The following is a 102,689-nucleotide window of genomic DNA, read 5'->3' on the forward strand; positions in this document are numbered from 1 at the left end:
ATTCACAGTAGAGAAAAAACATTGTTTTCAGAATCAGTTATGCTGCTTTTTGTGTGTGTGTGTGTGGCCTCTTCCTCTATTTTTTGTGGCATAAGAGAAGCAGTGTGATTCGGTTTAATTTTCTGCTATAAGGCTGATCCCAAGGGAGTAAGTGGGGAGTACTGCTGGACAACGGGTGCTGCCAGCATGGAGGAAGATCACTTTCCCTTGGACTGAGGTGATGGTAGCACTGTTTACTGGGCTCATTCAGTCTTTGCTAATTCACATCTGAGCAGAATTGCCAGAACATGTGTTTACCCATGCCAGCTTGTAGCTACAAGGTCTCTGAAGTACAGCCAAGGTAGCAGGCATAACCATCTGTCGATGAGCTGGAAACATTGACCATCGCGAAGGTGATGAAAAATTAATCAAGGTGCCTGAAGGGGAAGACTTCGCGCTGTGAGCTCTTTCCTGTGCAAGTTTGTCAGGTGTCCTCGTGTTTACTTTTTTTGCACCGTAGCAGAGTTTCACATGCTATTTTTTGTCATTTGTAAATTGAGTAGATGTTTGGCTACTTTCCCTCCTTTGGTCAGCTGGATCCCACAAAAGAGGTTCAGAAAGGAGGAGCAGGGAAAAATGCCATGATGCTTTGGATTGAGCAATTCCCAGTGCCAAGTAATCTGTTATCACCAAACATGCTGGTCGTGTCCGTTATCAGAGATGAAGGAAGACAAAGGTTTGATAAAGATAGGAGCCATGGGGGACAAGAGCTTGGCCATTCTGGTGAGTCAGACCAGAGGCATGTACTTGTGCATCTCTCCTCTTGGCAAAATACATCTCAGATCTCTGTGGGCTTTCGCTGGTTCTGATTCAGCAGTGAAAAAAAGATCAGGTGTGGGTTCTGAAGGGTTGGTTGGTTTGGTTTTTTTGTGGTTTGTTTTTTTTTTTTTTGTCATTTGCTAATCTGAGGGAGCCACTCCAGTCTTAAACTTTCCTATGTGGATGCTTATGTGACCACAGGGAAAAGACTGACTGGTGTAGCAGGAACAGAAAGCAGTGCTAGCCTTCATTCCCCCGCTGCTGCACATGACCTCCCAACACAGGGAACGCACAGGAGTAAGCAGCAGTGATCGATAAAGCCTTGGGGGAAGAGGAGAATGGTAAATAAATAATGTGTGTGGAGGAATAGTCAGGGCATGACCCGTTAGCACGGAATGGTCTGTGAGCGAGTGCTGTGACTTGGGTTGTAATGGCATGACATTGAAAACCTGTATGGCACCATCAGGAGCTCTGCGTTTCGAGAGGGCACGCGTCTGGCTCCAGGGTGGGAGCTAGTCAAAGAGACAAGCGTGACAGGCTGGGAAACGGCACAGAAAGAGAAATGCTTCTGTAAAAGGAGAAGTCTGGGGAGGAAGAAGGATATATTTTTAGTGTCAAAGGGCTGGTGAATTTCTCTTGCTTTTGCCACAGAAGGAATCATGTGTGGTAGCTAGGTATATTTTTGTTGGGGGATTTCGGGGTTGGGGAGGAAATGTCTTTAAAGGCCCCATTTCTGTGCAAACTTGTCTTTAGAGAGTTGAGTGAGCATCTTGGGTCCCCAGAGCATCCCAAAGGAACCTGGCGGATGAGCAGGTGGGTGGTGTGCGGTCACCCCAGAAGCAGGCAGGAAATGCTGCCATTAGGGTTCACTGGGTTGTCTGCCGTGTGTCTGCAGGAGGCTTCTTAACCTGCTGGGCATGGGGCTGCTGAGCCACACGCCCAGCAAGTTGATATCACAGCAAGAGGCATTGTCAGTCATGTTTTACTTTGGCCCCCCCCACTTTTCCAGCCCAAGACAGTTGGTGATACAGCTTGCAATTTTGCAAGCCATGTGCACCTGCACCGTGGTGACAATGCTGGGATGTATTATGGGCACCATTCAAGCTCTTTGGACAGTGTTGAAGCTAGTGCTTCCCTGAAAAACATCTACCTTGAGACCTGGCATCTCTGACCTCTGAGAGCAAAGCAAGCAAAGTTTCCTGCAATTCCCCATCATGAGAGAGCTGCTCTTTGGCTGATATTATAGCTGTTTGAGATGGGATGGTAAGGAGAGGCTCTTTGCTGACACTAACGTAAATGGAATAGTTCCCTTTTCTGGTGCCTTGTTTCTTGTTGCTAATTCTTTCAAAACCTTTCTTTCTAGAAGTAGGGTTTTATGGTCAGGTCATTGGAAACAGCTACATCCTCTCTTGCGGTACTGTAGCAGATGGCTATATTCAGTCTAAGTTTTTCAAGTGGTTTCCATGTTTCTTGGTGTTGAACACTATCAGTATTTCCAGTGGGAACTCCAGAAGTCACACAAAGCAACGTGGCTTGGCAATGTTACTGTGCTGTACGTAATAGCACGTACCTATGAAGCTGGTGCTTGTGGAAAGAGGCTGCACAGATTTCCCTAAATTTTTCCATTAAATTTCCATTCTGAAAGCATTGCCTTGCCAAAGTTGTGCATGAACTCAGGGGCACAATGCCTTTCCTTTTTGGCAGTGCTGTGCCCCTGGTTTCTTCCTGTAGGCATACGAGCATCATGCCTCCTTGCTGCCAGGGAGCTCTGCTAACTCTGTGTGTCTGCTACTGTCCTCTCCTTGCTCCTGTCATTTTATCCAGGAGGCTTTGCTCTGTGTCCTTCCACTCGTGGCCTTTAGAAAATAAAATTGAAAATCTGGCTCCTGACTGTAGCTGATCTATACCAGTCACTCAAAACACTAAACAGAAAGTGGGTAGGAGGAAGGAAATGAGAGGTTAAGGTTTTTCCTGTGGCAGGTAACAAGGAAATAAAGTAGGAAAATCAATGCAAAGTTGTCATCTTACTGAGCCCCCACCAGCACCACAGGCTGCAGGTGCTCTATGGCTGCTTTTGTTTGATTTATTCCTCTCAGCGGCAGAGTAAAGCTGGAGTTAAGGTTGTTGTGATGGTGTAGAACAGACTTACAGCAGAGAACATTTAGAAAAGGCACCTAGGCAGCCTGGGTAAGACTGAAATTTTGCCTGTTTAAAAGATATGGAGGGGTGAGTTGCTGTGTGCTTGTCATACTGACACAGAAGCTGGCTACTGAGGACCTAGTGGAAGTACAGTTGTATCATGTTCAGTTTAAGATCTTTAAAATTTCCCAATCAAGTGACTGAGCAGTTGCATATGCAGAGGTGTGTATGCTGGGGCGATTTGTGTTCTACCGCTGCCCTTCTGTTAAAGTGGAAGAATCACTTGGGTGAAGCCTCGTTAAGGGGCTGTTAAACGTACAAATATGAAGACAGACTGCAAACTCTTCCAGAAAGCAATTAAGACTGCATGTGGAAACTGCCATCATTCAATTAGTTTAATAATTGAATTTGAATATTCAGTGTTGTTTACCAATATGGACAGTTTTATTATCTGTTTAGCAGTAGATGACTTATTTAATGTGCTAGACTCAGCTAAAGCATCAGTTAAATGAGTGGGACTCCCCCTCCTCCCCACTTAACTGTCAAATATTCAAGTATTCTCTTTGAAATAAGCCCTAACAAATGAGCAGTGTGGTCTTCCTGGAAACTTGAAATAAAAAGATTTAAAATGAATAAATAAATCTCTTTTCATGGGCATTGAAGGAAATGAGCTACCAGGAGTGCAGTGTTTTGGCTTTGAAAAGCAGCACCTGGGATGAGGACTTGGACAACATATGATCAGAAAGAAGTGGCACGTCTTGTATGTGCAAAACCCAGTCTGCAAATCATAATGACATATGATTTTTGCAGAACTATATGCTTTCTTTTTTCCTCTTCTCAAGTCCCAGAGAAAAGAAGCAAACCCTGCAACTATTAATGATAAAAATTCCAGATGACCCAAAAGGATGTGGTGCAAGATACACGTGTGGGAGTGAGCTGGGGTTTTTGTCAATAGCTTAGCTACAATCCGTGTCTTAAATGCACCTTCTGCGTGTCTCGCTTTGCTGTTTTGCATGTAGTTAACTTCTTATTTTCTATGTGCATGTAATGTCGTGTGTGTGCTCATAGGCAGCACCTCTCCACCCAGTGTGGCAGTGCAAGGCTGACGGCTGTCCGTCGTAGGAAGCGTCTCTCATTTACCTGGGTAAGAGAGTGGATGTGTGGGGATTATGCCAGTCCTAAGCATTCTGAAGGCTTATTCCTCGGAGTGTTATGCAAGGATTGTGGACTTCCAAAACATCCAGGCTTTGCTGGAGTTGCCTGTTCCTACCCTTGTATTAAAACCTATCAGGGTACTGGATGCCAGCCTACTGCGAGGGGACCCATCCCAAGGGCTGGCTGAAATGACACCTTGGACTGTGCTTAATGCTGATCTCTGCCCTGGGGCAGAGGGTTCTAGTTTTGGGCTGCTGGAGGACTTTCCTGAAGGCTCTTCCCTGCCAGAGCCCCCATGTCTCTGGTTTTAGGTGACTGGTTTTAAAGATCTTGCAAGTTTGTGGTACTGTTTTCCCCCTTTTTGCGGGCATAGTAGAAAAGCTAGCAATAAAGACAAGGAAAAAAAAAACCCAACCCTCTAATCTCTTAACTGATCAAATACTAAATGTTGCTGTTCCCACTGTCCTGAAAGGGAAACTAAGGCAGCGAGTTCGTAGTGTGGCCGGTGTCATGGAAAGGGGCAGGATGAGACCTGCAAACATCTTATGAGGCAGCAGATTTAGCTGCTTAAAAGTGCATCTTGCTGATGTGAAGGGAGAACCAACCTTACTCAAATCCTGGCTGCTGCCACATTTTAAATGATGTTACTGTAATAATAAACAATTGAAGCTTTTTATTTTATTTTGAGGCATGCTCACCCTTGTAGCATATAGTGTAAGTGCTCAGTGTAGTTAACGCTTGTCCGGTACAGTTTCACCATCCTAGTTCTCTCCAGGCTGGCTGGAATGTTTGCTTCTGTGAAATACATCTTCTCTTCTTTGTAAGTATTTTTAAAGACTTAATAAAAACAAACATTATCTATTTCTGGACCAAAATTTGAGGACAAAAATTTTGCACTTTCTTGCTACCAAAGAGCTTGTTTTTTCTTCAATACTGTTCCCAGGGTAAATGTTGTAGCTTTACCTCCAGCTATGTAAATGACTCTTCATCAGTGTGTCTCAGGTGGAAATTCCCCTGCTCGCAAATGGAAATTTTGCTCTGATAACAGTAAAAATAATAATTTTCTTTCAGCCAAAGCCATCTCTCATTTTAGAAAAGAAAAGAAAAAAAAATTCCCTTCACATTCCTTTTTTCCTTGTTGTCATTGGTGACTCATGCAATGGCCTTTGCTACTTACTTCTGACTCTTAAGTGATTTTTCAGGTGGCTGCTAAAAAATTCTTAAAGCATTTGTCACTGGCATCTGCCTCATTTTGTAACGTGATACAGATATTCTGGGTTTTATGCAGAGAGTGTATTTGTTTGGGTTCTGAATGTTGCTTAGTTTGGAATACGCACTTTAAACATCAAATAAAACTAAACAAACAAAAACCACCCGAATCTAACCAACTCATGGCTTTGTGCAAAATATTTAGTGCAGGCAAGCACCTGCATCTGTCTCTCTTCAGTGTGCAGACAGCCACCCACACAAAAGTTTGCAAGATCCGGTCTTACTGGAAACGATTAATAAAGACCCCCAAAATTCCCGAACTGGATGAAGGACTCTTTTTTGAGAACTCAACATCATGTGAACTTAAACTGTGCTTCTGAGTGTGGGAAGACTAAGTGCTGCTTTTCTTCTGGTAGCAAATAAAAGAATCCAGAATCCCCTAACAAGTAATTTCAAGATGAAATAGCATGGTTTGGTTAAACAGGCAGTCACAACTCATAATGGAAGTTTGTGGTTTTATAGATCACTCACTTTCTGCAAAAAGTACTCCCAAGAAATGGCATTGCAAAAAGATGAGAGGAAAGTTGTTTGTTCCTCCTGAAGGACTAGTAGTCAGAAAAGGGGTGTAGCTTCTGGTCATTTGTGTTTGACATTTTTTTGGTATCAAAAAACCCCATCTTCAACAGAAGTTTGTTTTTGAAAGGCGTTCCTTATATGTGTGGGAAAATGCTCTGTGTGTGTGCATGCAATTATATTTTGAAGTGATAAAGGACTAAATGATTTTTTTTTTTTTTGAGACATTGATGCTTTGAACTTGCGTAGCCCCACCAGTCAAAGACCTCAGATGACTTGTACAAACAGCAAAGCTTCACAAAATGCCCTGAGAAACGCGGAAGTCATATTATCTATTTTCTGCATGCGGAGAAACAGGTGAAACAACTTATTAAAAGCCATGGCGCCAGTGCCAGTATGAGGAGTAGAATGTGAGTACCTTACTCCAGATCCTGTCCTTGAAAGCATTAAGTCTTGGAGGTTTTGGAGCTACATGTGTAGTTTTGGTGGGGATTTTTGCTGGTGTTGGTTTGTTTTTGTGTTTTGTCCCCAAACCATTTTGCAGTTGATAACTCAAACTGTATCCCTGACACAGCGCCAGCCTCATGTATCTTGCAGAACTGGGTCAGTAGCGTCTCCTCCCTATCTAGCATTTGACTAATACCTTCCACTCTTCTCTGGGATGTTGTGCTGCTCGCAACACCAACAATTAAGGGAACTTGCTTTTTCCTTAATGCGCTACTTGAACACAGGCAGAGGTTGTAACTTTGAAATTCTGATGAAGAAATAACCAAGGCGGTATCAAGCGAAGCCTCCTGGTTCATTTTGCTGACCTCCTAAGGAGAACTGCCTCCACTTCTCCTTTAGAAGTCCAGTGGGGTTGCTGATGGTCACGATAGGAATCTCAGCTACTTGCTGCAACTAACTCAGGTCAGTTCTTGTTGCTTGTTTTTCCTCTGCAAACATTTATGGGGAAATCGTGGAGGAATGCGTTGTTCTTAAGTCTGCAATATCCTTCATTTAAATGCGTAGTCACACAAATAATACAGGGTTTTTTTTGTCTAGGCAAGGACACCAAACTACACAATTCTGGCCTTCAGCAAGAAAAGTTAGTATCTCTGTCGTCATTATCCTTTCTCCGTGTTGCTCGGGAGTCCCAGGCTTGACACTATTTCAGCGGCTCTTTGAACAAACAGGCTGCTCAGGTCCTTGAATCTCACCCCTTAATAATTCACCATGAGCTGAGGGAAAGATTTTGCGTAGTGAGTGTTGTGTTTGAATGCACGTCCATCAAACAAAGAGAAAAATGTGCTGAGGTTCTGTCATGGTTTTATTCTCTGGAATATCTCTTGTGACAATATCAACAAGCAAACTGTGGCCTTGTTCTTGAAAGAAAAACAATTCCTGTTATAACCACTGTGCACTCAGCAGTCCCAAAGTCCAAGCTATGAAATAACTGCCGCGTTTTTCTTCAGAGAAATATCCTCCTCCTGGGAAGGTTGCTTGAGCGTAGACGAAGAACAGGAGAAAAAACAGCATCTGTTTCAGGGTTGGTTAAGGATGTGCGCTTCAGCATGCGACAAGTTAGCCGCGCGAGAAAGTGGTCAGCCCAGGGTGGCACAGAGCCGGGTGCTCAGTGAGGCCCTTGTCCCTGTGGTCCTCCCAGGTTAATGCAACCCATACTGGATAAAGCTGGTACAGGTACTTGTGACCCTTTGCTTTTTGTTCCACTAAATATCCTCACCTGGTGTGTGTTCCCTGCCTTGTCCTTTGCAGAGGACATGCCATTTTTGTGGGACTTGAGCTGGGGGAAAGTGGAATCTGAGATGTGTGATAGTGGCCTCTTAAGAGGTGGTAGTTGTAGCCTTCATTTTCAGAAGGCATTGCGGCGAGTTTCTCCTCCCAGTTTTACTCAACACAGCCCTTTGCTAGTTTCTGTTCTCTCCAGAGACCCATACTGGGGGCTACTGCCCTGCAGTCCTTGCACTGCTGGCTGCAACAAATCCATGTCTCCTGACTGCGCTGCTCTGCCCAGGGAAATTGTCTTTGTGCCCTTGCAGCCGCTTTCCTTCCCTTCCTCAGCCCTGGCAGGAGCCAGCATTATGGGAACTGTGGGATGCTCTTCCTTGCAGCTCTCTCCTGCGTGGTCGTTGTCCATTTTCTCTTTACATTTCCACCAGTTGTGTGTCCCAATGCACCTGCTGCCTTCTGCCCAGTCACCTTCCAACCTGCTAGAATTATTCTGGACCTAATTAGTTTTTAAAGCCACCATTTCCTCCACTTACTATTATTTCTTCTTCTCCTTACTGAATATTTAGATATTCTACAAGTAAATTTACATTATCCTAATAAAGCAAATTCTTCAGTAAGGACACCAGAGATCTAATCTGATTTTTCCAGCATCCCCCTATGTAACTTTCAGCCAATTTATTTCTGTGCCTTGGTTTTCTTGCATCTCAAGAACAAAGGAGGAAAAGCATGGGCATGTGGAATTCACAGTACATACTATTTAAGCTTTTTAAGCAGTACAAATGAAAGTGTATATATCCTCAATGTAATAACATTTATTAGTAGTAGTGCTATATTCCTATCAAACAGGAATTCATGTCAAATTAGGTTGGTGCTGTTGCACTCATCAGAGCTTGGTTTCCCCGGGGTGAGTGTTTGCTTTGATAATACTTCTGGCTAGCTGAGCAGTTTGTGCATGTTATCACTGTCCCCAACAAAGCTTAGGAGGCTTTGGATCTGCAGTTGGTTTAGATTAGTCAAAGCTTTCCTTAGAGCACTAGCACTGATTTTCAAAGTGGTGAAGGTCTAGTCTTCCCCTCATCTTTAAGTTGTGTTCTACTACACCTGTAAAATACAGCAGTATTAAGCTGTTTAGGAAGTTCATTGTAATTGGTAAGGCTGCGGCAGCTCTGGCCACTTGAAGATGGAGAATTGGAAAGTTCAAAATGTGAAAATGAATGTGTAGAGCTGTTGGAGGCTGTAAGGTGCAGTTAAAATACCTGGTACTGTTTATCCTAATATCCTCACTTCCCTTCAGCGTGCACGCGGCTTGCCTGCAAGAGAGCCTCGGGGCCCCAAATATAAATATATTATGTGTATTTAAAGAAATCCCAACAAAGAAGGGAAAGCCTGTAGCAGTGTAGCATTACATGATGCAGAGAGATGCAACATATAAGATGCAAAAAGAAACAGTGATCTTCAAATCTCAAAGTACTCTTTGGTCTGGCCACAGGCTGCTCTTGGTGAGGGACATATCCTGTGGCTGTGCTTACACAGATGAGCTCTGCTGCTCACCTTGTGTGTGATCAGCGGTGTACGCTTCAGGCGGCTGTGATGCTATTTCAGATCTTGTTGCCAAAAAAAACCTCTTTTGACTTTTAAATAAGAGCAATTTGCCAGCCGTGTTTGCAGCCTGACTGCATAGCTGAAGCCAAAAGGCAGTTTCCCGCCTGTTTGGTAGCGCTAACCACATGGAGCAAAGAGTTTCAACTCTCTTAAAACTGCTCTTGCTTCCTGTTTGCTTTATGGTGCAATTAAATGTGGTGAGTTTGGGGTTTTTTAATTTGTTTGTTTACCTTATACCCCAGTAAGTGGAGGATAAGAGAGGCTACTTCTAACCTTGGCTGTAGAAGCAGTGAATACAGCTTCACAAACGTTACTGTTTACGAAAATTGCTAACATCTATGTGGGCCCAGGAGAGCAGGCATGGTGGGTTTTCTCTCCAGGTGCTCCACTGGCAGTTGAAAGCATTCTTGCCAGGCAATCCTGTAAGTATCAAGGCACCGTGGTTACATTACTTGCTTGTTGTCATCCTCCTCCTCCTCTTTCTCGCCCTGTTCCTTTTTCCCCAAAAAGCTGACCAGCTCTCTCATCTAGGCTGTGAACACTGGCTAAATTTCCCACACAGCAAATTGGTGTAGAGGAGGGATTTGGAAAGGAGCTGGTTAGGAGCTATTTTTTTACTATTGCCAGGCACTTAACTGGGGACAGAGCTGCCATGGCCCTGTGGCAGAGAGAGCCCGTGCAATTATAAAAAAAAAAAAAAGGTGACCATTCTTCTTTCCTCTGCACTCTCCTAATGAGTCCTGCATAAAACTTGGACCACAGTGCGACAGTCGTGAGTACTAGGCTGGGGTCTGCATCGTTTGCCAAGCCGCACGAGGCTGACCCCTGACTCAGCAGGAGCATGGAATCATGTTTCTGGTCAATTCAGCAGAATATATGGCACGGAGCACATGTTCGCTGCGTGGCAAGACAACTTAAGAGCTGAGAATACAAAATTAACCTTTCAGAGTTTTATTATCAACTCTGGGTAAATTTATACCAGGTTGACATGGCGTGGAGACGGTCTTTTGAACTGGCATGCCTAGCACATGCCTAACAGTGGATGCATTTGAAATAATGCCACGTGGGTGCCACTGGCCCTTCTTACCAGTGTTTTAGAATCATAGAATAGTTTGGGTTGGTTTTTCTTCAAACTCATTAGCACTGTCTTTGTTCTCAGTAACACAAAAGGAAAACAACTAACTGACCTTTCCCTTCTCTTCTTCCTGGAGGTCTCGGGTCTTTAATCTAGCAGGTTGCAACTGTGTCTCTGACTTTCAGTTCCTTTTTCCTTTCCCTACGGTTTCTGTTGTCCGATTTCTCACAGGCTGTGTGAGCAAATGTCCTCTAAGTGTTCAGAACAGTCCTGTCTGTGAAACTTGGAAATGATGAATAGAAAAGCTGTTGAAAAGGGGAAAAAAAAATAAAATAGCAGAACAGAAACCAGAATTCCTGTAAACAGTCTGTTAAAAATATCTTAAACACATGTCAGGGATGGTGATTTAAAATAGACAGTTTCTGAGCTTTAAAAGGTCACATTAAGATGTGATAGTAGATTCAAACGTAGTTGAAGAATGAATGTTTCAACAGTCACATTTTGTACTGATGGCAAGATGTCTGTGTGGCCAACTTGTAATGTTCAGGGGAAAAAAAAGAGTCAGATTGCAAGAATAATGAGCTTTTCTTGGATTATAACATGGAAAAAAATGAATTTATACCTTAATCACATGCCTCCAGCAGTAGAAGCTTTAGGAAAAATGGTGTTTCTGCGATTCGTAAAATTGCAGGACCAGTCAGGGCAATGCACTGGTGCTAACTGTGTCCTACACCAAGACTGGTGTTTGTTTCCATGTGTGGGAGTGAAATAATTAAAAGCACAAATCCAGGTTCACGCTCTCTTATTATTTGTGACCCAAAGGGCGGTGGGCACTTCTCAAGTGTGAGAGGAGATGTGTGAAAAGAAAGACTTTTTCAAGGTCTTTGGGTATCTAATTGCTGCTGAAAATTTAATGAGACAGAGGAGAGTGATTGTCTTTGAACACTGGAAATGTTTCTTATCCCCATCTGCTGCTTCTTTGGAACCACTAATTTCCCATGCTGAGTCAGAGAGCTGCTCGTGTGGAAAGGCAACAGCAGCCCCGCGGGGTGTCTGAGCGGCGGCCCACCCCTGAGGCACCTCGGGGCTCTGGTGGGATGGGCCCTTGGAGAGTGGTTTGGGGCCTGGGTGGGTTTCTCCTGCAGCCAATGGACCTGTACAACGAGTGGAGGGAGAAAAAAAGGGTAGCTAGCCTGTACGTCTCTGGTGTCCAGCGTGTAAAGGTGTGCGTGGTTCCTCTCTCTCATGTGGTGGAACCCCAGGAGTGTTACAACCTTTCGCTACCCTGCTCCAGCCCTGGGCTCTGCGAGCACCTTGCCTGCCTTGGAGGCATCTCTTGTCCCCTAAATCACTTGACTCTCCTTTGGGATTTGGGGTCCTCGCCGTCCTTACAGCACAAAACTTGGCCAGGTTGAAGGAAGAACAGTTGCATGACTGAGGCGGTCAAAGGTGCCCTGTCCCGTGTGAGCAGTGGTACCCGTACGCGTGGGTTGGGGGCTTGCCTTTGACTTTGTGTCTCACAGTCCTTCAACTCCGGAGCTGTTGTCTGCTGCTACCGGCAGCATGCGCGATACCCGCCACATGCACGGTCAGCTGCGCGGGGACGGTGGCAGCCATCTCGCGCTTTGGACGCTTTCTGTGCTTGGCTGCCACGACTGATTCCTCCACGGCGGTGTTGCGTTGCCTGTCGTGCATCTTCTCGTGCGCTGGGGCCGCACAAACCGGTGATGCGGGACAGCTGGAGTGACCTGTGCGCGTGACGGAGGGTGACCGGATTACTGCACCGCTGGGTTACCGGTGCGTGACACGCAGCTGCGCCGTGACCGGTGCGGGATCAGCGGTGCGCGATGGCACAGCTGGGGAGGGGCTTGGGTGCACGGCTACCTGCCCACCCGCGACCGGTGTCGGTGCGGGGTTGGGGGGGGGGAGGGGGAAGGTGTGTGTCACTGGTGGGCCACGCGTGGCGGCCGCGGGTGGGCGGCCCCTTTGCAGACGGTGCCCGACGCCAGGGGCGCGAGCGGCCCCTTTGCAGACGGTGCCTGGGCGCGCGCCGGGCCGAGGCGGGGCCGGGCCGTGGTTCCCGCCCAGCCGGTAGCGGGGCCGGGCCGGAGCTGAAGCCGGGGCCGGGCCGCGCCGGGAGCCCGGCCGCCACGGGCCAGCAGCGCAGGTGAGCGCCGGGCTGGGGAAGCGGGACGGGGGAGGGTTGAAGGAGCGGGGCCTGGCCGGGAGCGGCCGCCTGTCCGGCCCGGGTGGGTGCCCGTCCTCCGCCTCTCGCCCCTGCCTGCGTCTGTGCGCCGTTTGCCGCAAATCCCCGCTGCTCCTCGGGCTCCTTTACCAAACTGCGTTCTTCTTGAGAAAAAGCGCTCCTGCTGTGGGAAATTGGGGTGTTGTAGGGCTCGGTGACTGCGGGTTGAGCCTAGATTTGTAGCTGCTTTGGGGGTCAGCCCTTGAGGCCGCCCCCCCCCCCCCGCCGCAGGAGTAGCCGTGCTGGCAGCAGCACCCCGCTCGGGTGGCAGCGGTCTGTTGGGATGGTTTTTTTTGTTTTTGTTTTTTGGTTGGTTTTTTTTTTTGGCAGGACTTGGACGGTGACCACTCGTGTCACCTGCTGACCGACCCCACGGGGCGGCAGAGAGCTCTTGTCCTGCCGGGGTTTGTGCCCGGTCTTTACCCGGAGGGTTTGGCCCTCAGCGCCTTGTTCCCGCAATTGAAACTCACCCAGAGGTTTGTGCGAGCTTGGCAACGTCTGCCCGGCCGTTCTTTGGTGTAAAAAGTAAAGGAAGTTGAATATAGTTATGGAAGGTCGTTAGAAATGTATGACTGACTTTTGTTTTCATCAGCAAGATGTGCTTGGGTTTCTGGTATTGTCCACTCATGGGAGCAGAAGGAAGAAAACCAACCTAATTTCAACAACCTCTTCAGCTAGAAGCTTTCGTTTATTGCAACTTCCTCCAGCTCCCAGGCTCTGCCCATGTAAGCAGTAAGAGCAAGGGTGCAAGGATCCCAAACCACTTTGCCCGCGTTGAAGAATCGCGACATCCTTTGTGAGATGTACTTGTGCATATGAGAAAAACTGAAACACGGAGGAGTTAGTTGTTTGAAGTCACACTTCAAGCAATTGTCAGGGTTGGGAATGGAACTTTGCAAGTTGTCAGTTTTCAAACTCTTACTTTAACCTCTAAATACACTGTTTCCCGCTAGATGTTTCCTCAGACAACGCTGAAAGCGTAGTTGGTTGACTGTGAACTTGCTTAAAAGGCTGCTTGAAAACTTCCACCAGAGCAAGGTTCTCATGTCCTCTCATCAGAATCTTCTCTTACTCCCTGATGTTCCTCTGCTTCTCTCTAGTGATAGAATTTTACTTCCAGAATGAAGCATGGCTTTACATTTCCATTCCTCTTAAGTTGCTTTACTTGAGCTCCTCTTTCTCTCCCTCTGGCTATTCTGGTTGTCTCTAAGGTCCTGCTGAGCTTCATTGATGGAATATCACTCTGATGCTCTTTCTCTTGTTGCCCTGGAGCTGGGAGCCCCACAGAACGGCAGCCTGTTTTTATCGCCGTGTGTACATTCTGCTTTCCTATCTCTTTCCTTGCTGACAACCCCTTTCATCATCAGCCCTGCACACAAACAAGGTTAGCTCCAATTCAGATTACATTAGTGTAGTTCTGCTTCCCATTACTTTTCTCTGTGAGCTTGCTTTATGGGGGTGTGCGTATGTAAGGCGGGCATTGAGCAATGTAAATTGTCCAAGTAAAGGAGCCTTTATTTCATAAAGGGAAGAGCGTAAGCCAAGGGATTCTTTGGATCCAGTGGTTGTTCAAAGCCTGATCCTTGTAGTCTCTGCAAAACTAGAACACTTCATTTGAAGGTGGAAAAATCCATAGCTCTCTACTGACACCTTGGTGGATGAAAGATGCTGATTCTGGTCGGTAAATGCTGGTTTATATCAGCCCCTCTGGTTAGGGAAGGGGGTGCTCTCTAGTGTTTTAGAGGCCTGAAAAGTTAGGTGCGTGCGTTTTCATCCCTTGCTCAGTTATGCTGGGCAGATTCCATTGTACATCTACCTCAGTCTAATGGTTTGTGTAAGCAAAGTAGGAAGTAGAAGTGATTAATCAGGGACTTAGAAATCTCTAGTAAAAGGTGTTGTCAAAGCGATGTAACCATGAGTGTACTCGGTAGAGTTAGATGAAAAACAAAGCACTGTTTAAAGAATTAATGAATTGGTGCAGGGAATTGTGTGGCAGGATATGGGAGATCAATGTACAAACCAGAAGCTGATAATATGCAAAAAACTTTTTGACCTTTATATTTGGTAGAGGTAGAAGTCTTATTACAGTAAACCAAAGAAAGGAGATCAGACTGTTCCAAACTAGGGTTTGAGGAAATGAACCCTGAAGATACAAAAGCATTGATTTTAGGTGGTGGTCAGTACTTGAAAACTTCTCCACTCCTTTTCAAGGAGTCCTGTTTTTTTCCTACCTAGGTCATGGGCCAATGTGTGCATGTATTGAAGGAGGAACCAGAGACAATTAGAGCTCTGGTGCAACTCAGGTCTCTATTGAAGGTGCAACACTGTCCCAGGAACTGAAAGAGAGCAGTGGCAGTTGAAGAGCACCATTGGGACACCGATCCGTATTTAACAGAAAGCTTACTGGAAGTTGTAAAGAAAATACTTTTGTTGACGTGAGAGCGAAAACTGTCCTTATTAGTGCCACCTCTGTAACGAATGATGTTAGCAGGTATTCAAGAAGGCAGCAAAGCCATTCTTCTGTCATAAAAGGCTGCTGCTAGCTGAATGTCCAGGCTCAGAGTCGCTCTTGGTGGCATTCTGCAGGGGATGGCTGTGGGTTCTCAGTCCAGCTTACGGTGGGTCCTGTAGGCTGGCGAGAGCATCGGGGCTGAGCTGCTGCGTTGGGGGTCTCTGCTCAGCTGGGGTGAATGGGGCAGCACAGCAGACACTTGTGCCTCTGCAGGCTGGCAGTCCCTGAGGCTGTGTTTCTACCACCTCACACCAGCATGTGTTCATTTTTAGATGAATAAATAGCCAGGTTTTCAATACTTGTCAGCAGGCAGAGCTGCAAAGGCTGGTCTTACTGTGAGCTTCTGTTGATTGCATCCGTGTCGTGAGACTCGAGCCTGAATCAGGATTTTTTACGTTACGCCACACGGGAAGCAGATGCAGCATGGCTTTTCTGTGTGATTATGTGACTGGCGCAGGGATGTGAGTATCAAGCTAGCCCTGAAAGAGGGGAGTCCCCCTACAAAACTCCCACATGCAGTCAAGAGTTGGACTTGTTTGTGTGTCTCTGGAGGCATGCTTACCTGCTACAGGAGTTTTCCCAGTCTGTTCTTGGAGGGGAATTTGTGGGTTAATTTTGGAGTCTGTCAATGCTGAAATGACTCGCCGGCAGTGTACAGCGGACCTGTTTTACCTCGTGTGCCCCACCAAAAAAGCAAGCCTAAGCTTAAAACACCTTCAGAACACTCACTGAAATGGGTCTGCGCCTATGGAAGCTCAGGGTTGGTTCCAATCTGCAAAGTAGATTGGATTCTGTGGTAAAGACGTGTCAAGCACGTGTGTATGTAAAAATTCCCGTGGTCTCCTCCCCCAGCGAAGTTGATGCCTGCAATGAAAGTGACTTTCTTCTGTCTCCCACGCACCACGCATCACCTGTGAGCTCTGCGCCACTCATTTCTTATAAACTTGAAAGGTATTTTTTTGGTCCTGGGGTTTAGTAATTTTGTAATGTGTTTGTGGGTGTTAGAGCTTCCGTGTCTGTCTAATGCTGCAGCCTCACAGAGGTTTGTGGAACGCTACTCCATGTGTGATCTTGCTAGCTTGCTGCTTTTTTTTCCTTTTTTTTCCCCCTCCCTGCTCAATAGCAGTTGTGTGTTGTAAACACCAGAGCTGTGGTTGATAAACTTTACCAGAGGAAATTTGTGTTAGCGTGTTTTATGTTGACTGCTGGCTTGTTAAATACTGACTGGGTAATTTCAAATGTACCTATTCCACTCTGCCTAAACCTGCCTTTATGTGCAAGTTTGTATTCCTTAGGGTGTGTGAACTCAAAACATGCTACCTCCTGTGACAATGTGGCTGTATTCATCCTGTGGCATCCAGCGACACTGGAGTTCTGTGTTCTGTCCTGGCAGGCTGGTGCATGGACCAGTCTCATGGGTGGATCAGCTCTGCCTTGGTCACTTCTCTCTGTGAAAAACAGACATTTATTTCCTTCACACTAACTAGTGTGGGGAGGGCAAAGCGGTCTGGAGCTTTCCTGCAGAATAATGAGTTAAGGCAAAGGGACAAGAGGAAGCTGAGGACTTGCCTTCATTTAAAACCTGGAATTTTGTGTGTCATTATTTTTCTCCACCTCTTTTTCTGCCTAGTGGTGAAGAGGTCTGGGCTTTGTAAGTTGGGTTCATTCCCCATGTGATTCTCAGCAAGAAAGTGATTAGTACCAGTGGATGCATCTGTCCTGGTTGCTCCCCTAGGAAATTACTCCAATCTCAGAATTACTGAGGGATTAAGGAGCAATTGTCCACGGCTAGGAGTTTTTGCTGCTTGTTGGGCTGATCTGAACCAGAGCCAGGAGTCTGTGTGGAACGCGACCGTGTGTATTTCATTCCTAATTTCCTGAGAAAAGTCTGTCTTGCACAATTTTTACTTTCTCCTTACAAAAACATTCCACAGAGCAGAAATACATGTGAAAAGGGGAGTACACTTGAATTCTCTGAAGAGTTGTGGGGAATAGCTTTATGTCTGGACTCACATAAATCTATTGTCGGGCATGTGCTTGATGCCTTGGGACCTATGTAGTGTGACAGCATGCATTTCTCTTCCTCTTACACACTCTGAGAAATCCAAAGCGATACTGGGCTCTGCAGTTTGAGAGCTTGTTTGTCTGCAGACTGAAAGAAGCAGCTGTGATGGCCCGTGCAGACAGGAGTCACAGCCCGTGCTGTACGTCGGCTGGTCCACACGCTGCTTGTCCCACTGCTAAGCTCTCCCATTCGGTTGTGACAGGTCACTCTTCACATCTTCTTAGCAAGATCTGAGGTTCCCATCAAGTGTGCTTGCTTCTTTTTGGGGAAAAAAAAAGCTTACATTACTGCCTCCCTGTGGGACAGGAAGAGCTGTTCTTTCTTTAGGGCAACTGCCCGTCTCAGGAAACGACAGAATAACGTTTTGAGCAAACTGCGTCTTGTTTTCATGTGCTCGGCCATGCCAGCAGCACTGCCAATGAGACACTGCTCCTGCAACTCCTGCTTGTGCAGCAATACCCTTTCCTGGAGTCAGTACAACTGCATGGCTTGTAGAGAGCCTTTCCAGCGCGTCATCTTGGGTATCCTGCCCGAGCAAGTACGTGCCATGGGGCAGTTCTTAGGTGTACAAGCAGGCCCAGACCAAAATTGCCGCCCAAGATGAATGACAAAGTATTTCAGGCCCTGTGGTTTCCTCAAATATTTTGTGCATACCTCCAGTTCACGGCCTACATGGAGTTCTGCAGGCAGTATACTTGGCCCTCATGGGGGGGCCAGGTCTTCAGCTTGGATGTACACACTGCTATGACTTGTTTGGCTACCGAAAGAGATCAGCTGGCCGGCCAGTCTTGAGGTCCATCTCCCTTGGATGGAGTCCATGTATGTGCTAGCTGTAGACCAGGAGCTTTGTGCGTTCTGGGGGTCTGTTCTGCTTTTTAGCCCCTGCAGTGCCAAGTGCCATGTGCATCCTGTCCTGCTCAACTGTCTGACATTCTTAGAGTTAGAAGGCAGCAGTGTACCAGCCTTGCACTTGAAACGAGTATTTGAGGGTTGTGGGAGATGTGGAGGAAGTATTGTAGGAAGATGTAGGTGGAGGTATTCTAGCAAGAAGATGGTTTGGGGTATATCGCAGTAGGAGGAGCGAGGACTGGAGGTGTCTTATGATGGAAAGTGGGTGGCTACAGCTCAGCGTTGATCTGCAGGGGTCTTGGATAGCCTTGTGTACCTGCTTGAGGTTGGCTCTGTGGGTTTGCGTCCCACTCAAATGCAAACTTCTGTCTCGCTCTTGCTCGTCCTAGCTTTGAGATATGCAAGTTGTGCAGAAAACTAATTTCTGTCAAGTGTGGATTGATTAACTTGAATCTCAGGTTACCAGACCTGGAGGTCAGAACCCTACCGCAGCGTGGGATTTTTAACAGTAATCTGTCTGTTCACCAGGATGAAAATCTGAGATGATGTTGGGGCTTTTAAAAATTGACAGCTGCAATGGGGAATCATCTTTTTTTTTTTTTTTTTAAACTGCTGCAGTGAAAGACAAAAGGTATATCTCAAACAACCCCAGTAGCGTGAACCCTGACAAAAAGGAATGATGCTGCATTTGGCTATTCACAAATGGCAAAATGACCCGGAGAAAGGGGAGCTGCAATTGCTTTTCCTCATGAGGTCAAGGTAGTGCAAACAAAATTACTGCCTGGAGAACTCTCTTCCAATTTCCCAAGGCAAAAAGAAAGGGGAAAGCGGGGTGGTGCAGGAGTATTGATCTGCGCAGAGCTTGCTTCCTGTAAAGACTGTCACACTGGATCAGATCTAAGGCCTGACGAGCAGAGCATTCTGAATTTAGTAATGGGAAGGGGAGAGACCTGGTAAACGAACTGTTAGAAACAGTGGAAGTCCAGAGTTGTTCTTCCTTTGGCGTATCCACTCCAGGTTCTGTTGGAAAAATCCCTCTATGTCAGGAGGTAATTAGGGAGTTTGGAAAGACAAGCTATTGAGCAACTTGAACTTGACATTGTCGTGCTAATACCTTAGATGAGGTACTTCCTGTCTGGGATGTGGCATCGAGTAGAAACCCTCAGCAGAAGGAAGCAGTTCAGCCCTTGCTGTGTCTTCTCTCTCTGCTGGGCAGTAGTCGTGGTAGTTTTGCTGCTTTTGTTGCCATTGGGAAAGGCTGAGGCAGCAGGTATTCTAGAAGCTTGCTGTTATTGTTAATGAGCAGAAGACGAGGCGAGCTTGTTTTGCTTTATTCGAACTTGTAAACCTTGCCTCCTCCCCCAGTTACTTCCCTCCTCCTTAAGGCACATATGGGTGGTTTTGCGGTCTCTGTATCCGGTCTCTGTGTGATACAGCGCGTGCTCTGAGGAAGCAGGACAGATAAAACATAGCTCGTATTTCTGGGAATCCTTACCTCACTGCTGATGGGGAAGTGTGCTCCCGGGCACGGACAGATAACTTGCTGGGCTTCTTGTCACTCTGAAGCATAGGGCCGGCTCACAAGAAGCTGCCAGCAGGACTTCATGATTTGGGAGACCCAGATCTTCAGCAGCACCTTGCTCGGTTTTGAAGTTTGTACATTGTCTGACAGCTGCATATTTTCATATTTTCAGCCATATTTTAAGTTGTGAATGAGCAAATTTTGTACTGGATTCATGGGCTGAGGGTGAGTGACACTGTTAGAATTGATGGGGGCACGTGGAGGGCTGAATTTAGAACCAGTCAGATTGGCAGGACGATGAAGCCTTGGTTTCCACAGCAGCTACGAGCCATGGCTGTGTGAGCACCCTCCAGGCTGTACTACTGTCCTGTTTCTGTGCTGACCTGGTGGAAAAACTCTCTGCTAAGTGAGAGGGAATTTAGGTGAGCTGGTTTCTCTGCTGAGGTGCTTGAAGGGAGTTAGAACCACTTATCTGTCTCTTGCTAGGAGCAATGCTAACAGTTCCGGGCTCTTCCTGCGCATGGGGACACCACGCTCTGCTGCCCGTCATCGGTGGAGGAAGTGGGAGTTTTATACTGCTGGAGTATTTTGGGCAAATGGATGGAGCGTGAGGGTTTCTCTGACTTCGGTATTACCTGTCTTTAAGAAAGAAACTGTATGGCGGGCTTCTACTGAATGCCTTTTGCTCTAGCTGCTCACGTGTGCACTTATCCTGTGTTTGAAAACAACAATTCGTACCTGATAGCATTCAAATTCTTTTCTCTTATTTGCATTCTTTGGATGTACTGAGAACAAATTGTAGAGCCATGCCAAGCGAAAGGATGCAGATGGAATCAACAAAACTATTTTGATAGCTTTAGCCTTAGATTTTGTTTACCCTGTACTTGTAGAGTGGGGATGTACCGTGGAGTTTTGTTTGTTTGTGTATATAAAAAGGCATGCATAGCCAGAACCAGCTACATCTCTTTCTCCCTCTTGCAGACTGGAACTGAGCTCTGGAAGAACAAAGTGGAGCCTGGAGCATGCGGCCTGAGGATTGCCTTACCAAGCCAGGGGTAGGGACTCATTGTTTCTGTTGGCTGCCTGGTTGTAGATGAGCTATTGGGATAAGTGCCTTTGTTCTCGAGTGAAGATAATTCTTTAATTTTTTTTTTTTTTTTTTGTCAAGTATAGGTGTAGATGTTAATCCTAGTCTAGAAGAGATTAAGAAAGGGTTGCATTGAAATAGAAGCAAATTCTATAGCAAGAACGCCTCTGGGGCTTAAAGGCACTGGACTGGAAATTTGACTAAGGTGCATCTTTTCCTGAACTGTGAGGACACGCTAATCTTGCTTTCTTTGGGTCCTTTTGCACACTGTTTCTACAGAGCCCAGCACAGATCTCAGGGTGACTATGTAGTCAACAGCAGCAGACTTTTTTCTTTTTTTCCTCGCAGGTGGTGGCGAAGAAGTGAGCAGGATGCCCCCAGGCATTTACTGCCCTGTGGAATTCTGGTCCAAGGGGGAAAACCAAAACATCCAGGTGGACTTTCTGCTGCCCACAGGCATATACTTAAGACTCTCTGTGTCCTGCAATGCCAGCTTGGGCACCATTAAGCAGGTAACAGCATTGTTCCACAGTCTTATCTGCAATTCCTGGAACAAGGAGTTTGTTCTTGGAGATCACCTAGGGAAATGTGTTGGGTCTTAACTCAGTGCAAGTTGGATTTCTTCTGCATTGCTCTGAGGCAGCTCCTGGTGACTCATTATGAGAGCCCCTGCTTTGTGACAGCCTCTGCAATCCACTAAACCCACGTCTAGCTGCTGAGACTGCCAACAAGAGGGTGCTGCTGGTGGTGCCAGTGCTGTCAGGCTCGATTCCCTGGGTGCTTGTGTAACCTTGGGATGAGAATTAGAGTAACTATGGAGTGAGAGCAGATTTGAATTGGCCATGGAAGCCTCATGGGCTGTGTGTTTCATTACTGCTCCCCTGACCCAACCAGTTCCCACACTGGATTTTTCATTATGAAGGCTCTTGTGTATCCGTATGCAAGTAGGTGAAGTCACCCACCAATAGCCAAGGACAAATGCTGGATTGGACTGGCATCCTGAATACTCTGAGTCAGCCTTCTCTTTCTTCACAGGAAATGAATCCTGAAAATTTGGAATAGTAATGATGGAGAAGGTTTTTTTTAGTGCTTCACTCAAGGAATAAAATGCTGTAGTGAAACTATGTGTAAAAAAAAAAAAAAAAAAAAAAAAAAAAGTAGCTTCTTCGTTGTTTCCCTGGGCAGGAAGCAGGCGTAGGGAACAGTGGAAAAGGTTTTCTCTGCAGCAACAACCTGGCCTGGATGAGTCACAGATCACAAGGGACAGCAGCACAGTGCCAAATTATCCCAAGTTTTCTCATGCTGCAATTTTCAGGTAAAAAAAAAAAACAACAACAAAATCAGCTGAAAAACCCCATGAGTATAGCTGATTGGTTCCAGCTTTTAAGTTACACGTCTGTCTTTCTCGGCCAGCAGGCAGGCTGGCTCAGACCAGGGGTCCATCTACTCCATTTTGTCTCCTATAGCATGCACTTAAGATGAGAGTGAAGAAATGGAGTACGAACAGTCATGTGGAAGTGTCATCCACTGCAAGTGAAGGATCTCTGGGAACTGGATGGTGTTGGGAAGACTTCAGAGAAGTTCTTGTCTCTTGTCATAGATTTCGTGTTACTGGGGGCAAGTTACTTACCCCAGTTTTGCTTCCAGTGGGAGCAGTATCTCCATTTCACAAGGCTAGCAGTCAGCAGGTACTTACTGTGAGGTGTTCAGGTGTGGGTTATTTAAATACTCGGGTTGAGAGAGTATTTACTTTGTCTGAAAGGAATAGCAAGCATGAAAGAAGGAAGTCAGTTAAAGGCACTTGCAAATAAATCTACTCAGCAGTTCAGCACGAGTTGGAGCCACCAGACTTGGCTGAAAAGCAGCCTGTGATTGCTGGGCCAGGAATGCTGCGAGAAGGTTTGGCTGTGCATTCCCTTTGCTAAATGATGTATCTCAGGAGAGTGAGGTTGTGGGGGGACAGGAAGAGGAAGACGAGGTTCTGGCAGTGCAGCGGTAGTTTCACCCTTCTGTTGATCTGGCGCAGGTGGTGTGGAAGCATGCTCAATATGAGCCGCTGTACCATATGCTCAGCGATCCCGAGGCCTACGTCTTCACGTGCATCAACCAGACAGCAGAACAGCAGGAGCTGGAGGATGAGCAACGGCGGCTTTGTGACATCCAGCCCTCCCTACCAGTACTGCGGCTTGTGGCTCGAGAAGGAGACAGAGTCAAGAAGGTTATTAACTCCCAGATCAGCCTGCTCATTGGAAAAGGTCAGTTCCCCCCTCATTGGTCTTGCCAGGAGTGTGGCAGGGGTGCTGGCTGTAGGTGAAACGTGCTTCTGTCCCAGACAGCCTGGCTAGGCATGGAATGGTGATGGAGCTCTGCTTGTGCAGGTGACGAAATTGGCAAGTCTGGTGGATGTGGTAAGGAACCAGCGTGTGTGCAGACCCAAGAAGGAGTGATGTTTGCTGCTGGTAGAGGCTACAGTAATTGAGTCAGTGCGGTTGCACGTACTAAATAAGCTATTACTGGTAACTTGGCTGACTCTTCTCTTCTTGGCCGAATACTAAGCATGTGTTTAGGAAGACTGTTTTACAGACACTTGATTATCAAGGGCTGTTTTCCCCCATTGAGTGCAGATGCTTATTTTGTCTTTTTCTCTTACTCTCTAAATTTAGGATTACATGAGTTTGACTCCGTGCACGATCCAGAGGTGAATGATTTCCGCACCAAAATGTGCCAGTTCTGTGAGGAGAGAGCAGCAAAGCGGCAGCAGCTCAGCTGGGCAGCTTGGATGGAGTACAACTTCCCCTTGCAGCTGGAGCCCACAGCCAAAAGCCTTGGGACTGGCTCTCTACCTACTCCCAGCAAGAACATTTTTGTCAACATCAAGTTTCAATCTGGCGGGGTAAAGCACAAACTTTTCTGTGACAACATTTAACTGGTTTATGCTTTCCATTTGGGAACCTTTGGGCATTTGGAGACAGAATAATGTGTGCATGGACAGTGCTCCTGTGTGTTCAGTGTTCATCTTCGTTCTGCAGATTCCTTTGCCTGTGGAGATGGTTGGGAGGGAGACTCTGAGCTTCCAACCGAGAGAGCTGTTCCCCTTCCTGAACATGCGTTGAGTGTACGGGTTAGCTCATAGCTGAGGCTGCTGCATGCACATGTGGTTTTGGAAAGCTTTTTGGTTTGGGGTAGGAGAGGAATACAGAATCCAATACATACCTTTCCTTTTGAAGCCCAAAAGTTCCCTCAGCTCATGCTCAGCACACACTGCTTGCAGGCACTGGTCTGCGTTGTCCATGGGCCCCTGTTCTTGCCTGCTCCCCTTGGCTAGTGTGGTTTTTGCATGTTGTGCCTGGGCATGAAGCGGGAGCCATGGGAGAAGGGCCTTCCAGAGCAGTGTGTTTGAGCGTGGTGACCCTAGCCACCCTCTGCCTTGTTGGTGGAATGACAGCGGGAAGATTTTTAATCACTAGCAACCACATGAACTGGTGATTCTACTTAAACTGAAGTTCCTGATTTCCAGCCTTGCGCTTGCGCTGCTGAAACATACTCCTGCCTAGTTTGGCAAACATCCCTACTTATTTGCTGCTCTGTGTGTGTGGGTAATTCTGCTTGTCTATCCTTCTCTTTATTGTCAGCAACAGGAATGTTGTTACCTATCTGCTGAGCTACTGCTGCTCCTTGTGCTGATTTCAGCCCTTTGCTGCTATTTGATGGTGTGCTGTGTTGCTGGGATTGCAGGAGAGCTTCACTTTCCACATCTCCCCGAAGGAGTTCCCCATCACGTTAATGAGCTATGCTATCAAGAAGCAGGCTACTGTCTTCCGCCACGAGACACTGGATAACCCAGAGGACTACACACTGCAGGTGAATGGGAAATGTGAATATCTCTATGGCAACTACCCTCTGTACCAGTTCCAGGTGAGCCTTTTGTCTTGCTTTATCAGTCAATCTGTTCCCATATGGTCTCCTCTTGCTGGGAGGGTGGGTTGAGACATGTTACCCTCCATCAAGGAGGTAATGCTGTTTACAGGAATGCAACTCATCAGTGGTAGGACCTGGATGCTACTTAAGGCAAGGAATACTTCTAACAACCTAACAGTTTTGGGGGCTAGCGATCTAAGCCTGTTTCTGGGTAGCAAATGCTGTGTAAATGCATTTATAAACTGTGGTTCTGGAAACATCTGCTTGCTTGCATGGCGGGCTGGGGATTCTCCTCCTGAAAGGTGGGTGACTAATCCTGTATTCCCCAGGCCGGGCAAACTGCTGTTGGGAGTGCTGAATCCTTCTCAGTGTTTTCCCTTAATGTAGCTGTTTGAGTCAGTTGATAAAATGCCAGCTATAAAAGGCACTTAATATTCTCAGTTCTGGCAACATGAGTCTGGTGAGTTGCAGGTTTATAAAGCAAGAGGAGATGAATTAAAACTGCATTTTGATTGTTGCTGTGTCCTTACTCCTTACACCTGTTTCTGCTTCAGACAGTTCTGATTTGCTTGACTGCTCTTACCTGCCTGGCTCTGTTTCATCCACACTGACTCTCTCCTCTCTTGGCAGTATATTCGCAGCTGCCTGCACCGAGGCCTGACGCCCCACCTGACCATGGTACACTCCTCCACTATCATTGCTATGAGAGATGAGCAAACCAACTGTATTACCAGCCCCCCAAAGATGGCTGCCAAGCCTCCCCCGCTCCCTAAGAAAAAGGTAAAAGGGGACAGTGAACCCAGCAGGGTCACCCTCAGTTCATCTATTGATGGAGATGCTGCTCTGGTCTGGGAACAGCAGCTGGTTCTCCCTGTCTCTTAGGACAGGTTCTTAGCTAGGGTCGAAGAGCTGGAAATTTCCAGTCAGCCTTCCAGCTCCCTCCGTGCCTTCCCTGGTTGTCACAGACTTCATGCTGCCCACCTGCAATGCAATGCTCTTTTCTATTGGAGCAAAAAGCATGTGATGAGAGACAAGGTTTGGCGCTAGCTTGAGAAGTCTTTGTTGCATCTGTTTCTGATCAGAACCCTTTTTTCTTTCTAGCCAAATTATGGTTCTCTCTGGTCCTTAGAGCAGTCTTTCTACATTGAGCTGGTGCAAGGCAGCAAGGTCAATGCAGATGAGAGAATGAAGGTAGGTACTGACTCACTTTGGAGTTTTGGTTTTGTGTTTTGCCTTTCCCAGGTGCATCTGTTTTGTTTGTGTGGTGTGGAAAGCAGTAGCCAACAGCTTGATCTCACATGATACTCCATTATGCTTCATTCAGCCTTTGGACGGTTTCTAAACTGCAGCACAACAGGAAGGTGAAGGGAACTTGCTAGCCAGCAGCCCAGCAACAAAGCAATGCATTCTCAGAAACACTCCCCTGCAAAAATTTAAGTAGCAAACAGATCTGCTGCCCAGTGGTGATACTGCCTGACAGCGGTGTGAAGGGACAGGAAGGTCTGCAAAAAACAGAGGGGAAATCTAGCTCTGAGAATGGTGGGAGAGGTGATGACTGGTAAAGTTAAGGCAGAAAGCATGATGCAGCAGCGCCCTGGGATTTGCAAGGTGTTTGCCATGGAGGGGGAGCAGCTGAATGCAGAGAAGGGGAACAGCACCCCTTTGGGAAAGGAAGGGAACAGGCCCCTGCAGACAGCTGGCCACTGGCGCTGAACTGCAGGCCTGTTTAGGGACTGAGCTGTTTGCACGTGCTCTTCTCCTGCGATGTTGATTTGCCTCCTCTGTCATAAGCACCTGCCCAGCTCTTGGTGTCTGCCCTGGTTTTTCAGGCTGACAGTTTCCTGAGCTTTTGCAGCTTCTTGGTGGGCAAGGTTTGGTGAATACTTATATTGCCCAACTTTACAGGCTGAAACCTGTAATACTCTTACCGATGGATTACCCAAGCAGTTTGCAATGATTAAGCAGCTCTTGCAAGTCTGCATAAAGTAAAAAGATAATAATGCCCTTACTGAAGTTGAACAAGGAAGAAGATCCAGGAACTTACTATTTCAGTGAATCAGGAAGGAGATAGGAGTAGGACATCCTGTTCAGGGGAGTGGATGCCCTGTCCCATTTCTCTTCTAGTCATGCGTCTTCAGCAAACAGGTTAAGTCCTTGTGGATTCATGGTATTCTCTTATTTATCCTTCCCTCAGCTGGTGGTGCAAGCAGGTCTCTTTCATGGCAATGAGATGCTGTGCAAGACGGTGTCAAGCTCTGAAGTGAATGTATGCTCAGAGCCAGTGTGGAAGCAGAGGCTGGATTTTGATATTAACATCTGTGACCTTCCCCGTATGGCACGACTCTGCTTTGCCCTCTATGCTGTTGTTGAAAAGGCCAAGAAGGCACGTTCCACCAAGAAGAAGTCCAAGAAAGCTGTAAGTAAAGCCAGTTTGGGACTGAGCTAGGCTTGCCATTGCTGGAGGGCACAGGACACCGTTCAGAACCAAATGCTCTTTGCTTTCAGAAGACGACTTTATTAATAAAAGAGCTTACAGAATGATGGCCAGTAACTCCTTCAACAGAAACAGGAAACTGAGGAGTGGCTGCCTGTAGGAAAGGTTGTTTAAATGTAATTCCTTGTCCAGAAAGACCATTAAGAAACATACCCAGCATCTGAATGCACATAAAGAGGAATCATTTGTGTTAGTGTCTCTGTTTTGCTGTTCCGCAACTTCCTTGTTTTGTAGTTGAGGTTAAAACAAAGTCTGTGTTGCATCTTCTTTCTAGTAAGATCTTTCATGCAAATCCCCCGTGGAGCAAATTAACAGCTGAGAAGGGGGAAGAAAATGAGGAATGTAAACACTGTTTACAGCAAGGCTTTAGACAAGGTAAAATGAAAGTGCAGAATCTTCAGGGTTACTGTTCTGATGCTGCAAATTGAGGATGGAAAGTGCTAAATTGCTGTGGAAACTCATTTTGAGCTTCTGAATCAGAGATGTGGTGATATTTCTCACTTTCCTCAGTTCTATTCCAAAACTTCCAGGCCATTAATAATTCAGTAACTAAAAGTAGATCTTGGTGCAGACTGTAACTGAATTGCTCCTTTCCCAGTGTGGTAACTTAAGCATGATGTCTCTAGCTCTTTACATGTGAAGAGTTTTCTTTGTGAGCAACAAATGCATTTGTTCCTCTGCAAATTATCATTTCTGCAGCTGTAAAAACACTGTTTCCATGCTTTAAACAGGGGCTTACTCATGCTGTCTTTACTGGAGTGCAGAAAAATGAGGGAGGACTGATGAATGTGATCACAGAAGATCTTGGTCTCAGTTCTGCTAGCTTGTTTTCACTGCTGGAAGGTTCACTGAGCTTTGTTGTGTTGACACCAATAGGGTTCTCAGGGTTACAGTACATTAATGTCTGGGGAGCAACAGGCAGCTCAGGAATCCTGCTTGTGTGGACTGCTTTCTGGGTTGGAGGCTTCAGACTGGAAGCATTTTGAGGCCAGGACCAGGATCAACCTTTTTAATATTGGGTTTTTTTTTTTGGTTTTTTTTTTTTTAACTTAAGAATAGCAGAACTCCAACTCCTGCTGGAGGCTGTTGTTGAACAGAATATCTGATTCATCCACAGGCTGCATTTTTGTGGTCACACTGGAACAATTTTTGGTTTTTGAAGTAGTCAGAAGGAAATCTTGCTATTCTGAGTGACAAAACAAAACCAGCCTAGTTAGCTGAGTTAAGAGGATCTTGTTCATGTGTGTTCTGGTATTGAGGAAAGGTGGATGCATTCTGGTGAGCTCTTAATATAAAATCACAGGATCTGCTGGAGCTGAGCTTGCAGAAATGGATTTTTTCCACATGGTCAGCTGCAGCTCTGAGTAGTGTGGGCAGATCTCATTTAAAATAATTGGGAAGAAGATGTTACAGTCAAAGTGCACCCCAATTTTTATTTTTGATTAATGATCTTTTTGCTTGCTTTGTTTGCAGTACTCAGAAGGTAATTACATGCAAGTTGTTTGTCTATGCAGCCTGTCCAGAGCAGATAGGTGGGACTAACTAATTTACTACCACAAAAACAGGCATGCTTGCAGACTGGCTGGGATGAGTCAGAGGGTTAATGTCACCCAGAGGGTTGGCTTTCAGTGTTTCTGTAAGTCATGCAGGACATGGTTCTGTCCTTGTAATGCTGAGTTGTTGCTTTGCTGGACATTATCCACCAAAAATCTTGCCCTGCGTTTTGGCAGGCTCTGCACTGTGGTTTGATGTCATTTACTCGGTTAGAAAAGGTTATTGGTGGTGGTGGTGTTTTGTTTGGCTTTTCCCTAGGATCTAGAAGCTGATGTCTCAAATAGGATTTTAGTGAAGATACTCAGTCTAATCAAATCAATTCAGAGGTTTGAGAGGCCACTTGGAAGCGATTAATTTTGTCGCATTAGGGGAAAATGATGACTTTGCTACCTCCACCAAGTTCTTTGGTATACCTTTGGGCTAAGCCTGATAAATTCTCTACAATTTCTCAGTGGAGCAAGACGTCTTGCTGTAGTTCTCTTAAAATATTACACAGTTTGTGGGTGTGTCTCACTAGAATTTTGCCTCACAACATCTTTGCATGTCAGTTTTTGTGCTAGCGTATGCTTTAAGCCTCAGTGTTTCCTGAGCAGCTGAGTGAAATGCTGGTGTGGCTGAAACTGTTATATGAAGTAAAATGTTCCATTTGGAGAACCTGAGTGCAGGAAATCTTGGGTCACTTGCAGAATATGTCTGTCTGCTCTAGTGGCGGGGAACTGGGTTAGAGCAGGGAGCTGTGTGCTCTTTCTTGGCCATATCTCAGTCATTTCGCTTGTTGGCGTCTCCCAGCTCCAAAATGAGACTGGCTTGTGTGACTGGGTTGGGCATGTTTTATTTTGGGGGATGTGAGGGAGGGGATTGGCAGCATAAAGTTTGATTTTTATAGATAGCATTTACTGTTGTACATAGGAGCCAAGCCTTTTCTTCCCATCATCAGATACATCTATCATTTTTGTGGGGAGTGTTTGGTACCATTCAGCACTACACAAAAGGCCCTGGGTTTTGGCAAATATCTGAGCTTCATGCCATCTTGTACTCTGATTTTAGGAGAGATTAAAAGGTGAGCAGACAGGCATGGCTACCTGGGGTGGTATATTCTTTACAGCAGCTCTTGGTGAGGGGGTGCCTACATATCCCTGAATGGGAAGTTACCTCCCTGTAATGTTCTGTGTAGCAATTTGCAGACTTGGAAAATACGAAGATTTTATAACTTCTTATTCCTAACTGTTATGAGAGGTTTGCTTTGCATGGGGATATCTCACTTTCTTGTTAGTTCTTCTCTTCCCTTCATCCAGCTTTTGCGATTACAGCACCTAAATGAGGTTCTTTCTTTGCAGGACTGCCCGATCGCCTGGGTGAATGTCATGCTCTTTGACTATAAGGACCAGCTGAAAACAGGGGAGTGCTGCTTGCACATGTGGTCTTCCTTTCCAGGTGTGTCAGGAGATAAAGCTACTGTATTGTTCTGTGTCTTTAGCCTTCTCCACAAAGACAGGAGATGCCCTGCATTCTGCGTTGCTGTCCACTGGGTTGTAGGAGGGGCTGTAATAGTTCAGACGAGCAGACCCAGTACGATTGCTGCTCTGTATTGTGCTGGCACTTAGAGCCTTGCCAAGGTGAAGGCCTTGTTTTGCTTGGCATTGCACGTATGATGTAAAACGTTGCTGCTGTCCTAAAGATGTCATGTATACTTTGCTTGTGAGAGGTCAGGAAAACAAAGTGAGCTGCTCAGGGCCAGACAATGTCCAGTGACAGAGCTGGAAGCAGTCTGTGCTCTGCTTTCTGGGCCAAAGCTTCAGAAGATTAAGTTTCATGGGTTTATGTACTTTGCTTTTCAGATGAGAAAGGGGAACTGCTGAACCCCATGGGCACGGTACAATGCAACCCCAACACAGAAAGTGCAGCAGCCTTGGTCATCTGCTTCCCCAGTGTTGTATCACATCCTGTGTATTACCCATCATTTGAGCAGGTAGGGGACATAGACACTTTTTGGGAGGCACAGAAATTCCCTGGCTTTGCTGGTGGAGGAGCGTACAGTGTCGCTGTCTCATGGGCGGCTGTCGACAGGGACTGAGTACAAGCAAACTTGCTTCATAGATGTTGTTAATTGAAAATTTGACTTTTTCTGAACTAATGGACCTTTGAGTGAATACTTTTCTAAGCTGTGAATTCCTGTGAATTATTGAGGCGAAGCTGCTCTTATAGATGAGCATTTGTTTAAAAAGTGGGTTTAACTGAGCTGCATTTAAACTGCAGTCAGCCTTAGGCATAGGAAGGAAGAGGAATAAAAGGGGAAATGAGTGAAAGCAGACAGCTCCCTCCCTTTCAGCACAGAGTGATAACATGCCGTGTGGTATGGGGATTTTCCATCTGTCGCTGCAACTGGCCAAACACTTAAAGTGGAAGAAGAAATGTGCCCATTACAGGAAAGAAAGGAGATCTGCTCTGCCAAGGACACATACGCATGCTCCCCATGATGCATGTTCTGGCTCGGGAGCTCTAACGGATTGTGCCAATGTGCAAGGGGCTTGGGCAGCTCCGTCTGCTTGGCAAACGCACGATGGTTCTAAGAATCTGGAGTGGCTCGTGCTAGCCTGGAGCTTGGTGACCCAGAGCCCACGTTCATGGGTGTGCAGATGTGCCTTTTTGTGGGGAAGGGCTCATCCCTTCATCCTTGTTCCTACCAGGGAAGGGGCTGTAGGGGCAGTTGGGTTACAGTTCTGAGCAGAGGGGGCCTGCTGAGTGCATTACTTAAACTTGGGCTGTGAGAGGTGTGATTCACTTCTTCAGAGGTGGCAAGTGACTGATCTCTAATGCAGCGTAAATGCCTGAAGTGATGGTGAGCTAGAAGTGCAGAGGAAATGAGGAGCCTTTCTCAGACTCTTTATTTGTGTCCCAGCTGTTGGAGTTGGGGAGGAATGGAGAACAATCCCGTGCTGCACTGGAAGATCCTGAGGAGGTGAGTCTTCTGGCGTTGGTTTTTCAGATGTGTGCAGGCTATGTGCAAGCCTGATCTCATAAATGAAGTTACATGCTTCCACCTTACCCCCAGCTGCTTTTTTCAGCAAACTGGATCATGCCCCAGTCCTACAGGGTCTCTCTGGGCTGAGCAAGTACTCTGAGTTGAGACTGAGCCCTCTATGCTCTTTCTTGTGATTCCCATGAGCAGAAGCTGCAACTGAAGGAGATACTGGAGCGGAGGAGCCACACTGAACTATATGAGCACGAGAAAGACCTGGTGTGGAAGATGAGATACGATATCCGTGACCAGTACCCACAAGCTTTGGCAAAGCTGCTTATCATCACTAAATGGAACAAGCATGAAGATGTTGCCCAGGTGAGAATGCTGGAGTTGGCAGCCCTCTTTCAGTGTGTATGGTTCCTACATGTTGGTTTTGGGAGGCCAGCTTAGCAGGGGATGCTCGGCAGTGCCCCTGTGTGGGTAGGCTTGGCATCACTGAAGCTGAGGAAGTTTTTGTGTTCTCAACCAGTCACTGTGATGTGTGCTGAGTGGTACCCAGCTGAGTTGAGGTTTGGCTCTTCTGGGCTCTGTTTGGCTGTGCGTGCTGTCCCAGATTCCCTGTCAACCAACAGGGTCTTGCTTATTCCTTCTAGCAACCAGAGGCAAGAAAAAAATCTGTTTAATTCACAGCAGAAATAGGATCTGGATTGGATATTCTTAACCGTTAGTTAAGAGACCAGCACAAGCTGCCTTGGGGGGGGTCAGAGGATCTCTTCGACTGAGAAAGTCAGACATCAGTTAGAGAATGGTGTCTGTGCTGCTCGTCCCTCCTTACTTCAAGAGCTTTGACAGGACCTTCTGCAGGTCCCTTTCTAGCCTATGTTGTTATGCTGCAGAAGAGTGCTTCTCCCAAAGAGCTGATTCCACTAATTGTGGAACAGCAAATATAACCCTGCTGTGGAATTGAATGGCTCCTCCTGTCAGCCTTCCTAGAAAGTTTGGACTGATGTGTTTGACCTGGTATCTGCAAACTTGAGGCATCTACAAATAGTGACATCCCCCACCCTGCCCCGGCCCCCAAAGAAGCTGCTCTTCCGTCGGTAGGATTTTAGATTTCTATCCATTGTCATAAACCTTGGTTTGGTTTTGGTTTTTTTTTTTTTTTTCCCTCCTTTTCTCTTACAGATGATTTCCCTGCTTCAGACCTGGCCAGAGTTGCCTGTCCTTAATGCCTTGGAGCTGCTGGATTTTAACTTTCCGGACCGTTATGTTGGTTCCTTTGCTATCAACTCATTAAAGAAGCTGACGTAAGTGTTATCCACAAGGGATATGCGAAGCCGATTTCTATTTATGTTTAGGGCTGCTGAGGGGGACTGTGAACAAGGCTGACAGTCTTGTCTTTACAGTTTTTTTCAAGTACGCTGGTTGCAGTAAAGATAAGATTGTCTTTATCTTTTTCCTTTCTGTCCACAGAGATCATGAATTGTTCCAATACCTGCTACAGCTTGTCCAGGTGCTTAAGTATGAATCCTACTTAGACTGTGAATTAACCAAGTTCCTGCTGGACAGGGCGTTATCCAACCGCAAGATCGGCCACTTCCTCTTCTGGCATCTGAGGTAAAGAGCAAATGTTTTGGGCTTTTTGTCAGTAATCAAGTGAAACCAGCATTTCTTGGTTTCCTCATCGCTTTTATGAAGCGAGAACAGCAAGCATGTCTGTGCATATAGATGCCAGGGTATTTATTTAAAGGCTGGCCTTTAGCTAGTGTCTGCCATCAAAGCACTGGTGGGATTTCCTTACCAAACCCCAAGAACTCCTTGTTTTTACTTTGAGACACTGAATAAGGATTATTCCAGGAGGACACAAAGTTTGTTTGCTACTTTTTTTCTTTTGTTGTTGTTGTGGTGGAGGTGTTTGGATTAGCTTCTGTTTTCAGAATTTATATATGTATACATGTACACACATGCTTGTGAGTTGAAATTTAGTTTGGCCATCCATGGTCCCCTGCCAGTTCTGAGCCATAGGCTCTGAACTGTCCTTGCTCCTTAAGTCATGTTCTCAAAGGCGCGGTGAGTGATTTAGTCACCCAGAAAGATGTCTCATCACTTCAGACAATGTTTTTTTTCTACATCACCTTCTGGGGTGGGTGTGGTTTTTTTTCCCTCCCCAGTACAGAATCTAAACAGCTAATATTCTGCAGCCTCCTTGTGCTGGCATGAATGGGAGAATTAGTCACTCACTGCAGTGAGTCAGAATTGCTTTAGCCTCCCTTCGTCCCCTAGGTCAGAAATGCACGTTCCTGCGGTTGCCTTGAGGTTTGGCCTGATCCTGGAAGCATACTGCAGAGGCAGCACCCACCATATGAAAGTTTTGATGAAACAGGTAAAAAAAAAAAAGCTTTTAGCCATAAGATTGATTTCCCTCTTTGCTTGCAGCTGGTTCTCAGCTGTTAGCTTTTCCAACTTAATGTTATCAGTAATACAAAAAAAAAAAAAAACCCAACCAAAAACCACAACCAGCCCTTTAACCCTGCTCTATTGGTTTTGGCATATCCTACGGAGAGCCTGGAGTTCCCCATCACATGTGACTTTGCTCATCTCTTACTCACCGGCACATGTCCCAGACTACGCTATGTGTCGAGAATGGTTTGAGACGTTCTAAGGCTGCTGTTATTAGAGGAGTTGAATGAGTTACCATTTAGCAGGAACTGGTCACAATGGGCTGGCTGATTCACAGCAGTGCACTCTTTCCTTCAGTTGCTGTGTGGCTGTAATCCTGCTGTCTACCTACTCTCTAAAACCTCTCTATTATTTATTGAGGATCGCCGTACCTAATTCCTGTATACGCGAAGTGGTGCCTCAGATCTGCCCACAAACCAGTGCTGCTTCTGCTTTCAAAACTGAGTGGCACTTTTGCATAACCAGAACTCCCCAAAGGCAGGGGGAGGGCAGGGGCTATAGGTCTCATCCTCACTTTTGTAGGCAGTGCACCTCACTTATTCCTTTTGTGCTTGCTAACGTGCATTATTCCTGGTGCAGGCCCAGCACAATATCCATAATTGATTATGGATCCCCCTCAAGCAGATACTACTAAATTTGTTTGGTTGCAACGCGTGAAATTGCCACAAGTTGAAAAAGAAGTTGAGATACAACCAAGGCTTACGTTATACAGTAAATTTTAATAGTTTTAAAACTTTCTCCAGGCATTTTGTATTTGTTAACCCTGTTCCATCCCTCTGTTTTTCAGGGAGAAGCACTCAACAAAATGAAAGCTCTGAATGACTTTGTTAAAGTGAGTTCTCAGAAGGCCACCAAGCCTCAGACCAAGGAGATGATGCATATGTGCATGAAGCAGGAAACTTATCTTGAAGCACTTTCCCACCTCCAGTCCCCCCTGAACCCCAACATTATCCTTGCTGAAGTTTGGTAAGGAAGAGAGCTGCATCTCTTAATTTGTGCCGCAGGCTTTAGTCAGCAGTAAAGCCAGGCTCCCGGTTACCCCAGGGTCCTCTTTCTCGTGGAAGACACCGGTCTGTTAGCATTTGTGGATGCTGTTGAACGTGCAGCGTAGAAGGTCGCTTTTTTAACAGATGGAACCTCTGATGGTAATGTTTTCTTTATTTCCTCTAGTGTGGATCAGTGCACCTTTATGGACTCCAAAATGAAACCTTTATGGATTGTGTTTAATAATGAAGAGACGGGTGGAGGCGGAGTGGGTATTATTTTTAAAAATGGAGATGGTAAGTCTTTAAAGGATGTGTTTGTGGAGAGTGGGGCTCAATATGGACCATTAAGATGTGTAAATGAGGACCAAAAACGTGCTTGCATTTTTTTTTTTTTTACAGTAATCTGGAGAGATAATAAACTCTCCTCTGTATTTCACTTGCTGCCCACTTCCTTAAGATTTTAGCACAGTAGTGACTGGATACCCCTGCACAGTAAAAAGGAACCTGCAGTGAGGTCTGAAAGAGCAGTCCAAGCTTTGTAGGGCTGGAGTGGCTGCTGCTCACTGTTGTGTCTGGACAGATGTTTTCGAAAGGGCTCCATTGACTGCTGTGGGAAGAGCTTTGGCAAAGAGAAGTAGCATTTACCTCCATTAGTACAGTCACGTCTGAGTTAAGGGATAGAGCGTGGTGGCTTTCCACTATTGCTGCGCTAGTAAGCATTGCTTTGTGCTGACATTCTTTACTAGCCAGAGCTAGCAAGTGGCAAACATGGCAAAGGCCCCTCTAGCAGCCTGCTTGCAAGAGCACGAAACGAGGGGAGAATGGGAGGTACTCATGACCCTTTTTACCTTTGTAATGCTGCGCAGATCTTCGGCAGGACATGCTGACTCTGCAGATGATCCAGCTGATGGACATCCTGTGGAAGCAGGAGGGCCTGGACCTGAGGTGAGTGATGAGCACACAGTTGTCCTACTGCAATGATAAATCATGAGTGGTGAGGCCATTTCATCTGCAAGCTTATTTTGTCCCTGACGGGTCTGTCTAGTATTCTGTGAGCAGCTAGTCAGGTGGTGTGGTACTGAGGAGCAGAAACACAGAGTAGGTATGGAGTAGGTATGGCAGATGAGGGAAAGCTTAGAAGTCAACACAACCCAGTTCTGGGCAAGATTTCAGTGGAAGGGTTTCTTTCATCTCTGCAGGATGACCCCTTATGGCTGCCTCTCCACAGGAGACAAGACTGGACTGATAGAAGTAGTCATGCATTCAGACACCATCGCCAACATCCAGCTGAACAAGAGCAACATGGTGGCCACTGCAGCCTTCAACAAGGATGCACTGCTGAACTGGCTAAAATCCAAGAACCCGGGGTAGGTGGGCTTACCTCTTACTTAGTGCTGCTTTACTGCTTCGTCTTAGCTGGAGACATTTCTGCTAATTTTTTTCCTTCAGTTATGCGTATTTCCAAGCTGTCCCATGATACCTATGGCTGCTTCAGTGCCTGGCACACTGGAAGGCATCATGTGGATCTGTATGGGTCTTGAGCAAAAATGGAGGCATCTGGGTTACTGTTGGCAAGCTTTGTTCGAAATTTGATAGCTTAAGGTAGCACTGTCCACAGGTTGGATCAAAACCTTGAGCTTCGCATTGGTCCTGTTACTTTCTCTGATGCAGCAGAGCACCAACAGGAATCATTTTCAAAGCCCACTTCATCTTTTGGATCTATGGAGATCTAAAAATAAGTTGATTTAGTTGAGGCTAAAACATTTTCGTTGAGATTGCAGACACAACCGTAGGCAGACCTCTCCAATTACAGGCAGTTGCTATTCCAACTAGTTTCTGTAAAGCATGGATGGGAGTACTGCCTCTGGAGAGCACCACAGAAATTCAAACATGCGATTCCCTTACCTTCTCCTGCAGGTTTGTGTGGGAGAGGCTGTTAAAACAGCTTTCGCAGTGGTGAAGTACTGCTGTAATGTAAAATTCTCTTTCAACCTTTTTTTCACCCTCTTTAGCGACGCATTAGAACACGCTATAGAGGAGTTCACTCTTTCCTGCGCTGGGTACTGCGTGGCAACATACGTGCTGGGGATAGGCGACCGGCACAGCGACAACATCATGATCCGGGAAACTGGACAGGTATGGGGATTGACTGCTGCTGGTGGCGTGCTGGACAAGGGGCGCGAATGCTGCTTAGCAATGGACAGACACCTCCCAGTGCAATCCTGCTGCTGAGGACTGTACCTCCCCTTCCAGCCGAGAGGCAGGCTGGACAAATATTCTCAATAGCTTCTGTCATTAAGAGGGTAAATACAGTTTTATAATTTGAATTGCAGTTCTGTGAGCATCACTGCCATCGGCTGCTGCTGTTAATATGAACTTTGAAATTACAGTGGAGCTATTTGCATCTCTCAGACCCAAAATTGTCTGCAGATGCAAACTCAAGCACTGTGCTATCAGGCTGAAGATTTACTTGGCTTCAGCAGAGGCACAAATGGCTTGTAGTTGCTAGGTAAGATCCTAAGTTACTTACCTAAGCTGATGTATTTATAGTTTTCCTCCTAAAAAAAAAGCTACGTGTTTTTGGTTTGTTTTTTTTTTTTTTAATGAATGCAAGTGGTCAGGATGGTTTTAATTTCACATTGATACCTGTACTGATTTCTTTACTTCTTTATTCCACAAGGATAACTACTACAGTTTATATCTTCTTGCATGCTGTTTGGAAGACAAAGGGCAAAACTAAGAAAAAGAAAGCCCCTTGTTAATAGGACATGTACTAAACTTTGGTAAAGGGGGAAGTCTAAGCTATCTTTCTTGTTTAATTGTGAATTCTGCAAAGCCTAAAACACCCCTGTGCTGCACAGCGCAAGGGGAGGCTCCTGCGGGTCCAGGGAAGTCAGCTAGTTAGTCAATATTTCAAAGTAAGTTGGCTGCTGATGTTTTGAAACTTGCATCTCTCAGGCACGCGCAACCGCCTGCCTGCACTGTTTCTGTGTAGCATCCCCCTCCTCTACATCTTATTCCCTTAAGTCGAGCAGTCCTGATCAAAGAAACCGAGTAGTGCCGTTGTTTTGGGGTCACAGCAGGGACAGAGACACTGCCATTTGCTGTCACTAGCAGCAGCCCTTATCTAGGACTGCCTATTCTCATTTAAAAAGTGCTGGGCAGGGAGCTTTACAAAACTGTTTCTGCAGAGCAGAGGCCGCTCAGTTATTGCCCACTTGGGGGAGCTGATGCCCTGGGGTGCAGGGCGCTGGGGTTTGTGTATCCAGGGTTCACAGCAGCTCTGCCAAACACCATAGTGGGCAAGGTTCTGCACAGGAGCCTCCTTCCTGTCCCTGCACTGGTGGGGCAACAATTTTGCTGTGCTTGGTATTTAAAAAAAAAAAAAAAGAGGAGAGAAAGCCTTACCTGAGCAAGCAATACTTTGTAGGAACTTCAAACCAGGACATCATCTTTCCACCCGCTGTCTGTGACGGCAGACTGCACTGGTAGGGTGCCCATTGTAGTTCTCTTTCTGCCTCTACCAGTGACACACTAAGGCTTTATAAAAAAATGGAATTTCTTCAGATGTACCACGTATTGAAGAGATAAGTACCTTTCCCATCCTATCCACCATCTAATTGCAGTAGAGAACATCTTGGCAAAGAAATATTGCCCCTTTTCCCAAAGGGTGCCACGGGAGAGGTCACTTTTCTCCCTTCCAAAATCCTATGGTCAGTATCTTTTGAATGCAGTAACTGTGAAGAGAACTCAAATAGATACTGTTCTGAAAAGAATTCTTTTTTCTCCATTTATTTCCAGCTGTTCCATATCGATTTTGGTCACTTCTTGGGGAACTTCAAGACTAAATTTGGTATTAATAGAGAACGAGTTCCTTTCATCTTAACCTACGACTTTGTGCATGTCATCCAGCAAGGGAAAACTAACAACAGCGAGAAGTTTGAAAGGTAAGTGTTAGCAGTTAAACTTGACTTAAGCTTTTTAAGCTCTGAATTTTCAGAATTTATTTCCACCAACTCTGTGTAGCCTATAGCTGTCTATACACTTGAAAGTAAATAAATTATTATCTGCATGTGAAAGAAGGTGACAGAGCTTGGTGCAGACAGCAGGGTTCAGGCTAAGAGATAGTCTTGCTTTATCAAATGGTAAAGCCTGGTGTCTGCATTCCTCTGCCTCATCTTCCTTTCTGAACAGATTCAGGGATTATTGTGAAAAAGCCTATATGATTCTGAGGCGCCACGGTCTCCTCTTCCTGCACTTGTTTGCACTGATGAAAGCTGCTGGCCTGCCAGAACTCAGCTGCTCTAAAGACATTCAGTATCTAAAGGTAAGAGAAGCAGAGCACAGTTGTGGTTAAAACTGAATCTTGTAGCTCAGTGAGGAGGAAGAGTTTAGAGTGGAAGGGCAAATTCTTTCTTACAAGCAAATTAGCTCCAAAAACTGTGATTAGATGACCAATGTTCACGTGCAGGACATCAGAAATGCCAGATATTGGTGCTCAGTATGTAACTTCAGATTTCTCAGCACAGAGGCAGTAGGTACCTCATAGAACCCGCTTCTGGGGAATGATTAAAAAACCCAACGCTTGCTCTTTGGGTGTGCATCATTTCCTATTCCTAGCTTGCCTCTTAAATTATAACAACCTAGCTCAGGCTGACTGAAAGAGTAGGATGCATGTATAAATCAGAACGAAAGAAACCTCGTGCATCCATGGTAACTGTTTAAAAACAATTACTGGCTACTTGTTTCCTACTCAGTGCTCCTTTCAATGGAGTAATTTCTTAGTAAGTAAACATCTTAGCAGTTGAGCAGTTAATTGTTCAGTTGCACTTTCAGTGAGGGTACACTGATTTCCGCCTCTGCCCTTCAGGATTCCCTAGCTCTCGGGAAAACAGATGAGGAGGCACTGAAGCACTTCAGGCTCAAGTTTAATGAAGCCCTGCGAGAGAGCTGGAAAACCAAAGTGAACTGGCTGGCACACAATGTATCCAAAGACAACAGGCAGTAGGCCAACATCCACCTGCACGCTTGCTCCAAGAGAATGTAATACCTGCACTGCGTCCAGCAACCGTGGGCAGGTTTTTAAAGACTGATGAATGTTGCCGTGTTGAAGATCTCTCACCTGCGTTCCCAGCGATCAGACATTTCTGCATGACTGCAAAATTGTTGGACTGTCATCAGCCACATACTCATGTCTGCTGTAGATCTTTGGGGGACAAGGGAGAGACATGAGGCAATAAAAATACTGCCTACAGTGAAAGGTAGGTAGATGTACTGTACCCTTCAGAACTTGTTAAGCTTCAGCCATGTCTTCTAAGGGAAGAGTTCAGGCAGTTACAACATCCTTCCAGTGCGTTCATGTGTATAGTGCTATTTTCTTGAAAATTTAGCTGAACACTGAGAACCTACCGTCCCTGTAGTTCTTATACTATGGCCAGTCTTCTAGGTCCCCACCATTACAGCTCAGAGGCATTAACTTCACCACCTGATTGCTCCTGCTACGCTGTTTCAGTGTATGCCAAGGTACGTCAGCTTAAATCACCACCGCTGAAGCCGACTTGGACGAATTGTTTTCCTCTGCATTGTGACAGGGTAAAAATACCCCTGCTGTGGTTGTACTTTTTCTCTGCTACAGAGGCCAAAGTGTTCTGAAACTGAACTGGAACCCAGCTGTTGCTGTCAAAAAACTGATGGCATGAGAACAGGCTTGGATTGGCCACTGGCTTAGGTGTTTTTGTTGGCTTTAGTAAATCAGACTGTAGCTGAGCCTCAAGCAATTCCTGGGCTTCTGCCTTTATTCTGGTTTTAAGCCTGAAAACAGTAAGATGGCTTTTTCAAAACTGGCACCTAATAGTGGTTGCCACAAGTACCTCCTGTTGGGGTACGTTAGATCCGGGTTCCTGTACTATGTGCGCGCTGGGACACAACACTGTAATTCCAGTGTCAGCTGGGACAGATGGTACCATTCTGTGCCCAAGTTACTGGGCCAGTCTGCCTTCCTGGGTAAGGCTAGAGGAGTGGATTTAACACTGAAACACTTACAGTAATTTGTATCATGTCAACTCTTTTATCTTATTGCAAAGAAGTTCCCTGTTCCTTTCCGTGCTCTTCCTCCTTTCAACCCTGCTGGTACCTAAATCAGGACAAAGTGTCTACTCCAGCCGCCTCCTGTTCTCGCTGCTGCCTCAGCCTCCTTCCCACGCAGAAGCTGCCCCATCTCCCACAAGGTGCTGTAATCCATCCCCTATTTCTGTTCATGTGTCATATTTTTGTCTCCAGCTGGTGTCCTCCCCTGGTGAGCTGTTCTGAGCACTGGTGGTGCACAGGGACAGATGAACAGGAGCCACTGCTGCTACTCAGTGCCTCACACGAGCATCACGCAGGTCAGGCTGGAAGTTTGGTGGAGGAGCCTGCTTAGCACTTGCTCTCTCCAGCAGCTCCCTGGAGTCCTTCCTTCGGCCTCCCAGTGTTCTCCACAACATCTGGTTCCTACTGAGGTGCTATCACTCCTGCCTCTTAAGGACTAGCATAGTCTAATTTTCAAGACACCTCTGAAGCTGAATTCTTCTTTTACGCACAGAACTGTTTTTTAAACTCTTTTACTTACTTATGTAGGTAAAAAAGTTGTTACAGGCATTTCAGATCCTGTTTCTCAAGTGACAGGAGAGGCCTGTCTTGTCAAATGATGGACTACGCTTATGTAAGTTTAGCTTTCATGATTTGTTTAAAACTCCCACAAAAACAGTAAGTTTAGGACAGAGACCAAACTTGCCTGCTTATTCTTAATAAATCTTCCCTGTTATGGGATAAATTTTATTTGATAGTATTTCTGCATCCAGCAGATAGATACAACTCATTCCTGACTTTCAGCTCTTTATTTTTAATAGTTTAAAATCGAGTACCCCTCTACTTTACTTTAATATGAAAAGAACAGTCCCCAGTACTGGCTGTGGAAGTCCACTTTTTTTTTTTTAAGATGAGAAGTTAAAATATATTTGCTTTTCATCAGCTGCACAGCTAACTTAACACTGCCTTAAAAAAAAAAAAGAAGTAACTTTTGCCCTAAGTAGAAACGGGCAGTAGTAGGTAACACTGGGTTTGGTCAGTGACTGGAGGGTGAAACCCCTTTAACGGACCCTTCCCTCCGCGCCTGCACACACACAGATAGTAGCAGATCACCGTTGAGTGTTAGCTCTTGCTGATCTGAAGTAAGTACTGGCAGTTTCTTTTCATAAATGCTGTGATGCTATGAAGTTGATTCTGTACTGGTTTGTATACATTAATATAAAGCAGGCTAGCTCTGAGAGCGCCTGTTACTGGAAGAAGCCGTGACGTAGAAGACAACTCACTTTAACTTGATATAACCCCTGCAGCTCCCCCTTTCCTACACCTTTCAAATGATACCGGATGTGCCTGCGAAGTGGCCAGACCATTTCAAGATCAAAAAGCCTGTACCCTTCCAAGTGATCCAAGTTAGTTATTAACACATTCCTCTAACAGTTCTTAGTTCATAAACGGCTTATTAGGGTTGGAAGGGACCTTGTAAGGTCATCTAGTCAACCCCCAACCCCCCCCTGCAAGGAGGAGGGGACATCATATTGTCTTCATATTGTTTAATAGTAAGTAGTATTGAAAGTATGTTTGCAGCAAGGAATTGTTTCCTCTGTGCTACAAACCCTATCAGCTAGAACCAACAGCTAGCTTTGTGTGTTTGACTGTAACACGAGTGAAACAACTGGCTAGATGCGTACAAACCCATGTCCAGGAACTAGAACATCCTCTCCCCTGGAGCCACCACTCTAGAGCTGCTGCTACTGCTAGAGATCAGACCAAAAGAAGCTTCCCCTGTTGTCCTCTGTGAAAGACAAACTCACTGCAAAATGCTAAGAATTAGGAGAACCCCATCAGTGAAAGTGAGTATTACTCACAGTTTTCTTCAACTGAACAGCAGAGATAGTGGTCTCAGGTTTCAAATTAATTCTCAAAACAGTGAATCCATCTTTGCAATTAAAGTGTAGTATTATGAAACTGAACTGGTCAACAAATAATGAGAGTAAACCATCACACACTGGGGTTTTCCAGCTGTTTTAAGTAAGTATTGTAAGGATCATTTTCCTTTCCCATGCCAGATTATACAGCCTCGTGCTTCACAGGCTAAGAGGGTGCTGGGTGTCACAATTCAAATTAGGCGTAGGAAGATAATAAAACTATCATCTTACATCTAATTAAAAAAAACTAGCACATTACTATAAGGACTTGGACAAACACAGAACTCCATGGGGTAGCAGGTTACCCTGTGTCAGCTGCTCTACCGCAACAGACAGCCAGTCTCTGCTTTCACAGCACGATGCTGCTGTACCCCAGCTAATGGTGTGAGAGAACAGACGAATATTGCCATTTCCTTCCTTATTAAACTAATCTACAGCACCAGAAGTACACAAAAATATCAGGCCACAAGCAAGCTAAGATGCACTGAAACCACAACCACCTGTCAGTGGTTTGTACGCTTGTGGAAGGGAAGAAACGTACTACAGGTCTGTAGACGTAACAGCCGTTCTCACATTGCCACACAGTGACCATCCAGGATCCTGCCTGGCATAATGCTGCGACGCAGTTTTACCTCACAGGTTCCTTAGGTCCTTGGTTTGCAGGCTCACAGCCGTTCATACCTTCAGCCGCTGGTTTGGTAGTGTATCCAGAGAAGTCCAGCCCTAACATATGTTTACAGAAGTACAAAAGCAGCAGTGGCTCCTGTCATCTGTCCTTCACCTTTAGAAGTGCAATAAAGCAAAGTTGTATCAGTGCAAACGGCAAGAACTGAGCAACTCCAAAGGTGTTTCTCCATCCAGCACGGGTTTACAGAGAGCTTACCAAGTCTAGAAAATTGACTTACCTACAATTATTAAAAACATCAGTGGCTCACTAAGTGGACTTTCTTCCTTGTACAGCACTGGAACAGCATCTTGGCTGGAACTCTGATGGCTCTGTGAGGTCAAAGAGCCTTTGACTCCAGATCTACAAAGCAGCAGCTCACCTGATAGTTTTCAGCAAGTTGACTTGTACTGAAGGTTGAAACTTAAATCACTTTCAGAGACAGTACATTTCACTATAAATAAAAACCTTCTGATTTTATAAATATGCTCAAAGTGATCCCCCTTTCTATTTATTTAGAGATGTTTCTGTGATTATTTTTTTTAACTCTGTACAAACTGATTGTGCTTATTCTGTTGCCTTCTGAAAAAGATGTATTTTTTTAAGCCAAACCATGGTTCTGTAAGAAGAGAATGTTTACATCTTTAACTTTTCAGTTGCTTTAGGTACATGTTTTGTAAGTCAAAAAATAATAAAATTATTGATAAATTGTACACATATGCTGTGAGAGTCTTTCTATGCTTGAGAGATCAATTAAAACAAACCAAAGCTCTCCTGCCACCAGCAGAGGCAAATTAACACTGTTAATACAGTTTGATTCAACTTCGGTCCATTAATAAGAAATAAATGCAAACAACCTTTAGAACCAGAAATTTATTGTAGCTTATAGACTTTCCAAACTGACCTGTTACCAATATACACATCTGAAAAGTTATACCCACAGTGGCTACAAACCGCATCAGGACATTTACAGCCTTTCAGAATTACCGTTAAGCCATGATCAGTTTTGGTCTAAAATACAGCAGCTACAGCAACAGTATATGGAAGGATAAGTCTTCTACACATTAACACAGGACAACTGTCAGACATAAGTTAAAAGTTTCCCAGTTTACTTAAAACTAGCAGTTATATTACCACGTAAGTAGTCAAAACCATTTCCCCGTTTTAGAAATCTAAAATTTTACATTAAAAAAAAAAAAAACAAAAAAACAAACCAAAACCCCCAAAAACCAGTAAGCTAGTTGTGTGTGTTCTCCTCCCTGCTTCCAGGTCCATCTGCTATTGTAAAAGGCACTCCACAGCCCAGCGTTCCCCCGGATAAAGCCCACCTTTACATCCCAACACACAGCACTAGGTGAGAAGAGGTCTGCTCTGAAAACCAAAACTGTAGAAACATTTGCATCAGTCCTTATCTTTTACCTCTTTGAATTATGACTCTTTGTGCCCCATCCTTGAGCTTCCTTGTTGCTCCTCTAGCACGCTTACCCAGCTGCGTACTGGCCACCGCTAACCAACCTGCTACGAGACGAGTGGTCTGTGCACCTAGAGCACAGGCAGACTACATGCAAGATCAAAAACTGGAACTTTGCTTACCGTGCTGAGGAGTGGGGGAGTCCTACTCTTCTGCTACAAGCAAAACAGGTTACTCTTTAATCCACCTCCAAAAATAAAAAACTCAAGTAAGCAGATATTCATTATTCAAGGCTCTGCATTAAGACAAAAAAAAGAAAACAAAACAAAACAAAAACAAAACCAAGACCTGCCTTACAAAAAAACTAGCACTCTCCCTCCTGGGGTCATAACTTCCTTGTCGTACCTTTCAGCTAGTTCTTCAGAAAAGTCCTTTGCAATTCCAAGTCAGAACTCTGATCAGAAACAACCAAACCCATCAGGACTTGGAATAACATGAACACGATTCCCAAGGGTTTCTGGTTGGATAGTTTATGCTCTAGTTTTTCACCAGCAGGAAAACACAATGACTAAGTGTAAACAAAGGCTTCACACACCAACAGTCCCAGTCACTGTACAAGGGCTACAGGGAATGAGCAGGAGTGTGGAATAGAACTGGTACCAGCTATGCCCCAAACTCTCCCACTGCCAAACTGGAAAAACAAAACAGCCAAAAAAAAAAACCAAACAAACCAAAACCAAAACCCAAAATCCTTGTCTATGTAGACTGGTAGCCAAGGTGCGCAGGTACACAGGTCTCAGGCTTTCCAGCTTCAGATACCAACGTAACAATCAGGCAACAAAATGAATAATCCACCCTGTCAGCAGCACCAACAGACCATCATTGTGCTACAGGCAGCCTCACTGTAATTAACAGGAGCTGTGGCAACACACCACAGTAACAGCACACTAATCTGCCCACCATCCAAGTAGTATTTGTTCCCAATAATTTAAAAGCCCATATGCCAAGACTTAATTGGAGAGAAAAAAAAAAAGAAAAAAAGAAAACAACCAACTGTATTGCACAGGGCAGTTGAATCTCTGCACAGGTTCCTAAAGCCTTTACAATTTCTCACAAGCTTGCATGTTCCCTCTGCAAAAATAAAGGAGATTAAAGAAAAGGAAAGCAAAATTAAAGAAAAAACAGAGTGGGGCAAGAGCAAACATGGCAGTCAAGGCCAGTGACACTGCATTACTGAAACATCTACACTAGGTAACGGTGCCCGTGCTCCTGCTGCAGTACTATGAGACTTGTAATATTTCATGCTTCATGATTTTTTTACTGTAGCATGTTTTAAACCCCAATCCCTGTTTTCACTACCACAAATGACATAATTACATAATTCCGATATATTTACAAAATATTAAAAAGTCTGTTAATCTTCTACATATTAACCTCATTCTGCCACTTTACACATGCACTAATTTGGGGAAAAAAAATTAAAAGAAATCAACAGGCTGAAATGAGCAGCTTTACCCTTTGTCAACAAGCAATCTTTGCATTTTTTAGAAAGAGAAAGAGGAACAAAGCCAAGTTTGTTTCACTGAGCAAAAAAAGTTCAGAAATTCATGTGCAATGGCTACAGATCTGTAGAGTCACTTAGCTGAGATGACACGAAGAGAAAAGTGCAAGGTGGTTCCTCACATAGCGTAAAAAAAAAATCCAGTCACTGAGGCATGGCTGAAGGAAGAGGTGCTAACTACAATTCTAGAAACAGCATTAGGAACTAACCGACGTAACACAAACACTGGGATGTGTGGGGGTTGAATCTACTGGCCAGAATGACTTTTTTTTTTTTCCTTTTTTTTTTTTTTTTTTAAACACCATGAATCCTTGGTAACAATGGAGTGTATTACAGTGGAGTCTTCTAGAGCAGAAACAAAGACAAAGGGAACAGCTAGAATCAATAACTGAGGGTGGAGTCATCCCATTCCAGCTGTTGCTGTCTATTAACATTTTGTTGGTCCTCCTCCTGCTCTCCCTCTTCCTCCTCACTGCTTTCAGACTCTGCGCTAGTGATGTCATCTTCTTCTCCATCTTCGCTTTCTTCCTCTTCCTCCTCCTCTTCCTCTTCACTGCTGTGTTGATCCTCATAAGTCTGTTAAAACAGAAATCAGCTGTTGATATCATACTGGCCCAAATTATTTTTATTCTTTTGAATTCAGGCACATGGCACGACATTGAGGAAGAAATACTACAGATTCCTGATGGGTTTAGATGGTCAGCAGTCATTAGGCAACCAGAAAAGAAAAAGGAAGTAGCGCTCTTTAAAATAGCTCTGTAACCGTGCTGTCAATCCTATCGCACTAAACAAACTAATTCTGAAGTGTGATCCAGTACTTCAAATTCTACCGGGAAAGGATCTTTCAGTAGAATCACACATAGTATTAAGGTTGCACATCTTTCTTGTTTCTGGTTTTCTAAAAATCCAGATGTCAACCACAGCACAAGGAAACCACACACAGATGTTTCGACAATAAATTCTTGCAGCTTTGGCAAAAAGCTGATCACTGTTAAGGTAGCGTACAGCATGATAAACACTACGCTGGACACTTGTAAAACCCAATTATGTATCATGAAGCTACAACCCATGCAAGATCCCAAATGAAACTGCTCCTGGGATTTGTCACTTTTAAAAATTCACAATTCATGTCTTTACTCCGTGTTCTGTGGTCCGTTTTGCTCTACCACTCGATGTACAATCACAGCCATTACCACTGGGAAAGGGCCGAGACAGCAGCTTTACCTCCATGGGGTTCACAGTGATGGTCAAAGCAGAGTCATCCCAGTCCATCTCATTTTCCTTTCCGGTGTCCTGGTCACGCATTGTTCTCTGGTGTGCAGCTCGGATTCGGAACACTCCCAGAATAATCATAAAAACCAGGAAACTGACACAAACTACAATCACAACAGTGGCTGTACTTGGAACAACTGCAACAAGAAAATAAAGAGAATTTATTAGATGATACTGATAAGTAACATACAACGCTAATAAGTAGTCCTCTCTTCCCATCACCTGCAAGAGAGAAATGGCTTTATACAAATATATGCAGCTACAGAAAGTTTGTCTAAGGCCACTTAAAAAGTCAGTTGGAGAGTAAGAACTAAAACTTAGCTCCTTAAATAGAATTACATCCACCCAAAGGACTGACAACACATGGACAGCAGACTCCACCACACACAGACTCCTCTCTAAAATGCCTATTTTTCTTCCTCTCAACATCCTACCGTGCCAAATTAATATAATTAAAACATAAAGGACAGATACCACGACTCATCAAGGGAATAACCCTGCAGTTATTTCCTCACGCCATTCAGAAGAAATAATGTCCCAATTCCTCACAGTCCTTTATCTAGGTCTTACAGTCCCTCCAAGACCAGCACACCTCCCATTTTCCAATGCACACCCACCAACAGAAAGCTCTCCTGTTGGCAAGATATCTCCTAGGTGTCTGGTAATCCAGTCCTCCCAGTCTGGGCAAAAGCAGAACAGGACCAGTTAGCTGCTTCAATATTAGTGCAACACACTGGTTTAAAATCTGGGATAAAACCTCTCCACAGCAAGAAGCCTCTGTAACAGTTTAATGGCAGAAAAAAAAAGCCAGCTGAACTTCAGTGACTGAGATTTCTTACCTGAAAACGGATGAGGGTTAGCCAAGTTGTGACCAGAGAGATCAACAAACGTGTGATGCACTGGATGAACAAACTGCGGCTGTGCAGCTATGTGATTAGCATGTTCAACGGGGTTAGCTGTGTGGATAACATTCACCTAGGAACAAAAAGAACATGTTCAACTCCAAAAATGCAACAGTTTACTTCTTAAGAGATAGAAAGAAAGCAAAAGGGAAAAAATAAAGAAGAAGAAAATCTGTTTCCCAGAGCAGGCATTCAATCCTCCTTCAGCACAGCAATGGTTTGGCTCAGGGGACAATCATCCCAATCAGTAGCTCCTCATATGTTACAATTCCTTGCCACAAACCCCTTCAGTTTCACAGCTCTCAGATCTCTTTTTAGTTCGTCTGTGTACAGACCCCAGTATTTCAGAATAAAACAGATAAAAGCAGTTTATCATCAAATTTGGTAGCCAGCCATTTAAATCCCAGAGTAACAGTATATATAAACACATAAATTATATTTTCTTCATTCCTATCTTTTCTTATTCTGCTGTATATCTTCAGCTAGCAACAAAGAAATAAAATCTGTATTACAGTGAAAGGGTTAAGAAAGAACTGATCTTTAAAGTTTAACCCACACTTTGTACAGCTGGCTTTCAGGTACAACTGCAAGCTCCTCATTTGCACAGCATATTTCCTGTCTCTTTGCCAAACAAGCAGAGCTAAATACACCCCTGCTGTGGTGGAACACTGTGATAGAGGGTACCTGACCAGGTGCACAACAGGCAGAGAGCACGTTTGCTACCGAACAAGGAAAGGGTTTGCAGTTCAACAGTTTGGTAAGATCCCAACTCAAACTCACAGAGTTTCCTCAGGAAACAAAACCACATTACTTAATAAAAAAAAATTTCTATTCTGCGACACAAGAGGCTCCTCAGCCCACCAAAACCACCCAACTAGTGGTAAATACAATTAAATGTACTATTATCTCTTTGGTCAGCTTTAAAATGTAGAAATTCAAGCTGAACAATGCAAAGATACATGACCGTTCCTCTCAATATAAATAACTTTGCATTCCAACACCTGAAATTTTAGTGCCCTTTGTATTATCTTCTGCTGTACTTCCATATATTTGATACAAGCATACTAAGCAACAATTAACCCGTATTCTGTTGTAGAGGAAATGCAATTTTAGCCTGTCTGTGCTCTTACGTAAGCTCTCAGCATCAGCGTTTTAAGCATCACACAAGCAGAACAGCAAGTTCATTTGCAGAATCCTAGAAGTTACACAGGAAGGCCATTCGAGTCTCCAGTAGCACTAATCTTACTCTATTTGCTGGTTTTTTTGCTAAGTTAATACACTGTCTTTCTAATTCAACCTTTTTGCCTTAACACTTTCATTAGCTGTACTATTTCTTCTATAACACAAGTTTCATATCTGTTTAGGCAGCCTTATTTCAGGCTGAAATATCTGATTAAGACAACATTTATATACAAAATATAGCCTGTAACACAGGTTTACTAGTATTTACTTATAGGACAAAAATCTGAATCAGTAATTGGTCAATTATCTATCAGTTGAGGCAATAGCTTCCATCCTCCTAGCCATGCATGCTCTAAAACTGAGTAATCAGATTAGCTTACATACCTCCACTTTAAACTCATTGCTGACATAGCGTCCGTTAAGCTCAGAACAGACTAATTTGAACTTTCGGTCAAAGAGAGAAACAGTGTGCCAGTTTCTGTAGCGTATCAAATGCAGAACTTCTTCATAACTAGCCATAGTATCAACCCCTGCGGAGAGACACAAACAAGTAAAACCATTACTTTGCAAAGGACCAGTACAACACCATATACTCATGTTGTAGTTCAGCCCCGATCGGGACCCCCCCCTCACTAATCAAAACCAGAACAACTCAACAAATATTACTCCCTTTCTTCAAGTAAGTTTTCTTGCTGACAGATTTTCAGTCAGTAGAAGAAAGGTAACACCACAGACATACACATACGTGGCTCCACTGAAATTCAGCAGATGAATTTTGCGATAAAATCCTAGACTCAGTCTTTAAAGATATTTAGGGAGCCCTTCTTTTGAATACACTAACATATTCTGAATATAAAATAAAAGGGAATGATGCATGTTCCTTGGCACTGGATTATCTGTGCAAGGAACAAGCCTTTTCTGGGGCAAAGTGTACTTCATTTCCCCAGTTCACAGGTAACCTGCAATGTGGGCCATGAGAGAAGAACAGAAAGGAGGTTCGACAGGGACCTATTTTCTAGAATCACAGCTTTCCACGAAATACCTGCAACACCTCTGAGCTGGAAATTCTTGTGAAAACTAAAGTATTTGGAGTAAGGTGTTACAAACCATCTCCATAGCACACTGTTCCTGTTACCACTGTCTTCAGACCCTTCCTACCACAAGACCAGAAGCAGCAACCCCTACCTGTGATTATCATGCCCAGGCTGGAACTGCTCATCTCAATGCCTTTCTGCTGTAATCGCGTCATGTCAATCTCCAGGCTTTCTTGTTCCCGATTTAGTTCCTCTCCTAGCACTGTCACCTCACACGTATCCAGGTTATGCATGATCTCTTCAGATACCAAAGACTCTTGCACTAAAAAGCAGGAAAAAAAGCCAAAGAGTTAAGGAGATACAAAGGTGAAGGAGACAAGAGCCCAGGAGCTATAAAATGTCACATGCACACTGAACTCTTCCTCCAGAACAGATACCAAGATCCGGAGCTGAAGTAAAGAGAGCAATTATTCATGAAATAATGATTAAAAAACCAACCAAACAAAATACAAATAAGGGATATTTACATGAAAATAATGACCTGGGCTTATTATCATTTCCAGGTAAATTTTTGTTAGCCCAGCGCAGAGTACCTACACCTTCTCACAAGATACACGCCTTATTTCCCCCTGCTAGATTCTGTATTAAAGGAGAAATCCACACCTCTTTGCAAGAGGAAGATCCTCCAACATGATTATTAAATGGGGTGAGGGTAGGCAACAGTCCTAAGCAGAAAAGGATGTTACCTGTAGGATCTTCATCTCCATCTCCCTCTGGCTCCACCTCCCGTGTAATGGTGCTTATTATGCGAAGCTCAGGGAAGAGGGAAACACCCTCAGAGCTCTCAAACTCTGACGCGGAGCGGGCAAAATGGTTGATGCCACTAAGGCTAATTTTCGGTTCCTCTGGTTGCAAGACCATTACATACCCCTCCACAGAAGGAATGGAGACGCAGGCCTCTTCATTTAAACATCTATGAGACACAGAAGCAATTTTGCACAGTCAAGGAGGCTATTTGAGAGGGAGATACAATTATGCAGAGTAATTGCTTTATAAATTTTTAAAAAGCTCTGTCTCAGACCCAAGAGTCTTAGATAAACTCATCAAGTGCGTTGTAAAGTAGGAATTCCCCACCAAGGGAGCAATCTTACAGTTAATTTTTACTTACAGTTAACATTTGGCCCCATTTTCTGTGCTACGACTAAACAGCCACAGATAACACCTTTAATGAAGGCTGTGATACTGGAGACATACTCACAGCATACCCTTGCAACAAGTTCCTCCTGATCTTACACACTTCTTACTACACTCTCAGGAAGAAAATAAGAGTGCTGGTGTAGAAAACGTTTGCCGTATTCAAGTCTGTGATCGTTATATACAGCAAGACTCCTTTGTTTATCACAACTGAGACACACAAACACCATTCCAGGCTTCAGGATCACCGTACAGAGACACATTATCTCAGCACCGGGACATACTTGACAACACTGGTGATTTTAAGCCTTCGAATCCCAGGCGTTGGGAACTGACGGGAGTTCAGATAGGAAATGTGTTGCATGGCCTTATCAACTCTGTCAATATCGTCCCCTTCTAAGGTCAGTGTTGACTGACTCGGGTTCATGTGGACCTGAAAGAAGAGGGGAAAAAAAAAAAAAAAAAAAAAAAAAAAAAAAAAAAAAGAGAATACCCAAACAGTAACGTGATCTGATAATTAAAACTGGAAGTTCAGCACTGATTAGTCTGGTATAAGCTATGGTAATTACATCAGTATTCAAAGCAATAAGGCCATTATTTACTGGCCTTGTAGTACACAGTCAAGCTTCTTTATTCCCGTCAAATACAGTGTTCCGTTCTTTAAGAAAAAAACCTAGGCACTTATAGATCTGATGTGAAGATTCTAGTAGCATGGAATAGAGACAGCTAACATAAAGGAGAAATTTAGCTCTGTTCACACAGCCTTGCTACTAAAAGGCAGTGTGCAAGTCAGTCTCATTCTACTAAGCTGCTTGTTAAAAATCTGTCTTTTATTAGACAGAGAGGCTCACAAATAGGGAATTCTCTTTAAGACTTAAAGAGAACACAATAACTTTCATTCTTAAACTGCACTAAGACCATGCCTATACAAGGAAGATTTCCCAGTTTTCATGTAATCTTAATGCAAAACATCACAATAGATCAGCTTGTTTTATTTGAGACACCGCTACTAACTCTGCTAGCAAAACTCCTATTATTAGCAAAGCAATATACACTCTCCCCTTCATCCACATGCAACTTTACCTTCACGCCTTTGCCGACGCCATCAGCCATTTGCAAATCCAGCCCCTCTTTGCAAGTATACAGGCAATCTATCACTTTCTTGTTTTCCAGTTTACCAGAACGAATCATCAAACCCGCCAGATTGCCTCGGAAAAACTGAGCCATGTGGAGTTCACCGCCTTCATAAAGGGAGGAAGGAAAAAGTCTTTGTAAGCTTTGATTCTTTTCACTTTTGTAAAACAACAAATATGCCTTCTGATACCATAAAGTATTATATACATGCAGGTTAGTTTTTATCCATTCTGAGTGTTAACCTTGTGATTATGTTCAAGCATAAAGAAAGAATTGAACAGTTCACCATGCACATGGCCTTCAAAACAGGTGTGGCCATCTTGAACTGTGCAACTAAGGCTAACATTTCCGTAACAAACATTTCACAAGAAATCGCCCGTACAGCGAGGTGGTGTTCTTCAGAAATGAAAGACAGAACCAACAAGATGAACTGTGAAACCTGAATTTGCATGTTGAGGTAATGTCTCCTACCAGTCAGTTCTCTACAAAACAGGCAATGCCCATCAGGATAGAAGATGACAGCATCCTTCATCTTGATCTTAGTCATCTATATCTAAACCAACCATTACAGGCTCTCTTTATACTCAAAGGATAGAAAAGAACTTCACAAAGTGATTCAGCTCATTCTGAAAAAGGTGCCTAAGAGTTAACTGCTTCCCTTTAAAGGTGGTTTCTTCTCTGTATGAACTCAATCGAGCAGTTTAAACTCAGCTAACTCATTTCTAGATAAGAGAGTTAAGTTCAATGCACTGCAACCCAGTAAGCCCCTTATTGCCTAGATATTTATTTTTTTGCAGATGACATCACGATGATCACCTAGTCCATCTTGCTAAACAGACCACAGAACATCACCCGGAAATTCGTATGTCAAAGTCATCACTTACTAAGCTACCAGATTTTTAGAAAGATGTTTAAGCTTGTTTTAAAGACTAAGTGATAAAAGATTCCTGGCATAACTCGATAAAACTTTTCAGTAGTGAATGGCCCTGTTAAAATTACGTGATTTTCAGTTTAGATTTGCACAGCTTAGGCTTCTAGCCTCTGGATTCTGTCAATTCCTTGCCAAATTTAAGTGCGATGCACAGCTAGAAGTCCCTTGTAATTATACCGTTCCAGAATTCTTAAACTTTACAGAAGGAGTACATATCTTGAATATACATTTAGAAATATACACTAATTTTAAGCGTCTCAAGACACAAAATCCACCAAACCATCATTAAAAGTTTCAAAGAAAATAAAACCCTGTAGCCAACCTGAAATACTTGGTAACCAAAGCTTTCATGTCCATTCACTGTAATTAGAACTTTGTATCAATTTCTGATGGAGTATCCACTGTAAACTAAAGTTATACACAAGCAACCTGATCTAAATATTTAATTGGTCTTGCTATGAATGGGGAGCAGAGCTACTTGACTTCCAGAGGTCCTTCCCACCCTACTGGATAACACTAATACACACACATATCTACATATATATATATATATATATGTATTTATATTTATATAGGATGAGATGCATTTATGTTTTAACAAAACTGGACAAAAGAAATTATAGCTGGTATTTTATATCAGCAACTTATTTTACACCACTTCACTGCAATCACAATGGTTGCACATTTGTACATGGATGTGCATTTGGGTGCAATAAAAAAAAAAAAAAAGATAAGAAAAAAAAAATCAGCTGATGAAGCTCTGGAAATAGAAGCACAAGAAACAAGCCTAGGAGAGGATTATGTGAAGGTCAATGGCCCGAATGCAATGCCTGCATTTCATGCTGCGTGTGAGATGAAGCAATGTCTTGGCATAAAAATGAAATAAAACAGTAGGGAAAAAAACTCCAGCAACCTGCAGAGGTCTCAGGCACAGTTTCATTGTCATTTTCATTTCCTGTATATTCTGTAGAAAAGTAAGACAAAGAATAGGACAATAGGGAAAGGAGCAAGTAATTACAAGTTGGCAAACTCTCTTATCCCAGAAAATACCCAGCAGCACCTTCCCCCAAAAGTCTGCTTACACTTGACCCACCTTCTCAAGGATTATGAGTTCTCTGAAACACTAACAGCTGCAATGCAGGGAAGAAGCATTACTATGTCGTTACAAGAACATACCGTTCACGACAAGACAACCTGAAGAGCCCCCCAGACAAGCTGCAGTAAAACCAGTCACACTGGAGAACACTTAACAACAGATACCCAACCTCGCACAAACCGCTATGAGTAATGAGATACAGGTCCATCAACTGGCTCAATTTATTTTCTCCTCTTCCAACTGCTAAAGGGGAAATTAAGGTGAGATCGATCCAGTCTATATCAGCAAGTCACCAGAAGGAATTAAATGCTGATCAAAAGGAGCCATTACCCACATAGATTTTTTTATCATAACAGTATCATGTATTAAGCAGTCAATTTGTCAGATGGAAGCATCTGGGTGGAAGCACTAAAAACAAAAAACAGCTTTTGATCTTTTAAAAGAAATGTTAAATAATTTTTTCAAAAGCATAAAAATCTCTCTCTCCTTACAGGAGAGCTGTATGTATAACTTACAGTAGCCTGACGTATTTTAAAATCTTGGTAAGACTAAGAGGATGGCCTTAAGCACCAACTTTATTCCTTTGGCACGCCTTTTTTTCCCCCCATGTTCCAATTCCTGAAAAAATCAGGCTTTTGGTGGAATTTTTAAAAGGTAGTGCCTCAAGTTCTTTTAATGCTCCTATTTCAGTCTGCTGTCATTAAAAAAAAAAAATAAAAAAATAAAAATTTAAGAATCATATAATGGTACCAAAATGAAAGCACAGGAGTTTTTGAACTGAACGTATACGCTTTTGTTAGGATGCAGAACATATATGGAAGCCATCAGACAATCCACACGCTTCTCTGGAACAGAGTTTCCAAGCTCCAGTTTTTTGAAAACCAGCCCCTATAGTTTCCCTTTGAGCTAGATGAGATAGTTGGAAAGTCACGAACGGAATGAGATGAATTATGGAGAAAACAATTAATTGACTCAAAGGAAGGGACAACAGAATGAATTCAGCACTGAAATAACATTAATCCTGAAAAACAGTGAACTTGTCACAAAACAGTAAATTTGATGGAGAGTATATTTTGATAATTTAACCTTCATTCACACTTCAAAGCCTTGAAACTCAAAGAGAAAAGAGATATTATAAGACAGAAGACTATTAATTTGATTAAAATTTCTCAAAGCTCTCCATTTATCATTCATTCACAAGCTACTTCTACGTATTACTGCAGCCTGCAACTACAGTCTATATTCTCTGCTACAATGAAACATGAATGATTTAACACTGTGTCCATCTCTGACCAAAAAGATCAGCTTTATATCAGCTAGGCTGTAATTCGATCAGCAAGCAAACAGTTCAGTTCAGGACTGTGAAGCAAGAGCTTTGTTACAGAGATCTCTGGTCATCAGCCTTCATGTTCAGATGCATTCTCCTCCCTTTTCTGAAGCTTTGAACTGTAGGTTTCATAAGTATTAAAGCACATGAACTGGCACTTTACAGCATGCAGAATATTGTGTTCTAAGTCATAGTCTGCATACAATAAAGCAGATGCTTTCTAAGTTTATTTTTATATGCAGAAATGATAAAATATCCAAAAGACAGGATCACTGTGTTGCTTAGTTGAATTGCCTGCTGGTCATGCTTCCATTTATGAGAACACTTTTCCTACAATATGCTTTTCAATCTACTTGAAATTAAGTGTTCTGTTTAGTAATCTGAAGTATATGATGTACTCTTACAACTGTTATTACAAAGCAGCTGTCTATATTCCCATGGTTACCACAAAAATCACTTTGATGGAATGCTGCTTGGTGAGTAGCTTCCTATTTCATAGGCACCTGTGGCCAACGAGCAAAAAAAAAAATCTCACAGAAAACATGACCAAGAGAGGAAATATGTGATACTAGCTAGGAGCAAAAATAATCTGCAAAAAGCAAAACCAGTTATCTTTCATGCACTAAAAAGATCTGCTATGTACTTCTAGGCTAACCACAAAGACTTCATTTTAAAAAGTTAATTAAAAGTTTTAACAATTGTAAATAGTTACCTTGCCAACATGCTCCAACTACTAGCTGCGTTTCTATCTTTGAAGGATGAAGTGGGTAATCTTCAGTCACTGGGAAAGGATCATACGAAACACCGTCTACATAAAGAGTTACCGCAGGAAATTCAACATTGAGGACATAATGATGCCACTCTTTGTCACACACCTGAGTAAAGAAAGTTTTAAAAATACTAGTTTTTTTTTTTTTTTTTTTAAAGTTACAGTTGAATAACTGATCTGACGCACATTTTGCATATACACACATGCGGACATACTGACAGCCATACTTTAAATTTTACACACATGGCATGCATCTGAAAAAAAGGAAACCAAGTATCATACATTTGTAAATAGTTTATTTCCTTCTACTGCCTATATAGGAAGTTGCATCTATGTCCACTCCTTTAATTCTTATACGATCTAATAACAGCACATTTAAATTTTAAAATACATATCTACATGCAAGCTGTTTAGGGACTGTTTAGAAAAGAACATGACAATCTTGAATATATAAAAAAAGTCTTCCACGACAGAATTATTTATAGTGAAAGTTGTTTAGTTTTTGGAAAGTAACAATCCTCCCATAAGGACATATACAAGCATTTCACCATTAAAACAGTATACATTGCCCTGCACAGGAAAGAGGATATAGTTAACTACATTAGAAAGATACTCATTGTTTAGGTAACTGGCAAAACAGACCCGCAAGAGTAAAGCAACTAAAAAAATCTGTATAAGTTTACAGATACACAGTGATAGTTTATCACTCAGATCCAGAGGGCTGGAAAAGCACACAAAATATTTCAATATTTAGTCCCTTCTGTCTCACTCTTCATGATCATAACATCATGAATTCACAGAAATTAAGTTCTGCAGATCACAGCAGGACGCAAGGAAAAATTAGTTATTACAGCCTTGGCTTTCAAATCTAAATTAAGAATACATGACTGAAAGAATACAAACAGACAACTCCTCTCTCTAAATAGGAAGCAGAAAGTACCTGCATCCCTCAGAGGCCTATTAACTCTATTTTTGTGGAGTAAAATACAATTAGGGAAACTGATTTGTGGCTACTGCTCACACTGTGTAAAAGGCACACATTTTATTTCAGTGTGAAAAAGGATTAAGGAGGAGTTCTTCTGTTATCCTATTAACACTTTGATCTGCAAAAACGTCACATGCTCAGAAGTACTTTAATGCTAGAAACAAACTGGAATACTTCCCATTTTCTCACGCACAGCACCTTACAATGTATTTAGTGAAAATAAGTGACATCACATCTAAAAGACTGACATTGAATTTTCACGTATAAATCCACATTTTACTACCTTTCAGGACAGTGACTTGTACTTTATTTCATTAGTGTCCCACTGGGTTTAATAATACCACTAAAGCAGTATGTCTTACTCAAGATGAAAAGGTACAGCTGAATCTACCTCTGACACTTGATCACAAATAGAAAAGTATTGTTCTATAAAACATGGCAGCAGGAGGCCACAGTTGCAATAAGTATTAATTAATAATTATACTATCAGGGAATTTAGTCTCCGATGGTTTTCATTGCATTCTAACATCCTACCAACTGTCCTTCCATACTTACCTGATTTAGTTTCCAGTGGAATTCAGCAGGTTTGTATGTTTTCCTCTCTGAAGGATCTTGGCGGAAGAGGAAAACAAGTCGGCAGTTGTGTACATAGAGTGTGTAGTGGTGTCTGTTCATATCTGCACAAGAGTTTTAATTAACATTATTATTTTCTGTAAACCTTAAGAACTCCAAAAATTCACCTGTGCTGTAATTTCACACGTAAATCCCTAAGTAACTGATAGGAAGAATCAAATGTAGAAGTAAATCAGGCATGTTAAAAGGACTGACAAACACCTGTAATAGTCATTAGGCAAACATTGTTGAACAACCCAAGAGACTGTAAAATAGAGAGACATGTCTGTCTCTAAATGCAATCTAATTCAAGGCACAGGACTGAAGACTCACAGAGACAAACCTATTAGCAGGAGAAAAAGGGAAAAAAAGCTCTATTTGCAAATAGAAGAGCTCTTTTGTTATAAATGAGTAGCTTCTATCCCATCTAATTACGGTTTTGGAACATGTATACATGATGGCAGGTGGAAATGCTTTCCGAAGAGAAAACTAAATAGTCACAGCTCTAAAGGATTTAACATTTAAAATAAACACAAAGGTGAGATGCTACAGAAACAGATAAGAATCAGGAAAATAAATATTTTAGCTACATCATCCATTCCACGGCATGTATGAGTCAAGAAAGGAGGGAAAGAAAAAAAAAATACCACTATCATGTCAGTCTTTCAGCCTGACAGCATTAAATCTGACTGTATTTATCCAGCGCAATATATTCTAAATTGCCTCCCTTCAACAAACCTTCTTCCAGTCCTTCAGTATTGTGTGGTGTACCATTGAAATGAAGGCAAACGATATTTCTACTATTGGAAACTATCTGTCACAAAAGTTATATAGTTAGTTCAAACTAAGGGGGAAAGGAAAAAAAAAAAAAAAGGAAAACTTGTTTTGAAGGTCTGCTTCCCATGTACTTTAAAACAGGAAAAATCATATTTAAATTTGCCTTTTTTCTCCAGTTCACTCACTTCCATGAATACAAAGTTTTCGTTTTGGATTAACAGGAACGACTGAAGTTCGGGAAAAGAGGAGAATATTTGTACCTGGTTCCGAACGACAGTCACTTTCACAGAAATGCTTTTACAGTAATAAATACTGCTAAATCTTTCCTATTTTAAAATAAAATTTAATTTAACTAAGGGTGAGGGCTGCTGCATTTGCTCTATATTCAGTGTAGTTTTCTTTGAAAAGCCTAGCAGCATTTTCAATAAAGTATCTTTCTAATACACTGAACAAATCCATTGCTCCAGCTAACAAAGACAAGAATTCTTTTACCCCCATAAGATAGCAATTATGGAAACAGGGTTATCAGGTTTCTTTGTTATTAACAGCAGCTTCAAAATGACTGTGTCTGTAGCACTCACAGAGACTGAAATTATGCATAGGGTGAAAAGAAACTTCCGCACTGGAGAAAGAAATTATCTCCTCCTAGGAAAAAAGATGTAGTAGTAAATGCTGTCACTAAACATCAAGAGTAAGGCTATCTTTGGAGATGCAAAATCAAGACCGCATTGCCAGAATAAGTCAACTACCATTGCAAAAAAAAAATGCATACTATAAATCAATATCTAATTAGAGAAAAATGCTGTCTAATCCAAAAACGAAGCTACATAATCTAAGGCCATGCCTCTGTGGGTGAGCACAATAAAGAGCGACTGTTACAGTCCACTTCACTTCCAAGGAAAACCTAACCTGGAGAAAAAAATTAAGGTTCTCACATATGCTGCCACAGCATATAAAAACAAACAAAACGCAACAATGAAACTGTTTATATGTGAAGTACTGACAAACCTGTCTTGTCTGAATTGCACAGAATTGTCTCCTTCTCTTTGGTTCCAGGCCCATGCCTCATCCACACTGAAATCATGAAGGGCTCTTTTAGATTGACTGTGACAACGCCATCTGGAATCTTCACAGCTTGTGTGCCGTTAAATTCAAAGACTTGGTCACTGTCATGACCATTATCAGTTGGAAGTCCTATTGTCCAGTTCGCAGCACTACTTGGAGGGGGAAGTAGCTCAGCTGTGCCAGAAGCAGCACCTACAACAAAAAAGCTCAAATTAAAAAAATGTAGAAACTAAAAAGATCTCTGCTGGTTTCAAACTAAACTGTTTGGTTTTTTTCTGAGCACTAATTTTTCAGCACCAACTGTAAGGATTACGCACTACCATCACACACAACTCTCCTTTTGAATAACGGGGCACTAATAATAGATATCTAGTATCACGACAACTTCCATAAATTTAAACTTCTGGGTAGACAACTAATCTCATTGAAATTGTTTTGCTTACTATCTCTACAGCTGTAGAACCTTATTTTGTTATTCTATCTCAGGAACCCTTACATTAATACCACTTGTCCCTCAGCCTCATGAATATTATGTCTCTCTTGATGCTATACTAGTTGAAAAAGTAATATCCATCCAGCTGAAGAGGGCTGCATAAGCATCCCCTCCCAGATCACTGACTAATAATACCATAGCCAGGAGCAATGACACTCAGCAGGTACTCAGCTTGCTGTTTTTTCCCCACTTCAAGCCTAAATCATTAGTGTCACAGTGACCTCATCAGGGAATAGCTTAGGAATCGCCTGGGTCTCTAGGGTTACACTCTACTCACACTTTCAACTAACTTCAACTGAAGCTGAAGACATAAAACAGTGATAATTTGTCCTGTAATGTCGATTCTTCCATATTGGCTACCAAGGATTCCTAAACTTTTCATAAGACCTTTAACTGCAGCATACGTGAATGCCAAAGTGCCCTTTATTACTGGGGCAAGCACAGTATAAATTTAACTGATCCAAAGTAAACTGTTTTTTTGCAAACCATACTTTCTTCAATTTCACATCTAGTTTTTTACCATGTATTTCTTACATTGCATCCTTCACATCCATCACACCTCAGAGAAACAGAGGTTTTAACGGCTGTACGCTGCCACATGTATAACATCCTCTCGGCTCTTGAACATGAATCTCATGGGAGCGAAATTAATAGTCTACATAAGCTAGTGGAAGGCAGAAGGGATTCTTCACTGTATTTGAGAATTATTTTAAAAGTCACCTTCAGTCAATTTCATGCTTTTTATTGCCTGCAGGGCAAAATGTTGGAGGAAACTACACGTGAATGAAGACCGTATCCACTCATTGATTTGTGGTCTAACACAGCATTCAAAGAAAAACTAATAAAAAAGAGAGACCACTTTAACAAAAGCATTCTTACCACAGAGTCTGTGAATGGATTTCTCAGAGTAGGTGTCTCTATCACAGCCTTTACCAATATGGTTGGTTTCTAGTTCAACTGTTGCTTGAATTGAAGTTATTGGCTCATCACATGTCTCCAAACGCATACTGGGGAAGAGAGCTAATGAACCAGTACCAGGCTCATATTCTATTCTTTTGCTCCAACCTGTGGATTTATCCAGAGAAGCAATATTTAAAATCTCTTGCATTTAACTGAAGGTACTGAGAAATGCTAGAAGCAGATGGGAAGGAGATCAAACCAACCTTGCCAGCCAGGCTTGCATGTAGGCTTAATGCTAATTTTAACCAACACATCCTCAGCAGCTCTCTTCTTCCCACAGTCATACGCTGTTACTGTCAGTTTATACTGATGTTCTTTACCGTAGTTTAACTTTTCTGTGTTTTTTATATAACCTGACACACACACAAAAAAGCAATAATCAGACACCAATATCTAGTCATTTCTCAGGGTCACTGTCACATTAAATGCATCCAGATACCAGCTGTGTACTTCTACAGGTACCAAGACTTAAACAGACACACCTGCAAGTGAATTAGCTCTTCGCTGACTTTTCAGACATCAGGCCCAGATTCGTTAAAAATTACGTAAATCCAGAGACGAGCACACAAACCCAGAACAGCAAGTGTATACTCCTAAGGCTCTTAACAGTGTGTTACACTACTCATTTTTGAAAGCTAATTAGCAAAAGCTATCCTAATACAGAATAGAAAACTACAGGGGGGGAAAAAAGTCTACAAAGAGCTGGTTTTCATCATAATACAGCTACGATATTTCCTTTGTTTTGAAAAGCATTTTACCAGAAACAATACACATGCAACACATCATCTGCTCCTTATATCAGTACATAGCGCACGGTACTGGCATTGGAAGACACCTCACTTTTCATTATCAAACTGCTGAAGTGAACACCTCCATTTAACTATGCTTTGGAAAGGGTTAAAATACGGTTGCTGTAGTTTTATGCTGACCCATTTGAAGTCCTATTCTTGGGATGGCAAATTACAGTAATCCCCACTCCACCTCGCACTGTGTTCTTACCATCCTTGTCAATAGCGAAAGGTACATCCGGAGTTACAATTTCATAATTGCAAATCTGGCTGAACTGAGGTGAACAATCTGCATCCACTGCTTCCACTTTCAGGATGTTGTCAGACCTCTTCCCTTCAATAACCGTGGCCTTGTACGACTTCTCTTTGAACACAGGGGCGTACTCATTAACATCGTTCACCTGAATATGAACTGTTGCTCTGGAAACAAAACAGAAAGGTCAGTTTCCTATAAATCCCAAAACTCCCATTCATACCAAGGAATCTGATAAACAGCTCCTTCATACAGATGAAGCTATCCTTCAGAATTTAAGCTTCCTGAAAGAAGTGACTGATGACTAATAAAACTCACCACCTCAACTACCCTACTAGGAAAGCCATAGATATTTTTCCTGTGTGTTGCTATATGATTCAGTATAGTTTGAGCTTACTGCTTACTATTGCTGTTTATTTGCAAATAGAATTCAAACCATTGTATTGCAGCTATTAAATGGCCACCGTTTTACAGAAATACAACAAAATACAGTTGTGACAAAATAGGTTTTTACTTCTGTTAAAACAGTACAATCCTTCTAATTCTTTACTACTGTCAGAGTATTTGATACAAACACCCAATTTTTATTTCATGTGAACAAGAATGACAGTTAAGACTGGTCTTAGACTAAGAGTTCAGTCAAGTGCGTATGATTAGCTTTCTTTTGATAAAGTACTGAACTGTGTAAGTCAGTGAAAACTGGCTATTTATTGGATTGTAGGGATGGGAGATCAAGCAATTTAAATGAAAGAATCAAAGTGGAAGATCACATGATTATTTATCTTGCTATATGATTAAATCATCATATAGCAAGATAAATAATCCCGAACAGGTTGCACCTTGAATTCCATCCTTTCATGCTTGTCCCTGATTGCTGGTATGTACAGAATAGGAAAATAATGCAGTTTCTGTCAGTGACCAAGGAGAAAAGGTGAACAATGAAAAGTATCTGGAACATACGCTAACAAAGAATTCAATCACTACAGTCTTTCCATAACAGCAGAAGTTGTCTATTGCTTATGCTAAAAAACCCCGTATCTTTAAGGTTTTATCTTATCCTATGCACTAGACAAATGCTACAAAAAACGGCCTTCTCTATATTCCCGACTTTAAGTCCAAGATGGTTAAAAAGTCACAAAACAAACACCAACACAGCCACACGGCAGGGAAAATTCAACAGCAGTTTGTAGGCACAGGAAACCCATCATTCTGCTGTGGGAAAAGTGGAGTTGCAGAGCATGCTGCTAGATCTCTACTTGTTCATTACATAGCCAGGAATTTGGATAGCCATAATTTTTACGAGGTCCATCAGAAGAAAGTTTACATGTCAATTAACCAACACAGATAGAAAAATTTGTAGGAAAAAAGCTCTACAGTGTGGAAAAGGAACTGTACACTATCAAACTGAACAAAGAATATAATTCCAGCCAACTCAACAAAACACTTGTTGCCGTCTCTCTCTTTGAAATCTTTCTTCAAAAATCAATTTGAGTACCAGGTAGAGTTTAAGGGCATACCTATTTTCTGTAAGTGTAATCCTTAAGGAAATAACTTTCTGCTGCCTATTTGAAGCATACAGCTATAGAGTAACAAGGTTGCATTTGTCACCAAGATGACTGCTGCTAGTCTATTCCTTATCTTATTTATGCCATTCTTTGCTTCACACAAACAGTAATCTTCCACATGTTCTGCAGATGTTTACACCAGGGTGTTTAAACAGTTATTCTCAAGAGGATTTTCTACAGAGCATTTTACATTGTGGTTTTTTCTTTAGATAAAAGATCATCTGAAGATTGCTTTGTTCCCCTTCTTTAATCTAGGCAGAGATGAACCTTATGCTATTGATCCTGCTTTTTTTTTTTTTGTGAGGCTGTCTGGAAATGACAGCAACATGCATTATTTTCCATTTTGTCAAATTTAATATAGATTGACTTCTTGAAGCAGTTTTTCAGTTTTAGAAACTGAATTCTGAAACAATGCCCAGGCTTCGTATCCCATGCAAATTCTTTACACCAATTCAAGCCAGATTTTATCTATATCAAGAGTCTTCCTGCTTGTATCTCCATATTATTTTCTAATGTAAATTCAGAGACATCAAGGCATAAAGCAGTATCATCTAGAATACAGCTAAAGAGATACCAAAACAGCTTATTTCCATTTTGTTGCTATTTATACTTCCGTTATATGCAAGTCTTCCAGTATTAACACTCGGTTTACATTTACTCTAAATACACAGACCACAAATCACCATGAGCAGGAGACCACTTGAAACCAAGCTTCCCCTCAGCCCACCACAGATTTACTTACTTGTGGGATTTTTTTGCATTCGCTCCATCTGGTCCCTTTCCACAGTCATAGGCCTGTATGGTGAACGTGTAGTCCTTCTGTAGTTCACAGTCAAGCTTTTCTTTAGAGCGTATGATTCCCTCACCAGTGGATTTATCCACTACCACTGCTTCAAAGGGAACATTTTGTCCATGAATTTTAAATCCACAAATCTCACCTACAGATTCAAAGTAAGAGAGGTTAGAACGGGTCAAAATTACTACTCATTTTTAAAATAAATGACCAAATATTTTGCAGCCAAGGGTTTGTGAGGGTCTGTGGACAAAGCAAGAGCATTGTGCTTTAAAATGAGTGATTTCTGGGAACTTTAGTAAAAAGAAGCAAACGTCTGCCTTCCAAGCAACTTGTTTACTTTGCATCCATTCATGCAGGAATACAAAAGAGAAAGAGAGATGTAGACAGGCATTTCACAGGAGTACTTGAGATAGCTCTAGGGTAAGAGTAGATCTTATGAGAGCATACAGCCAAGGCCACTGGTAATATCTTCTATGCCAAGCTACTGGGAATAGCTGGGCAGCTTGTTTGTTTTGACCAGAGCAAAAGGTTAAAATGCACAGTTACAAGTCAAGGGATGAAAAAGCTTCAAGTACAGGTTCAGCACCATAATTACAGAAATTCTGTCAACAAATCAAAGAACAAAGTCTTCCTGTGCAATGTACCTGGCTAAAATTAGGGAATCAAAATAAACTACTGAATGAGAAAGGTAGAAATACCAACTTCTCAGGCATCCATTTCAACAGCTACCTACTAACACAGACCAAGTACGTTACACCAAGGAAGCTCTCGCATGGAATGATTTAGTAGGCTTTCCTTTCTATTCAAACTGTTCATCCTGACAAACTTGCAACAGAAGCCCCTAGTACATCATTTAAAAACACATCTAAGCCCAAGGTTACACTAGGAGACCTCTTGCTGGCACGGCGAGCTCAATCTGTCACACATGATGCAGAGTGAGCCTAGCACACCGAGCTGTGCTAACGAAAGCCACTCCATTAACAGTTTCATCCCCTACGCTTTCTTTTTACCTTACTACATTTTGAAGGTGATTTTGTTACACTAACACAAACCACTATTTTGCCATTATAGCTGCAGCAGTACGATAGTACCAAGAGTGCACTCCTACTGTAAACATGTCTAGAGGTATTAAAAAAAAATATTTGATTCAGATTTTAAACTACTGAAGGAAGCGTACTGCAGGGAAGGTCATACAATGCTTTGACAGTTAAATATTACTTTAGAATCACAGAATCATAGATGGTTAGGGTTGGAAGGGACCTTCAAAGGTCATCTAGTCCAACCCCTCTACAAGGAGCAGGGATATCCCCGACTAGATCCCATAGCACATGAAAAAAAACTTCAGATGTCCCAAAGAAGTAAACTACCAGTGAAAATACCAGAAAACTACTTTCCCCAAAATCAACCTCAGTGGCCATACAAGGTACAATAATCCCAAATGGTTCAAATGGATGTCTGATTTACCGATATTTCTAACTCAGGGTTTGGTTACATAACAGTTTTTATCAATATATTTTAAAATAGAAAAAAAACTGGGAGAATAAATGGGACAAAAGAGCATGACAGGATCTTCTGTTTCAGTGCTGATTCCCCATTTCATAACCAAAGTTAGTAGGTTAATAGTCATAAAAGGGATAGAAAGAACCCTTTATCACCTTCTTTGGTGACTGTCACCTCAAAACTCTCTAAAGGGAGAAAAGATAAACCCAAGTCAGTAACAGGAAAGGTTGAAAGGGAGCAAATAAGGAAAAGGCAAAGATGCACACATTACACAGAAAAGCTTTGGAAAAAATTGTATTCTGAAATTCCAGTGGTGATTTGCTGTAACTGTTACAATTTTAGAGTTTTAGTTATGTTAAATATGATTTAATCTTTTAAATTCAGGTTGTCATTTGTAGAATTCTGAAGTATTTACAAAGTTTATTGAAATGCTTTTTTCTTCTTTTCTTTCTTTTTTTTTAAATAATAATACAAACTAGTTAACAAAAGATACCTTCAAAATTGCATGTTAAGAACTATCCCTAAAGTAGAATTTTAATCAGAATTTATTTGTACTACTCTATTTAAAGAAGACATGGCAAATAATTTAAATAAGCTTTTATCTATTATACTGAAACTACCATGTTTCTACAATTAAAAAACACTGTATTCCCCTTCTGTGTTCCAGAAAAAAAATAAAGAAAAAATTTAAATAGTCACAGGATTTTTGTGTTTCCATGTATTTTTTTAATTGGTCTAGGTTGTACAGCCCCTAGCATTTTCAAAATTTCAATTCTACATCAAACTCAACTTGACAGTATTGCCATAATTCATGATTTAAAAACATACACATTAAATTGTGATCGTAATGAACACAAAAGCTTTAATATAAGAAATAGAGGGGGGAGCTATATATTTTCCTAGAAGCACACTGCTTTTCCAGGTTCAACAACCAACCAACAGCTTCTATCATTTTATTCTACGGCTGAAATACTGCCATGCTAGACAGAAGAGATTCAGAAACTCAAATATATTCACCTGCTAGCACCCAGGATGCCCTAGAGCAGCCTGCCTTGTCCCCTCCAGCCACTGCAGAAAAGTACAGGCTTCCACAGTGTCCTGGATCTCCCACGCTTCTGAGGAGCTCTCAGGTATAACGGAATTTTAACAATGGCATGAGATGACTGTGACAGGCACAGTTTTAATAAAAAGACAGTTAACCCTGTTCTTCAGTCCCCTGGAAACCGTAATTTGTTAAACCCCCAAGTACCACCTTCTACATATCATCCAGCATATCAATTATTTTTTCCTGCTTACTGTCATTTTTTGACCCAAATTCTAGTAAAACAAAGCAGAACCTCTACCCTTAAAATCACTTCTAGCAGATCTCCTGTAATTCTCACACATTTCAAACAACTTGCAATAACACAGTCATTCCGAGTCTCCATTCTAGAGCGGCCTTAAAGAGATGAGGCACCATAGTTACAGAGAAATATTTTTCTTAAAAAGGCAAATTGACAGTTTAATATTGAAGCAGAAATATAATTAAGGAAAATTATCTTATAATGTATCATGATCTCTAGTCCTTCATTTTAAAAGGAGCCAGTTTCTGAAATAGCTCTCATTACGTTCTCCCTGAATCTCACTTCAGGTAATCCCCAGGTTTATAATCAGCTCTTTATTTTAATGCACCAAGTATGCTGCCTCTTGTGGAACCCACATAATTTATTTCAGTCTATTCTTACACAGGGTATAAATACAACCACAGATTTTCATGTGTTTTTGCAACAGAATCATTCAAGAAAATTTTACACTGCCTAAATTCGTGGCTGACACCACCAATTAGCCGCAAGTGACATTCCAACTATAAGCTTTTAAATATTCCACATCTCCTACTCCTGTACACCCACCTCCCTGCCCCCTTCCAGTAACTCGAACCGTGAGAGCCAGCCACGGTGTGTAAAGCAAAAAAAAAAAACAAAACCAAAAAAAAAAACACCACAACACAAAAAAAAACCACACAGAAGGGAGCATTAAAGCAGAAAGCCTGGTAATGGAGAGAAGAGAAGAGAGAGAAGTGCATCAATGCGGCAATTATCTATTTGGGAGAAGGGGAGGCAGTTTAAAAACTGGTCAGTTCTTTTATCATCTGAAGTGACCTTTAACTCTGGCACCAACCCCAGTTTGGCTGCTAGGAAGTTCAGGCATTATATTTTTCTCTTCTGAGCATAAGACATAAATAAGATCTCCAGTAAGTATCTGTGTGTCTCCAGATGCTTTTTAAAGTATAAAGCTGCAGTTCAAGGTATACTACAGCTCAATTCCTGCCAGATGCCTCTCAGAACAATAACTGACCCGATACAATAATATTTTCCACTTCACACACTAGTGAGATTAACAAAAAGCCCTCTCATAACTACATAAACAAGGTTCTTGCGACTGAAAAAAGTTATAATGCATAAAAACTTGGTGCTACTTATGACGTAAGTGCTCTAAATAAGCAAATGCAGAGCTCCCAACCTAACAGGCTTTTTAGGCTCCCTTTTTCAAAGTGTCTCTGCAAAGAAAAGTAGCAAAAAGGACTAATTCTTGAAAGTACAGCTGCCCTTCCTTTCTCAAACATGTATTACAGACTGTTACAGAGCAGTTTCAAGAGAAATAAGACAATATACAGATTAATATTCCCACACACAGATGATACTCGCTGTCATCTCAGTTATGAAATGCATGTATTTATACAGTGTAGGTAAGGCTCTTCTCTGACTACAGAATTCTTGGCAGTGAATTTTTTATCACCATTAAGTCATTAAGTAAACTTAGTGCCATACCATGCTCCTTAAGGTTTCATGCTATGTCATATGCGCTTTTTTCCCTCATTTCATTATGAAGTTGAGATACATTACGGAAATAATTTTCTACCTCTTCTAATCTTAGAACAGAATGATAATCCATCTGCGAAATAGTTTTTATTTGATATATCGGAAGCTGTTCAGCTGAATAAACTGTAACTAGGATAGCAGATTACAGTGTTTCACTCAGCTCTAATTACAGCTGAAAAAACATTTTTCATTTTACAGATAACACATGTGGAACTTATGTGAGCAAGAAAAGATACAGTAACCCTCTTCCTAAAGGCATTCTGTATTTCTCCCAGTGCAGGACAATCAAATGACAGAAAAGATTTGGCAGAATTTTAAGCTTTGACTTTTAGTGCTTTATCTCTTTCTCTACTGTCATGATATAACGATGTAAAATACTTAATCACATTGTATAGTTATAAGAAAGGTTCATAAGATATTTAAACTGGACATAGATATTCGATCAGACTCTCTTCAAACTTTGGAGTTCGCTATCCCTCTCCATTTGACACAAAAATGGCTGAAGCACTATTGCAACGAAACTTCCTCTTAGGTTTGCCACCCAGCTGTGTGACATATTTGTTATACGCTCACTGAATCACTCCCTGGATGTGACAAGATCAAAACCTTTGTTTGATTACACAGTGTCATTCTCTCCGTATCATTTCTTTATAACCCTCACCCAGCCAAGCGCTGCATTGCACACAGCCCTGCCATAGACAGGACGTCAGCACAGCTCCCAGCCCTAAACAAACACAGGCTGGTGGTGCCGCCTGGAAACACGGCATCAGCGCTCACCCACCGGAACACGCGAACTCCACACACCTCCGGGGAGAGGCTTGGTGGATTCTGGGTGGGTTTTTTTAAAGAATGAATAGAGATTCTGCAAGATCATTGTCAAAGATCTATGCATATTCATGTTCAGTCAAAAAATTCCTAACCCCCACAGAAATACTTCTTGCATCTCAGATTAGTAAGGGGAAAATAAAGTACCGTGGCTGATAAGTGGTTTTCTCTAGGGGGGGAGGAAGAGGGATTAAAACCCTATTACAGACACATCAAAAAACCGAGGAAATATTCCCTTCCACAAGGGAAATATTTCAAACATCTTGCTAGCAAGACCCTGCATTATACTCTCATAATAAACCACATCCAGTGATGTGAAGGCATCCAGATACAATATTGTTTGTTTCAAATGCAATAAAAATTCAGCTGCTTCTTCAGTTCCCCTTAGTAAGGGCAAAATTCATACTGAGAGCTTCAGACACCAAACTGATTTTAGACACGATTTACTCTAATGTACAGTAGAAAATGTAGCTGTCCTTTACTTCATTTTTTCAGCAAAACCACCTAGGATCGAATTCCAACGTGACTCAATTTGTAATACAGAAAAGTTTCATTGAGAAACAGGAAGGGTCATTGTCTTCTCAAGCAGATCTCTAACAGTCATGGTACAAAAATACTGATTCCACAGGGTCTCTACACGTTGGGCAGTAAGGCAAGGCAATCTGGCATGACTGTGTTCAAACTCTGTTTTCAAAAGTGTCGTTTTAGATGTAAAAGCACACAAATTCCCCTAGATATAAGCGTCTATATAACCATACTTATTTCTACACACCTGAATTTTAAAATCCTTCCCACAGCATGGAGCGAGCAAAGCAATAATATATTACTTCTACTTGTCTCATAGTTCACGTACTACAAAGTATTTAAATGATCTAGTTTCAAGATGTTTCAACATGTTCAAAATTGAAATAAAGCAAAAAAAGCTCTATTTAAAATATTTTAAACCTGCAGACAGTTCAGAAGTTTCACAGCTCAGCTAGGGGGCACAATTAATTAAAATATCCAACCTTTTGAAGTATGAATAAATTTGATTTCTAAGTAGGAATATACTGGTTATGGCTGAAACAGTCATTTAATCCTGAAAATGCTTTGTTTTGCTGTGAAAACATGTCACTGATCTAATAGGCTTCTCACACTTAAACACCCACAGAGATGCTGCTGGACAATAACAATGCTATTCTCCGTTCCAGGACATGACTACAGCACCGCCAACTAGAACTGGTAACGCTGATTCAACACCACTCCCACATTTGGTCTCCTCAAAGACAGATTCAAGTATTGTTCCATTTAATGCTAGATGAATACTTTTACAGATTCCCATACCACATTCAAAATTTACGCAATTCAAATCCAACAGAGTCATATCAAGGAAAATTTATTTACTTTTACTATCCACCAAGAGGGGTAAAACTGCCATTTTTAAAACCCGTTCAATGCTGTCAAACCAACAGATTTTATGTATCCCAACACAAGCTTCCTCATTTGGAAACGAAAAGGTTTTTTGTTCATAGACAGTAGTTTTACTTCCCGTCAAGATCACTTAAGAGCCTCTGCCATGTGTATCCAGTACAGGAGAAAGTTTGGATTTCAGAGGTTTACCACTGTCTCTGAACTTCCTTTATTGGTACAGCAGCCTTGGATATTATTACAGCCTTATGATAATACAACAAACTGTTCTTTTAAGTACCACTCTAAGAAATTATGACTGAGCTGACATAATACTGTAGCACACAACGCAGTCAGCATCCTGAACATTTCAAATGTCTGCTAATTTAATAACTCTGTTTTTCTGTCACTTCCTTCTTGAAGTCAGGCTAAGTAAAGTTCCCAGAAACAGCTAATGTCACATTCTCTAGGTATTTTACTAGGATTCTTAACACTAGAACTTTACTTAACCAAGTAAGCTTCTGCAAGTATTTCACTGTGTTATCCACTACAACTAATTTAAATGCCTGCAGATACCTGATGATATTCTTCAAACAGAGTTTTCTAATATTTTGTCAAGTCAAAAAAGTACTTTCCATAATAATGCATCCAATTAATGAATACAGTAACCTTAAACGGTTGTTTCTGGAAAAAACCTACCACAGAAGTTTGTAAGAAAAGTGTCATCCGCCAGTCCTAAGCTGAAAGTGAAGAATTGGTCTACGTTTTGCAAATATCTTGTGTATCATTCTCTATAGTCTTTGCTAGAGGAGAAAAAGTCTTTTCTTCATGTAGAAGAGGCCATTCATTTTTTAAAATACCCCAGACCGCTAAGCAAACTTACCACAGAAATGTAATTTTAATTCTACTGATTACTGTTTTCAACCTATTAAGACAGAAATAAAAAACACTAAGAAAACCAAAAACTCTCTTCAGAATAATAAGAAAATAATAGTTTTGGAACTCCCGGACTGAATGCTGTGAAACGTGGAATCCAGAGAACTGAGGAAAAGCTTAGACAATATGCAAAAAAAATAACCAAACAACGAAACAAACCAACAAAACCAATCACTCCATAAAAAAAAAAACCCACCAACAAAACAGAAAAATTAACATATACACATGAAATTGAAAGAAGCACAGAATATCTGCAATACAGAGTACTCTCTGGTTTGGATATCTGCATACAGCTGTATATTTACAGTTGTAAACAGGAAATAAAACTCTGGTCCAAGCACAAACATTTCCTAGGGTCTTAAAGCTTCAAAACATTATGCTGCTGTTAGGGAAAACACACTAAGCAACACACAGCATTTGTCATCAAAAAAGCATTTCCACTTTTTAAACAAGATAAGTAGATGAATTCTTTACCTGCAAAACGCAGAGGTGCATCTTTGTCCAGGGCTATTAAAGGGGGGTCCAAGAGCACCGTGTTGTCATTTTCTGTAACTATTCCATGATAAGTTGTTTCAATCCATGGCTTATGCTTGTTAACTGAAAGGAAAACAATGCACAAAGTCAAAATGTTTGAAACTAAACTTCTTTTAAAAATGCTTTATAATACTGATTTGAATATTTGCCTCTCATTTTTTCTAAATCTGAACCAGTATTTCACTAAATTAAAAAATCTGAGACAAAATCTTGGCTAAGTATGTTCAGAAGACTTCAGTGTCTCTGCAGGCTTTCCAAAAGTAACTCGGAGAATCTAAATTAATCTCTTTGTTATGCTGGGATTTAAAATGCCCCTGAAGTGCAATTCAAAAACCTTTTAACAGTGATGGGGAGCTGCTATCAGTGCCAAGCGTGACACTAGAAAATCCTATATTCAGCCCGAGACAAAAAAAGACTGGCCAACATGCAACACATGGGTTTGTTTACACCCTACTTCTTGGAAAACTTGGGATGCAGTTGGTGGACTACTCTTCAGAGCATGAAGGCTTTTTCTAGTTTCAGCATTTGGTCTTGTGTACAGTTTATTATCATTAAGAGAACAGGTGGACAAGAGACCAAACTTAACTAATTTCTACACAAGGCCTAACGACACTTGCTGAGGAAACAAACAGGGAGCAACAGCCATTTCTGTCTAAGATCTAAATCCAGAACCTTTGGTATCAGTTTTACCAGTCATTTATATGGCATCCTGGGTAAAGGAAATCTCCAGGAGTTCTGCTGAAACTGGGCAACTCGGTAAAATGCAAGAAAGGGAGGGAGGAGAGGGGGAAGACATCGGCTTCACAGTCCCACATCTCAGCTGCAGAGATGCAACACAAGCATTCCAGGCCCTTCTGGGTTTGGAGGACTTGTACTCTGTACTCTTTAATCAAAGATATACCCAATGAAGATTTCAAACACTGCTGGAAGAAAGGATCAAAATCTCAGGCCTCTTCTGATATCTAATTTAATGTCTTGAAATCTGAGTAAAATACTGAATACTTTTTATATCAGTTATTTAGTAGCTGCCTTAAGAGACTGGGAAACTCCACTAAAAGATCATCCATAAAAGCATTCTTCAACTCCACACAAAAGAATCTGTAAACCGATCACTTGAGCATGTTTAAGATGATTGGTGGTCTTCCTTTGCTGCAAAGGAATGCAGTATCTTTCCCTGTCAGCTTGCAAAAATATTTTTCTTTCTAGTACATCACAAAAGACATAAGACAAAATTGTATCTTATCTACTAGGTTACCTTCTACTACATAACAAACCGATATGAGAGTGCCTTAAGTATTCATCTCTACGTTATGCTCTCCAAAGATAAATATGGTTCATAGTCCACAAAACTAGTATATGTGGTACAACAGCTAATTCTTCTTGGCAGTTGAGTATACTGTTTCTCTTCATCTAGCTCTCTTCATGGTGAGGTTCCACACGTATCCATTTCACCTAAATCGTTTTGGCCAATGTATATCTGCCATTTCAAAAAAACGTTTAGGCTACCACACACTCTTGCTTCTTAAATAGATACTATTTTCACAGATCTAATTCTGGAAGGTTGTACATACCTAGCTGCTTAGAACCTATGGAAAACATTCATCTAGAGGGGCTGAAAAGTGCTCCTTACCATACAAAACCAAGTAGTCTTCAGCAAACAATGTATAGTGAAGTATAAGAAATGCTTTGCTAGAGGTTATAACAAACATACCGAACAGCATTCAATATGTGTCATCACCCAGATTTTGGTCCTCATGAGATCAAGTACGTACAACTACTGAAATAAACATCTCTGCAATCACAGCATGTTATATACTACAGCTAGAACACTACTACACAGTTCAGTCCTGCTATTTCACCTTTCTATAGAACTACAGAAGTAGATTGTCAAAAGAGGCAGAGATGTAAGGCTAACCTAGACTTTTGAATCCTGCCTCTCCAACAAACTAAAATGGATTCACGAAGTCTGTCATATGGTTACCCAGGGGAATTTAAGAAATGGTGAGAGAAAGACACTTAAATGATTAAACCCAGAGGTAGGGAACTCATACAGGAAACCATAATACTCTCCCAATATGCTTTCATCAGCAATCTTTTACTGGTTAGTAGCACCAAAATGCTAGACAGAATATAACAGCTTCATACAGAACAATGCAGCAAGAGAGAACTCACAACAAACTATTTTAATGCAAACAGTGTTTAATTACTGCCGAGTGGTTTTACTCAATATGGCAACACTATCTTTATTGCCTCGATACACTCACATGGGCATGCTTTCAATATTCAGCATACCAAATAGCCAGCTAAATGTCAGCCACGTTGTTCTGTTTACCCAGAGAAGAACACTGCTGCAGCGGCCTCCAAGGAACTTGGTGTTTTAAAACAAACTTCATCATGCTCAGAGGGACTAACACTTCGTTCCTCCTTCACAGGGAAGGCACCAATAACTGCAGAAGTGTCAGCCTCCAGTAGAAACATGTGTCTCAACTCAAATCTGGTGTAAAGAAAAGCATTTCATTAACACAGCTCTGGCTGTTAGGGGCACAAGGAGGACGCAGTTGTGTATTTTTCAGCCAGTGCATCTAGGGCAGTTACACCTCAACTGAACACACAAGAGTCCTTTCATCCATTCATCTTAGCCTTTGCAAGGACCTAGTATAAAATACTAAAACAGATCTCTGCCAGAAAAAAAAAAAATCCATCTCCATTCTAATGCTTCTGAAAATAGATTACAATTTTTTGTTTTCAAGCATTGAGAAACCTTGTCCTAATTTAGCAACCTGCAGGAAATCCCACCGCTGTAGGGTAGGGAGTTCTATAAAAGCTCAAAGTACTGTAACCACATATGAACAGAATTATGAGTATGTTAAGCATCTGCAGAGCCTAGTGAACCTTCAAACAACAGGCCCAGTTAAAAGCAAAGTCATGTCCTTTTATTGTGCTGTAGACAATAAAATCATAAGCTTAAATCCCTTTGTTTTTAAGAAGGCTAAGCATCGCCAGATTTTAAAACAGAAAGCTTAAATCCCTTTGTGCTTATGAAAGCTAAACATCACTATTTTAAAACACCAAACTTACCGCTGAATATCCAGGAAAGGCCTGTTATCCGTATCTGTGATCTACTGACTCCAGCATAACCACATACTGTAAGGAATTCTCAAGCTCACATTCAAAATGTGAGGCAGAGCTTATGAGCAATACATTACTGCTTCCCTTGAACCAGCTGTGAAATTGAATCAAATATTATTCTGATCTCAGTTGGCTTAAATATCATTAAATTTGGACTTAAAGTTGGACTTAAAACTATCCTTTCACATTTTTTTTCCTCATTAATTGTCACAAAATTCCTGAAATGTACAAATTGTTCAAAGCCAGACTGTTAATTCCAAACCAAAACAGTCGGTCTGTTCCAAGCTTGACACTAACAAAGTGCCCTGAGCTGTTAATCTCTTGCCATTTAACTGGGATAAACTACACTGGTTTCCTTGAAATACAATATTCACACTATTTGTAAGTGCCTCAACTGGAATCTGTTGTAAATCCCAACTAGCATTTAATCTAGTCAAGTGGGGGAAGCTACCCTGGCACAACATAGCAAGCTGATGCCTGCTTAGGTTTTAGAGGTCAAAAACCTTTAAGACAGCTAAGCATGCCCCTTTTACAGATAGTAAATTGAACTGTAAAGCTCATGCTAGAGCCTTGACTGCCACCAAGCAATGACTGAACATGCATCTGCAAGGTGGGCACAAGCCACCATCTGAAGATAATTGCTGCAAAGCTATCAGAGGAAAGGGAATCGGTGCCTGATGGGATGTGTGCCTTGAACACCAGTTTTTAAAATACCATTCACTCCAGGCAAACACACTTAGTTTCTCATTAAACTGGACAGACTAGCTTTTAGTAACACTGACTGGAAGTATTACGGACTGTTCTGCAGAAAAAGGAATGTACCTCAAGGAAAGGATGCTTCACCAAGAGCAGCTGATACTGCAGAATGCAATCCATCACATCAACTAGTAGCAACTTTTTCCTGCTGTTTAAAAGAATTAATGAATGTAAATTCATATGTAAGCAGGGCAATGGGGTTTAGGGCTACTATGGAAACTTTAATCAAAAATTATCATCCTAAGATAATCAGAATTCATTCAGTTCTATTATTTGAATGTGAACATGTTAAAATGAAACATACTTAAAGTCCTTTCTCAGGACTTATGCTGTCTTTTCACAAGCGGTCAGAAGTTCATTTGACTCAAACAGGATCCCGCATCTACATAACTTAAGATTTAGACACACCTCAACCAGAAAGGACTGTAGCTGAAAATATTTTTTTTTATAACTACTTCTAATATATAGTATTGTTTAGCCATGTTGCATATCTTTAGAACTAGAACAAGATTATTTATATCAAAACAAATTCTTTAGAATTAGCTAGTAAAACATGCTGAATGAACTCAATTACAAGTACTGGAGTATGAAAGCTAGATTTTCAATCTACTGACAGTAGATAAACATAAAATACTCATTTTTAAATCCACTTTTGAGACTTCATGAAAAATCCAGAGATGGCATAAAAAGAGAATTATAGGCTCTAGCAGTTCAAATGAACTGCATTCAGTCAACTGAGCACAGTCCTTTACTCCTGTCCTGAAGGTCTGACAAAAACATTGATTACTGTACATTCTTCCTCTTGATGTAAGACAATACAAGCATGCCTTTCAGTGAGCACTCTGAAGTATGTCTTACTTTGAATATTCAAAAACTCAGTACTGTTCTGATGAAATTTCAAGCAATATCATTAAAAGAACAAGTTTGTGTAGTACGTAATCACAGGAAAACAGCTCAGCCAAGGAGTAAAGATCTGCGCAATAAAACATGTCTTCTCTACCCTGAAAGTAAAGTTTAATAAGAAAGGGTGTAGCATGGTCTGATTGTAACGTATGTTCTGTTCCTGCCCTAGCCTCAACCGGCCTGCAATTCAGAGCTGTGTTTCTGTTTTCTATCAGAAAAGGGTGAGGATTAACTTTGTATACAAACAACTACAAATATATCAGTGGTAATGAAAAGATTGATTTTATTTGTTTATTTAACTGGGTCTTCTCATACTTGTAATTTTATCAGAAATCATCACCTTACAACCAGGTATAAGCAATGAAAACTTGAACACAAGCTTTGCTTAAATGCCAAGTTTCTTGACAGCATGGAACTTATCTATAGCATAGGTTTCCAAGATAAACTACAATTTCCATTACTGGGACATGAAAACTGTAGGCAGTAACAAAATATAGGGGGAGAGGAATTAGGTAAGGGCATGGGCATCCACTAACATTAACCTCTACGGTTCCCTGTTGAGGGAAAATCGGGTGGTTGAATTTCATCCCACAATTTCAGATCTTTATCTTGGATTCTTTACCACACTTAATGAGCATTTGTAATTTGTGCTCTGGAACCTCAACTGTCATACACTGGGAACACAAGGTAAATGTTTACAAACTGTCAGGCGCCTACAGTTTGAGCCTGTACAATTAACACTAATTGTCCAAACACCCTATTCAAACTAATGGCTGTAGGAATTCAACAGGTTTTACTAAATTATGTATTGCCTACGGAAAATCTTTGGTTTATGATCACTGTACAGAGAGTCTCCTGTTCCAGACTGAACCAGTTGCTTAAATCTGATTTTATTTGTAGAAAGATACATGGAAGTTTTGCTATAAGCCTGACACTAAGGTGACATGCAAATGACTGACTGGAAACCAGTTGCAATTTTTATTATCCACAACTGCAGCAGAAGAAACATTCAGAGCACCAAAGACCTTAGACAGAGGATGTACTGACCAAATTTCAATTTGGATAAAAGCCTGGCAGGAAAACCAGCAAAACAAAAATATCCCACCACAAAACAGTCTAAATAGGATTAAGGCAACAAAGCCTTAATTTTTGAAGTGAAATTTAAAATGTTTTAAACTAAACAGAACACTGAAATAGAAAACATAAGCCTCTAATTGTAAACATTTATTTAATAAATGTTCTCTTAAATGTTGCTAATTATAGTGCAAGAATGGAAATTGCTTACTTACTAACTGTTGTCATATTTATAAATTTCACTCCTTGAAAGGGAATCTTATTTACAAATACAGCAAGCATCATCTCAGTATAGCCAGCACTGACTCCATTTAAAAACAGGGAAACCAGCTGGGAGCAGGAGCAGCAACTTGTTTTCAATCGGAATACAAAGCAAGTGAGATGAGACCTAATACCATAAACAAAAGACAGACAGACAGTTCTTCAAAGGCACTGAGGTTTCTAATAATCCTTTCTAAAGGCTCCTAAGGAGGTTTAGTCCCTACTGAAGCCAATGGGAGTCAATCAGTACAAATCAAGCAAATCAGAGTGCAAAACAAGATTTATTTAAGACCAAGGTTTCCCACTTACTGAACTCTCACATGTTTTGAGGTATTGCTTCTGTCTTTGACAATAATGATAATGCTACAAGATATATGCCTCTTAATATCATAAACAACAGTTCAGAGAGAATTCTCTGAGTACAACTAAATAGAACGAGAGATAAGGCTCAGAAAAACAGTAAAAGTGCTTTTGTTCAGAAAACATTAATGGCTACAGAAGTTTTTTCTCCTCTGCAGAATAATTTCATAGCCATGAGCCACTAAGCTATCAGATACCTAGATTTTCATGGCAGAAAATCTCACTTTACCTAGAATACTAGAATTCTAATTTAATCTGTTTAAGATGAGATGTTCACACTGTGCTGTCCTGTGGCATGATCTGGGTTTAACTTCAAGCCGCCCCACTTCCATGAGAAATGGAAGTCCCTGAGCCTAGCTTCTGTCCCTCTCCTTAAAACAAACAAAAATCTTAGCAATAATCTGAAACTGGTGATTTCAAGTCTGCAGAAACATTATGACTGCAAACCAAAGATACATTTACGAGTCTAGAAAAGTTTCTGTTGATAAATTTTCCTGATAGCTTGGCGCAGTTGGCACAACCCGCAAGTCTACTAACACGAGAGATGACAACTGGCACAACAGTATTCCAAACATACGAGGTAAGCCATGCTCGCCCAGACCATCTCTCCTCCATTTCCATTTCCACAGTGGTGTATTATTTTATACGATATATACACAAAGAGAGATTAAAATTGTCTGCATGAACAGATGGCTGTATTTTATGCTTTCCCAATACTATGCATCATAGAAAGGTCTAACACTGGTTAATTCTGTCTCTTCTCGGTGGTCTCTTACTTTCAAAAATCTTTAGAGAAAAAAAAAAAAACAAAAACAAACAAGCAAACAAAAAAACCCTGCTCCTATAAATATCCAAATTGCCTCTTCCTAATCCTTTAGGGTAGTCTTAAACTTCCTTACCTCTACAAAGAGGACAGAAACCTAACCACCAGTCCTGTACTACAAAAGCTGTTCCTGTGTCAAAGAAACATCTGCAGTAAGACTGTGGTAGCGAGAAAGTGGTTTGTGGTTTGGATTTAAGACATTCATAGCACCACATAACTTCCTGAAATAATCACAGATCAGCAAAGCTTCCTCAAGATAGCATTATTTTGATCAATACCCTTCCTAAATGACAACACATTGGAAGGAGCTCAAGGCAACAGAGGTATATCACTCCACCTGGTCAGTAACTATGGAAGAAGCAGCCATTAGATGCACTGCCTTCCTGTCTGAAAAATCACTCCATTCCACTCCCCATTCAGTTCTGCTGATAAATATCCACTCCCTTCTCTTTGATAAACACTATTTGAATGCGCTGCTAACTACTGCTTTTCCACCACAACATCAGTCCAAGGAGCCCAGAAATACTTGACTCAGCCTGACCAACTACAAGATAAAGTCAGTTAAACTACGAATTCTGCATCAGCTGGACAGGAATATGCCTCTTCAGAACCTCAAACCACTCTTTGCACCCCTTTAAATAATTACAGGGAAGATGGCAGGTCAGCTAGCTCACACCTAACTTTCGTGTAAGATCACATCCCCCAAAAAGCTATTTCCATTTCTTTCCATCATCAAAAAAAAAAAAAAAAAAAAAACCAACACTTTTCACTTTTCCAACCACAGGAACACACAGGACTGAAGAGTGGAACTCACCACTTCGGTGTAGCCTTTCCAGTCCATTTCCGCACGTTACTGAACCAAGCACAATTCAGTTTTCACCTCTTAGGACAAATCTTAGCAACCTCAGCAACAAGGATTTTTAAAGTCAATGTTGAAAAAAATGGAAGCGGTACTCAAAAGAAAACGGAACTGACAATACAGTACAAAACTGAAAGTTTACCGTAAATGCTTCCAAACAAACGCTTCTCCTAACAACAGGAAAATAAAAGCAAGTTGCCCTAGCAGCTTTCTAGGTGTTCTCCAGAGCTTACTTGTTAAATGCATCTTCATGTAACTTTGTTAACAGGCCTATCCAGAGTAGCCAAAATGTCACGGGGACCAAGGCAACTGCGCATGCCAAGCCAAACCAGACCTCACACTAACTCAGTTACGCGTGATGAAGTTGAACAGATCAGGACCTGCAGCCCAGCAGCTCTGTAGATTATACTGCAGCCCCTCACAAATTGCAGAAGAGCTAACAGAGCTGTCCTGTGCTATTTGCCATTGGTTTCCAAGTACACATTTGTTTTCTTTGAAAATGGTTTTTGATCCTAGTTTTGTTCCTAATTTCAAATTAAGGAAAAGCCTGGCAATTCAATGGAATTGTGCTTCTGTATTGGTGCAATAAGCATTAAATTTAATGGTTCCAAGAATACCAGTGAGTAGGTTGTACTTAAACAGATCTTGTACAGGTAAATTATGGCCACTAACAAAACAGTTGGCAGAGGACTTATATAGCAGCAGCTTCTTGATCCTATGTAGGGAAATTGCAGCAAGATGTGTCCTTAATGAGCTGGGTTTTTTTAAGATTGAGAACTTCCCTTCAACGTATCCTCAAGCCATTTTAAAGCCACACTTCTAATCTATGCTCAAATTAAACACAAGATCTCAAATCTCATCATATGATCAGCTAAATCTTGCAGAAATGGCCTTCTCAGTTCCAGGGGTAACCTTCAGGTGAGGAAGCGTTTGCAAGCCTCTTACTGAAATCTGCTCAGGAGGAGACCTGCAATGCGTATACTTTTACTCCACAAGATCAATCAATAGCCACAAGGCCAACGTTTAAAAATGTCGTATCGCTTACAGTTTAGCAAAGCGATCTGTTCTCGCTAACAACCAAACCAGTGTTTTTTACGTAAGCCCGAAGGCCTGGCTCCCCAGGGGCTCTCCGAGGTGTTTCATTGCCCATTCCCGTTCCGCTGGCCATCAGGGTTCTCTCAGGAGCCCGAACCCCGTCACGGCTCTACCCGGCGCAGGAAGCCGCCGTGCCGAACCCTGAGGAGAGCGGCGTTTCCAGCGGGCAGCCCGGCCGGGGCAGGGCAGGCGGAGGCTCTCGCTGCGTTTCGCCAGCTGGAATCCTCCCTGCCCCGCAACAAGTGACGGCCCCTGCCCGCTGCGGGCACCGCGGGCCAGCGCCTCTGGCACCGGTTATGTAACGGGCGGGCCGCCGCCGCCGCAGCTGAGCCGGGCCCCCGCGGCCGCAGAGCTTGAGGGCCGCCGGCGCGGGAACTGACCGACCTTCCCGGTAGGAAGGTCTCGGGGTGGGGAGGGAAGCAGCCCGGCGCAGGTGAGTGCGGAGGGCGAGCAGCCGCCCCCCCCTTCCCTCCCCGCGCCGCCGCAGGTGCAACGGCCGCTGCGGGGTCACCCCGGCCCCCAGCGAGCCCCGGCGAGGGGCGGCCAGCGCCCTCCTCCCCTCCGAGATGTCCTCCTCCGCGCTCCCTCCTCCCTCCCGAAGGACGAAGGGAACGAAGGACATCGTCCCCCCGCCCAGTAGCTCCGTCGGTCCGGGGCACAGCCCCACAGGGCGACCGAGGGGCAAGCGCGCAAGCTGAGACGGGGGGGGGGGGACGGACTTGCCCCCCTCTCCTTTCCCCCGGTGCTGAGCAGCCTCCCTCGCCCGCCCCGGCTCTGTTTACCTCGAGCGGCCGCCGCTCCTCCGCAGAGCAGCGCGGCGAGCAGCAAGCAAGAGGCGGGGGCCGGCAGCGAGGACGGCATGCCCGGGCGGCGAGGCGGCGGCATGGCAGCGCGGAGCGGGGCAGGGTAGCGCACAGCCCCGGCTGGCCGGGCGGCTGGGGCGCCCCCGCTGGTCCGGGCTCCGCTCTGCGCCGGGCGGAGGGCTCGGCTCGGCCCCGAGGAGGAGGAGGAAGAGGAGGAGGAGGGAGGAGAAGCGCTGCGCTGCCCCTCTCCGCTCGCCTTTTCTCTCCTCCTCCCCTCCCTCCCCCGCCTGGCAGCGCGGCGCCCCGCCAGCGGCACCTAAAATGGCGGCTGCGAGCGCGGCCGGTCGTCCCCCCCCCCCCGCGCCGGTTAGAAGGCGGAGGAGGGAGCGAACCAACGGCGCGGGGGATACGGGAGAGCCCATCTGCGCGGCGGGGAGGGGCGGAGCAGACCGCCGGGGAGGGAAAAGGCCTCGCCGCAGCCGGCGGGCGGCCGCCGGGCACCGCAGCACCGCGTCCGCAACCCGAACGGGGGGATAGGTTATGCCAGAGGGGGTTGGTTTTGGGGGGGAGTCGGGGTTTGGTTTTTTTTTTTGTTTTGTTTTGTTTTCTTTGCAAGAACGGAACCTACCTGCGTTGCGGCAGCTGCGGTCAGTGGGCGGTCAGGGCTTGGCTGATGCCCCGCTGCAGCCTCCCAGCCGATTTAAGCACATACTAATTAAAACCCCAACATCTCAGGAAAAATTAAAACCCATATAAAGCTATTTAATGCTTTCAGCCTAGCAGTCACAGCTTTTTTTTTTTTTATCAGAAAAGCAAAAAAAAAGAAAAAAGCAGCTATTTTTTTACCTACTTCAACACTGATGCCAAAGACAGCAAGGCACTGGGAGGAGGACACACAAACCCTGGTCCACCTCTGAACCACCCCAGGAAGGAACAAACTGCCAGCACCTGCCTGCAACAAGCACCCTGAAACAAATACATGATGCTTTCTTGCTGTGTTATCGTAGCTCTGGAACTGCGGTCCTGCGGAAATGTGTCTGCTTTGAACATGAACATACCCTAGAGCTCCATCACGCCTCTCCGAGTCAATGCTCGTAGATCTGGGAGGTTGCCTTGGTGCTCATCCCCAGGTACGCGTGCTGCAGAGAATGACTGTCCCGTGACGTGGCACTAACCCTGCCCAAATGGAGAAACAGCAGCTCTCACAGTTTAGACAAATACTCTGCATAGCAAAACCCCTTTTTTTTTTAATGTAGTTTTACTGACTTTTATTAAGGCAAAAGTCTACTAGTTCTGTTTGGAAAAATTCACAAATATTACCTAAATCAAGAAGTTTCACAGGAATAATTAAGTTGCACAGAATCTGTCTTGTAATAGAAAAGTTATTTTTTCTTTGGCCAAAAATTTCAATTAGAGAATGCTTCATCAGAAGAAAAAAATACTTTACCACAAGTAAAGTGGTAAAGTACTTTAGTTCTGACAACTAAAATGCAACCAACTTATTTTATAATTAGAAATGACTACTCATGCTTTGTACCTATTAGCCATTTCACTCCCACAGTGAAATAAAAATACAGTCCAGAATGTTCAAGATCCTCGAGATGTGGTATTTCTTTATTTTAAAACACTATGAAATTTAAATACCAAGATTGATCTGTTCTGGAAAAACCTCCCCCTCCCTCCCAAGGCAAGCCCTGAACTGTCGCCTTCCCTGCTGACTACCCGTTGACCCCAAACTTGAGATGGAGGGACCAGCCAACCAAAGGTGAGAAACCAACTTACTCACTGCCCTTGATCGGCCACTAGGTCCCCACAAGTTGACAGAATCTGGTCTGCAGCGAGCCAGTGCATTTGGACAACTCAAAGGCAAGCTGTTCTGCCCTCCAAACAGCTTCTTCCATCCTGAAAGCCAACATCTTGCTGCATCGCAAGCGTTTTTGCTAATATGAATGTGTGCAGAGCAGAAAAGGAATTTGAAGAGAAATACACTGTGGTCCAACACAATGAACAACACCCCAGTTACTATCCTGGGTGAGGGAGCTATCCCTTAACCAAGCAACAAAACTAGTCCACATTTACTTCATTGACTGTAGGCCACCTGCTCTATCAAGAGCTAAGACATCTTTCTTTTTTTAAATAAAGCTAAAGCCTCAGTCTAAAACCCCTTGATTTCTCAGCCTGTCTAACATATGCTGGATGGCAGATCATGTCAGAAGAAGCCTGTAGCCCATCTGTTGCCAGATAGCTGAGTCTTTACATTCTGCCAACGCAGCTTCAGCTGACAGAATGCTACATTACGTATTTTTCTTTTGTATGGAGAGTAGAAAGACTGTCCGGCTCAGAATGACTCTCAAACTAGTCTGACTAACTTCATGCCTGAGGAAGAACCGCCTCGTTAGTAAAGATTTGCAAGGCAAGGTATCATCAGTTAAAAGACGACTGCCCATTGATGAATACCTGATGTGACACAAATCTGGATTTTGATTAGGAATATAACTATGTACAGAGCGTGAATATCAATATCAAAGTCTCTGAAGAGGGCTTTTAAGTCAGTGGCCAGCTGGCATGCAAATATGTACACATACTCCAAAACTTCTTCTGCAAAATATGTTATTACCTTTAAATTGGAGAACAACCTAGGTTCATTAGGGATGGCAGAAAAGACAGTTTAAAGGGCAAAATTTGCTCTGCAGTCCACTTGGGCTATGTCACGCGTTATAGCACACTACCATCAACCACAGCAAGAAGGGGACTTCAGTGTTACCATCAGGAGTCATTTAAATTATTCTGCTTCTGCAGAATTAGGAAGCAGAGACATTTATAAAAGAAGAAATGCTATGCCCAGGTAAATCTTATTTATTGCACAATCTGAGCACCAGCTCAGATTAATCAGCTGAATCAGTCATGATGAAACTGGGAAATTTCCAAGGAAGGAGAAGGCATTGATTCCATTTCACTCTTTAAGCAAAACTCCTCCGAATCAGTTGTTACTAGGGCACTGATTCAGTAAAGCAAATAATTCTTCAGTCTGTATTTTAAGATCAGTTAGATGAATTTGTTTAGTTAGATGACTAAGTGGTTTGCATTGGGAGTTTAGTGGTTGAGGATACAGATAGTATGGGCACTCCACCTACGGTGGAGATAGCAAAATGAAGTTCTGATCCATATCAACACGGATGTTCCGTTGGCACTTACTCTAGAAGTATGGCAAATACAACATCCTCTCAAATACCCATTGTTTCACAACATTAAATTTGATTTAAATTGCCCAGTGAGAGCCCTGCTATGCACCAGTCCTATTTGCTGTTAAACAATAACTACACTGTTTGCCAGAGGTAGCTGCATTTCACAAGCTGACAGATTCTCACTTTCTCTGAGATGCCACATGCCATTACTTCAGAGAAACTCAGCAGCACCTTCATTTTTACCACCTATCTCCCTCCTACTCTCTGACCTGCTTCTCAAGCTCCAAAAAAACCATTGATTTTTATTTTATTAGTAAGCAACAAAACTGGAACAAATGGCTCCTGGCAGAACATGTTTTCCATTACAGCTGAAAAACTATCGGACTGATGTCCTTGAAATGCACAGTGTGACTAATGCCCGGCTTGCAAGGACCCAGGAGGACACATTTATCGCTCTTGTCAGAATGGAGCTGAACAGCCAGAAATGAAAAGATAAGGTAATAGGTAAAAATGAATGCCTTTGCTTGCTACTCAAAGGAAGCCAGTGCATACCATAAATACAGAGAGAATCGAGACATGCTCAGCCAACAGCGGATCTGGATCTGATTGTCAGAGCTCAGGCTGACATGAATACATGCGGAATATGCACCATTAATTCTAGATGTTAGACTTGTTCAAAGGGGAGGTATGGGGAAAGGGTCCAAACTTCAAATAGTCCAGAACTGGGTTGAGAAAATGATCCAGTCTCTGCTAGAATTGGGTGTGGGCTTATTTTCATTTCAGCACCTCAATTAATGTCTGCATACTAGTTTGTTTCCAGATGATGACATTAAAATGGGAAGTTAGAACTCACAACCTAGCTTTATTTCCTCTACTGAGCATTTGGTTTATCACAGCTGCCCTGAAACCGCTTCTGAAAAGGGACCAATTGCCATAGGGACTGTGCAGTAATTAAGCTCATGAGTGTTGCATGCATAGCCAAGCAAAATGTTACATAAAGGCAACAACAGACCAATTTCTTCTGAGAGGCTGTGTTACAGCTCCACTCTAGCTTCTCCATTCCCACTAGAGAAAGCAATAGGAGAATCCCAAAGTATTTTGGGCACTTGAATTCTAGTATTTTTTTTTATATGGCTTTATCAGTCTAAGCCAAGCACAAAGAATGAACAATAATGACATAAGAAAATTATAATTCAAGGTGAATATAAAAAAATATTCTTCACAATGAGGTCTATGAAACCAGAGAGCACTCTTGTAAGGCAACAGGCAGAAGTGGCATCTTTTGGGTCATTCAAAAGAAAACTCCATAACAAAACACTAGAGCAATACCCCCTACCAGCTCGAATAGAAAACATACAGAGATAGATACCTACCTGTTACATCTTTTCTAATCTTGCTGTTCCCAATATACACAGTTGCAGTCCTCTAAACATAAAGAGGCATAAAATTCATGTGTTTTTAGATTTGGTGGATGAAGTTTGTTTGGTTTTTTTTTTATGCTTTGGAACCTGACTGTATATATTAGAGGAGAAAGAATTAGAGGACTGGTTTTCCCCACACTTGAAAATTTCCAGAACTGCTTTGATCATGTGTGAGAATTGATTTAGGGGATGCAAATGAAGGCCTTGGCAATCTGAAGAAGAAAATCTTCTCCCCTGACATTTTTGAATGTTCAGAGAATTCTCAACAAGCCATTGAAGTATGGGTTCATCAGAGATACAAGAAGAAAATTCAATAAGCAATGAAGAACATAAAAATAACTAGCTTCCTCACATGAAAACTAGCAGCATTAGCAATCTTTCTACCTTGCTTAATCTTTTTTTTTTTCCTGTTTAGGCTTACCTTCTATTGCAAAATATGCATCTAGAAACATGAAAGCAATGAAGGAAAGAGGCAAGTCTTTCCTTACAAAAAGAGAGACTGAATATTCTGCAACATCATTGTAATATTTTACAACTTATTAGCACCTTACATCCTAGGATCTCCAAGCATTTTACAAGCGTTAATTAATGCACTCTCACAATACTTCTGTGAAGCTGAAAGGCAGGTGTCTAGATATTGTGATGACAGGTGCATTACAGTTGAATAAGACAGAATTTCTAGGCTTTTCATTTGCATATTCAGGAAAGCAGGGCACAAAAAGGGTAGGTAAAATTAAGAAATACTGCAATACCTTAAAATACGTTGAATTAAGAAATACTGTAATACCTTGAAATACCTTGAGGAGCCTGGCTTTCAAGCCCTTAGCTAAAAAGCAATACTTGCCCTAAGGACCTCATGAAAATTTAGGCTTTATTAACATAAGTCTTTGATGCATACCACAATGGCTATTTTAAGTTGTGTTACATAAATAGAAGTGAAGTCTGAATGAAACTGGACCCATTTCTTAAAAATTAATTTCCTTACTCAAAGGGCTACTGAGGTCTCTTAAGTCCCTGAAACCACTATGGGCTCTGAAGAGCATTAAATAATTTATTTGTAAAGTTAAGTAAGACACCACTAAAGACAAAGAGGGAGAGAGTACAGAAAGTGAAACAGCAGCAGGAGTAAGTTATTTTACTAATCATCCTCTAACTTAATAAAATAAGAATTAGTCAGGTGTTCTGGATGAGCCTTTCTACAATGTGCATCCACAAAAAACAAGGACTCACTGTTTCTACGCTGTTTTTTCACATACCATACAAACCTGTTCTGACAGGCCCTGTAGCAGCCCATGACCACATCAACAACTGCTTTTACTCCCTAATTTATATAGAAAACTGAACTAGTGATTTATGTTGTGTGGAGTGGGAAAAAAAAAAAAAAGAAAAGAAAGAAAAAAGTGTGAAGAATTATGAGTTTTCTTTCCAGTTCTATGACAGATGTCCCTTTGGGTCAGTGACTAGCCCCTATCCTACCTATTTCTTTATCTGACAACACAATACAGCAACATACCACATATAAAAAGATGGATAGATAAATCAACTCAAATATTTGCACCAGGTACTGGTGAAAATGTTTAAATTAAAAGAATTTTTTTTGGTATTCTTTAGGATCATGGTATTCAGCGAACATCTGGTCATACAATGAGGTTTTCCTCTTCTCCCTGCCTGCCTTCCTGCAAGTAAGAAGAGAAGAGCCCTGTGCCTCAGTATTCCCCTCCCTAAGAGCCACATGGGAGTGTAAAGGCATTCTCTGAATTCATTACCCTGCCCCACAATGTGATTCCATTTTTGCATGGGCAAGAAAATGGATGTTAATTTATTCCTTATTGCTAATTTGAAAAGGAGCACAAACACAACAGTTCCATTGCAGAGACTTCTACCAAGGGTGTAGTTTAAGTCCAATTATGTGCTATTAGTACATTTGCTCTTTGTTCCTGTGGCATATTAATTACATGTCTGGTATTCTGATAATTAACACAATTATACTCTTTATTGTCCACCTTCGTTACACACTATTCCTGCATTTTATTCAGATAAGTAATTTTCTGTACGTAAAAAGGAGCCAAATCACTACATATTATTAAAATCAAGCAATGGGTTTTTAAGTGAGCTTACACAGAGATTCCAGCAGTGTCCTCCAGCAAAAAGAAAAGCAGATGCTCTCCAAAATTATAAGCCTCCAGTTGTGTATCTAGCATTATAATCACAGGCTGAAGCAGCAGGGTCAGGACTGTACTCGTACTGCCGCACACGGCTCTTCCAGCAATGTCATCACTGCTGCTCAAAGGCTCACTCTCACCCAGATCTTTATTCTCCCACTGACATCCATGAAACTCAATGACATTTAGCAAAAACAGTTACAAAGGGTCAGCCAAGATGGTTTACAATTGCACAGATCATCCACAAATGAACACTTGCCAGATATTCCAAGGAAATATTAATGAACAAAACAAAAAAAAAGCACTCTTACACTGTAAGACAGTAAGGTGGGTAGATTTGACTAAATTAAGTAGGTACAGATGTACTCTACAGACACCTCAGATATTATTTTTTCCCCCTCCAGTTCCTCTGAAAACAAGTTACGTTATGTTTCTGTATAGTTTTCTCCAAAAGCATATCTGAATCTCCACTAGGTCTCGTATGCTGCTATGGCTAAAAAAGCCCCACTATGGAAAGAAAGATATCTAACGGTTTCCTTCAGTAAGTGGTTTGTTGGGAAAGGAGGAAAAGAAGGAACAAGATATTATGTCTTCCCGCAACAGGGTAGAAACTTAGTAGGAGGTTGTTCAGCACTCTTTCCCCCTAATCCCGTCTCCAGGTCTCCAGTGGGTCTGGCTGCAATGCGCTTGTGTGTGCAGGAAACACAGCTGTCACCCAAGAAAACGAATTACACCCGCTCCTTCCCAGAGACAGCGGTGGACATCCATTACTTACTGCTGTCCTGTAAGGAAACCTGAGGCTTGTTTATGATGGCAAATCACCTATAACTGTGTCTGCCTCCATTACTGGAGGTTTTTTTCCCCTCAATTGTACTGCGCTGCCTTTAAGTCCCTTGGGGAAGAAGAGAAATAAAACCTCAGTAGGCAAACATTAGTGTGGAAAAAGCTTGCTCTGCCTTTCCTGAAAACACCATCTGGAATATTATTTATTTTGAATGATTGACTAGTAGACCAAAATTATCTAAGGGCTCTCTGAAGATAGTTTTTTTATTATTTCCCAGAGAGTCCAAAAACCACAACAACCCCAGAGAACTGATCTTAGAACCCAATGGTACTGACCCCATTCAGAGAACACAGAGCTCTTGTCCCAGGTATTTGCAAAGGTAAGATCTGGAAATAGGACAGGGCTGCTAAGTTATCTTCCCGATGACACCACTGACATTCTACCCACAGACAAGACCCTTAATCTGTCTACGCCTCATTTATCCTCTCAATTTAATGCAACTTGCCTATTGCACAAGGAGGTAAGACTTCATTAACCGTTTATAAAGCACTTCAAGATCCTAGGATGAAAGCCTCTCTAGAAATTCAGAGTATTACTCCCTGCTATTAAATGACCATATATATAATAAACATCCAGTCTCCATTTTCAAAAGAAAGCAGAAAGGCTGATGCTACTTTAAGTAGACTATGCAATAACAAATATTCAGGACTGAATACTACACAGGAGCACAAACATGTATAATGATCCCTACTTGGCTGTCTATTGATTTTCAGTGTCCAGATTTGTTTGTATTTTCTTGAGAATGAATTTTGAGTGAAAGATTGTAAACTTCTAACACTACAGCCTAGAAGAAAGCTATCATGTTTAACTATTTTTCTGGTATTCATGGCCTCATCATTAAACTGCATTAAAAAAATTACAAAGATACAGAGTGCAAAGCTGCTTTTGTCTTTCTTGCCTAAATGCAATTTTTTTTCCCCTGAAAATGCGCAATGCTTCTTAGAACAATCACTCATCTGCATCAAATGTTTTAAGTCTTTAGACTTGTGCTGGAAGTAGCTTTAGAACCTATTTAGGGCAAGGAGAACTGGGAACAAGGAATGCCAGAAAAACAGATTATTCAATATTTGATTCTTTATTTAAGTACTACTCCTTCCCAGCCCTTGTAACCAAAGTAGGAAACTGAAGTTATACTATTACCACATTCAGATGAGAAAAGAAAAATTGCATCTCCTCTTTTCGTCTGAGTGCTATTTGCAGACCAAATCGAATCGTAACAAAGACGAGCGGGCACAGCACCACTGCAGGACAGACAATCAGCATCGGCCTTCCCATCGTCAGAACTCACTCTATTGACATTCTCATTGGGACACTGCAAGAGAGGTCAGCACAGAAACCAGTTTATGATATACATTGGAAAGGAGCTTGTTAGGGTTAATTGTAGGCTGTTCACAGGTAAATGAAATAAAACTATCCTGCAGCAACTGAGAGACTCAAAAACCAGATGACTCAAAAGACAGAGGGCCAGAACTCACTTTTCTTCTTCACCCCACATTGGCCAATTTTTCTCCAGAGCTCAGTCTTTTAAAAATAGGGCATTTTTAAACATCTGTCCACTTACATCTTTCAATAATGGTCTTAAAAAAAAAGGTCACTATGTTCCTTAACTGTCTATACAGAAAGCATTTAGGAGTAAAGGCTTTTTATTGCTCATGCAATTCTATTTACCAGATTTGTACCAAAATCCTGGGCTGCAATGCATGTCATGCAATAGGCCTGTAAAAATAATCACGTTACGTCTATCTGAAGCTGGCTTACTGGGTCAGTTTCAGGCAGAGAGACTGATTTAATGGCATGAAAACCTAGGTTCACATTCCCAGCCCACTCAAAACAATTCTGAATTCTCACAAGCTTAACTCTGTTGTTCATTCTTCTGTAACCTACAAATATCAGACCACTCGGGTTAATTCATAGGTCAGCCAGCCTGTACATCCTTTAACTACTGAAGTCCTATTGCTTGTGATTAGACTTTAAAAACGGCTGTTCACATTTTTCTTCACATGTATGCTTAAGGCTCCCTAGCCAAACTACCCACTCCTTGTCCTTAATTGTGCAGCATGCTGAATGGATGCTCAGTGGGATGGTGAAGTAGGGGCTGATGCTACAGCCAGAATCCTAAGAAAAATCCCTCTGTTTGCACAGAGCCCAGCTGCATTAGCTGGTATCAGTGAATTGATTTCCAGGATCTGGACCATGGATTATAAGTTTCACAGATGTCCTTGGATCTTGAAGGTGTAATTTGAGTTTTCATCATGCAGTATTCGATTTCTTGTCATTACATGCAAGTGCTTCCTACTCCTGAGAGAAGAGTGAACTGCATGGACCTGTAAACGGCCCCAATCTTGCTGTCTCTGAAGCTTATGTGAACACTGTTATTTAGATGTGTAAAAATAGCATAAATTTTACTAAACAGTTCTGAGACAGAGTTCTAGTTGCCACATTTTGCACATCACATTGGTTTGTTGGTTTTTTTTAAGTCAACAAAAGTAAGTTAAAAACATTGTTTGTCTTGCAGCTGGCTTCAAGTAAACTTGTTCTCCTTCTACTTGGAGTATTTGACATGAACTCTTCTCCACTCCTGGCCTGCTCAAATTCATCACATCTGGCAGTAACAGTGTGTAGCTTTGTTAGACATTTTCCACATCGTCTTGAAGCATTTCACACATTAATGTATTAAAAGCTTCACAAACCTCTGCAAGGCGTGGTCAGTACCCTTACTGTCTAGCTGCTGAAGAAAACGATGACGTTCCTGTATATCAGTGACGAAAAGCATCTGGGACAGAATTTAGAATTGATGCAGACATCCCAGTTTCTGAGACCATGTTTTTAGCTACATAAAGTATCTCTTGTGCTGTAGAAAGTCCTCCCCCCCTCTTTTTTTTTTTTTCTTTCTCTATAATTTGAGTGCTCCTAGCTTCTTCCTAGCAGTGCGTTGACTATTTAAGTTAGTGTCTCATCAGACAAGAGTGCAGCTAAATCCTTTGTCATTTCACATATTTCTTTCTATTCTGACAGATACCAGTTGTGACCTTTCCTTGCAGTAAGCCGCTGCCCTCCTGGCCTTCGCTTTACTTGCAGATTTGCTAATCATGTTTTGATCACCCACCCATCTAATCACTGCCTGCTGCAAGCCACAGGGCCGGCCCTATTTTCAGTGAAGAAGAGCATAACACGCAAATGCGACGCTTGTGTTCTCGTCCGTATGGAAGGGATGAGAGGATTAAGAGGAACAGTCAGCCCTGATTAACGCTGCTGAGTGAGTGAGAGCTCCTTGCCCATAGCAGGGGCCGATTGCCTCCCCGCAGGGAGCTCCAAGGCAGGCAGTCTCCCTACAAGGACACGTCTGCCTTGCTTTTAAAGCAGGATGCTGCTTTCCATCGCTACTCTGCAATAGAAAGGATGTTAAATGCTGGCAGTAAACTGTCTTGGGGTGGGAAGGTTGTGTTAAAGAAGTGGACTACTGTTCTGGGAACGTACTGAAGATAGAAGAGAGGTTTGTTTCTGTCATTGACAGCCTACCACCAGCAGGAAAACAGCAGAATTATATTCAGTGGCTTTTGTACAGGCTGTACAGGTGCTATGAACCTATTAACCTTAAAAGGGAGCCAACAAGGAGCTGTTTTGTCTTAACAAAGCAGGAAACAAATATACACTCAGAGCTGAGGCTCATATACCCAGCAGAACCAACATCACCAAGGTTTGTACTCAGCACCAAGGTAAGGATGTCCCCTCCTCCCCCAACCAACCTAATATAAGTAAGTGAATCTGAGTGATTTAGAATAATCACCCCATCCCAACGTGTGCTGCTTTAATATATCCATTAAATTGTTAACTCTGTGTGTTCCTCTACTCAGTGAAGGAAGATAAAACATTTCTAGTGAGTTCTTCAGTAAAGGTTATGTGCCCACTTCTTCTGTGGGATCAACTTCTGCTGGACCCAACATGACCTCAAGGACCATCCTACTACCTAGACAAACATTCCGCAGCCATGAATTTCCATCCCACCTGTACCTTTTAACATTTCAGGCTCTCTGTTGTTTTCAGTATGGACAACGAGCCTCCGATGTACAACTTTTTGCCTTTTCTCCTTCTGGTCTATCCACTGTTCTGTGTCAGTCAAAAGTGGACCAGCTGAGTAAGTGGAATGACACACTGTCTTCTGCAAAGGAAGCGGTTGGGGGGGGCTGTAAATCCCATGTTACGTTAAATGACTGAAGCAGAGCGCTTTGCGCTGCATTCTAACAGCACACGTTTCTGCATGTTTACTGCTGCTTCAATGATCCATTGCCCACTGGGTGTAAGTAAAAAGCTTATGAGACGAGACAGGCATATCATCCTGTCTGAAGCTCAGCTTACCCAGGCAGCTTCGTGCAGCGCGAGGAAGAGCCTCCGGGAATGACTGGTGTCTGTGTAACATTAAAATTACATTAAAATACAAGTTAGGATAGGTCAAGTATTTATTGACCTGATCAGAAATGAATCTGAGTGCCCAGTTTTTGCCAATTTGAATAGGAGGTATATGATGACAGCTAAAATTCCAGACGCACTGCAATGACTAAGGAGTCCTCAAACTGAGCAAGATGCACAGGAGCTAGTCTTTCTCCAAAAGAATAAATAGTATAAATGGAACAACAGGACATCATTTTTATTTAAGTCATGATTTCTGTAGACGATTATAATATCCTACTCTACAGCCTTCATCCTAGACCCTGAAGTAGCAGCATAGATAAGAGTTTTTGACCATCTCTTAAGTAAAGTTGCTAGTAACCAGTGAGACGTCCCAGACAGAAAAGATACTTGAAGAATTAAGGGGAAAAAATCCCCAAAATATCTAGAAAATAGCCTTTTTTTTTTCAGTGAAAGGCACACAAAGCCACACATCATACACTTAGATATGCACAAGAGAGTTCAGCATTAGAACATCTTCATACCCCTTTCCCTAAAGCATCTCTGCTCCCTTTGCTGCCCAGCTCTCATTCTGCCTGACAGCTCCTTAATCACAGTATCTCTGTCACATGCATAAAGTATTATTTAACCTCCAGCACAGAGGAAAATGCATTTATAACCTGCTGGGTTTTCCCCTTTAATGTCTCTCTTTCCCCCGTTACTGCTCTCTCTCTCTTTAGTAGCTCTAAGCAAGAACGGTGCTAACAACCTTCGTAAAAATTTATTCAGGTCCAGACAGGAACCAACTCTCTGCAGTCTATCAAGATAGGAGACTAAAAAAACAACACACGACCTCTTCTCCTTCTACCCAGCTGGCAAAACACACGATCCCATCAGATCACAAAAGCAGCATGTCCTCTCCTGCAAATACGTCAGTATGTGTCATTTTAGAGTTACAGAACCAAATTCACTGTGGCCGAGGCACGATTAAGTCACTACTCAGTCCTGCAGATTCGATGTTGCTTATGATCCCTAAGTGATATCTAATAGTACTTGTGTTTCAGAGGTATTTCTGTGGCTTTGCTCTACAGCAACCTGACACAGCTGAATTTAATGTTCCTTCTGTCTGAGCTGCATTCAATGCGTTGACTTTAAACTGTAAGCACTACCACATCTAGGATCTTATTATGTCAAACACCTCATTATCTGTGATCCATCTCAACAGTACTTAAGCCATGGCGCTTTTTTCTGACAGATTCTCTATTTAAACCTCTAAGGGCAGAGGACAGGATGTCCTCTATAGAAGGATATGAGCTGTGAACCTTTGCATACATAGCAGTTGTTACCATGCTAGTCTCTTTACTTAGAGTGGGTACATACCTGAGTGTTGCTGGTTTTGGTATCCACAAAACCCTTAGAAAGCCTTTCCTGTTACTGGTAGGTAGTTAATCTAAACACTTCTCAGTTTTCTAAGTCTTGCCTCCTCCTTTTGACAAAGGCACTGAAAGTGAAAAGATTTAATTTATTCCCTGCACTGCTCCAAATCCTCTAACATCTAGACTTTGCTACATTTAGAGAGAGGAGGAAAAAAAAAAATCAAGTAAAAAAGATCATGTAGCTACACTAGCCAGGGTAAGTTCAAATATCCCGTTTTGTTTCAGAAGAGTGACCTGAAGGTCAAGGCCAGACTGAAACAGAAGGCTGTACTGTACGCCCATAGGTACGAGCAGCTAAGCATGCGACAGAACCAGCGTGCAGCACAGTTCCTTTTAGAGGGAGACACTGAAGTCTGGTGCTGCCGGCAAGGCAAGTCGAAAGCTTAAGATTCTGTGTAGTTTAATTACCATCTTTCTCCAGGCTCAAAGCAGCTTATGAGAATACAACAGCGAGGCAGAATCCTCCTCTTATGCTTCCACCTACAGAAATCCATCCATTCCTGACCTGCCCCTGTCTCCCTCCTCACACACACCAGAGACTTAGCAGAATCTAGCCATTAAAAAAATAAAATATAGTGTACTGGCTACGTTGTGAACTGTTCTACTTTCAGAAGAAAATTCCATGCCTAGCTGCGACCAGGCATCAGGCACACACTTCAGGCATTAACTGCAGACATCGATCAGGCGACACAGTTAATACCTGTCTGCTCCAGGCACTCGAGATACACGACAAAAGACTGAAGGAAAGCGCTGGGCTCCCACTGTCCATTCCAATCACGCTCAGTGCAATTTACGCTGTGCCCTCTGATTAGGAGGTCACAAGTAAAGCTGAAAATGGATTACAGTGCACGGTCAGCAGCAACACAAGCTCTTATGTCATTCCATGACCAAGTAACTTCATGTATTTTCCTGCTTCATGAGACAAATGTATGTGTATAATAAATAACATCCAAAGCTGCTCGCTTCTGAAGCAGCATCCTGCTTCTGAAATCATGGAAACTTTCCATCCCTTCATGCAGTTAAAAAATAAAAAAAAAAAATAAACCCCAAAACCATCAATGACAAATCAGTGAGACCATCCCAGTCTTATCCTACACTATAAAGACAACAGTTAGCTCCAGTGCCATACTCTCTTGTTACTGCAGTTGAACAGAGGGCTCCTGTTAACAAACTGGACATGATTAAGCTATGTTTCACAGTTCTAGTCACAAGCTGCTCTGCAGTCTTGGACCACAGTTACGCATATAGCTTCTCTGAAGGAACAGACTACGGGCAGGAAACAAAAGGAACTTTGGAGCTCTTGTGGCAGCTTAAAACAAAACCCCACAGGCAGAACAGCTAGAGAGCAAGGTTTTGGAGCCACATGCTTATTCTGGTGTGTCTCTACAAAAGTCTTGATGTGAATTTATATTATCCATGCTTATATCACAAAATTCCCCTTATTTGGGGAAAGACATTTTCAGAACAATCATCCTTGTCTCTTCCATAGGCTGGAATATCGGAAGCATCAGGAGTGTACTGAGTTACAGCCAGTTACAGCAAACTCCCCATGCTTGAATAACTTAATTACGATTTGTGCCTTCTGAAATTTGAAGTTAGCTATACAAAAGTGGTGTACAGTACAAGTAAAACACAGGGAACTAACTCTTCACTCGGGACCAAGACCCTAAAAGTTAAGCCAAGAACACTATTAAATACCTATTCAAACACACATCTAGCTAAATGGGCCCCTAAAATTCTAACAGTCTCAACTCAGAAGGCAGATGTAACCCTAGGATTCAGCTCAAGCAACTTAAAATAACAAAGTTAATTAGAAGTATTTTACAACCTTCGAAAAAAAATTAGTTATGAACCACCTGTGTTACTCAGAGTGGGTAACGGGCCTTTTTTTCTGGGGGAGTCCAAAGAGCTCAGGTGCTGCGCAGCAGTGACATAGGGACAGCGTGCTTGCTATGCATTGAGTACGTGTCTCCAGCTGCTCCCACCAAGGGTACGGACAGGATCATCTTCCAACCCTGCAGGGATCGCTGTGTTTGTCACTGCATCAGAGAAAGGCAGCAATAATCATCTAAGGTGAAAAACTGAAGAAAAGTATAGATGCATCAGCCCACACCTCGGCTGGAGTTAGTATTGCAGTTGTTAAACAAAGACTCTAATCTTATTTTCTGAGTTTCACAGGTCTCTGGTCAGAGATGAGCATTTAGTAGCAAGGTGAGTTAACCCGGAAAATGTCAAGCCAGCAAAAAGCTCTGTGCACATATAACTATTTCATGCCAATACATGCAGCAGCTTGTAAGCAGGCCAGGTTATGAAGCTTCAAAAAAAAATATTCTCTTTTCCAAAATAAACAATCCCCAAAATTGAAGTGCTTCAGGCTACAAAGGAAACTAGCCAGGTTGTTTATAACATACTGCAGGAACTCTGCTTAGGGCAAATCAGCTGCAAAGAAAATAAAAGCAGAGCTTAGAAGACTGTAGGTAATATCTTTTCTGTCTTTGTATGGGAACCTACTACAGCCTGACAGGGAATAGATGCAAGCTCCTCTCTTACCTTGGTAAGTAATAATAATGCTCCTCCCTGCACGCAGCATTTATATATTTGTAAAACTGTGAAAAGCATCAGTAACAAGAGGAGGTTTAAGGGAAACCATTAGTGCCAAGGGTCTGTAGAGACTTGCTGTATTTACACACCATAGCAATACCATGACCTATTTACTGCAGCTCTGAAGAAGTCATAGATATACAGGATACAAAATTTGCAGGATGCAAGCACTACAGCAAATTAATATGCTACACCTGAGGCTGCAAGAAAAAAAAAAAGTCTGTCCAGCAAACAGATCAGCACTATGCCTGGCTCCTGATTACCAAAATCTGACACATTTTAATACCTTTAAAAGCTAGTTTTGTGCGAGGCCTTTCACATTGCCTACATTTAGTGAAATAATTGATTGTTCTGGTTTTATTTAGTGAAGGAGGGCCTAAGGTGGTAGCTTCTGGAAGAAGGTGCTAGAAGTTGCTCCCCTTTGTTCAGTGGACTCAGCCTGGCCTAGGGCGGACCCGCTGCTGGCCAGGGCCAAGCCAATCGGTGGGAGAATGTTCCCTGATAACACCTCTCCGATAACGTATTTAAGAAGGGGAAAACAGAGAAAAAAAAGGAGAAGATGTGAAGGACCTGAGGGGGGGCAGAGAGGGGGAGGCACGAGCCTTGTGGGCCTTGCAGGCCTCACCCTCTGGCCTCGCGCCGGGCAGCCAACTGGGCCCAACTGGGCCCAGCCCAGCTGCAAGAAGTGGAGAGGAGATGAGCTGGATGATGTGAAGAGATCCTGAGAGGCATCTGCCTAAGCTGAGTGTGAATAATCTGTCTTGTGAGAGGAATGGCTGGCTGCAGACGCCAAGGGCAGTGAAGAAGGAGGGGGAGCAGTTCAGTGGACTCCCGGCCAAGATTCCCCTGCAGCCCGTGCTGATGACCATGGTGGAGCAGGCTGTCCCCCTGCAGCCCATGGAGGACCATGGAGGGGCAGAGATCCACCTGCAGCCCAGGGAAGGCCCACACACCAGGGCAGGTGGAGGCCTGAAGGCAGCTGTGGCTCGTGGAGGGCCCGCTGGGGCAGCCGTTCTGGAGGGACTGCACCCCGTGGAAGAGATGACCCACGCCGGAGCAGTTTCACAACAGACTGTGGCCCGTGGGAGGGACCACACGATGGAGCAGGGGAGGAACATGAGGAGTTCTTCTCCCGACAAGGAAGCAGCAGCGTAAAACAACGCACGATAGACTGACCGTAACCCCCATTCCCTCTTCCCCCCTGTGCCGCTTGGGGAGGGGGAAGGTGGTAGAGATAATGTTAAGCCCAGGAAGAGGGAGGGGTGGAGGGAGGTTATCTTGTTCTCTGTCCCATTATCCTGCTTTGTTTTTAGCAATAAATGAATAGTTTTCCCCAAGTCGAGTCTGTTTTGCCCATAATGGTAACTTTAAGGATTCCTCCCTGTTCTTATCTCAAACCTTGAGCCTTTTTTTTCTTATATTATCTCTCCCTATTCTCTCAGAGGGTGGGGGGAGTGAGAAAGAGACTGCGTAGTCTGGCCCCAACTGAGGCTAAACTATGATATTCATCCAGGCCTAACTGCCAGGATCCTTAACACTACTCTGTGGTAGAAGGTGAAATAAAACAAGTGAAAACATTTAACCTAAAAGAAATATAAAAATACATTTTATTTCCTGTTGATGCTATGAACAGAGAAGGATTTGCCCTGCATACAACACAGACCTCCGCCTACAGTGCTGAGTAACAAATATGTCCAGTTTCATTCGAGTGTTGAATAGGTTGATGCTGAGGGTAGATGTACAGCCTATTGCTGTCAGCTGGCTTAAAAACACAACTGCGTTCAGCAAATATCCCACCAAGGCAGCAACTGTGCCTGACTTCAGTGCTCCTGTTACTCTTACACCTGAAACAACTATTCTGCAGTTTTAACAAAGCTTCTTAAAAACCCTTTACGAACAGCTAAGCTTTGGAACACTTTGTTACTGATGAATAACAGCAAGGAAGAGATGCTTACTCACTAAGGGCTCTTTCTTTTGTAGAGACTGAATACAACTGAAGATTTCTTAAACCTCCAGAAACTGGTCTTACTGCAGCGTTGGTTTCTGCTGGTCCCAGTGCCCCGCAGCCTTTTTAGCTGTCAGCTCTGCCATGCAGTCCTTTAAGAGCCAAGAGACCAAAAAGAAAGCTGAAGGACTGATCTTACAGTAATCTAAATCATACATTCCCCTCATTGTCCAGGCACTCAGGATGTCTTCCATAAAATAACTTCTAATACACATTATATATATTTGATTCAAACTTTCAACTTTTGGCCCTTATTTTTTGTTCCTCTTGCATTACAAAACACTGAAAATCTTAGACTTGGCACTGCCTCTATTCTTGTAACAGATTCTCAATAGCTATAGAAAAATGCATCCCACATATGGCCCTGAAGTCTTATTTAGGATGATGTCTTCTATAGGTGACAGGGGTCTTTGAATTCCATAGGCCATTTCATCTTCAGCCTTCAGCAGAACCATCTAGGCTGCTGCTGAATTAGAAATACAGGCTTTATGAAACGGAAACGTTAATGATAAAGCATTAGAAACTTTCACACAGGCCACTGAACAGTCGAGAGGAGAGAACGTAGAGTAACTACTTACCTTACACCAGAATAGGAACAAAAAAGCTGAAGAACTTATTTTATTTTATTAGTGGTCCATTCTCTTTCAGGCAACAGCTTCTTCCAAAGCACTGCTGTGCCACCAGCTCACACGTTCTCTTACTCGAGGGTTTATTTTAGGACCTGGGAGAATCAATCTAAAGGTCTAAGTGAATGGTGAAGTCTCATTTTAATTTACAATGGGCAATGCTCACAGACACAATGACCTCCCAACAATTACAGCAATTGCTATCCATCTGGAGAGAGATGAGAGG

The 102,689-nt window shown here is 42.5% G+C and overlaps 2 protein-coding genes across 6 annotated transcripts; one reads left to right on the forward strand and one right to left on the reverse strand.

The window, feature by feature from the left end:
• Positions 1-12,354: 12,354 nt before the first annotated feature.
• PIK3CD (phosphatidylinositol-4,5-bisphosphate 3-kinase catalytic subunit delta) lies at positions 12,355-40,983 on the forward strand. 2 transcript variants are annotated; one of them, XM_086764504.1, is made up of 24 exons: positions 12,355-12,449; positions 20,457-20,530; positions 20,911-21,074; positions 22,589-22,817; positions 23,226-23,455; positions 24,298-24,477; positions 25,111-25,260; positions 25,582-25,671; positions 26,675-26,896; positions 29,866-29,962; positions 30,367-30,497; positions 31,428-31,487; positions 31,698-31,865; positions 32,676-32,797; positions 32,964-33,107; positions 33,774-33,873; positions 34,738-34,916; positions 35,121-35,230; positions 35,803-35,881; positions 36,136-36,303; positions 36,949-37,072; positions 38,738-38,883; positions 39,131-39,263; positions 39,807-40,983. In XM_086764504.1, the coding sequence occupies exons 3-24, from the start codon at positions 20,934-20,936 to the stop codon at positions 39,942-39,944; spliced, it is 3,141 nt and encodes a 1,046-aa protein (XP_086620630.1). In that variant the 5' UTR covers positions 12,355-12,449; positions 20,457-20,530; positions 20,911-20,933; the 3' UTR covers positions 39,945-40,983. The 2 variants fall into 2 exon arrangements, with proteins under 2 accessions (XP_086620630.1, XP_086620631.1); XM_086764505.1 differs by lacking the exons at positions 12,355-12,449; positions 20,457-20,530; positions 20,911-21,074; ... (4 more) ...; positions 25,582-25,671; positions 26,675-26,896 and adding an exon at positions 29,536-29,588.
• A 3,459-nt stretch (positions 40,984-44,442) lies between these two features.
• On the reverse strand, positions 44,443-83,949 carry CLSTN1 (calsyntenin 1). Of its 4 annotated transcripts, XM_086764434.1 has the most exons (19): positions 83,777-83,949; positions 73,675-73,797; positions 67,351-67,380; positions 65,642-65,837; positions 63,293-63,501; positions 62,497-62,646; positions 62,213-62,398; positions 60,784-61,032; positions 58,942-59,063; positions 57,345-57,507; positions 55,123-55,173; positions 53,228-53,385; positions 52,429-52,577; positions 51,697-51,923; positions 51,102-51,272; positions 50,301-50,446; positions 48,672-48,807; positions 47,785-47,969; positions 44,443-47,136 (listed from the first exon to the last, which is right to left on the reverse strand). In XM_086764434.1, exons 1-19 carry the CDS (start codon positions 83,877-83,879, stop codon positions 46,942-46,944), a joined length of 2,949 nt encoding a protein of 982 aa, XP_086620560.1. In that variant the 5' UTR covers positions 83,880-83,949; the 3' UTR covers positions 44,443-46,941. The 4 variants fall into 4 exon arrangements, with proteins under 4 accessions (XP_086620560.1, XP_086620561.1, XP_086620562.1 ...); XM_086764435.1 differs by lacking the exon at positions 67,351-67,380; XM_086764436.1 differs by lacking the exon at positions 55,123-55,173.
• Between the last annotated feature and the right edge of the window lie 18,740 nt (positions 83,950-102,689).

The sequence above is a fragment of the Chlamydotis macqueenii genome, chromosome 21 (genome assembly GCF_036417535.1).
Source record: "Chlamydotis macqueenii isolate bChlMac1 chromosome 21, bChlMac1.mat, whole genome shotgun sequence".
In the NCBI taxonomy this organism is placed as follows: Eukaryota; Metazoa; Chordata; class Aves; order Otidiformes; family Otididae; genus Chlamydotis; species Chlamydotis macqueenii.

Bases quoted from the DNA above. Each gene is read 5' to 3' on its own strand.
- CLSTN1 (XM_086764434.1), bottom strand. From the start codon at position 83,879: ATGCCGCCGCCTCGCCGCCCGGGCATGCCGTCCTCGCTGCCGGCCCCC. The intron at 65,838-67,350 runs GTGATAAAGGGT...TTGAATCTGTAG, and splicing joins GGTGACAGTCACCAAAGAAG to GTGAGATTTGTGGATTTAAA. The intron at 55,174-57,344 runs GTAACTATTTAC...ACTTTTCTACAG, and splicing joins AGTTGGAGCATGTTGGCAAG to AATATACAGGAAATGAAAAT.
- PIK3CD (XM_086764504.1), top strand. From the start codon at position 20,934: ATGCCCCCAGGCATTTACTGCCCTGTGGAATTCTGGTCCAAGGGGGAA. The intron at 29,963-30,366 runs GTGTGTCAGGAG...TTTGCTTTTCAG, and splicing joins CATGTGGTCTTCCTTTCCAG to ATGAGAAAGGGGAACTGCTG. The intron at 35,231-35,802 runs GTAAGTCTTTAA...AATGCTGCGCAG, and splicing joins TATTTTTAAAAATGGAGATG to ATCTTCGGCAGGACATGCTG.